The sequence below is a fragment of the Rana temporaria genome, chromosome 9, assembly GCF_905171775.1.
Source record: "Rana temporaria chromosome 9, aRanTem1.1, whole genome shotgun sequence".
In the NCBI taxonomy this organism is placed as follows: Eukaryota; Metazoa; Chordata; class Amphibia; order Anura; family Ranidae; genus Rana; species Rana temporaria.
The window spans coordinates 38,091,759-38,205,042 of NC_053497.1; the positions used below are offsets into that span (position 1 = coordinate 38,091,759).

Consider the following 113,284-nt stretch of genomic DNA (forward strand, 5'->3'; position numbering starts at 1 on the left):
CTCTTTGTTTGCAACCATTGACATGTCGCCGAGGTTAACACGCGCGGAGCGGATAGAAATTGTTTTGATGTCTGGTGAACGCAGTAACCGGGTCATTGCAGCAGATTTCAATGCAAGACAGCCTACGAGACCACCCATCTCCCATGCTACAGTTAGCAAACTGCTTGCTAAGTTTCGTCAAATTGGTTCAGTGTTGGATTTGCCAAAATGTGGATGCATAAAATCTGTCACTAATGAAGAAACATCAGTAGCTGTCCTAGCTTCATTCAGCAAGAGCCCACAGCGTAGCACTCGCCGCATGTCACTGGAAAGCACATTGAACACATTTTATAAGTGGTCAGAAACTTGTAAATAACTCATGAAAGAATAAAGTTACGTTAAAACCAAGCACACCATTGTTTTTCTTGTGAAATTCCGAATAAGTTTGATGTGTCACATGACCCTCTTCCTATTAAAAAAACAAAAGTTGGATTCAAAATGGCTGACTTCAAAATGGCCACCATGGTCACCACCCATCTTGAAAAGTTTCCCCCCTCACATATACTAATGTACCACAAACAGGAAGTTAATATCACCAACCACTTCCATTTTATTAAGGTGTATCCATATAAATGGCCCACCCTGTATATTTGGATATGTACTGTATGTAACCTCAGATTGAGAGGACAATCAAATAATATATTTGAATTGTACCTTATTACAAATATAGTATTCAAAAGATAGAACTTTAATGGTACCAGTAATCAATGCTACATTAACAAATAAAGATATATTTTTTCTACAAAATATTTTTCCTGTTTAAATTACAACATTATTAAAATTATATTATACATTTTCATTACATAATTAGAGCTCTTTTTTTATCATTTATACCCAGATATCTCTAAATGCACTATACCCCCTCCTGTCTCAAAACCTCATTCTTATATCTACTTGTTAGTAGTCATAGGCGTGCGCACAGGGTGTGCCAGATGTTCCTGGGCACACTCTAATCACCCCATGTGGTGCATATTCCCCCTGTTTAGACCGTTGATATCTCACCAAATTCTCCCCTTTTCTGCAAAAAAAAGTTTAAAAAAAAATTGGAGAAAAATAAGAACTACTGACACCGTCCATTGCCCTACTCACACTATCCACTGCTTTACTGACACCCTCAGTATATATATACACATGCACACACATGCATATAGTATGCTTTTGAGCTTTGGGATGCACACTCTAATGCAATATTTTAATTTTTTAGAAATAAATATGTGAAAGTGTGGCGTGCATTTGTATTCAGCCCCCCCTCCCCTCTTATACTTTGTAGAACCACCTTTTGCTGCAATTACAGCTGCAAGTCTTTTTTTGGGATGTCTCTACCAGCTTTGCACATCTAGAGAGGGACATTTTTGCCCATTCTTCTTTGCAAAATAGCTGAAGCTCTGTCAGATTGAATGGAGAGTGTCTGAACAGCAATTTTCAAGTCTTGCCACAGATTCTCAATTAGATTATGTCTGGACTTTGACTGGGCCATTCTAACACATTCCATTGTAGCTATGGCTGTATGTTTAGAGTTGTTGTCTTGCTGGAAGGTAAACCTCCGCCCCAGTCTCAACTCTTTTGCAGACGCTAACAGGTTTTCCTCTAAGATTTCCCTGTATTTGGCTCCATTTATCCTTCCATCAACTCTGACCAACTTCCCTGTCCCTGGTGAAGAAAAACATCCCCACTACATGATGCTGCCACCACTATGTTTCACGGTGGGGATGGTGTGTTCAGGGTGATGTGTAGTGTTAGTTTTGCACCACACATAGCGTTTTACTTTTTAGGCCAAAAAGTAAAATTTTTGTCTCATATGACCAGAGCACCTTCAACATGTTTGCTGTGTCCCCCAGATGGCTTCTTTCTTTCAACAATGGATCTTTTCTCGCCACTCTTCCATAAAGGCCAGATTTGTGGAGAGCACAACTAATAGTTGTCCTGTGGACAGATTCTCCCACCTGAGCTGTGGATCTCTGAAGCTCTTTCAGAATTACCATGGGCCTCTTGGCTACTTCTCTGATTAATGCTCTCCTTGCCCTGCCTGTCAGTTTAGGTGGATGGCCATGTTTTGGTAGGTTTTTAGTTGTGCCATACTCTTTCCATTTTCAAATGATGGATTGAACAGTGCTCTGTGAGATGTTTAAAGCTTGGGATATTTTTTTGTAACATAACCCTGCTTTAAACTTATCCACAACTTTATCCCTGACCTGTCTGGTGTGTTCCTTGGCCTTTATGACGCTCTTTGTTCACTAAGGTTCTCTAACAAACCTCTGAGGGCTTCACAGAACAGCTGTATTTATACTGAGATGAAATTACACACAGATGACTTCTGAGGGCAATTGGTTCCACTAGATTTTAGTTAGGGGTATCAGGGGAAGGGGGCTAAATACATATGCACGCCGCACTTTTCACATATTTATTTGTAAAAAAAAATGGAAAACCATTTATCATTTTCCTTCCACTTCACAATTATGTTCCACTTTGTGTCTATCACATAAAACCCCAATAAAATATTTACGTTTTTGTCTGTAACATGATGTTTTGCTATTAGGACAAAAAGTAAAATTTTGGTCTCATCTGACCAGAGGACCTTCTTCCACATGTTTGCTGTGTCCCCCACATGGCTTCTCACAAACTGAAAACGGGACTTCTTGTGGCTTTCTTTCAACAATGACTTTCTTCTTGCCACTCTTCCATAAAGGCCAGATTTGTGGAGTGCACGACTAATAGTTGGCCTGTCAGTTTAGGTGGATAGCCAGGTCTTGGTAGGTTTGCAGTTGTGCCATACTCTTTCCATTTTCGGGTGATGGATTGAACAGAGCTCCTTGAGATGTTCAAAGCTTGGGATATTTTTTTTAACCTAAACCTGCATTAAACTTCTCCACAACTTTATCCCTGACCTGTCTGGTGTGTTCCTTGGCCTTCATGATGTGGGTTGCTTACTAGACTTCTCTAACAAACCTCTGAGGGCTTCACAGAACAGTTGTATTTATACTTAGATTAAATTACACACAGGTGGGCTCTGTTTACTAATTAGGTGACTTCTGAAGGCAATTGGTTACACTAGATTTTAGTTATGGGTATTAGAGTAAAGGGGGCTGAATACAAATTCACACCACACTTTTCAGATGTTTATTTGTAACAAATTTGGAAAACCATTTATCATTTTTCTTCCACTTCACAATTATGTGCCACTTGGTGTTGGTCTATCACATAAAATCCCAATAAAATAGATTTATGTTTTTGTTTGTATCATGACAAAATGTGGAAAATTTCAAGGGATATGAATACTTTTATAAGGTACTGTAGGCGAGTATGACTGTTTGTTATTTTCGATTCCCATGCTTCTCTTAACTTGTTTGTCGATGTCTGTATGCTCCTCAACATCAACATGTTTTCTTTCTTCTTATTATTTGTTCTGTTTGATTAAACATGACATTGTTTTGAATATAGCAAAAATTTAAGCAGAAAGAACTAAGTTGATAAACTTTTTATCAAATTTATACTTTGACATGCCACGTTGCACAAAGTGTTTATCATAAAATGGAAAATACCATGGTTAATTATCTAACTTGATACGTGCCCATAGTATGACAATGGCACGCCTATATTGCAATTCATTAAGCCAATGTTACACCCAAAATGTTGTCCATTAACTCATGTAACCACCCCTGAATGTGCCGTATAAAAAATAAAAACAACTAGCCAGTAAAAATAGTTCAGACCCTTGAAGCCAATCAAAGCCTTGTGTCTGTCTGAACTAATGACATCATCTTATTAAAGAAAACCACCCAAGACAATTTCTTTACAGTTACTATGACATATTGAGATAAATATAGTAGTTTGAACACCAGGTTTTGGAGGAAGAACTCCACCTGGCTTTTGCTTCAGCTCAACCAAGTGTACCTGTCAGGACCTGGTCTATCTGCTGGTGGCACTGTGGTTCCCTGGGTGAAGGGATGTAGTGCCAGTGTCCACCAGCGGGGGTCTCTCAGCAGTCAGCAATCTCCAGTAATCAGTCTCTACCTGTTGCTGATTGCTGGGATGGTATTTAGGTCTTTCCCTAGTTGTGCCTCACGCTTCAGTGTCTTGCTGCTGCCAGAGCCGGTTCCCATTGATGCTGTTCCTGTCCTGTTTTCTGTAGCCTGTACTCTGCTGCCTTGTACCTGCTCTCCCTGGTTTCTGATTCCAGTCTTGATTCCCCCTTCCTATCTTCTCCATGCACATCCAGCATTGGAAAAAAAACAAGATGCGCTAAACAAATTAATGAAACATATGATCCCAAACAACATATTACAAATCAATGTCCATAAGTGAGGGGGAAAAAAAAAGGGGAGGGAATAAGAGAAAATAAAGTCCTTAGGGGGACAGCGAAACTCCTATTCACCCGTGTAGTGAAAAAAGAAAAAACCAATGGGTCCACAGATAGAAATCCAAAACTTTGAAGTGACAATCCAGAAACAGTGATCCGCCACCAAAAGCAAATAAAGCCTCTTACCGGATGTCCGGCGGTCTCTTAACTAAAAGAAGACCCCAGAGAGCATATCAATGATGAACCGTTGGTAATTGGAGTGTAGGTGGGCTGAGCTGGAAACCAATCCTTGTCTCATTCCAGTGCTTACAAACTCGGTTATCAGGTACCATGGAAAACACATAAGGACCGCAATAGTGTAAAACAATAGATACGTTTATTATTTAAAAAAGTCAAAAACACACTTACATTTGTACAGTGTTATAGTGGCATGTCTATTTGGAGCTCCGGCCGGAAGCTGTCCAAAATGACCCGTCCAAATGGTAAAGAAGTTGTGCAAGTATGCGGGGGGTGATCCGATGCAGCACTCGTTCCCCATTTTGTATCTACTGTATATAGTTAGTTATTAGCTTGGGCTTCTGTTTTTTTAGGTTTATTAGTCAAATATTCTGTTTCTGGGTTCATGTGGATTTTTATGTTTGCTGTGGTGTGTTGGTATCTGCATGTATTTTGTTTCACTGTAAATAAATCTCACTTAAAGCATATACAGTCTGGTCACAGTTTTCTGAGTGTAGCCATGCAGATCTGGTTATCTCTGCCACTGAATCCTGACAGTAACGATACGAGGGCCGCTGAGAATGACTGGGTCTCCTTTGCTAGTTCAGAGGCTGCCAGACCCAGACAAAGTTCCATGCATACTGACAACACAGGCTCAGTCTATGGGATGTCTCTTTGTAAATTCATTGAAGCAGTCAACTGCAGAGAGGGGTAGGATGCATGATACTCCAAGACATCAGGATAAATTAGCAGGAGCACACAATTTGGAAAAATCCTCTTGTAATAGCCTTTGCTGGGGGTAGGAGGAAATGGTCAGCTAATCTGGAATTCTATGTGAGCAGTCCCAGACTTTACAGCAAACGCTGGCACCTACATCCCTAAGCCCTTGCACACCTGGTATCTGTAATCAAAGTCTTACTCACAAAGTCCAAAGACAGCTGTTTGCCACCCAGCCTCCATGAGACTCAACAGTGAGGAAGAAAGGGGTCCTTCTCCAGACCAGCCTCCACAGGTGATATTCTCCTTTAGCCCCCATTCATATTGGCACGATTTGACATGCGATTTGACATGTCAAATCACATGCCAAATCACAGCCTATTTCCAGCACTGTCCTAATCAGTGCAATGCCTGTCAGGGCTCAGACCATTCCCTGCAGACTGCATCAAATTGGTCTGCATGGTTGACATCCCAGAAGGAAGCCTGTTCTAAAGATGATGCTCAAGAAAGCCTGCAAACAGTTTGCTGAAGACATGTAGACTAAGGACATAGATTACTGGAACCATGTCCTGTGGTCTGATAAGAGCAAGATAAATGTATTTGATTCAGATGGTGTCAAGTGTGTGTGATGGCAACCAGGTGAGGAGTACAAGGACAAGTGTGTCTTGCCTACAGTTAAGCATGGTAGTGGGAGTATCATGGTCTGGGGCTGCATGAGTGCTGCCGGCACTGGGGAGCTACAGTTCATTGATGGAACCATGAATGCCAACATGTACTGTGACCTACTTAAGCAGAGCATGATCCCCTACTTTCGGAGACTGGGCCACAGCGCTGTATTACAACATAATAACAACCCCAAACTAACATCTAAGACAACCACTGCCTTGCTAAATAAGCAAAGGCAAAAGGTGATGGACTGGCCAAGCATTTCTCCAGACCTAAACCCTATTGAGCATCTGTGGGGCATCTTCATACCAAAGGTGGAGGAGTGCAAGGTCTCTAACATCCACCAGCTCCATGATGTAGTTATGGAGTGGAAGAGTACCCCAGTGGCAACCTGTGAATCTCTGGTGAACTCCATGCCCAAGAGGGTTAAGGCAGTGCTAGAAAATAATGGTGGCCACACAAATTATTAACACTTTTGGCCCAATTTGGACATTTCCACTTAGGGGTGTACTCACTTTTGTTTCCAGCTGTTTAATGGCTGTGTGTTGAGTTATTTTGAGGGGGACAGCAAATTTACACTGTTATACAAGCTTTACACTCATTACTTTACATTGTAGCAAAGCGTAATTTCTTTAGTGTTGTCACATTAAAAGATATAATAAAATATTTACAAAAATGTGAGGGGTGTACTCACTTTTGTGAGATACTGTATGGTAAAGGTGTAAAATATTATTAAACAAAGCAAGCAAAAAAAGTTTCATTTAATTAATGGGGTTATTTATATTGCCAGATGCTTTCAAATACCAGCTTCTGGATGAGCCTGCTCTACAGTGCTGTGTGTGTCCTGGATCTCTCTCTCTCTCTCTCTCTCTCTCTCTCTCTCTCTCTCTCTCTCTCTCCCCCACCTGTCATCAGTACTGGATTCAATTCTGTGGTGGCCCCTAGGAAGTCAAAACTTTACAGCCCCCTTGTAGTTTTCTGAAGGTTTATTGTGCGTGTGCTCTCATGGGATAAGTAGTGTAGTAGTGTGCATGTTGGCCGCTAGATGGAGATGACCATCACTACCGTACATTACACATACGTAGGTTGCACCTATAATCTTTTACAAACTTATAGCTAAAAGAAGATGAGCTTTTAAAAGACAAACTGTAATGTGAACCTGATGTCTTTGGTTTATGTACTTTGCTATTGGGTATGTTACATTAATACAGTATTTTCATTTATAGAGTCTTTAGTGTAAGTGTTAGTGTTTTTTAAGTTGATTAATTTTTTTCTAACTTTTGTAAATAATTTAGAAAAGCTTCATTGTAGTTTTCTTTCAACTAATGATCAATATTATTTTGATCCATTGTTGTGAGGCCCTTAAACGTTGTGAGGCACATGTGCCAGTGCCTACATGATAAAATTGTGAAATTAATAACACCCTCCTGCGCTCTGTTTTTCTGTTTATGTCTACCCTTTTGTATAGTGTTCCATGCCGAAGAATTCTGACAGTATGTCAAATGCAATGTCAAGTGTCACGGAAATCTTGTAACTTTACAGTAAAGTGCAGAAAGCTTGTTTTAACTCAGTTCAATAAGACTTAAACGATAGGACAACACATATTTCTAACCTGGAATATTCATACACATTGTATGTACAATTTAGTTTATAAGGAAAATAATAATTAAATGGAGAAGGAGAATAAGGAGTGAATTAGGGCTGACTAAAGTAAAGTAAGGGTTAATAAGGGGTTATACAGAGGAACATTTAACTACTTTTTTTTACTTGACAGATTGTTTTAAACTGACTTCATCTGCAGATCGAAGGTCACTCCTATGATCAACAGATGAATAAACAGTAGGATACAAAATGAAACAATGTTTCTTTTTACTTTCAATAATTTTTATTGGAGATTTCAAAATAAAGACATGAAAATTGATTAAAGCCAGAACCCTGGCTACATTATCAGAGCAAAATCACAATATAAAAACAAGGTCAATGAGAAATAAGATATGCCCCGCAGAGCCTCAAAACTTATATATGTATCAAACATGATGGTGAGAATGGCGCATAACCAAAAATAACCAACTATGTAATAAGATGTTACAAATGACCACAAGGTCCGTGGAACCTATTATCAGGGTTTTTCAAACAAGAAGAAATATGGGGTCTAACCCCCAACTTAGGAAAAGATAACAGTGTTTCTTTTTATTCTCCGTGTTAGCAGCTGAGCAATGTTGTTAAGCACTGTTCAGCTGTATTTTTTTGGACAGCTCTAATTTCCTGGACTTTGTTTACACTTCAGCTGTCAAAGGGGAACCCCACTGACAGCTGAATAAGTCATTGGTTGTTAAGCAAGCGGATGCCCCATTCCTTAAAGGGGTTGTAAAGGTACATATTTTTCCTAAACCTGCAGATGAGGTTGGTGATGTAGATGGGGGCGATGTTGTGAATGGCCTTGTATGTTGTGGTTAGCATTTAGAATTTTATATAATGGGGTAGGGGAAGCCAGTGAAGGGATTGGCAGAGAGGGGCAGCAGTCACGGTTAGTGAGGTGTATTAGTCTAGCAGCAGAATTCATAATAGACTGAAGGGGGATAGCCTGCATAAGGGTAGGCCATTGAGGAGAGAGTTGCAGTAGTCAAGGCGGGAAATAATTAAGGAGTGAATAAGTTGCTTTGTGGTGTTATTAGTCAGGGAGGGTCGAATTCTGGAGATGTTGCGGAGGTTAAGGCGGCAGGATTTAGCCAGTGATTGGATGTGGGGGCTAAAGGAGAGGTCAGAGTCAAGGATTACACCCAGCACCCTGGCATGGGTGGAGGGAGCAATGGTTGTATTGTTGATCTTAATGGTAATGTCCCTGGGGGGGACTGGGAAGCAGAACAAGCTCAGTTTTAGAAAGATTGAGTTTAAGGAAGTTGTGTGACATCCAGATTGATATGTCATTCAGTAAGTTTGAGATCTGTGAGGAGATCGAGGGGGTGAGTTGAGGAATGGAGAGATAGATCTGGGTGTTTTTGACATAGAGTTGGTTTTGGAAGCCATGGGAGGTTATCAACTGGCCCAGGGAAGAGGTATAGAGTGAGCATAGGAGGGGCCCAAGGACGGAGCCTTGGGGTACCCCAGCTGAAAGAGGAAGAGGAGCTGAGGAGATAGAGGTGTAAGTGAAACTGAAAGTGCGCTGAGATAGGTAGGAGGAGAACCAGAATAAAGCAGAATCACGGAGGCCAAGGGGGTGTAGTTTGCTGAGGAGGAGCAGGTGGTCTACTGTATCGAAGGAAGCAGAGAGGTCTAAGAGTATGAGTATGAAGTAATGGCCATTGGTTTTAGCAGTTAGTAGCTCATTGGTGAGTTTTAGTAGGGCGGTTTCAGTAGAAGGTTGTGGGGGCGGAAGCCGGACTGTAGGGGCTCGGGAAGGTTGTTGTCCGTGAGGTAGCGAGGTTAGCGGGTGATTGGTTGCTGCTACCGCCCTGTGTCATTGCGGCCAATCATTGTTGGTTAACTTGAAGAGTTGGGCTGCTCCTGCCCTCTATCCGGGCCAGCCAGCACTCCAGTGTTCTGCCCTGTGTTGAAAATGACAGTGTGGACTTTGCAGCATGGCATAGTAGGGGGATGCTGGCGGGTCTGGTTGAAAGGTGTGGGAAAGAGAGGAGACACAGGCAGCTGAATGGCGAGGCTGTGGCAGAGCTGTCACTTGGTCCATGCCCGGACCACCAGCCGCTATTTAGTATAACTTGATAATGTCAAATATACACTCCAAAACACCTTAATATATTAAACATTGGACACAAGGCATGATCATATTACCCTTGATGAGTGAATGGGAAAAAGTCAATACTATTACTAAATAAACGTTGTGGTTGTGAAGTGTAGGGGAAAAAGTTCAAATTCTTGTTCCATTGCTGTGGGTGACCTGTGTACTTACAGTACTTTGAATCTACCTTGTATGATACATGTTGGTACATGTTGGTACTGTCAAAGGCACAGAGGGACTATTACCCACCTTAACTTATCAAATATATTCAACCTTAAATAAAGCCATCCCTTAACCTCTATTTGTTAACATGTATAGTAATTGTACCTACAATGTTACTATAACATATGTTGGCTTGCTATGTTACCTTATCTTTCTTAAAAACTTTACAAAAAAATATATTTTGCAAAAAAAAAAAAAAGATTAGCTGTAGTTGGACTTGATTAAAGTTCATTTAAAACAACATGTGCATCTAAGGCCACGTACACACGGTCGAACCAAACCGAAAACGGACTGAAGTTCAGTTTCATCGGTCAAAACCGCCCGTGTGTATGCCCCATCGGTCTGTTGTCCTTCGGTCCAAAAAAAGAGAACTTGCTTTAAAATCGAACCGATGGACGGCTGACCGATAGGTCAAAACCAATGGTTAGTACGCAAAAGCATTGGTTCAAAACCAGCGCATGCTCGGAATCAAGCTTGGAAGCATTGAACTTAGTTTTTTTCAGCACGTCGTGTGTTTTACGTCACCGCGTTCTGTCCTGATCGGTTTTGAAAACGATGGTGTGTACGCACATCAGACCATCTGTCTGCTTCATCGGCGAACCGATGAAAACGGTCCGTCTGACCATTCTCATCGGATGGACTGATCGTGTGTACGCGGCCTTAGACTACCTTTTGGCTACAGTGACAAAACTGCTGTGCGATGTACAGTCACTCCAGGATAAAAAGCCTTATCTCCCTGATAAAGGATATGGAAAAATTGGTCTACCAACAGGTTCAACAGATGCTAAAATGATATTATAGGGGGCCCAAAAAAAAAAAAAAAAAAAAACTGTTGTGTTAACATTAGTGATGGACTGCAGCATATGTGTATTTTTTGGTTTTAGCTACTGTATGGTTCCTCTTTAAACTCACAGCAAAGATTTGATGGCCACCATGACAGGATGGAAGGATGGGATCTCCCCATCAAGGACACAGACAGCAATGAAACACCTGACAGTGATTCTACCTTTTCCAACTCTATTCAAAAAAATTGTCTGGAGTTCCTTTTTAAAAAGACAAAAAAAAAAGAATTATTATAACTAAACAACTAATTAAAAGAAAAGTTATATTATTATTTAATATACATTTTTATATCAGGGACTGAGCTACTTTATCCTGGAGTCCACTATATCTAGCGAGGGATGAATGACAGCTCATACTGTATGGGGACATTTAAGAACCCTTTCAACTTAGGAGCCACATCAGCTTCAGAGAATTCCATCTGAGAGGTCAACTTGAAGTTTTGCAAGATGGTGGTGAGGAAGATAAACAGTTCCATCCGGGCCACTCCTTCTCCAGGGCAGCTCCTCTTTCCTACAAAGATATTTAATTTCAGTTTCTAGGGTTCATATAGTGTATATTCCATCCCTTTGTGGGCTACATTACATGACAAGACTTGATTATGTCACTGCTAGATTTGTAATCCTACCCGGTTTAATATGGAATGTGAGTGGTAACCACTGTGACCAGCTATGAGAGTTTCTGTCCAACAGACTAACCCTCAACAGATTTTGGGCATTTATCAGTTAGCAAACAATTCTTCATACACTTGTAGTTAGATTCATCTTCAGCAGCCAGATCCACTAAGATGTTGCCCAACCAAGTCTTAAGAGGCTCAAAAATTGCTCAATCTGATATTTAGCACATCTGATAATTGGTGGTAGGATATCAAAAACTGGTTGATCATTGCAAGTAATCAAATTCGTAGACATGTGCACACTGAAATATTTTGTTTCAGAATTTAGTTTTAGTCCCAAAAATACATTTATTTAGATACTACAAAAATAAATTTTTATTTATTTTGTTTCGTTAAAAAATGTATTTGTTCCAAAATCCGAATTAATTAAGGTCGAATCTGTCATTGAAGGCTTATGGTGTCTGTCGAATTGTCTAAGGCCTAGTACACACGAGAGGATTTATCCGCGGATACGGTCCAATTTCAGCAGATTTGGATCCGATGGAGTGTACTCACCATAGGATCAAAATCCGCGCCGAAATCCCCTCGCGATGACGTGTCGCGCCGTCGCCGCGATGATGACGCGGCGACGAGCGTGACGCTGTCATATAAGGAATTCCACGCATGCGTCGAATCATTACGACGCATGCGGGGGATCCCTTCGGACGGATTGATCCGGTGAGTCTGTACAGACCAGCGGATCAATCCGTTGGGATCGATTCAAGCGGATAGATTTGTAGACATGTCTACAAATTTTTATCCGCTGGAATCGGGAAATTTCCGCGGATAAATATCCGCAGGAATGTGCACACCATAGAATCTATCCGCTGAAACCGATCCGCTGAGATTTTTCAGCGGATGGATTCTATCGTGTGTACGGGGCCTAAGAAGATTCGACGGAGCAGCTAAACTGTACGACGCTGAAATTGTACATTTCCGGTCGAATGTTCCGCCTACAAGCTATAGAAGAATTCTAATGTTGTATGACACTAGTAATAATTATATTTATAAATTATTATTACTAGTCAACCAAAATTCAAAATCTTCTATAGCCTATGGGCGGAGCATTTGACCGGAAACGTACGATTGCAGCGTCATACAGTTTAGCTGCTTGTCGAATCTTCTTAGAACTTTCGACAGACACCATAAGCCTTCAATGACAGATTCAACATTTGTATGTTTTCCGCTGCTTCGACGAATCTTCGTAGTTCGTGTCGAATGGTCTACCCCAACACTGTCTCTATAATGTCAAATCTTTAAAACGATAACGAAAATACCCAAAAGTCGGACGAAAATGCATGCACATGTCTACAAATTAGTAGCATCTTTGATTAACCACTTAAGAACCGCCTCCTGCACATATACGTCGGCAGAATGGCACAGCTGGGCACAAGCACGCCCGCGACCTGTTTCGAAGCTCCATGACCACGGCTGCTGGACCCGATTGCCGCGGGAGTCCCGCGATCGGTCCCCGGAAGAACGGGGAGAGCTGTGTGTAAAACACAGCTTCCCCGTTCTTCACTGTGGCGCTGTCATTGATCGTCTGTTCCCCTATATAGGGAAAGGCAATCAATGAAGTCACACGTCCAGCCCCGCCCCCCTACAGTTAGAAACACATATGAGGTCACACTTAACCCCTTCAGCGCCCCCTAGTGGTTAACTCCCAAACTGCAATTGTCATTTTCACAGTAACCAGTGCCTTTTTATAGCATGTTTTGCTGTGAAAATGACAATGGTCGCAAAAATGTGTCAAAATTGTCCGATGTGTCCTCCATAATGTCGCAGTCACGAAAAAAAAACGCTGATCGTCGCAATTAGTAGTAAAAAATATATATATATATATAAAAATGCAATAAAAACGATCCCCTATTTTATAAACGCTAAAAATTTTGCGCAAACCAATCGATAAACGCTTATAGCGATTTTTTTTTACCAAAAATAGGTAGAATACGTATTGGCCTAAACTGAGGAAAATTTTTTTTTATATATATTTTTGGGGTATATTTATTATAGCAAAAAGTAAAAAATATTTAATTTTTTTCAAAATTGTCGCTTTATTTTTGTTTATAGCGCAAAAAATAAAAACCGCAGAGGTGATAAAATACCACCAAAAGAAAGCTCTATTTGTGGGAAAAAAGGACATCAATTTTATTTGGGAGCCACGTGGCACGACCGTGCAATTGTTAGTTAAACTGACGCAGTGCCAAATCGCAAAAAGGGGCCTGGTCCTTTACCTGCATTTTGGTCCGGGTCTTAAGTGGTTAATATCAGACTGTTAATTATATGCTTACTGATACCATATGACAATAATCACAACATCAGGATATTTATACAGTAGATTGACCCACCTACGGAGAAAGCCATGAAAGCATCATTCTTTTTGAATTGGCCGTTTTCATCCAGGAAGTGGTTGGGATTAAACTTGTATGGAGTAGAGAACTGGGTGGCATCACGATGGACAGTGCACAACAAAGTGTAGACTTCTATGCCCTGCAGAAAGTACGTAACAAAATAATTAAAGGGTCCACTAAATTAAAGGGCCAAGTTTGGGAACTGTATACCCAATTGTTTATATTTAAAAATGCAATAGGGTTCTTTTTTTCATTCGAAGTTTCACATTCCTCTCTGTTCCCTGCAAGATTATTTAGCCTTGTGAGTTACTCTAATCAATGCACTCTTTTCTATCTCTCTTTTTCTCTATCACAGAGTGAGTCATGTGCTGCTTCATACCCAGAAATGCCAGGTATTTTATTTGCTCCCAGCTGTTGAACTGTGTGGTGGGGGAGTGAAGGTAAGATAAGTAAGCATGTGCAATTTTTTAAGTTACGAATACGTTTTCCGTCAATTTTCGTTATTTTAGTTGATTCGTTAACATACGAATGAACGAATGGTTTAGCGCAATTAATAACGAATAACGATATTTTCAAAATAACGATTATGAAAAACAACGAAGATACGAAAGATGAAAGAAACGAAAACATAGAAACAACGAAAATACCGAACCCAAAAAAAAAAAAATTACGAAAAACAAAATGAACGAAAATGCAAACTTACTAATATTCGAAGACCGAAAAGAAAACAATCGAAATGCCGAACAAAGACTAAAAAACTAAAATCAAAACTAACGAAAAATAAATTACGAATCTTCGGAAAACTGAAATGAAAACAATGAAAATACAAAATAATGTAAATTAGCTTTCGTTAGTACTGAAATATTTCTGGACATTGACCAATAGCCACTGAGCGCTGTCCCTTTCCTCGGAAGAGGTTTGTTCCTTCCCCCAATGAGCTTCTTTCTCATTACCTCCTGGCTCCTTGTGTCTTTTTCTGTGTTAGACTGCAGTGCATCTAATTTCTAGATTTGTATTTGTAATATCTGACATATTTTAGTTTTCTTCTACGTCAGACTTCATTCTAGACAGGGTGTGTGTGCTAACTAAGACAGTCAAGTCAATCACAGTAAAGTCGAATAAACGTAAAATGTATTCTAACAGAATTACGAATGCAATAAAATCTACAAAAGTACGTTTTTACAATCAAAGGAAATTAGACACGAAAATACGAATGATCATAAAGCAACGAAAATATATTTCTTACGAAAATACGAATGCGGCATGATGGAAAATATATTGTAAATACGAATAGCAAAACAACGAAAATTAAACTAACGTAAAAACGAAGGAACGAATAAAATCATTTTAAAAATACGAACGCGGCAGAATACAAAATATAACGAAAATACGAATCTCGATTCAACGAAAAATAAACTAACAGAAAAAAACGGAAACGGAAAAAAGAGTGTTACGAAAATACTAAAGAGTACGAATACGATAACTAACGTCTTACGAAATTACGACTTGTTACGAATCACGATAAACGAACAGAAACGAAACAGAAATAAACGAACATTTTTGCTGTGCACATGTCTAAAGATAAGTGGATAATGCTAGGGGGAAGGAAAATTAAAGCGGTACCTGAAAAAAGAACAAGACTGTCTGCATGACCCAGAGGAGAAATCGGTAAAAAAAAAATGGTTACGGTGTGACCTTGTTGTGAGGAGCATAGAGCTCTTGTTGCATTGGTGATTTAGGATATAAAGTGGAAGGTGAAGAGGGATTTTTTTTTCCCTACACACCACCTCTCAAATTTATTTTTGTAATTTGGTAAGAGGACAAGTTTGTTAAAAAAAATTGTCACAGCAGCTTGGCTGGTAAGTGGTCCAGCAGAAATCAGTTGAATTATTGCAAAACTGGGGACCCATCTAGATGCTTCTACTACTTGCTTGGTTATTGGTGGTGGTTTTGGCTAAGGACATTGGCAATTCTAGTTTTAAATTGTGATTTTCAACAACATCAAAGACCCCTTTCTGGTTGCATAAACAAAATAGTTTTTTTTATTATTTATAGTTTTGTTTGTAAATTTAAAGGCTGCTATGGCTGTTTAAACCCAGGTCTCATGGTCCATTTCGTAATTTTAGGAGGTAATACAAAGAACCTGGATTAACAGATCCTTTAATCAAGCAAACTTATTTATTTATCCTTAATGGATACATTTGCTGTTTTACCATATACATATATTATAATAATGCACATTAATCATTTTTTAATGTGTTTCCTACCTTGGGAATATGATACCCTCTAAACATTGTGTCTTTTGTCACCATATGTGGCACATTGAAGGGAGCAATGTCACAAAATCTCTGCACCTCATGGATTACAGCTTGTGTGTATGGCATATTGAACTTGTCCTCCAAGTTTACCATTCTGTCTCGTCCAATCACCCGATCAATTTCTTCATGCAGTTTATCTGGAAAAAACAAGGCTTTCATTCCTTGCTGCTGACAGCTGAATTAAGTATTGTGACAGCAAACAATAAATAATTCTATATTGCTGGGTAGTGGTACGTTAAAGTGGTTGTACAGGCAGAAGGTTATTTTTTAATACATTTTAATGCATTTTATTCAGTCCCCCCTAATACTTACTTGAGCCCATCTCGATCCAGCGTTGTTACATGAGAGACTCGGCTATCCAGGACTCTCCTCATCTTTGGCTGAGACAGCAGCGTTGTGCCATTGGCTCCCGCTGCTTTCAATCAAAGACAGTGAGCCAATGAGGAGAGAAAGGGGGTGGGACTTGTCTGTGGCTCCGTGTCTGAATGGACACAGGGAGCTACGGCTCAGCTCAGGTGCCCACACAGCAAGCAGCTTGCACAGCACTCAACAGGAGGGAGGGGCCAAAAGCCTTGAAAATGAGGATATGGGTTGCTCTGTGCAAAACCACTGCACAGAGCAGGCAAGTATAACATGTTTATTTATTTTTTTATTAAAAAAACACAAATCTTTAGTATCACTTTAACATATAACTAAGCTTAAAAGTGGTTCTTCAGTCCCCAGTGTGAAAATTAAAAGTGAGCAAAAACCGTAGCTGCTGACTTTTAAAAAGTGCCATGCTTTCCTGATTGGGTTTCTTCACTGCTCTTCAGTGCTGATGCTGGCATCATAACTACAGGCAGCCAACTGTGAATGTTTGCGGTTTTACATACGAATGCCCACTGCATATGAATGTTCCTGCAGTCTCTTGGGACCTGTGGCATGTCTCAAGAGGCTGCAGGGAGAGGAGGGGGAAGGTGAACTTTCGCTCTGGCGGCAATCCAAGAATAAAACAGCTTCTTTTTTAGATCATGTCCTAAAGATGTAAACGGTCACCCCCGCCACCTCCAGGTCTGGTCCTCTGCTCCCTGCTCACCACTGTCCCTTCTAAACCTGAAAATATAAAACCAAGGCATCCACCAAATCTAAGGACCAGTAAGCTGAAATATATAAACTTTTTGTTATTGAGTTTAGTTTACTTTTCCCAGGATAGGCAAAGCACAGGGTCATTTAGAGTTTCAGGCAACTCTAGGTTAGATGGTCTATAAATATCACAATGCTGTGCTGTTTCTAGAGCCTGTTCAATATTTTCCTAACCATGTGTTTGAACCATACTATCTCAATTCAGTTCTATGCCTCTCCACCTCTAAATTTCGAATATTTCTGCATGTGTCTAGGTGTTCCAGCTACTCCTGTTGTGTTTTTAATAACATACATTTTCAAAAAAATGAAGCAATTATCTGCAGATCCACAAACTCAGCACAGCGATCTCCCCAATAGAGATGTACGAAACGGTCAGTTTACTGGTCCAGCATCTATGAGAAGCTGAGATATCAAGTTGGAGTGGAATGACCCTTTATCAGCTGTCTGAAGTGTTTGCAATTATATCTCTTCACTTACCTTCTACTTCAGGATACTTTAAGAGGCTAAGAAGTGCATGCCGCAGAGTGATGCTCAAAGTCTCAGTTGCTGCAATAAATAGGTTGTGGATTGTACACAGGAGATTTTTCATAGTAAATTCTGTATTGGGGTTATCCTTCTCCTATGGAGACAAAAGTTACACTTTACCATTGGAGAGCAATTTACCGGTCGAGGCTTAATCCATTTAACCTAGATAGGTCAACAGAATTTTGAGGTACCAGGAATGATTCCATTGACAACAAATGAAAAGGCAAAAAAAGTGAACATTTTATATACCATGGACTCTGGGGATTATATATTTTTTGGCAAAAAGTGTTTGAATACTGCTCTGTACAATTTTAGTAAAAGCACTAGAAGTTTCCTAAAATTTACTTTCGTTTCTCAAACAGCTACCACCCTCATTCGTGTCAGCCCTTAGAGCCCTTTAGGCCAGGAGATAGCAAATTAACTTTACAAGACCCTGTCACCTGGCCATTCAGGGCAAAGTGACAGTATCTCCTAATAGTCCACCATCTCACAAGGTATACATACCCATCCATGCCCCATCATTGCCCCCCCAACTACAGCAGTCCACCCTGGAAAAGCTTCCATGTCAGATGACATCAGAGCTTAACCAGTTGGATGTCACAGCTACCCCTATGTGACATTGTTTAGATGTAGGGATTTGCCATTGGGGAGATCAATACCTGGAAGCAATCTTTCAATAAACCAACAGAATAAGGGCTTCAGTAGAAAATATAGGAAGCGAGGGATGGTGATTTGGTATGTATCCATTTCTGGTTGGGCTAGCAGGAGACACTGCCACTGTGCCTTGAATGCTATGTTTGAAGAGTGAAGGTCAAGCTATTCTAGTGGAGTATGATATTTAGAGTACACAGGTCATGAATACTCTACAGCAGGTGATTTCAAATTTTGTAATGATTTTGGGAATGCTGACCCCTAATTCAGGGGTGTCAAACCTTTTTAAGCGTGAGGGCCACCAAAGCGACTTGGTAACCGGTCACGGGTCGCAATCAATAAGTAGAGCGGGCGGATAGCAGGTCCGTGTCCACTATGCATATGCAAAGTGGATACGGACACAGCCCACTATACTCTTTTTTTTTTTTCCGGATCGGATTGGAGATAGGACACAAGTCAGTTTACATCTGCCACTCCTTAGAGGTGCACGGAGGGATCAATTGGGTCGAACTGACCGTGTGAAAGGGGCCCAAAGCTGCTCTCACACTGATGCGCTGTGGTGTACCTGCACTGCGAGTGCAATGCAGTGTACCTTTTGGCTTTCCTGCACTTTGCAATAGACTTCTATTATATTCAGTGCAGGTAACCCACAGGTGCACTGCTCTGCATCTGTGGGTCAGTTTGAAAGCAGCCCAGTAACCACTGAAGAACACATATGCCCATATATACACTGTGATTTTAGTAATAAGCTGATCTTTAATAATAGTATTCTATTTCATCCGAGAGCAGGAGGTTACGGGCCACATCAGAGGGCTCCGTGGGCCACATGTAGCCCCCGGCCACTGGTTGGGCACCCCTGCCCTAATTGGTGTTAATTGGTGAAATAGTGCCCATGCCAAATAAAGGCAAGCAAAGGGCCACTTCCAGCCCCGCAACCACAGTTTGGAGACCACTGCTCTACAAGGATGAGTGTAGTTTGCTGCACTTTATACCAAGATGCACTTTTTTTTAAATAAGATTCTGATTATTTGACTATTGTAGATATTTGATACCTTTTCCATCTTGATCAGGAAGCAGTCTACAAAATGTTTTGGCTTGCTGAGATCCAAGGTCTGCTGGCAGGATTTCACGATTTCGGCAGCAAATGCAGCCATTTCTTCTGAAAAATAGACTGCATTGTGGTGAGGTCCTGGAATGTAGCTCATTAGTGTTGGAAGAATGGTCTGGACCTGAATGAGAATAAAATATGTATTAATGGACCACAACCCACTTCATGCAGCTAACTGGTAGTGCATTTGTGAGTAGCTAAATGCTCCTTTATTTCAGGGGGCCTAAGTCCAATGCTCATCAGAGGCACTGGTTGCATGAGTTCTTATTGTGAATTGTTTTTCTTTTAATAATTGTAGTTTCTTTTCAGAATCAAATATATGCAGTTCATAAGTTTAGTGTTTTCCACTGCCCAGGGCTCCATTCACTTCTGAGCAATTTAAAGTGTGATTTAAAGCATTTCAATGCTCAACGCTTGCATTTCATTGTTTTTTCAATGGTGACCAATCACTTGAAGCTTAATGTCCGTTGCTAAAAAAATAAACAAGGTTGTTTGAGTTGTGCATTCTAGCCCCAATACACTTTAAAAGGAGCACCTTAAAACTGCATAATGCACATTTTTTGTGCACTTTCTTGGCTAGTACCTAGCTTTCCATTGACAAAAAAAACAAAACAAAAAACACCCAAGCCTGCAATGTGCACAAAAACTCCTCTACAAAAGATTTTTTTTAAAAATCAAAAACTCTTAGGCTGCGTACACACGGTCGGTCAAAACCGATGAAAACGAACTGAAGGACCATTTCATTGGTCCAAACCGATCGTCTGTGGGCCCCATCGGTCAGTTATACTTCGGTCAAAAAATTTAGAACTTGCTTTAAAATTGAACCGATGGACACCTAACCGATAGGTCAAAACCGATGGTTAGTATGCAAAAGCATCGGTTAAAAATCCACGCATGCTCAGAATCAAGTTGACGCATGCTTGGAGGCATTGAACTTCATTTTTTTCAGCACGTCGTTGTGTTTTACGTCACCACGTTCTGACCCGATCAGTTAATTAACCTATGGTGTGTAGGCACATCAGACCATCAGTCAGCTTCATCGGTTAACCGATGAGAACGGTCCGAAGGGATGGACTGATCGTGTGTACAGGGCTTTAGGGATGACACAATCATATATACCCTGATATATTTGCAGTTCTTGGTTGTGTTAACAACTGTCTCACATAGGTCAACTCCCTGCTGTTGCCTTACACCTTGGGACTGGCAACAAACTTATAATTTGTAGTGTCAAAAAACAATGCACTGCTCTAACCCTCCAGGTATTCCCCCAATATGCTGAAATCAAGTGCTTGAAGTCCAGCACTCCTTTCCACATAGGACTGAAGATAGAGGATCATGATTAAGCCCATTGGACTAAACAAGTCAGGGGAGTGGTCCTGGGAACATGACCATGCATACACTGAAGTGTGCTGACTGATTAAAGTTTTGCATGACATAATTTCCTTTGGATTATACTGTACAAAGTTGTAATGGTACATGACATGTGATATCATGTACACCTAGGCACTTGCTGGAGAATAAGGATGAGCTTCGTATTCGAGTCAAACTCATGTTCGACTCGAACATCGTATGTTCGATCGTTCGTCTAATTACGAACGTTTTGGGCAGTTCGCGCCAAATTCAAGTGGCGTGTCTCAGGCCCATAATTCACTGCGGCATCGCAGTGCATTGCTGGCTGATGATTGACCCGCATGCTTGGCGAATCACAGCGCGCAAAAAAACGGTGAGCCATAATTGGCCAAAGCCAGGGTGGCTTTGGCCAATTATGGCTCAGGGGGTTTAGTACACGCCCCACACTATATAATGCTGCCTGGAAGTCGGTCTTGTGTAGTGTGTTGGTGGTTTACAGAGAAAGACAGAGAGAGAGAGTAATTTTTTTGGAGTTAGAGCAGGCAGGCAGGCAGGCTAGTCAGTTAGAGTTACAGTGTGTAGAGGATATATATGCATCCCAGGTGTTGTATATATATTTATACACTGTATTGAGTTTAGATAGATCCGCTCTTCCTAATATACTGGCAGGCATGTGATTGTGCTAGCTGCAGTATTTTCACGTGGTGTACTGTCTGTGTCCTCTGTACAGTGTGCACCTAAAGCTACGTCAATAGATTTGCTGGTGTTTCTCATATTAATTCCTAAAGGCAGTAGAGCTGCACGATTCTGGGAAAAATCAGAATCGCGAAGAATCTTAGAACGAAGATCATAATTCTCTCACGATTCTCAAAAAAATGCATTGTGCTTTTGTTAGCATGCATTTTTGTGTTTTTTTTATTTATTTACACACACACACCACACACACACACACATACATACATATATATATATATATATATAAATATATATATATATATATATATATATATATATATATATAAATATATATATATATATATATATATATATATATATATATATATATATATATATATATATATATATATATATATATATATATATATATATTTATATATTTATATATATAAATAAAAATTAAACAAAAATAAAACCGCATGCTAACAAAGGCACCATGCATTTTGGTGCAGCGGCATTAAAAAGGCCCATGCACTGGTGCTATTGAGGGGTGGCAGGCAGTTCATTCTCAAATTAATAGGCTGTTCTGCAGCAAGGCACATACTCTGATGCATCACATCTGCATCATCAGATGTGAAGTTGAACCTTTAAAACACAGTCAGGAGGCCGAGGGGCATCAAAAACCACAGCAGTGATAGCAGCATGGCTGTTCTGTACAACGTCACTACAGTACTACCCTACCTCACTGCGCACTCACTGCTCTATGCTTTCCAAAAAGCTTAAAAATAGATTTTTTGGCTGGAGCTACACTTTAAAAAAGTACCAGTTCAAAATTACAAACAGATTCTACTTAACAACAAACCTACAGTCCCTGTCTTGTTTGCACTGCCTGTATACTGCTGTTCAAAGTATATAGGGTCAAAGCGGCTGGTAATGACCTGGGGGGAGGGGGGCGGGGAAACTCATGCTATTTTTCTCAATAATTTTTATCCATATTGCAGGGACAAGACATTACATTAAAGCCGCAAGCAGTTTTAAATTACTTTTTTCTTATAGTAACACCCAGCAGGTACGATATTTAAAGGATTTAAAAAAAAATCACTTTAAGCATCATTAAAATCACTGCTCCAGAAAAAACGACCGTTTTTAAAACTTTTTTTTTCATTGATACATGTTCCCTGGGGCAAGACCCGGGTTCTCAAACCCGTTTTACGACAATAACTTGCATATTAGACTTTAAAGTGAGCACTTTTGAATTTGAACGTTCGAGTTTCATAGACTTTAATGGGGTTCTAAAAGTTTGTGCGAATGTTTGTGGTGCGAACCGAACGCAGGGGTGTTCGGCTCATCCATACTGGAGAATAATATCTGCCTATTATTGATAAAAACTTAAGCATTTGTCTACTATGTATTCTTTGTTGTGACATTCATCAGATATGTAAAATTACTGAAAGATCCACTTTAATGACTATTTACCTGACCCCAGGGAGAGCTGGTAAGTCGGAATATTTCTTCTGTGAAAAAAAGAAATTTTTGGAATCTCCCATCTGTGTAGTCATAACGGTCTCCAAACAAGATGGAACAGAGGATATTGCAAAAAGCGTCCATAAATGTTGCTGAAGGGTTCAAAGGGCGTCCTGAAAGAAACAATGTTTTCTTCTTACATTATCAGGTCAAAGAAGCATGTGCATTGGCCCTGAAGCTTCATTGTACCATTTGTTGCCTTGTATGCACTATCTATAGCAGAATAAATGGGCCAGATCCACAAAGAGCCGGCGTAACGTAAAAATTCCCATTTAAGTTACACTGCCTTAAAATTTCTACCTAAGTGCCCGATCCACAAAGCACTTACCTAGAAATTTTCGGCTGTGTAACTTAAATTCCGCCGGCGCAAGGCGTTCCTATTCAAATGGGGCGATTCCCATTTAAATTAGGCGCGTTCCCGCGCCGGCCATACTGCACATGCTCGTGACGTCATTTTCCCGACGTGCATAGCGCGAAATTACGTTACGCCGAGCTTTGTGGATCGCGTCGGGTCAATAAAGTTGCGTCGGGAAAAAAAAAAGATACGGCGAAAAAAAAAAAAATTAAAACAAAAAAAAAAACGCATCGCTGGACAGAAGGGTCTGCTTTTACAAGGTGTAAACAGTTTACACTTTGTAAAAGCAGCCCTAATTTTACACATGCAACTTAAAACTTACGGTGAAAAAACGAAGCTGAAAAATTTGCATACCCGAGGCGGCATTTCGACGCGAAATGCCCCCAGCGGCGGATGCGGTACTGCATCCTAAGATCCGGCAGTGTAAGTCTCTTACACATGCCGGATCTTCTGTCTATCTCTTGGAAACTGATTCTGTGGATCAGTTCCAAAGATAGAAACAGATACGCCGGCGTATCCCTTTTGAGGATCTGACGCAATATTCTCATTCCAGTGTCAGAAGTTTCTGTTTGTGTTCAAACATGAGGCATGCAGAATAGCACTGCACAGGTTAATGCATGACCTCTATTGTCTGAAAACGGACATTTTCTTGATGAAACTACAGTGGGTTACCGCGATATTGTGTCAAACTCGCTCCCTTTCTCGGCGAGATCGACCACCTACGAGCCCCATCGCGGGAGCCAGCGCCGAGCTGGCTTGCCGCTATGGGGACAAAGCCGTCAAAGAAACGACGGAGATCCGACTTGGATTCCCGCCAATTCTAGCTGCGGCGTTTGGTATGAATCCCGAGAGAGAACTCCACGCCAAATTTTAAATAAAAAAACGGCATGGGTCCCCCCCCTTAATAAGGGGGCCCCCAGATACCGGCCCCCCACCCTAGGTGAATGAATATGGGGTACATTGTACCCCTACCCATTCACCTGGAGGCAAAAGAAAAAGTAAAAGAAAATAAACACACAACACATGGTTTTTAAAGTCATTTATTAGTCAGCTCCGGGGACCCCCTGTCTTCTTTAGCTCTTTTACCAGGGGGGCCTTCTTCTTCCACTCTCCGGGGGTCTTCTCTGCTCTCCGGGGGTCTTCTTCCGCTCTCCGGGGGTCTTCTCCCGCTTTCCGGGGGTCTTCTCCCATCTTCTCGGCTGTCATCTCGGCCCCGGTTCTTCTCCCGCTCGCCTTCCGGTGCCTTCTTCTTCAAGGTTGGCCGCCGATATCTTCGTGTGTTAGCTCGATTACTAGCGGCGGCCAGCCCGCTCTTCTGTGACGTCTTCTTCTCTTCTTCTGCCTTTTTCCGATGTTGACACGACGCTTCTTCCCGCTGATATGCTGGGTGCGCGGTTTGCATCCGATTTATATAGGCCTCTCTTATGATGTCACAGTCCCATCATGCTCTGGTACCTATCCACGTGGGTAGGTTTGGGTAGGTACCGGAGCATGATGGGACTGTGACATCATAAGAGAGGCCTATATAAATCGGATGCAAACTGTGCACTCGGCATATCAGCGGGAAGAAGCATTGTGTCAACATCGGAAGAAGGCAGAAGAAGAGAAGAAGACGTCACAGAAGAGCGGGCTGGCCGCCGCTAGTAATCGAGCTAACACACGAAGATATCGGCGGCCAACCCTGAAGAAGAAGGCACCGGAGAGCCGAGAAGACCCCCGGAGAGTGGAAGAAGAAGACCCCCCCTGGTAAAAGAGCTAAAGAAGACAGGGGGGCCCCTGGAGCTGACTAATAAATTACTTTAAAAACCCTGTGTTGTGTGTTTATTTTCTTTTACACTTTGCCTCCAGGTGAATGGGTAGGGGTATGATGTACCCCATATTCATTCACCTAGGGTGGGGGGCCGGTATCTGGGGGCCCCCTTATTAAGGGGGGCTCCCAGATTCCGATAAGCCCCCCGACAACCAACGGCCAGGGTTGTCGGGAAGAGGCCCTGTCCTTATCAACATGGGGACAGGGTGCTCTGGGCTAGGGGGGCCGCAGTGCGCCCCCCTGCCCAAGAGCACCCAACCCCCCCATGTTGAGGGCATGCAGCCTGGTACGGCTCAGGAGGGGGGGTGCTCGCTCATCCCCACCCCCATTCCTGACTGGCTGGGCAGCGTGCTTCGGATACGGGCCTGGGGGGGGAACCCATGCCGTTTTTTTATTTAAAATTTGGCGTGGAACTCCCTCTCAGGATTCATATCAAACGCCGTAGCTAGAATTTGCGGGAATTCAAGTCGGATCCCCGTCGCTTCTATGATGCGACGGGGTGCGAGATGTCGGCACCCTGTCGCCGAGAATCAGCGCGATGCTGTCGGGCTGGAAACACATTCTCGGCAACAGGTACAGTAGATATCCCACAATCCCTAAGTCTAGCATTGGTGCAAATGAGAGACAAACATTGTGGGCATAGTCCCACAGCAAGGAATATTTTTTTTATTGCCTGGAGTTGGTCTTTAAGGTAAGCCACTTAAACGCCAAATTTCTGCATATCGGTGGCTAATATGGCACAATATCCTACGACTGCTAAAATAAAACTTGTATAACTGAATGTTGGTTTCTTGTAATCTCTTGTACAGGTTGAACTGCATGTGTCTTTTTCCAACTTGAATAACCATATAGCATGACAACTTACATGCTCAGATGGTAGGTAGCTCTGTGGCACGAAGGCACCATATAATACAGTCAGTATGAGGGATTAATGGTCCCATGGTTATTTTCATGTAACAAGTTAACAGAAAGTACAACTTCACTTTAGCAGTAAAAGGAAAGAAAACTGCTTAATTCTGCAAAGTAATTCAGAGCCATATTTACATATAGTTACATAGTTGGTGAGGTTAAAAAAAGACACAAGTAGGCAAATGCGTGTCAGCTCCACAGACGGTCCATTTGCTGAGAGCTCCGCTTCGGCCATCTCTCCCCGCCACCTAACGACTCGGCTTCGTCCAGCCCCGATCCCCAACGACTGCAGAGGTCGCGCAGATCTCCCCAGATGGCAGGGGGCACAGCAAGAAGGGATTTATCCCGCCAACTCGATCCTGGGCCTATAGACACGGCCTCCCCAAAGATGGTGCCTGCCAGAGTCATCACATTCCTGTCGAAAAGGTCCTGCGTGACTCCAAAACTCTGCACTCTTCTTATGTTGTGATCATGCAATAAATTACCTATTTGGATGCTACTTTTTGTCAATCCATGGTGTGCTGGCAAATATAAAAAAAAATCCAGAGACATCAGACATCAGAGGCGCAGAGTCTGACCTAGAGGAATCCACAGCTGACCGGGATGGCCTGGATGCCCGCATGGAGGTGCCATATAATCCCGCAGTGAGTACACAGATGAACTCCCTATTGTCTCTGGCATGACATCCACTGAATTGCTGCTGGGCAGAACCCTTGATGGCCTCCTTCACACCCCTATGGAGGACCTGACACCTCAGGGCCAAAACAGATCAATCTCTAATACTCTACCCTAGTATGAAAAGACAGTCCCATTGCAACAGAAATAAAATACATTTTGTTACTACTTACTCAAAACAATACAATCAAATTGTAGCAGGGACACTTAAAGGGGACTTTAATGACAAAGTAAAGATACATACCAGCGGAGCCTGAGACGTCAGGAGCCACCAGGAGATTGAAAGACACACGCATACGCTGTTACCTTACAGCGGTAAGGTAAGGGGACACCTATACCCTAAGTTGCACGGAGAACCAGCAACCACCTATCAGTAGCACTCCATACCAGAGATTGACTACTAGCACCAGCACCTTCACCCTGATCACTGTGCACACACAGCCATCCATCCAGCTTGCACCTTATGGACATTATCTGCACTGCGTTCTTTTAAAATTTGTTTTTTTTTATTAAATTTTATGGAATTTTAGTGTGAATATTGTAAGGGGTTAGCTCTGTAGCGGGGTGTGTGACCCCTTGGATGGGTTCACCACACACTGAATTTATACAGACAGGCAGTCGAAGACGGTTGAAAACAAAGATTTTGGTTTATTCTTCCATCTTGCTGGAAACAAGTGCAAGCATCAAACAGCATAAACAAAATCAAACATAAAATAAACCCTGGCAACTTTGGGCGTCTACCTTCCACACAGGAACCTATCTATGGAGTCTAGCACAGACTACTGCCGAGTAGACAGTGCTGGTCATACAGCAGAAAAACAATAGTCTTTTGATTTTTATCACACAGAAAAATCAATCCTCTCCTCACCTCCTCAGAAGACTTTCAGTACTGCTGCTCTCCTTACTCACAAAGCCCCGGGAAGCAGCAAATTAGTGGTAATCCTCTAGACTACTTATAGAGGCCTTAATTGCCTCATTTTGAACAGCTGAAGACTTCCAATGCCCTTAGACCTTTTTCTGGCTACATTTTTCAGCCGACGCCTAATAACAATTGGTGTATTGTCTAAACAAGGCAGAAATGTATGTCCCGTCTGTGACAACACCCACAGATTTACCTGACTTCCTGTCACATACCCCCCCTCTTGTTTCAACCCTAGGGTTGGGACACAGGTTTCCAGGCAAGCATGCACTCGGGACAACCCATCTGCATTCCCTATTTTAGCACCGGGGCGATGCGTTACCACAAAACTAAATTCCCGGAGGGCCAGGAACCACCTATTTATTCTCCTATTGGTCTCTTTGTTCTGTGCCATCCACTTCAATGGGGCATGATCCGTCACCAGTTCAAACTGTCTACCCACGAGGTATTACCGGAGAGAATCCAAAGCCCATTTCACCCATGGGATTTGTATTCGTGTCATTAACTCTTGTTTTATTAAATTGATCACAAACAGCAAATTATCATATTCAGTATTCAGGCCCCACAGCTTCACTTTATTGGCTTCATACTGGGCTGTCTTTTTTTGACGGCAAGCTCTGGAAGCCAGCTTGTTTTTCTCCTTACGAGATCGCGGCCTGGCAGTGACAGGAAGCTCCGATACGGGTGTTAGGTCACTGATTACTTTATTCAGTTTACGCAGTTCACCACCAATCTGCAGAAGTTTTCTTGGATTTGGAGTCAGGTCTTCCACATCTGTCCTGCGAGATTTCTTCACAGTGTACTTGCCGTGATGCAGACCATTCTTCTGGTACATATTACTGGGAAGCGTGTCTCTGTCCCATTCAGATGGTCTCAGCATCCCTTCCTGTTGAGAAGGCATTAATTGCTCACTATATTCCCAGAAATACCTTTGCTTTCCTCTTTTCCTTGATGACACGGCAGTTATTCCTTTCAAATCTTCAACAGAATCATTTTCATAACCTGGCTCTGAGAAGGTATCACTGATATCATGTTTGTCATCTTCATTGTCTTCTTCTTCTTCCTCCTCCTCTTCTTCCTGCTGGCCATCTGTCTTGATGGCCGATTCGGTAAGCACCTCTGAGATAAAAAGTGAATAGTTGTGCTCCTCTTTCTTTTGTGAGGGATCAGACACAGAAGCTGAAACAGTAACAGTAGCTTCCACAACCCCAATTGTGGCCACATTCTGCGGAGGACAGAAAAGCTTTTGAGTCTCTATGAAAGGCAAAATGGCACAGCTTCTTCGGGCTATGGAGGGCTCTTCAATTGTCCTTTCCTGCTTTTTGGCTACAGCACCACAAAAACAAGTATTTTCCTTGGCTGCATCTATGGCAACCACTGTGCTTGTTGGTCGGCTTGGAAGTGCTGAGCTGATCTTAACCTTAGCCTTTTTTACATAGTCCTTGCACTCTCCATGGATATTATTTTTTTCATCACAAGGAATATTAGTCTTTGCTACCATTTGGGTACTTGCTGCTGTCTTGGCAGCTTTTTGGGAGCAGTCAGGGGATGGCACTTCGATGACGGGGGCAGTCTTAGATGAACAAACCGGAGCAGCCACCCTTCCCGATGCCACCTCTTTTGTTCCCCATATTTCCAAACTAGTTAGCTTTGTGTCCATGGTCAGATCCTCACAATATGTGTCCCACTGCTCCCAGTGAGGTGTGTGACCCCCTGGATGGGTTCACCACACACTGAATTTATACAGACAGGCAGTCGAAGACGGTTGAAAACAAAGATTTTGGTTTATTTTTCCATCTTGCTGGAAACAAGTGCAAGCATCCAAACAGCATAAACAAAATCAAACATAAAATAAACCCTGGCAACTTTGGGCATCTACCCTCCACACAGGAACCTATCTATGGAGTCTAGCACAGCCTGCTGCTGGGTAGACAGCGCTGGTCATACAGCAGAAAAACAATAGTCTTTTGATTTTTATCACACAGAAAAATCAATCCTCTCCTCACCTCCTCAGAAGACTTTCAGTACTGCTGCTCTCCTTACTCACAAAGCCTCAGGAAGCAGCAAATTAGTGGTAATCCTCTGGACTACTTATAGAGGCCTTAATTGCCTCATTCTGAAATAAAATAACGCCCTTAGACCTTTTTCTGGCTACATTTTTCAGCCAACGCCTAATAACAATTGGTGTATTGTCTAAACAAGGCAGAAATGTATGTCCCGTCTGTGACAACACCCACAGATTTACCTGACTTCCTGTCACAATATATTTATTCATGGTTGCACATGTCACATGATGATGCCATTTTAAAGATTTTATGAGTTTATTCTCACATCTATTTTGTGGTACACTTTTCACAGTATTTGGACACTTTATCAGTCCATTGTTTATACTTTTTCATCCACATCAGTCCCCATGGACATGGCTAATAGAGGTGCGCATTTTCACTGGCCTCACAATTCGATTCAATTACGATTACCATGTCAACGATTCAATTCGATTCCGCGATGCATCAAGATTAGTGCGCACGGTTTTCATTAAAAAAAATTCCAGCAGTCAGGAGAACGATTTTTTATTTTATTTTATCTGTTCTTAAAAAAAAACAACACTCCCTGCATGCAGCAAAGTCTAAACACAGCAGACAACAACTTAGAGAAGTTCCAGCCCCCCCCCCCCCCCAAAAAAAAAATTGAGGAGATGGTCAGAGACTGCAGACATGATACAGGAGACAGTGAGAGACTGCAGACATGATACAGGAGACAGTAAGAGACTGCAGACATGATGCAGGAGACAATGAGAGACTGCAGATGTTCAGAGACTGCAGACATGATACAAGAGATGTTCAGAGACTGCGGACATGATACAAGAGATAATCAGAGACTGCGGACATGATACAAGAGATGATCAGAGACTGCAGACATGATACAAGAGATGATCAGAGACTGCAGACATGATACAATAGATGATCAGAGACTTCGGACATGATACAAGAGATGATCAGAGACTTCGGACATGATACAAGAGATGATCAGAGACTGCGGACATAATGCAAGAGATGTTCAGAGACTGCGGACATGATACAAGAGATGATCAGAGACTGCGCACATGATACAAGAGATGATCAGAGACTGCGGACATGATACAAGAGATGATCAGAGACTGCGGATATAATGCAAGAGATGTTCAGAGACTGCGGACATGATACAAGAGATGATCAGAGACTGCAGACATGATGCGCCAAGTGGCCTGCACTGGGCTCTAATGCGCTGCTGCTGCCATGGAGACAGAGACCAGCGATGTCAATAGCGGTGCAAGGACAGCAACCCTGGTTGTTCACCTACTGGTCCACTGTTGGAGGATTCCCCCATCCACCTGGAATGTGGAGATGGGGGAATTGGATCTTCTTCTTTTTTTTTCAGTGTAATGATCAAACGAAAAAAAAAAAGATCAATATATGGGCTGCATAAGTGGCTTGGTGCTAACTGGATCTTGGAAGAACAGAGTGGGGGAGGGAGACAGGGGAGAGAAAGGGACAGTTCAGTGATCAACATGTAATGAAAAATGCAGTGCTCACTCATTGGAGGGACGAGGCAGGAAGTTCACACAGCTTGGAATCTGTAGCTGCTGGCTGTTCTTCATATCTCCCGCGCACATTTCCCCCCTCTCCCCTCCTCTCTCTCCTTCACAGCTGGACGTCGGGATAGGAGTGGGCGGGCCAGGCAGACACAGGGGGAGAGAGGAGGAGGAGGGGCAGGTGTATGCAATGCATCGTTTCGTCCATTTAGGAGGGGGAGTGAACTTTGCTGGGCTGTGTGTGTGATGAGTGTCAGAGACACTCAACTCAGCTGCAGCCTCCGGGCCCCTGAATGTACAGACTGATTCTCCTGTCCTACGGACTGGAGAAATCAGTCTGTTTTCTCAAATTGTCACAGCGATAATGAGAGGCTGTAAACACTGCATTGCCCCCCACAGTGCAGGATCTCCAGAGACTTTGGCAATACTGATTGTTCAGTCACTCCCACAGATGTGATGAGAGCCAGTGATCTGTCTCGCAGCTCCGTGCGGCTCTGCGCCCGCCAATCGGGGAGATGAGAGGGGTCACTGTCCACGGGTACATATCCTAAGGAGGGGGAGAGACTGGGTGGGGGCAGCATGCTGAGGCTACATCATTGACGGGGAAACGGCATCGGGCTCAACCAGCCGATTGGTGCAAAAATTCACTGCTGTGCGGGGGGGAGGAGCCGAGATGACATCATGCATAATCGATTAACACTGGCTACCACATCGATGCCGAATCGGAAAGGGCATAATCGTGATGCATCGATGCGGCGATCATTTTCAACACCCCTGATGGCTAAGTGCCACTGGATCTTTTCCTTGTGGCACTTGCACATGTAGACAATGAAGAAGACATAGAAAACCCAAAACTGTCACCTCTTTTTTAACAGGTAAATCCTACACTGTTAAACATTTTATTAACTGCAGCTCTAAATCAGTGGTTTATGTAGTGGAATGTAGTGCTTGTCAGATACAGAACATGGGTTGCACCATTCGCCACCTACGAATCAGGGTCTCTGAACTATAATGACACTGTCAATCCAAATGGCAAAAATATTTCAAATGTATCTAAACATTTCAAGACAGTGCATGGAGGTAACCTTGATACTTTTTCTTTCCTTGGTTTAGAACATGTCAAAAGGTCTTCAAGAGGGGGGATACCCATCGCACCCTGCTCTAACGGGAGGTGTGGTGGATACACACGTTAAATACCAGGATGCCGTTGGGTATGAACAATAGGATGGATGTTAGCCTGTTTTTGAAAGGATCTGAAGTATAGCAATCGATGATTTTTTATTGTATATTTTCCACTGTTGCATCAGTAGGACTTTACTGGTTAACATTTAATGTTTCCTGTTTAACCGCTTAACGACCGCCGCATGTACATATACGTCGGCAAAAAGGCACGGACAGACAGAACGACGTGCCCGCACGTCGCTGCCTTTCCGCGGGTCGGGGGTTTCTAGCCACCCCCTCGCGATCGCTCCCCGGAGCTTCACTGTGGCGGCTGCATCGATCAAGTCATCCCTTTTATAGGGAGACTCGATCGATGACGTCAGACCTACAGCCACACCCCCCTACAGTTATAAACACACACTAGGTGAAGCTGAACTCCTTCAGCGTCCCCTGTGGTTAACTCCCAAACTGCAACTGTCATTTTCACAATAAACAATGCAATTTAAATGCATTTTTTGCTGTGAAAATGACAATGGTCCCAAAAATGTGTCAAAATTGTCCGAAGCGTCCGCCATAATGTCGCAGTCACGAAAAAAATTGCCGCCATTAGTAGTAAAAAAAAAAAATAATAAAAATGCAATAAAACTATCCCCTATTTTGTAAACGCTATACATTTTGCGCAAACCAATCGATAAACGCTTATTGCGATTTTTTTTACCAAAAATAGGTATAAGAATACGTATCGGCCTAAACTGAGGAAAAAAAATTATATATGTTTTTGGGGGATTTTTATTATAGCAAAAAGTAAAAAATATTGCATTTTTTTCAAAATTGTCACTCTATTTTTGTTTATAGCGCAAAAAATAAAAACCGCAGAGGTAATAAAATACCACCAAAAGAAAGCTCTATTTGTGGGGAAAAAGGGACGTCAATTTTGTTTGGGAGCCATGTCGCACGACCGCGCAATTGTCAGTTAAAGCGACGCAGTGCCAAATCGCAAAACCTGGCCTGGGCATTTAGCTGCCTAAAGGTTCGTGGCTTAAGTGGTTAAACCCCCTGTTTTGTGTGTGTTTGTTTGGCCCAGGTCTGGTCATCTCCACCTGTAACCAATTAATGGGTTGATTTTTTAATTAAGTGAATTTTGCCCTTCATAGCTCAGAAGGGCTGCTTCCATATATATTCCTGTTTTTAACCACTTCAGCCCTGGAAGATTTTACCCCCTTCCGAACCAGAGAATTTTTTTGCAATTTGGCACTGAGTCGCTTTAGCTGACAATTGCACGGTCATGCGACGTGGCTCCCAAACAAAATTGGCGTCCCTTTTTCCCCACAAATAGAGCTTTTTTTTGGTGGTATTTTATTACCTCTGCGGTTTTTATTTTTTGGGCTATAAACAATAAAAGAGCGCCAATTTGAAAAAAAGCAATATTTTTTACTATAATAAATGTTGCCAATAGGCCGATACGTATTCTGCTACATATTTTTGGTAAAAAATGTGCAATAAGCGTATATTGATTAGTTTGTGCAAGAGTTAGAGCATCTACAAAATAGGGGATACTAGATTTATGGCCTTTTTATTATTATTTTTTTACTAGTAATGGCGGCGATCTGCAATTTTTATCAGGACTGCAACATTATGGCGGACACGCATAAAGGTTGAATGAAGGATGGATGGCCGCACTTCAAAAACCGTACAGGTTGTCTTTTATTAAATGAACAGCAAAAGCATTACCAGATCACAGCAACAGAAACAGGGGACAGCCGACGTTTCGCACAAAATCAGTGCTTATTCATGGCTATGTTCATTTAATAAAAGACAACCTGTATGGTTTTTGGAGTGCGGCCATCCATCCTTCATTCAACCTTTATGCTTGACTAGTGCACCGCCAGCACCCTTGGAATCCTGTACCAGTGCATGACCATATAGTAGACCCACCTGGTGACTTTCTTTCTTCTATTATGGCGGACACATCGGAAATTTTTGACACCATTTTGGGACCATTGTCATTTACACAGCGATCAGTGCTACAAATAGCCATTGATTACTGTTTAATTGACACTGACAGGGAAGGGGTTAACACTAGGGGGCAATCAAGGGGTTAAGTGTGTCCTAGGGAGTGATTCTAACTGTAGGGGGGATGGTCTCACTAGAACATGGCAGACATCACTGCTCCCGATGACAGGGAGCAGTTGCTAGGCAGAACAGCGAAACAGGGTCATGTTGCTAGGCAGAACAGTGAAATGCCTTGTTTACATAGGCATCTCCCCGTCCTGCCTCTCCTTGCCGCAATTGCGGACCACCGGCGAACATCGAGTTCCCTCATTGAGCAAAACGGCGTCCGTCGGGCTCAGTGTGAATGGACCCTAAGACATTACCTGGGTTTAGCCTGGACAAGTTTTTATACAACATATGTCTCTCCTGTCCAAAATTCATAAGGTGACCCTGACACATGTGTGTCACGCAAACCAATGTACCCCTTTCATTTTTAATTATACATTAATAAAGTTACAGCCGGCTGCCAACCTTGAGACTTCCTGAATTCCTCCACAACACATCGGGCCTCTTCCTGAATCTTCCACTCGTTGCTTCTTTTTCCTAAACCAAAATCTCTTAAAGTCTTGAACGCGAAGGTGCGTATTTGTTTCCAACGTTCGCCATTAGAAAAACTAAGACCTGGGGGAATAAAAAGCCTTTTAAGTTATTGGCCAATGCAAACTCATTGCATTGAAGCATAAATTACAATAAGGTTGTATAATCTGTGTTCAATATTCTATAGATTCATCAAAACTATGTCATAGAGTGTCTGCCTTAAGTTCATATAGATGTCTCTCCAAAAAAAAAAAAGTTCACAGTTTTTCCAAATGTAGACCAAAAGCTCCAACACCATCTTCTCTTGCTATGAATTATTTGTAGTGTTTCACTCAAGAAGGTGAGAAATCAATCCAAAAAAAAAAATGCCATATAGTGTAGTGTTTCTAATCCAATTGGTATGTTAAACCATGCGTTTATATTGTGCTTACATCAAAATGATAAAATTATTTCACTGGATCGCAAAATGTGTTTATATATACTGAATTTAGTCAAAAAAGGGGGCTGATGCTGCGCTGTATAGGGTGAGTGGGAAAGGGACTACGTGAATATAACTAGTATTAAGAAATAGTGATCAGTCAATCAAATGTAAAACATGTAAGGCATATGTTAAAACAAATGAAACATATGTAACACTCAAACAAATATAAAGCCAAAATAAATCTAAAAAGATAAAATGCTGAGTGCAATTGTGCAAAAAACATGCATAACGTAAAAAGTCCTCAAATAGAATGTTGTATTCAAAAATCTTCAATATTGCAACAATGTATAAACTTCAGTATTCATGTGCAAACAGCAACAACATAACCTGCCAGTGCTGGTGTAAAGTTGCCAATGTGGATATCGAATAGGAAAGTGCTCCTTTTCCCCTTGTGATTAGTGAGGACAGGGCAGCCATCAGGAATTATGGGGCCCCTTACACAGCTTCAGGCATGGGCCCCCTGGAGCAGAGAAGCGGGTGGGGGGGGGGGGGCTGCTGTGAATTGAGAAGAGGGGGGGCCCTTTGCAAAAAAAAAAAGAAATAAAGAAAAATATATATAAAGAAGGGGGGTAGCCATCCGGGGCCCTGGGGACCTCTGGGCCCTTTAATAATAATAATAAAAAAAAGAAACCTCTGGGGCCTTTAATAAAAAAAAAAATATCTAAAAAAAAAAAATTAACATTTATAAAAAAAAAAAGGGGGGGGGGTTGCCATCCAGGGCCCTGGGGACCTCTGGGCCCTTTCATAAAAGCATAAAAAATAAATATATATAAATAAAAAAATAAACATTTATAACAAATAAAAAAAAGGGGGTTTGCCACATGGGGCCTTGGGGACCTCTGAGCCCTTAAAAAAAAAAAAAAAAAAATATATATATATATATATATATATATATATATATATATATATATAAAAAGAAATAAAATAATATAAAAAAAAAATATATTTTTTTATAAAAAAAGGGGGGTTGCCATACGGGGCCCTGGGGAACTCTGGGCCCTTTATTATTATTAATAATAATAATAATAATAATAATAATAATTATAATAATAAATATATATTATATAAAATAAATAAAAAAATATGCCCCCTGTACCCCTAAAAAAAATTGTCCCTTTAATAAAAAATAAAATTATATTAGAAAAAAATATTTTTTTAATAAAAAATAAATAAAAAAAGGGGGGTTTCCATCCGGGGCCCTGGGGGCCTTCGGCCCCTGGGGACCTCCGGACCTCTAAAAAAAAAAAAAATTGGCCCTTTAATAAAAAATAAAATAAAAATATATTAAAATATATATATATATATATTTTTTTAATAAAAAAAGGGGAGTTGCCATATGAGGCCCTATGGGCCTCCGGGCCCCTTACAGGTGTACTGCCTGTACCCCCCTGATGGCGGCCTTGAGTGAGGATGTCGTTTTATGCAGATTTTTATGCACTTTATTGTGAGTATCCCGATTTGTGTTTTTTTATCAATAAATCTTTTAAACTACTACACTAATAGCGTATGTATCTCCCTTTGAGGATCACTGCTGATATATCAGACAGGGCCCCACAGGGAGACTCTGTTTAGAGACTTAGGTTAAACAGTATCAAGAGACGCCTCACCAGGAAATGGCTGGAGTCTATGCTGCTTGTACCTAGAAAGATCTTTATATGCTGTTACCTTACAGCAGTAAGGTAAGGGGGCATCCTCACTAATCACAAGAAGAAAAGGAGCGTATTCCTATTTGATATCCACGTTGGCAACTTGACACCAGCATGCTCCGGGTGGTGACGACATAAGGGGGCGGGGTAATTATGTCATCACCACCCAGGAGCATGCTGGGACTGTGATGTCATAAGAGGTCTATATAAATTGTTGCGCACCACACACCCGGCATTACAGCGGGAGGGAGCGTCAAGTCAACATCGGAAGAAAAGAAGAGGGAATAAGGCGCCGACGAAGACCGGGCTGGCCGCCGCTAGTAAAAGAACTTCAAAGAAGATAGCGGTGATTAGCCCCAAAGAAGACCCCCGAAGTCAGAAAAAGACCCCCTAGAGCGGAGAAGTCGCAAGAAGACCCCCGGAGATGACTAATAAATGATTTTAAAAACCTGTGTAGTGTGTTTATTTTTTTGACACTTTTCTTCCAGGTGAATGGGTAGACGTACGATTTACCCCCATACTCATTCACATAGGGTGGGGGGCCGGGATCTGGGGGTACCCTTATTAAAGGGTTGTCGGGAAGGGGCCCTTGTCCTCATCAACATGGGGCAAGGTGCTTTGGGGTGGGGGGTGCAGAGCCCCCCTGCCCCAAAGCACCCACCCCTCCATGTTGAGGGCATGTGGCCTGGTACGGCTCAGGAGGGGGGCACTCACTCGTCCCCACCCCCTTTCCTGACCGGCCGGGTGCTCGGATAAGGGTCTGGTATGGATTTTGGGGGGCCCCACGCTGTTTTTTCACCATGGGGGTTCCCCTTAAAATCTATACCAGACCGAAGGGCCCGGTATGCTCATGAAGGGTGAACCCATGCCGTTTTTTTTTTTTTTTTAACCACTAGAGTACTGGGCCATCGTCAAATGACGGCTCCACGGTGACTCTGAAAACTCAACAGGACGTCATATGAGATGCCAATGCGCGTGCCTGGCGGTCGCGATGTCCACCAGGTACCCGCGATCGGTAACGACAGAGCAGGGACGTGGAGCTCTGTGTGTAAACACAGAGCTCCACGTCCTGTCAGGGGAGAGAGGAGACCGATCTGTGTCCCTTGTACATAGGGACATAGATCGGTCACCTCCCCCAGTCACCCCCCTTCCCCCACAGTTAGAACACAATACAGGTATACATATTAACCCCTCCCTCACCCCCTAGTGTTAACCCCTTGAATGCCAGTCACATTTATACAGTAATTAGTGCATTTTTATCGCATTAATCGCTGTATAAATGTGAATGGCGCCAAAAACGTGTCAAAAGTGTCCGATGTGTTCGCCGCAATGTCACGGTGACAGTAAAAAAATCGCAAATCGCCGCCAATACTAGTAAAAAAATTAATAAAATAAAAATGCCATAAATCTATCAGCTATTTTGTAAACGCTATAACTTTTGCGCAAACCAATCAATATATGATCATTGCGATTTTTTTTACCAAAAATATGTAGAAGAATACGTATCGGCCTAAACTGAGGGAAAAAAACGTTTTTTTTTTTAAAATTGTGATATTTATTAAATAAAAAAGTAAAAAATAGTGTTTTTTTTTTTTAAATTGTCACTCTTCTTTTGTTTATAGCGCAAAAAATAAAAACCGCAGAGGTGATCAAATACCACCAAAAGAAAGCTCTATTTGTGGGAACAAAATGATAAAAAAAATTGTTTGGGTACAGTGTAGCACGACCGCGCAATTGTCATTCAAAGTGCGACAGTGCTGAAAGCTGAAAATTGGCTTGGGCAGGAAGGGGCGTAAGTGCCCGGTATGGAAGTGGTTAATTGGCGTGGAGTTCCCCTTCATGCACAAGTCATGTACAAGTTGCATGCCAAAGTCGGATCTGTTAATACGGAATCCGACTTTGATCCGACTTCAGAAAAAAGTAATGCAGGAACTACTTTGAAGTCGGCACAACTTAAAGTCCTGCCAATATGAATGGTAATCATTGAAAATCATGAAGAATGACTTGTCATATGATTTTGCCATCCAAAATCGTGCTACAAGTGTGAAAGGGGACTAAATAATTTCTTTGACTCATGGTTAGTGTTTGGCATGGTACAGTTCAACTACCTTTTCCCGCAAATACTTTAACAATTCTTTTGCTTTCCCAATGACTCAGAATCCAGAAACATCAGTGCAGCACTGGATGAAAGATGCAAGGGTCTGTCAGGAATCCAGAAACTCAATGACCTTTTATACACACACACTAATTACAAGCAAACAGATCACAGGTGAGTATGGTTAGCTTTAATAGCCATTCAAACCCCTTTGTGTCAGCTTGTGTGCATGTTATCGTGCCAAAATCACATGTAAACTTTTGATCAGGGTCATTTGGGTAGTTTCTGTTGCCATTATGATTTAAAAATAGTAAACACACTTCATTCATAATAAATGGATTCAGCCAAACACTAACCATGAGTGAAAGAAAAGTTTTTGTGTTATAATTCATATTCTCTGAAAAATGGCTAATGCCGCTTACACACGATCGGAATTTCCGATGAAAAAAGTCAGATGATAAAAAAAAACACAATAGGAAATTCTTATCATCTGTGTGCAACTCCAACGGAGAAAAAAAAATTCCATCGGATTTTAGGCCATTGGAAATTTCGATCGTGTGTACGGGGCATTAGAAATCATAAATTCTGCCAGGGTATGTAAAGTTATGAGCACAACTGTAGTTATGCGCAGTATTATTACTGCGCCACACATTAAAATAAATGCTATTCACAAAAGTGTGATTCCACTGTGTAAGTATTGGTGCATCAATTACTCTATATACCTTAGCCAATGTAAGATTAACAATAGACCATTGATTAATTCACTCTGATCGGAATTTCATGCTCTTGCATCCAAAATAATGCATGGTTTATTAACATGCATACTCCAGTGCCATAACCAATTATGAAACAGTGTCTCCAATCAACAGATCAGCATGTGATCACACCATGCACCTTACCAAAATGCTATTCAGTAAGCTTTTTATGGGTAAAGTTGTAACATCAGCACACCTGTAGGGTTGAGCGAACCCGAACTGTAAAGTTCGGGTTCGGTACGGACTTTTGGGTTATTTGTACCCGGACCCGAACCCGAACAATTTGCTGTAAGTTCGGGTTCGGGTCCGGTATTTGGCAATGTAATGGCGGGCTGCAGGGCAACCAATCACCATTTGTTTTACTCCTGTGACTAAGAAGCCATCACAGCCATGCCTACTAATGGCATGGCTGTGATTGGCCAGTGCAGCATGTGACCCAGACTCTATATAAGCTAGAGGGACATAGCACAGCTCGTCACTCTGCTTTAGATAGGGTAGGGAAAGGCTGCTGCTGATCTGATCTGAGGGAGAGAATTAGATAGGAGTCAGACTGTCCTGCTACAGAAATCATATTACACCAGCACTGCATATGTTCCTGTGAGATACTCTGCATTAGATACTTTAGGGAAAGGTTCCAGATTGTTCTTATAGGGAGAGAAATATATAGGAGTCAGTCCTGCTTCACAAATCAAATTGCAGCAGCATTGCATATGTTCCTGTGAGATACTCTGCATATTACACCAGCACTGCATATGTTCCTGTGAGATACTCTGCATATTACACCAGCACTGCATATGTTCCTGTGAGATACTCTGCATATTGCAGCAGCACTGCATATGTTCCAGTGAGATAGTCTGCATTAGATACTTTAGGAAAAGGTTCCAGATTGTTCTTATAGAGAGGGAAATATATAGGAGTCAGTCCTGCTTCACAAATCAAATTGCAGCACCACTGCATATGTTCCTGTGAGATACTCTGCATATTGCAGCAGCACTGCATATGTTCCTGTGAGATACTCTGCATATTGCAGCAGCACTGCATATGTTCCAGTGAGATACTCTGCATTGGATACTTTAGGGAAAGGTTCCAGATTGTTCTTATAGGGAGAGAAATATATAGGAGTCAGTCCTGCTTCACAAATCATATTGCAGCAGCACTGCATATGTTCCTGTGAGATACTCTGCATATTTCAGCAGCACTGCATATGTTACTGTGAGATACACCCTTTATATACTTTTCTTCTATTGTGCTATTCAAAAAAAATCCATTTAGGGAAAAAAATTAAATTTTGCAGTGTTTCTTCCAGTGTTTGCAGTGTTTCCTCCATATCTGTACGTGTGAGATAAACACTTTAGCTAGTGTTCTTCTATTGTTCTATTCAAAAAACACCCATTTAGGGCAAAAAAATATATTTTACAGTCTTTCCTCCAGTGTTTGCAGTCTTGCCTGCATATCTGTACATGTGAGATACACACTTAACATACTGTTTTCTATTGTGCTGTTCAAAAAAAAAAATTTTTGGGCAAATAATTTATTTTTTGGTGCGTTTACTGCATATCTGTAGGTGTGAGATAAACACTTTGGCCCGGATTCAGATAGGAGATACGACGGCATATCTCCTGATACACCGTCATATCTCTGAGTGTGGGCCGTGGTATTTATGCGCCTGATTCAGAGAATCAGTTACGCATAGATTTCCCTAAGATCCGACTGGTGTAAGTGTCGTATGGTGTACACCGTCGTATCTTAGGCTGCATATTCACGCTGGCCACTAGGTTGGCGCTTCCGTATAGTTACGCAAGGAATATGCAAATGAGCTAGATACGCCAATTCAGAAACGTACATCCCGCCGGCGCATTTTTTTACGTTGTTTACGTTAGGCTTTTTTCGGGCGTATAGTTACCCCTGCTATATGAGGCGTAGCTAATGTTAAGTATGGCCGTCGTTCCCGCACCGAGTTTTGAATTTTTTACATTGTTTGCGTAAGTCGTTCGCGAATACGGCTGTACGTCATTTACTCTCACGTTGAATCCAATACGTCCTTGTGCCGTAATTTGGAGCAATGCACACTGGGATATTTTACAGACGGTGCATGCGCCGTTCAAAAAAAAACTTCAAAAACGCGGGGTCAAGTTGAATTTTAATAAAACACGCCCCCAACATCCACATTTGAATTAGGCGGGCTTACGCCGCCACACATACATTACGCCACCGTAACTAAGGGCGCAAGTTCTTTCTGAATACAGAACTTGCGCCCAAAGTTACAGCGGCGTAACGTATCATATCTTTCTGAATCCAGCCCTTTAGCTAGTGTTCTTCTATTGTTCTATTCAAAAAACACCCATTTAGGGCAAAAAAATATATTTTACAGTTTTTCCTCCAGTGTTTGCAGTCTTGCCTGCATATCTGTACATGTGAGATACAGACTTTACATACTGTTTTCTATTGTGCTATTCCAAAAAAAAAATATTTGGGGCAAATAATTATTTTTTTGGTGTGTTTCCTGCATATCTGTCGGTGTGAGATAAACACTTTAGCTAGTATTCTTCTATTGTTCTATTCAAAAAACACCCATTTAGGGCAAGATCCTACATTTGAGAAATACGAGGAGAACGTCAAATAAGGGACGTGGCCATGGTCGTGGTGCTGCTGGTGGAGCTCCTGTTGCAGGGAGAGGACGAACCCGAACCCCATTGGAGTCAATGGGGACCCAGACTTTTGACTACAAAAATGTCTCTAAAAAACTAAGGGAACGGGCTGGAGGGCTGCAAATTGCAGCAAAATGGCGGGAAGAGCATGGCAAGTACTCTGGAAATAAATGTGGATAGGGAAATAACTTAAAATAACATAAAAAAATTAAAAATAAAAAATATAATGATTTTTGACCTTTGAGGACGAGGTCCATACAGTTTTGTTCAAAATTATTGAACCCCCCAATGCTGTAAAGGGTTTTAGGGAATTTAGTGTACATTTGCAATTGTATTCAGAATGAAATCCTACAAGGACTTAATAAAGAACCATATGCAACTAATATGACATCAATTGGTTTTGTAATACAGTAGTAAATGCAAAATTCAAGGCAATGGGCACAAAATATTTCAGCAAACTCTCCCTGACTATGTACTTGACAGAAACACAGTATATCACAGGTGCACAGGTAGTGTGGCAGGTGTAGTGCTGTTGAAATACTTAGTCACCTATAGAGTGCTGACTGCCACCATAGAAAAAATATTTCAGCAAACTCTCCCTGACTATGTACTTGACAGAAACACAGTATATCACAGGTGCACAGGTGGTGTGGCAGGTGTACTGCTGTTGAAATATTCAGAGTCACCTATAGATTGCAAACTGCCCCTATAGTTGAACAAACTTCCTAAACTATATGAAGCACAGCAGATGTCACAGGAATAGAGTGCTTGTTGATATTTCTGGAGCAACATATACCTAAAACTGTCCCTATGATTCAGCAACCTTTCCCTCACATAAGTGAAGCAGTGACAACGAGCCAGATGCCATAAGATGATGCAGATATCAAAGAAATAAAGTGTGCTTCTTGATATTTCTGGAGCAGTATAACAGCATAGACCTAACACTTTCCCTGAGCAGATTCAGCAACCTTTCCCTTCACATAAGTGAAATACAGTGAAAACGAGCCAGATACACCTAAGACTTTCCCTAAGCAGCAGATTCCAGCAGCCGTTCCCTATCTAGAGTGAAGCAGAGTGACGATCTGTGCTGTGTGCCTCTATCTAATATAGAGGCACGTCACATGATGGGTCACATGCTGCACTGGCCAATCACAGCCATGCCATAAGTAGGCATGGCTGTGATCAGTTCCCAGTCACAGTAGTAACACGAATGGCGATTGGCTGCTGTGCAGTGCGCCAAAACATACCCGAACATCACCTCACCCCCTTGCAAATCAGCCAAGCAGTCTGAGCCCCAAATCATGCAGCAGTCTCTTCTGCTTTTTGATGAGTCTGTTAGCATGGTTTCCCAGGGCCATGCACCTAGCCCTGCCCCAGAAGTGGAAGAGATTGAGTGCACTGATGCCCAACCACTTATGTTTCAAGATGAGTACATGGGGGGACCATCACAGCAGGTCTCGGATGATGATGAAACACAGTTGACAACTGCTGCTGCTTTCGCAATTGTGCAGACCGAAAAGGAGGGCAGTGGTGAAGACTGGGTGGAAGATGATGTGGTGGACGATGAGGTCCTCGACCCCACATGGAATCAACCTCATGCAGGTGACCCATGTAGTTCGGAGGAAGAGGCGGTGGTCGCACAGAGCCACCAGCACAGCAGAAGAGGGATCAAGGTGCCAAAGCGGAGCGTCCCTCCCCTATACAGTACGCCTGCTACTGCCCAAACGCAGCAAGGGACCGAGCACACCAAAGCTAGGTCCAAGGAGTTCCCTAGCATGGCAGTTCTTCACACAATGTGCTGATGACAAGACACGAGTGGTTTGCACGCTGTGCAATCAGAGGCTGAAGCGAGGCATAAACGTTCTCAACCTGAGCACAACCTGCATGACCAGGCATCTAAGTGCAAGGCACGAGCTGCAGTGGAGTAGACACCTCAAAAACCAAGAAAGGTCTCTGGCTCCTCCTGCTTCCTCTTCTGCTTCAATCTCGGGCCTCTCAGCCTCTTTATCCACCTCTGTAGTGACAGTGCCACCTGCCACCCCGCAATTAGAGGACCGGCAAGCAACACTACCACCTGGGTCTCTCATAGTTGAGGTATACCTATGATGACAATTACAGGCCTCTCTCATCTTTTTAAGTGGGAGAACTTACACAATTGGTGGCTGACTAAATACTTTTTTGCCCCACTGTAATCTGACAATTTTAATCAGGACCTCATGAGTTGAGTGAACTGCCCTTTGGGTACGTTGTCCACCCATTTGGAAAGATGGCAGTCTGTTGTAACCAGAATGCAGCCAATTTGGTCCATGCTTTTAAAGTATGTTTTGGTAAACAGTTTATCCTTGTCTATAGAGATGGTGAGGTCTAAAAAATGTACTTCCTATGCATCTTCTGTTTTTGAAATTGTAAGGCCATGCTCACTATCAAAATGTTCAAAAAACATGTTTAAAGATTCCATAGAGCCCTCCCATATTACAAAAATATTTCCTATAAATTGTTTCCATGTTTTAGCCCCTCCCATTTTCTGTCAAAGATTTCTTTCTTTTCCCATTTGGCAATAAATATGTTGGCACATATCAACTCTATGCGAACTTGGCGCCCATTGCAACACTTTTTTTTCGGGATATGATAATTACCACTATACCAGAAATAATTTTTTGACATTCCAAATTCTAAAGCTTGAATAATAAATGTCCTTTGAATTCTTTCCAGGGAACTGTATTTCTTTAAAGCCCACTTAACCGCTTCCACTCAATCATGATGTTTAATATTCGTATATAACGAGTTAACATCAGTAGTTGTTAATATAACATTCGATCTAACTTCCTTTCCCTCAAGCAACCTGATGACATCCTGTCATCATCCTCACTTTTACTTCCCCACAAATGTTACCCCCTTTAGCTGCAGGGACAGCAGCAGGTGCTGTACAAATGTGGCAGACACAATGGTTTGCGTCATGGCCGTGACAGAAATTATACCCCCTGTTGCTTTTAGAGAGTATACCGCCCACTGAGCGTGATCGTTCAAGTGAATGAGGCTGCTCTGCAACCGCTCCACAACTGTGTGCAATCCTTGCGATTGCAGCATGGTAGTCCAGCATTTAGGTGGTAAAACTGGAAGTGAGGAGGCTATCTAGTGCCTCCCCACCTCCTGTCTAATGCTCTCTGAAGAGCATATACGCAGATCATGTTAATGAGACCCTAATGCCACGTACACACGATCAGTCCATCCGATGAGAACGGACCGATGGACCGATGAAGCTAAATGATGGTTCGTCGCGCCTACACACCATCGGTTAAAAAAACGATCGTGTCAGAACGCGGTGACGTAAAACACAACGACGTGCTGAAAAAAACGAAGTTCAATGCTTCCAAGCATGCATCGACTTGATTCTGAGCATGTGTGGATTTTTAACCGATGGTTGTGCCTACTAACGATCATTTTTTTCCCATCGGTTAGGAATCTATTGGTTAAATTTAAAACAAGTTGGCTTTCTTTTAACCGATGGTTAAATAACCGATGGTGCCCACACACGATCGGTTTTGACCGATGAAAACGGTACATCAGACCATTCTCATCGGTTGAACCGATCATGTGTACGCGGCATTAGTCTCAGTCAAGATACACACTTGTATTACAGTTGGCAGAGCCTATGAAAATAGTACAAACAGATGATACAGTATATGGGAACCCTAAAATCCAGAATACTACATTATGCTGTCTTTATCATTAGTATAAGTATTTTTAAAATCCTCACCCTGGTGCAGGAAATGGGGTGTTTTTGTAACCCCTAAAAAAAGAAAATGTTTCTGTCAGGGTTGAAATGCCACCTGCATTCCTATTCTGTTTCTGCCTCAGGCCCCGTACACACGGCCGAGGAACTCGACGTGCCAAACACGTCGAGTTCCTCGTCGAGTTCAGGGATGAAGCCGCCGAGGAGCTCGGCGGGCCGCCTTCTCCCATAGAACAACGAGAAAATAGAGAACATGTTCTCTATTTTCTCGACGAGTTCCTCGGCGGCTCCATCGAGCCAAAAGTGTACAGACGACAGAGTTTCTCGGCAGAATCCGGGTTTGACCGAGTTTCTCGGTGAATTCTGCCGAGAAACTCTGTCGTGTGTACGAGGCCTCACTTGTTACTTAGACAGCAAGTGGACTGAGCAGAAAGTGAAGGGAAGTCTCCTTCATGGGGAAACAGACATTCATCTACTTATTTGAATATAAGACTTTGCTCTTCAGATTTAGGTACAGCGCTCACCATTTGCTGTACCATATTAAGCAATACAATCTGATTGGTGTTCTAAACCTTCTTTCCTAGAGTCTTGCTTCATCTTACAATTTATAAAGGCTCATACCCAGGGATTTTTTTCTCAAACAATAGGTGCTGGAACTCAACCACGACACCCTCCAAAACCCCTCCCTCTACACACACGCTCCAAATCCCATCAAATAGTGAGTGTGGTCAGTCAAATTTCACGAACAGTACACACAGAGTGCAGAGCTGTCACTTGTAAACACAAAATCCGAACTTCTGTGTCTACAAGAGATTGTGGTGAGCAGCCCCCCCCCCAAGGGTCAGAGCCAGAGGTGGTGGAACTGAGTTGCACCAAGTTCCGCCTGTAAAATAGCCCTGCTCATACATGTGAAGGTTCTCATTTATCTAGGTAATGGTATGTATAGAAGTGGAAGTCAAATTCAACTAGACTTGTTCTGTAATGTTGAAGATGTTTCATAGCTTAGGAGACCATATCTTTAGTTCAAGTGTCAACGAGATATCTCAACATTTATATTCACACCTTATAACATCGTAATCCAAAGTGTGAATATGAAAGTTGGAGTATCTCCTTGACACTCATTGAAATTAAAGATGTGGTTGCTAAGCTATGAAACATCTTCACTATTACAGAATACGTCTAGTTGAATATGGCTAACTACTTTTAGATACTGTAAACCACAACTTGGATAAATGAGAACATTCACAGACAAGAGACTTTATAAATTATAAAAGGAACTAGGCTCTAGGAAGGAAGTAGAGATGGGCACGACGGAAGCATTTGTTTATTTTTAAGGTTTATTTAAATTAATAATTTCATGTAGTCATATTCGTTATGTAAGAATGATTAATTTTTCGGAATTTGTTTTGTATATTTGGATTTGTTTAGTATATCTGTTATTTTCTAATCAAATTTGAATTAAATGAATTATAATTCAAAAAAATTCTATTATTTTCTATGTTATTATGTTTATTCTATTCTAGTCAATTTGATACTATTCTGTTTTTTTTTTCTTTTTTTTGTTTGTTTTCTTTTCTTTTCAGCAGCCAAGTAGAAATCATCATCTTTTTTCGCTTTCATACCTTATTGTAATAATTGTAATAATTTTCCATTTCAAATTGAAATTAATTTTACAATGGCAATTCATTTTTGAATTTGAATTCAGATAATTTGTTTCTACATAATTAATTTGTAAAGAATAACATTTATTTATTTTGGATTTATTGAATCTATTGTGCTTTAGAAATTTGGACGCCATCTCCAAAAAACGATTTTTTTTTTTTTTGATTCGTAACAAAATGAATTGCACATTTCAAGACGGAATGCTTAGAACAGAACTCCAGTCAGAATTTTATTGCTAAATAAGGTACAGCAAACAATGAGTCTTTACTTTTTTTTTTTTATTGATTACCCAGTTGCATTAATATACCACATGACTGTTGTCTAGCTATTCACTAGTTGTTAGTTGTAGCTCCCAACTGTCCCTGATTTTGAGGAACTATCCCTGACATGGAACAAAGTCCTATTGTCCTTCTTTCCTCCTAATGTGCCTCTCATTTTGGTTTGATCTATATAATTGTATATAAAATGCACTATTTATCTTTCAGAAAGCGTTTCACAGTGATAAACCTTTCGTCCAATTTCTACAGGTGAAACTCGAAAAATTTGAATATCGTTCAAAGTTCAATTATTTCACTAATGCAACTAAAAAAGTGAAACTTGTGTAGCGGGAATCATCATCCGGCCAGAGCTTCAAGGCAGGTCATCCTTGCTGGACTTATATTTCAAATTGTAAATATGTTGGACATTGTTAGGAAGTTATGCATTGCGGGACTACTAGTAGCAGGAGACACGGACTCCATGGACTCCTCGGAGAAACGGACTACTCCCGCAATGCTTTGCCCCCCCCAGAAGGATGTGACGTCTTACTCAGGCTGGGGGAGGAGGTCATTTAAGGAAGGGGTGTGGCGCCTTTTTCGCTCTATCATGACCAGCCTTCTCTCCTGTGTGGAGCTGCGTACAGAGACAGCTGCCCTGTTAGGCCGGAAGCCTGGGCCTAGATTTACCGGGAGACCAGCTATCCAGACGGAAGCAAGACCCCCCCCCCCCCCCCCCCAGCTCCATTCAGTGTTTCTCGGGGATTGAAGAGGAAGCCCAGCTGACAACCATAGCAGCGGAGCACCCTCATCCGGGATCTGGTGTACCGTGGAGCGACATCTTGCCAGCGTATTTTTCCCTTTCTGAGGAGAAATCCGGTGGGTCGGCCTGTTGGGTGAGAGAGCACCTGCTCAGTTTTTCTGACTCTTTGGTTACCATAGACATCTAGCACATTTCACAGGCCACGGACACATGTTGGCCCATGGCCAAAACTTAAAGGCCTAGTAAAATTGTTCCAGTGTTTCACAAGAGTGATCGATGCGGACGGGCGATCGACCTCACATAACATTCTGTTATAGGATTTTTTCCCTTTAACTATTACCTGTAGATTACAAATATTAACGTGCACCAACCGGCCGCCACATGAACATCAACTAATCTGCAGAACTGCCCACTAGGGGCGCTCGCGAGCATAAACTGACATCTTGAGCGAGTGGTAACATCCTCGGGTCTAGAATAGCCTATTAATTTACACTGATTGCTGATCTTTTTTTGCAAGGGCCCTTGCAGATCAGACTGAGTTATTGCCATTAATTGTGTCTATGTCAAAATTCTATATCTGTTATTTTCTGAGTCTTTATACAGTAAAATTACCCCTTACATTCGAATATATTCACTGTGTGGAGTACATTTTCTTATTTGGCGGAACTGTTCGTCAGGTAATTCACTTTCATTATTGTTATTGTATATTGCATGCCTGTTATTGTGACTTCAGCCCAGCAGGGGTCACAATATCCTATTTACTGGACTTCTGATGTGTCAAGGGAGGGTTCGAGCTAGTTAAAGAGGGGTGAACTGAGCCAAAAGAGAGTAGATCCCAAACCAACCAGCAGCTCCTTCGGGGGTAGTGCTACACTAATATATGAGAGACTCATTACATGCAAAGCAAGATAGTTCAAGCCGTGATTTGTCATAATTGTGATGATTATGGCTTACAGCTCATGAAAACCCCAAATCCATAATCTCCGAAAATTAGAAAATTACATGCAATCAATAAAACGAGGATTGTACATAGAACAGTATTGGACCTCTTAAAAGTATAAGAATGCATATGTATTTAGAACTTGGTTTGGGCCCCTCAATGTGGCATGGCATGGAAGCGATCAGCCTTAGGCCCCATACACACGAGAGGATTTATCCGCAGATACGGTCCAGCGGACCGTTTCCACGGATAAATCCTCTCAAAGATTTCCGCTGATTTCGATGGGATGGAGTGTACACACCATCGCATTGAAATCCGCGCGGAAATCCTCTGCCGATGACGTGTCGCGCCGTCGCCGCGATTATGACGCGGCGACGGGCGCGACGCTGTCATATAAGGAATTCCACGCATGCGTCAATTCATTACGACGCGTGCGGGGAATCCCTTTGGACGAATGGATCCGGTAAGTCTGTACAGACGAGCGGATCCATCCGTTGGAATGGATTCCAGCAGATGGATATGTTGTGCAGCACAGCAAATATCCGATCTGCTGGAATCCATCCCAGAGGAGATTTCTCCGCGGAAACAGATCCGCTGGCGTGTACACACCATAGGATCTATCCGCAGAAACCCATTTGCTGGGATTTATCTGCGGATGGATTCTATCGTGTGTACGGGGCCTTAGGCACTGCTGAGGTGTTATGGAAGACCAGGATGCTGCAATAGCGGCCTTCAGCTCTTCTGCATTGTTCGGCCTCATGTCTCTCATCTTTCACTTGGCAATGCCCCATAGATTCTCTATGGGGTTCAGGTCATGCGAGTTTGCTGGCCAATCAAGCACAGTAATCCCACGGTCATTGACCAGGTTTTGGTGCTTTTGGCAGTGTGGGCAGGTGCCAAGTCCTGCTGGAAAATGAATTTAGCATCCCATAGAGCTCGTCTGAGGAAGGAAGCATGAAGTGCTCCCAAATCTCCTGGTATAACGGCTGCGTTGACCCTGGACTTAATGAAACACAGTGGACCAACTACAGCAGATGACACGGCTCCCCAAATCATCACAGACTGTGGAAACTTCACACTGGACTTCAAGCATCTTGCAGTGTGTGGCCTCTTCATTCTTCAGCCATATTCTGGGTTCTTGGTTTCCAATGAGATACAAATTTGCTTCATCAGAAAAGAGGACTTTGGACCACTGAGCAACAGCCCAGGAGTGTTTTTCTTTAGCCCAGGTAAGACGCTTCTGACATTGTTTGTTGTTCAGGAGTGGCTTGACAAGAGGAATACGACATTTGAAGCCCATGTCTGGGATCTGTCTGTGCATGGTGGCGCTTGATGCACTGACTCCAGCCTCACTCCCTCCTTGTGAAAGTCCCTAACACTTTTGAATGGCCTTTTCCTGACAATCCTCTCCAGGCTGCGGTCATCCCTGCTGCTGTGCACCTTTTTCTTCCACACTTTTCCCTCCACATAACTTTCTATTAATGTGCTTTGATACAGCACTTTGGGAACATCCAACTTATTTTGCAATTACCTTTTGAGGCTTTCCCTCCTTATAGTGGGTGTGAATGTTAGTTTTTTTCTGCACAACTGTCAGGTCAGCAGTCTTCCAATAATTGTGCTTCTACTGAACCAGATTGAGAGTCCATTTAAAGGCTCAGGAACCTTTGCAGGTGTTATGGTTTAATTAGCAGATTCGAGTGGGACACTTTGAGCCTAGAATATTGCACCTTTTCACAATATTCTAATTTTCTGAGATTGTGGATTTAGGGTTTCATGAGCTGTAAGCCAAATTCATCACAATTATGACAAAATCACGGCATTGAAATATATTGCTTTGCATGTAATGAGTCTCTCTCATATATTAGTTTCACCTTTTAAGCTGCTTAGTGAAAAAATGTAACTTTTGAATGCATATTCTAATTTTTCCAGGTTTCACCTGTAAATTGCTGCATTTTGAAATTTCAAATACCAGTATAAAGGAGTAGTGGTAAAAAAAAGTGTGGGTTTAACATTTTTTTTGGGGTTAATACTCCTTTAAGGGAATGTGGCAAGGGGGGGTGTGTCCTATTCTTACATACTTTTTCTAATAGGTGTCCCCATTCCATCTTAAAATTAAGGGAGTATGCTGATTCATGTACTTGTGTGTGCATAGTCAGCTAGAGCTACTGAGAAATGTAAACAACTGTTTTTTTATAACAAAATAGAGCACCAACTCGAAAATATGACAAAACAAGCATAAAGCTCCAACAGTTGGTTGACAATTCTAATGCATTATAGTGATTTGCATTTATAACCCATTTACCTACTATAGCTAAAAGGAGTTAATTTTATTAATTAGTACTGACCATGGCAAATACAGAAAATATATACATACTCATTCCCTTTAAAACTATTTTGCAATGTCTGTTTTCTTCTTACCATAACCTTTGGTGAATTGACTAATCGTTGGCAGTTTTCTCGAGCACCAAACTCGTCATTTTGATCGATGATGCTTCCTTTACAGCTTCATGCCACATATCACAATAATAGGGTTTGAACCAAATACAAGGTGTACACTGAGCCGTACTGTTCACTTAACTGTAACACAAATGAAATAAATTAATAAATATATATATAATTGACAATCCATATTATAGTACACTGGGGAACATGATCTGTCTCACTTATTTGTATGTTTCTGTGTTGTATTGAACTGCTTCAGTCTATTTTTGTTCTGTAGTATGCTGACATCTAATAGTTGTTTAGAACCACTATAATTTTTTTTACTTATGAGATTTCGTTTCCCAATTGATAATTAGAGTTGTAAATAATATAACATAATGCCAATAAATATGTTGTAAATGTATAATGAGTGATGACTAATAATTTAATGTACTTGTCATTATTGTTTGAAACAAATCATTTGGTGGAGGGGATTATGGGGGGTTATCCTCAAAAGAGATACTCCGACTTAAGTGCTGTTCAGTCTGTGTGTAACTTTGGAAACGATCCTCAAAAGGCTTTTTCCAAAGTTAGACAGAAGATCCGGCATGTGTAATTGAATTACACTGCCGAATCTTAGGATGCAGTACCGCATCCGCCGCTGGGGGCATTTCGAGTCGAAATGCCGTTGCTAGTATGCAAATTAGCACTTAAGGCGATCCACAAAGCTTTCTAGCTTCCTTTTTGCGCCGTAAGTGTTATTTTGCAAGTGTAAAATTAGGGCTCGTTCTACAAAGTGTAAACTAGTCACACCTTGTAAAAGCCCATTCCAGCGACGGCATTTGGTATGCTTTCCCGAGGGAGAACTCCACGGCAATTTGTAAAAAACAAAACCGGCATGGGTTCCCCCCCAGGAGCATACCAGGCCCTTAGGTCTGGTATGGGTTGTAAGGGGACCCCCCTACGCCGAAAAATCGACGTAGGGGTCCCCCTACAATCCATACCAGACCCGTATCCAAAGCACGCTACCCCCGGCCGGCCAGGAAGGGAGTGGGGACGAGCGAGCGCCCCCCCCCCTCCTGAGCCGTGCCAGGCCGCGTGCCCTCAACATGGGGGGGTTGGGTGCTCTGGGGCAGGGGGGCGCACTACGGGCCCCCCACCCCAGAGCACCCTGTCCCCATGTTGATGAGGACAGGACCTCTTCCCGACAACCCTTGCCATTGGTTGTCGGGGTCTGCGGGCGGAGGCTTATCGGAATCTGGGAGTCCCCTTTAATAAGGGGGCCCCCAGATACCGGCCCCCCACATCCTAAGTGAATGGATATGGGGTACATCGTACCCCTATCCATTCACCTGGAGGCAAAAAGTAAAAGTTAATAAACACACAACACAAGGCTTTTTAAAATATTTATTATTCTGCTCCGGACGCCCCCCCTGTCTTCGTTATTAGCTCTTTTACCAGGGGGGCTTCTTCTTCCACTCTCCGGGGGTCTTCTCCGCTCTCCGGGGGGGGTTTCTTCTTCCGCTCTCCGGGGGGGGCTTCTCCGGACTCCGGGGGGCTTCTTCCATCTTCTCCCCTCTTCCGCTCTTGACTCGGCGAACCCCGGTTCTTCTGCAGCTCTCCGGTGCCTTCTTCTTCAGCGCTGGCTGCCTGCTATGTTTGTGTGTTAGCTCAATTAGTAACAGGCAGCCGGCGCGGTCTTCTGTGACGTCAGGGTCTTCTGTTCTTCTCTCTTCCGATGTTGCCTCGTCGCCTGTTGTCGCTGTAATGATGGAAGCGCGCCTTGCATCCCATTTATATAGGCATCACCGTCCCATCATGCTCCGGCAGGTACCCACGTGGTGGTGCCTACCCACGTGCACCCACCACGTGGGTACCTACCGGAGCATGATGGGACGGTGATGCCTATATAAATGGGATGCAAGGCGCGCTTCCATCATTACAGCGACAACAGGCGACGAGGCAACATCGGAAGAGAGAAGAACAGAAGACCCTGACGTCACAGAAGACCGCGCCGGCTGCCTGTTACTAATTGAGCTAACACACAAACATAGCAGGCAGCCAGCGCTGAAGAAGAAGGCACCGGAGAGCTGCAGAAGAACCGGGGTTCGCCGAGTCAAGAGCGGAAGAGGGGAGAAGATGGAAGAAGCCCCCCGGAGTCCGGAGAAGCCCCCCCCGGAGAGCGGAAGAAGAAACCCCCCCCGGAGAGCGGAGAAGACCCCCGGAGAGTGGAAGAAGAAGCCCCCCCTGGTAAAAGAGCTAATAACGAAGACAGGGGGGGCGTCCGGAGCAGAATAATAAAATATTTTAAAAAGCCTTGTGTTGTGTGTTTATTAACTTTTACTTTTTGCCTCCAGGTGAATGGATAGGGGTACGATGTACCCCATATCCATTCACTTAGGGTGGGGGGCCGGTATCTGGGGGCCCCCTTATTAAAGGGGACTCCCAGATTCCGATAAGCCTCCGCCCGCAGACCCCGACAACCAATGGCAAGGGTTGTCGGGAAGAGGTCCTGTCCTCATCAACATGGGGACAGGGTGCTCTGGGTGGGGGGGCCCGTAGTGCGCCCCCCTGCCCCAGAGCACCCAACCCCCCCATGTTGAGGGCACGCGGCCTGGCACGGCTCAGGAGGGGGGGGCGCTCGCTCGTCCCCACTCCCTTCCTGGCCGGCCGGGTAGCGTGCTTTGGATACGGGTCTGGTATGGATTGTAGGGGGACCCCCTACGTCAATTTTTCGGCGTGGGGGGGTCTCCTTACAACCCATGCCAGACCTAAGGGCCTGGTATGCTCCTGGGGGGGGAACCCATGCCGGTTTTTTCTTTGAAAATTGGCATGGAGTTCTCCCTCAGGAATGCATGCCGCTGTCACTTTTTTTTTCCCCGACGCAACTTTAAGCCGTCGCGATCCTCAAAACTCGGCGTAACGTAACTTCGCGCATGCGCAGTATGGCCGCGCGGGACGCGCCTCATTTAAATGGGACTCGCCCCATTTGAATAGGAACGCCTTGCGCCGGCGGAATTTTAGTTACACAGCCTGAAATTTCTAGATAAGTGCTTTGTGGATCAGGCACTTAGGTAGAAACTTTAAGGCAGTGTAACTTAAATTGGATTTTTAAGTTACGTCAGGTTTTTGTGGATCTGGCCCACGGTGTGGGGTTGTTTTTCAGGGGTTGGGCTTGGCCCCTTATTTCTAGTGATGGTAACTCTTAAGGCGTCAGCATAACAAGACATTTTGGACAATTTCATGCTGCCAACTTTGTGGGAACAGCTTGGGGTTGGCCCCTTCCTATTCCAACATGACTGTGCACCAGTGCACAAAGCAAGATCCATAAAGACATGGATGAGCAAGTTTGAGGTGGAGGAACATGACTGGCCTGCACATCTCAACCCGATAGAACACCTTTGGGATGAATTAGAGCATAGACCGCAAGCCAGGCCTTCACTCCTAAACCTTGTGGACAGCCTTCCCAGAAGAGTTGAAGCTGTTATAGCTGCAAAGAGTGGGCCAACTCAATATTGAACCCTACAGACTAAGACTGGGATGCCATTAAAGTTTAAAAAGGGAGAAAGAGGACGTAGCGCGAGTGAGGTGGAGGTGTAGGACGGCTCTATGGCGGCAGGAGACACACGCCGCTCTGAGACTCCGTCGGCACCGCTCGTGACCTCGCAGACCACAGCGTGTGTTTTGTGAGAAGCAAGCGGGTGCCGCAACCCCGCCGCATCCCCGCTTGGACCGGGAATACCACCCTGGAAACCGCCAGTGAACGAGCCCCCGCTGGACACGCAGCGCCGGAGAAACTGAAGCTGCTGCGCTCCCAGCACTGATGTCAGCAGCCTGTGTGGGGATACGCGCTTCAGGGGCTGTCAGAAACCCATCGGAGACATGTAGCCGGGCAGTGGAGCAGGAGGAAAAGTAAAGGGTCTGGTGAGGCGCTCAGTTGAGCCGATTCCGAGCGGGTCCCCCCCCCCGTGACCCCCCCTCCCGTCGGTTATAATATTGTCCCCCGGAATTACCATACACCAGTACACCAGCACATCATAAGGAGTCTTATTGTGTAATAATGGAAATAATTAGATGTTAACTGTCTATTGGGTTAGATACCTGCGAGAACTGTAAATGATGGGAACACAAAATGCAAAGTGAAATATAAGTGAACATACAATTGAATATATAACCCACACTGGGACATGATGATGTAATTGAAGAAATATCTGAGGAGTATGATAGCTGGTTTATTTGAACTCACCACCTGTTGCAAAATCTTTACACTGTCTGTTCTCTTTAGGACATATTTAAGTGTATGGTCCCAGTCCTTATTGAATGGCTCTGGCTGGTCTGTGGAGTCAGACAGGAGGGAAATCTAGGGCAATATAAATTCTGATCTTCCCTCTTATGATCTACCTAATTGCCCCTTTATATAGTTGAATTAACGACAACCCCGATGGCCTGGGCATTGAGGCATTAGCGTTCTGAGGAGAAACTTAGGCCGGTGAAGGATGACCAAAAACACATTACTCTCTCTCTGGACTGTACCGGTAACGCATACGTGACCGTGAGAAGCTGGTAAAATCCTAGTTTTTGAAGACTGGGGGACAGGGAAAAGGCCTGGGCATTGAAGCATTCGCGTTCTGAGGGAAAACTTAGGCCGGTGAAGGATGGCCAAAAATACATTACTTTTTTCTGGACTGTACCGGTAACGCACATGTGACCGTGAGAAGCTGGTAAAATTCCAGTTTTTGAAGATTGGGGGACAGGGAAAGATCATTTAGGCCCCCCCTGACTCAAGGTGTCTCTCCCTGTCTCTGGAACAATGAGGATGTTCTGGGCTGATGTAGCATAGGAGATGACTCTTTAAAAACATTGAAGGTATTTTCCTTCTAAGAAGTGAGTCCGGGAGCCCAGGTAATTCTGCTTAAAGCAGTAAACGTCCTCTTCCCTGCTGATCAGCCCTTTACCTCCTTGTTTTAGTTCAGGGCTCTTGCTTTCCTGTGGCCCTCTCTTTATTAAAATATCTATTTATTCAGGACATGAGTAGTACATAGGGGAAGATAGAGGCTCACATCGGGAAGAAAGTCGTGGGCTGCTCTCTTTCCTTTTCAAAAAAAAAAAAAAAAATCCATCTCCAAACTGGGGAAGAGAATCAGACCCTCCAACAAAATGAATAGATCTACGAGGGGTGGCACTACAAAACCAACTAAGAATAAATCGGGGAACAGCTCCATACAGCAATATTTGATGCAGGAAGGGAGCCTAAAAAGCCCAGGACTCGCAAAAAAAACTGAAAAGAAGAAGATCGATAAAAAAAAAGGTGTAGGAACAAGTAGTGTGGAGAGCTCTAGAGGTGAAACGACACTAGAAAGCGAGCAAGAGCAAAATAATGCAGAGGAGCTATCCCAAGATACACAGCCCCCTACAAAGGCAGAGATGAACGCAATGCTGGTGAGGATGGAAAATGTCATGGAAAATATCATAAGGACAGAAATTAACAAGATAAGAATAGACCTAGGAGGGCTCTGTGAAAGAGTGGTAGAGACGGAAAAGAGAATAGAGGAGCAGGATCAGGAAATAAAATCCTTGAAAAAGCAAGTAAAGGCCCTGACCGAAAACCAGAGATTGGTGGCATATAGGATTGAGGACCAGGAGAATCGCAACAGGCGACAGAACCTTAGAATCAGAGGGTTAGTAGAAGAAAAGGAGGAAGACCTAAGAGACATCATGAACACAATTTTTAACCCCCTGCTAGAGAGATCAGTAGAATCCAAGCCTCTTAAGATTGAGAGAGTACACCGAGTGGGGAACTCCCAACAAATAGAAAGATACGGCCCAAGAGATGTGGTCGTAAGGTTCAGGAATTACGTCGATAAAGCAGAAATATGGAGCAGGCTTAGGGGGAAACCCCCCCTGAGATATAGAGACACCGAGATACAAATATTCTCCGATCTGGCTAAAGAAACACTGGCAAGGAGGAGATGCTTGAAACCCCTCTTGGAGCTTATGCGGGCACAAAATATTAGGTACCAATGGGGATTTCCGGCGTGCCTCATAGGTATAAAGGGAGGTAAAACAGCACGACTTAGGTACCCGGAGGAACTGAATGAATTTTGCTCTAAAATGGACTTAACAATCCCTGAACTCCCTGATTGGGTGGATTAGCTGGGCGATGCTTAGTATGGAATTCTGAGATGCTGGACGGGGAGGGGGGGGAGGGGGGGGTGGGGGGAGTCAAGGGGGAGCCCTCAACACCACCACAAAAGAGGAGCCAAGGATGAAGGCGAGGAGTCTTCTACCAGTGGCTCCCAGGCCAAGAGTGGGCCGGGGTGGGGGAGGGAGGGAGGGGGGGCTGGGGAGTGAGGGGGGGGAGGGGGGAAAATGGGAGGACGGAGGGAAAGGGGTGGGGGGAGGGAAATGGGAGGGGGACCATCCGAACGACTCCACAAGAATTCTCTTGAAACTTATAATAAAAAAATAAAAAAAAAATAAAAAAAAAGATAAATGACAGATATTAAATTCCTATCATACAATGTAAAAGGACTAAACTCCCATACCAAGAGACATAAAATTCTTGGCGAATTAACGCAGTATAAAGTAGATATTGTATACCTACAAGAGACCCACATTACCTTAGAGTCCAATATAAAGCTGCACTCACTTGAATATCCTGTTTGGTATTATGGGGATACAGTTTCATCGAGATCCCGTGGGGTTGCCATTGGATTTTCAAGAGGAGTTAGATTCACATTGGTGGACAGAATGATCGACCCTGAGGGGAGATACTTGTTTTTGAAAATAAAACTAGGAGAGGAGGATTATACCCTGGCAAATGTGTATGCCCCCAATGTGAACTCGGTTAAATATATCAGTAAAATCCTCAGAAAATTAAAAGATTTTGAAGAGGGACATGTGGTGTTGATGGGGGACTTTAACTTCTGCATGTGCCCAAGCCTCGATAGTACGTCCCATGGCTCAGGGGAATAACGGTGAGCATCTTAAGCTACTGAAAAAACAAATGACACAAAATCAAATGGTTGATGTCTGGCGAATCGCTATCCCCAAGACACGTGACTATACGTTTTTTTCCCCAGTACATGGGACGTACTCGAGGATCGACTACATCCTCGTAGGACCATAGACTTTTGGAGAGAGTGGTGGAAGTAAGATGTGAGATCACGACACTATCAGACCATGCTCCATTTCCATGATAATAAACACATCCATACAAAAATCCTCCCCACCTGAATGGAGATTGGATGAAAGTTTGTTGGGGGACGAGGAGGTGGTCGAAAGAGTACAGAAAGAATTGAAATGGTATTTTCAGGAGAATGACAGGGAAGGTATCTCAAGAGCAACTCTGTGGGATGCCCACAAAGCCTATATAAGAGGGATCTTTATTGCAGAAGGGGCAAAGAAAAAAAAATAAGGATGAGTAAACTAAAAACATTAAAGGAGGAGATATATAAGCTGGAACAGGAACATAAAAGGCAGGGACAAAAGAGGGAAACACTCCGTAAGTTAACTATAACAAGAGATGAATATATCTTGCTGGGCAAGAAACCAAGAACTTCATAGACAGGATAGAGAGAGAAAGATATGTCTGGGGAAATAAACCTAGTAAAAATTTGGCCAGAATGGTAAAAAAAAAGAAAACCAGGAATTTTATTGAAAAAATCAGGAACGGGAATGGGGACATAGTATACGTCACAAATCAAATAGCAGAATCTTTTAGAAGCTATTATGAAAAACTATACGATGTTCAACAGAAGTTTAGGGACCCAGCCGAAAAAAGGGAAAAGATCAGGGAAGTATTACAGCAAACTAGCCTACCAAAGATAGAAGAGTACGAGATAGAAAGAATGGAGGAATGTATAACTGAGCAGGAAATACGAGAGGTCTTAAAAAATACCCCTAAGGGGAAAAGCCCCAGACCAGACGGTTTCACGTCAGCCTACATACAAAGGTTTAGTACCATCTTAGTCCCTAGACTTTGCCATTATTTCAATGGCCTGGGGCTAGACTACGAGATGAGTAGGGAGGCATTAACAGCTACGATTACTGTCATTAAAAAAGAGGGAAAGGACAACACGATCTGCTCAGGGTTTCGACCAATCTCACTCCTGAATGCAGATACTAAACTGTATGCAAAAATTTTGGCCGAAAGAATGAAGGGGGTGATGACAGCTGTTGTCCACCCAGACCAGGTTGGTTTCATACCTGGGAGGGAGGGTAAGGACAATGGGGTTAGGGCTCTTCTTCTCTTGGAGCAGATCAAAGAAAAAGGGACCCCCGGTCTATTCCTGTCAGTAGACGCTGAGAAAGCGTTCGACAGGGTAGACTGGGGGTTCCTGATACAAACATTAGAATTTATAGGAATAGGCCCAAGGATGATCAAGTGGATCAAAACTCTCTATTTTCATCCATGTGCTAGGATCAAGATTAACGGATCTCTGTCCGCACCCTTTGAGATGAGAAATGGAACTAGGCAGGGTTGCCCCCTGTCCCCCCTCCTTTTTGTCCTCTCATTGGAACCCCTGCTGGCAATGGTTCGACAAAATCCAGAAATTTATGGAGTAGAAGTAGGAGAAGACGAGCATAAATTGTCCGCCTTTGCAGACGATATTCTATTTTTTATAAGCAGCCCAAGAGTCACCTTCCCGAAATTAATAGCTACTTTAAAACAATATGGTGAGGTATCAAACTTTAAAATGAATACTGAAAAGACGGAGGTACTGAACATTAATATTCTTAAAGAGGAAGAACAATATCTGCAAAAGAAATATAACTTCACATGGCAAAGTGAGATAAAGTACCTGGGCATAAAACTGGCAAATAACTTTAAGAAAATATATAGAATAAACTTTATCCCCCTGCTTAACGAAATTAAAAGAGAAATTAAAAACATATATAATAAACCAATCTCGTGGTTCGGGAGGATAAATGTAGTTAAAATGGTCCTTATCCCAAAAATTCTGTATAAGTTTCAAATGGTCCCAATTTACCTGCCACCGTCATACATCAAAATAATTAACTCCCTTATAATGAACTATATTTGGAATAATAAAAAACACAGGGGGCCATATTCTGATACATTTCAGGCGGCGGAACGTATGTACTTTACGTTACGCCGCCGCAAGTTTAAGTGGCAAGTGCCGGATTCCCAAACCACTTACCTGTGAACTTGCGGCGGCATCGCGTAAAGTCCACCCGTGTAAGCCATCCTAATTCAAATGATCCAGGCAGGGGGCGTGGATCATTTAAATTAGGCGCGCTCCCGCGCCGATCGTAATGCGCATGCTCCGTCGGGTAAATTACCCGACTTGCATCGCGCTAAATGACGTCTCACGGACGTCATTTGTTTTGACTGTAACGTAAATGGCGTCCAGCGCCATTCACGGACGACTTACGTAAACGACGTTCAATTTTGAAATTTCGACGCGGGATCGACGGCCATACTTAACATTGAGTACGCCACCTAGGGGGCATCTTTATCTTTACGCCGCGTATCGCTTACGGAAACGACGTTAAAACACTACGGCGGGCAAGCGTACGTTCGAGAATCGGCGTGAGTAGTCATTTGCATATTCTACGCTGACCGCCACCTAGCGGTCAGCGTAAATATTGCAGCCTAAGATACAACGGCGCAGGCTGGTGTATCTTAGGCATGTTTAAGTGTATCTCATTTTGAGAATACACTTAAACATAGGAAAGGGACTTACGTAGGCGTATCTGTTGATACGCCTACGTAACTTGTTTAAGAATATGGCCCAGGGTGTCTGCTCAAACACTAAAACGGGCCAAGAAAAAGGGAGGCTTAGCGGTTCCGGATATCAGATTGTATTATAATGCTGCGGTTCTCTCACGGGTGATAGAATGGGCTAAAGAGTCCCAGGATAAGAGATGGATACACATTGAATGCACATTAGCGAGGACACAGCTAGGGAGATTAATTTGGAACCCACCACAATATAGAACTCTACACACGTCAACACACACAATTACACATAATGCGTGGAGGATCTGGGATAGATTACATAAACAATTAAAAACAGAATTCAATTCACCCTTAATAGACTTAAAAGAAAATGAATTTTTTTCACCAGGGACAAAAGAAGTAGGCGGAAATTGGATCACTAATAGAACACAGCTAAAAGATATAACACTAGAGGGTAAAATTAGGACACTTCACGATATCAAATATAGCATTGGAATTAGGGCGCTTGACGAGTGGAGATACTTGCAGTTGGTATCATTTGTCAAGGGCCTCCCACACCCTTTGCGGACACAAGAGGAGTACACTATTTTGGAACAATTGTGTAGCACCGAAAGCTCAAAAGGAAATATATCTAAAATGTATAATTATCTGCAGAAAACGGAAGAGTTGGACACGCTCAAATACATCCAAAATTGGGAAAGAGATTTAGAGGGAAGAGGGAAATCGTCCATAGGAAGAATCTTGAACATGACCCACACCTCGGCGGTGGATGTAAGAACCGCTGAGATGAACTTCAAATGTCTGACGAGGTGGTATGCCACCCCAGATAAAATGGCCAAATTTAGAGCGGATGAGTCAGAGAAATGCTGGAGAGGTTGTGCGTCAAGAGGAACGATGGCGCACCTTTGGTGGGACTGCCTGAAAATAAAAGCCTATTGGAAAAAAATCTTGGCCCTGATAAAAGTAATAACAAAAAAGGAAGTAGAAGATAACCCATGGGTAGTTCTCTTCCACGGGGGGGAGGTACCAGAGAAGGAATACAAGGGCTCATTGATCCCCCATTTGCTCAACGCAGCGAAACGATTGATACCCTTAAAATGGAGAGATCTGGAAAGTCTGCAAATGTGGGAATGGATCGACTCCGTAGAGGATACTTATAGGAGAGAGAAATTAAAATTTGGAGTTTATAAAAACAAGGTAGGGGAAAAGGATATTTGGGCACCCTGGTTAGAATTCAAAAAGTCCTGGAGTTTCGCAGAAAACCTGAGAGAGGAATAGGAATGTATTTGCAACTAAGGGAAAGAATTCATCAAGTGGAGTCGTGGGATGGTCCAGGGCGGGGGAAGGGTGGGGGGAAGAGGGGGGGTTCTTTGTCGGGGAGGGGGGTAAAGGAGTTTTTGTTTTTTCTCTGTTACGCGGATAAAAAATGTATTTTATTAAAAATCTGTATTGAGTACATTGCTGCTGGCTGACGCGTTTCGAGGTGGCAGAGACCTCTTCCTCAGAGCCCAGCAGTCAGGGGAAGAGGTCTCTGCCACCTCGAAACGCATCAGACAGCAGCAACGCACCTCGCCACCCCCCTACATTCTGGAGTGTGGTTTGAGGGGTACTTCAATTATCGTTTGACAAGCCTTTTATCATTCTTTGTTTGTGAGTAGTTTTCATTATTTTGTTATTCCATTGGAGTGTGGTTTGAGGGGTACTTCAATTATTGTTTGACAAGCCTTTTATCAATCTTTGTTTGTGAGTAGTTTTCATTATTTTGTTATTCCATAAAAATTTGTCAAACGGTAGTACACGAGGCTGGTGCGCCTTTCTTTCTCCCTTTTTGTCTTCTATCAGGATTCCCCCATCCATGAAGGGCAGCAAGGCCTCTGTCACTACGGGTTTTTTTGACATCTAAGGAGAACTGTATGTAGACATCTGATTAATTATCAAGGATCCCACTTGTGCGCAGGAGTTTGTGTTTTTTGTCAGTATTTCGTGCCATTAAAGTTTGTCTAAGGGTATATAGGCCAATCTCCTTGATCAACACCAATGTTAAGGTGCTGGCCAAAATTCTGGCTGGTAGGTTGCAGTCGGTGATACTTAAACTGATTAACTCGGATCAAACCGGTTTTATACCGGGGAGATGCACTCAAATGAACCTGAGGAGGTTATATGTCAATCTACAAACATCTCACGCCAATTGCGGTAAACGGGTGGTGGCATCACTCGATACAAAAAAAGCGTTTGACTCGGTCGAATGGCACTACCTCTTTGCTCTACTTTTGAAGCTGGGTCTCGGGCCGAGATTTGTGAACTGGGTTAGGCTGCTATATAATGAACCTAGAGCTAGTATTAGGGTCAATGGACTTATATCGAATTCATTTAAGATTGGTAGGGGGACGAGACAGGGCTGTCCCTTGTCACCACTTTTGTTTGCATTGGCCATAGAGCCCCTGGCGGTTAGGCTCAGGGATCAGACTGACATCAGGGGGCTGTTTTTTGGGGATATGGAGGAACGTGTATCATTATATGCGGACGATATGCTCCTATACTTGGGAGATCCAGACGTTTCCTTAATGGCTGCATTTTCCCTGATACACGAGATGGGTTCTTTTTGTTTATGTTTTCTTTGAGGGCGTTTTTTTTGCTCTATTTCTTTTTACCTGTTTTTTTCTCTGGTTGCTATAGCGCTCTATGTCTATTTTACATGATATGGGCTAAAGTATTATTAAATATCTCCTAGACGAGAGTGCAAGGTTTAGTAATAGCTATAAGTTAGGTGTATGCACTTTTATGTGAATCCATGTTAGGATTGTTCTTTGTCATTCTGATGTATATGATGATGAAGGATAAGGGATTTCTTGCCGTCCCCCTTCTAAGAATGTTTTACACTGTCCTTGTACCTTATATACGCTGTTATTTTCTGTGAATGTGTATATGGCTAATAAAAACCTTTAAAAAAAAATACTTTTGGTAATATAGTGTATGTCTGTGTTGCCAACCGTCCGTAGAATTACGGACAGCCCGTAAAAACTGGGCACTTTTCTCCTGTCCGTGAAAGTCTGTGGCAGGAGAAAAGTGCCAGTAAAAATCACGGCGACCAGTTCGTGAACATACGATCCTCCTAAGCTGAGCCTTCCAGTACTGCCTCTGCCAAGCCCAGCCCACCCCACCTGCCGCGCAACCAATGATGTGACAGGCAGGGTCTGGGCGGGCGGATTTGAGGAGCCTCATGGCGGAGTGGACAGAGCAGACGCTGGCGTGTGTGGGAGTCGGGCGCTGCGCAGATTTTGACCTAACCGAACTGGACTGGTGCAACGGACTCCTGGCTGAGGCTGACTGAGGCACTGAGCCTAGTGGTGAGTGCACTCACAGTCTCAGAAAAAAAACTGTCACTGAGACAGGCAGTCCGAAGGGGGGGATGATGGTGACAGGGGGGGGGGGGTTTATGTCTGATGGTGGTTAGCAGGGGGTGATATGTCTGGTGGTGGTGGCAGGGGGTGATATGTCTGGTGGTGGTGACAGGGGGTCATATGTCTGGTGGTGGTGGCAGGGAGTGATATGTCTGGTGGTGGTGGTGGCAGGGGGTGATATGTCTGGTGGTGGTGGCAGGGGTGATGTGTCTGATGGTGGTTAGCAGGGCGTGATATGTCTGGTGGTGGTGGTGGCAGGGAGTAATATGTCTGGTGGTGGCAGGGGGTGATATGTCTGGTGATGGTTGGCAGGGGGTGATATGTCTGGTTGTGGTGGCAGGGGGTGATGTCTGATGGCTGGCAGGGGGTGATATGTCTGGTGGTGGTGGCAGGGGGTGATGTCTGATGGCTGGCAGGGGGTGATATGTCTGGTGGTGGTGGTGGTGGTGGCAGGGGGTGATATGCCTGGTGGTGGTGGTGGCAGGGGGTGATATGTCTGGTGATGGTTGGCAGGGGTGATATGTCTGGTGGGCAGGGGGTGATGTGTCTGGTGATGGTTGGCAGGGGGTGATGTGTCTGGTGATGGTTGGCAGGGGTTGATGTGTCTGGTGATGGTTGGCAGGGGTTGATGTGTCTGGTGATGGTTGGCAGGGGGTGATGTGTCTGGTGATGGTTGGCAGGGGGTGATGTGTCTGGTGATGGTTGGCAGGGGGTGATGTGTCTGGTGATGGTTGGCAGGGGGTGATGTGTCTGGTGATGGTTGGCAGGGGGTGATGTGTTTGGTGATGTTTGGCAGGGGGTGATATGTCTGGTGTTGGTGGCAGGGGGTGATATGTCTGGTGGTGGTGGCAGGGGATGATGGTGGGTAATGATGGTGGCAGGGGGTGATGTCTGATGGTTGGCAGGGGGTGATGGTGTCAGGAGGTGATGGTGGCAGGGGGTGAAATCTGATGGTGGCAGGGGGTGATGGGTAATGATGGTGGCAGGGGGTGATGATGGCAGGGGGTGTTGTCTGATGGTGTCAGGAGGTGATGATGTCAGGAGGTGATGATGTCAGGAGGTGATGATGTCAGGGGGTCTTTAGAATTGGGAACAAATTCTGGTGATCCCAGTAGTAGTAGCTACCAGGGATTTCCCCTCACTTTCTGTGGTGGTTATGGAACAGAAGTGAAGGGGAAATCTCTCCAGTTGGACACGGGTGACAAAAACTGGTGGACTAAATAATTTGCCCTTATTATATCGAAAATAACAGAAATATGTTTTTTTTTTGTTACCTTAATATCTATCTACCTTAAATCACATTGCTATTTGCCTAATGTAATTGTTTGTAGCCTAAATACTGAAATTTGCCCTTAAAGATGTAGTTTTGTAACTTTTGTAAACTGCCAGTAAAAACGTGGCTGTGTCAGTAAATCTTTGGTGTCCTGCCAGTAAATTTCAATCTGGTAGGTTGGCAACACTGGTGTATGTTTGATCTATATTATGTACCTAGGTGGCTTCTATGAATGCAATAATGTATACTGTATGCTAGACTTATCTTTTCTATAATAATTCTATAGCAATATAAAAACCTTACCCTTTAACCACTTAAGGACTGCCTCCTGCAAATATACGTCAGCAGAATGGCACGGCTGGGCACATGTACGTACAGGTACGTCCTGTACATGTACCCAGCCGTGGGTCGCGGACGCGCTCCGCGACCCGGTCCGAAGCTCTGGGACCGGAACCCGCGGACCCGATCGCCGCTGGGGTCCCGCGATCGGTCCCCGGAGCTGAAGAATGGGGAGAGCTGTGTGTAAACACGGCTTCCCCGTTCTTCACTGTGGCGGCGTCATCGATCGTGTCATCCCTTTTATAGGGAGACACAATCGATGACGTCACTCCTACAGCCACACCCCCCTACAGTTGTAAACACACACTAGGTGAAACATAACCCCCTGTGGTTAACTCCCAAACTGCAACTGTCATTTCCACAATAAACAATGCATTTTAAATGCATTTTTTGCTGTGAAAATGACAATGGTCCCAAAAATGTGTCAAAATTGTCCGAAGTGTCCGCCATAATGTCGCAGTCATGAAAAAAATCGCTGATCGCCGCCATTGGTAGTAAAAATTTTTTTTTTATAAAAATGCAATAAAACTATCCCCTATTTTGTAAACGCTATAAATTTTGCGCAAACCAACCGATAAACGCTTATTGCGTTTTTTTTTACCAAAAATATGTAGAAGAATACAACTGAGGAAAAAAAAAATTGTATATATGTTTTTGGGGGATTTTTCAAAATTGTCGCTCTATTTTTGTTTATAGCACAAAAAATAAAAACCGCAGAGGTGATCAAATACCACCAAAAGAAATCTCTATTTGTGGGAAGGACGCCAATTTTGTTTGGGAGCCACGTTGCACGACCGCGCGATTGTCAGTTAAAGCGACGCAGTGCCGAATCGCAAAAAGGGGCCTGGTCTTTTACCTGCATTTTGATCCGGGTCTTAAGTGGTTAAAAAAACATATATATTCTGTATATATAAAAACCTTTCTTGATATACATGTAGCATCCTCCTAGTGTAAAGCAGGTTGCTAGGTACATTTAGTTTAGCTCCTCTGTAATTAGTGGAGCAGGGTTGATTGTTTATAGAAAAAGGAAAAAAGAGGGCATACAGCCCAGACAGGATTCATCAAAGAGGAACAAAAACACATTTTAGCAAAAAATATTAAATATTTTATTATAAATAATTCCACCATATAGAAAAGTAAAAAAAAAACGATACCTCCACCATACATTGTAAAGAATAATAACGTTATCATGACACAGATAGCAACACCAACCACACGTTCATTCAGACCCAAAACACACAGGTATCAGCTTAATAGCAATTGGTTCCAGAAAACAAGATAAATTGTCTACTGTTCGTTGTGGATATGTACGAGCTCAAAAATTGGCCAATTAAACAACACATATAATAGACGTGAATATTGATATGGAATCTGCAGCTGCAAAAAATCCTGTGTGATGAGAATGAAAGCCACTTTCCACACGTTCTCAGGATGTAAACCCCAGGACTGAAGGGAGGAGTGTGGAAATTATCACATATTCCAGGGATGAAAGGACTGTAAAAATAAGGATGAAATTAACCACTTCTCATCACGTCTATAGTCATATGACGGCCGCAAGGTGGCTCTGCCATCCTGGGTGGCCGTCATATAATGTCCTCGGGCCCCCGGGGCGTGCGTGTGCCCACTGCGTCACTCGTGTGCCGGTGCACGTGCCTGGCGGCCGCAGTGTCCGCCAGATGCCCGCGATCGGCAGTTACAGAGCCAGGGACAGGGATCTGTGCGTGTAAACACACAGATCCACATCCTGTCAGGGAGAGGAGACCAATGGTATGTTCTTGTACATAGGGACACAGATCGGTCACCTCCCCCAGTCAGTCCCCTCCCCCCACAGTTAGAATCACTCCCTAGGGAACGCATTTAACCCTTTAATCGCCCCCTAGTGTTAACCCCTTCCCTTCCAGTCACATTTCTACCGTAATCCATGCATATTTATAGCACTATTCGCTGTATAAATGTGAATGGTCCCAAAATAGTGTCAAAAAGTGTCCGCCGCAATATCGCAGTCCTGACAAAAATCGCAGATAACCGCCATTACTAGTTAAAAAAAAAAAAAACACACAAATCTATCCCCTATTTTGTAGTCGCTATAACTTTTGTGAAAACCAATCACTATACGCTTACTGCAATTTTTTTTTTTACCAAAAATATGTAGAAGAATACAAATCGGCCTAAACTGAGATTTTTTTTTTTTTTTTTTTTATTGGGATATTTATTATAGCAAAAAGTAAAAAACATTGGGCTAGATTCAGCAAGAATTTACGCCGGCGTATCTATAGACAAAGCCCGCGTAAATTCAAAGCTGCGCCGGCGTATTTTCTTTCGTATTCAGAAAGCAAGAAACCGCCGAAATTAGGCCAAGATCCAACTGCGTAAGTCTCTTACGCCGTCGTAACTTAGGGTGCATATTTACACTGGCCGCTAGTGGCGGATTTTGTCGTTTTCGGTGTAGAAAATGCAAATGACCTTAGATACGCCGATTCACAAACGTACGTGCGCCTGGGGGAAGTTTTTACGTCATTTGCCGTAAGGCCTTTTTCCGGCGTAACATTGCTCCTGCTTCTATGAGGCATATGCAATGGTAAGTATGGACGTCGTTCCCGCGTTCGAATTTTGAATTTTTTAGCGTCGTTTGCGTAAGTCGTTTTGCGAATAGGGCTGGACGTAATTTACGTTAACATCGAAAGCAATGACGATTTGCGTCAGAATTTCGAGCTTGCGCACTGGGATTCTTTCACGAACGGCGCATGCGCCGTTCGTAAAAAACGTAAAATACGCGGGGTCAACAATAATTTAAATAAAACACGCCCACATCATCCCCATTTGAATTAGGCGGGCTTACGCCGGCCCACATACGTTATGCCGCCGTAGCTTAGGGAGCAAGTTATTTATGAATACGGAACTTGCGCCCTAATTTACGGTGGCGTAACGTATCGGGGCTATCTGAATCTAGCCCACTGTGTTTTTTTTTCAAAATTTACAATTTTTTTGTTTATAGTGCAAAAAATTAAAACCGCAGAGATGATCAAATACCGCCAAAAGAAAGCTCTTTTTGTGGGGAAAAAGGGACGTCAATTGTGTTTGGAAGCCACGTCACACGACCGCGCAATTGTCTTTCAAAGTGTGACAGTGCTAAAAGCTGAAAATTGGCCTGGGCAGGAAGGAGATGAAAATGCCCAGTATTGAAGCGGTCGAATGATAATAATTGCACATAGATTTGGACAAAAAAGTGGTCCACAGTCAATTGGAAAAGAGGGTTGCCTTTCAAATAAAGTTCATTTCCAGTGTGGGACGAACAGAATATTATCTCTCCAGTTAGGGCCAGTTCACACCAAGACGCAGTTCCGTACACATTTTTTTCTGAACTAAAAATGCATACACAGTGTTTACCATGTATTCCAATGGCTCTAGTTCCCACCATGCAGTCAGTCAGGGCATGTCTTAATGAGAGGCGGAACACCTGGGCAACGCCAGGGGCCCGCAGCTGCATGGGGGGCCCCTGCACTTCCACAAAGCAGCTGGACCTTGAGATCACGCTGCCCCGAAATTGGGGTCCCCATGCTTGGGGGATATCTGGGATGTAGAGGTGTCAGAGTGCTGGGGGATATCTGGGGTGTAGAGGGGTCAAAGTGCTGGGGGGATATCTAGGGTCTAGAGGGGTCAGAGTGGCTGGGGGGATATCTGGGATGTAGAGGGGTCAGAGTGCTGGGAGGACAGTCTGGGATGTAGAGGGGTCAGAGTGCTGGGGGGGATATGTGGGGTGTAGAGGGGTTAGAGTGCTGGGGGGATATCTGGGGTGTAGAGGGGTCAGAGTGCTGGGGGGGATATTTCTGGGGTCTAAGGGGGTTAGAGTGCTGGGGGGATATCTAGGGTCTAGAGGGTCAGAGTGCTGGGGGGATATCTGGGATGTAGAGGGGTCAGAGTGCTGGGGGGGATATCTGGGGGTCTAAGGGGGTTAGAGTGCTGGGGGATATCTATGGTCTAGAGGGGTCAGAGTGCTGGGGGGATATCTGGGGTCTAAGGAGGTCAGAGTGCTGGGAGGATATCTGGGGTGTAGAGGGGTCAGAGTGCTGGGGATATCTGGGGGTCTAGAGGGGTCAGAGTGATGGGGGGATATCTGGGTTGTAGAGGGTCAGAGTGCTGGGGGATATCTGGGGTCTAGAGGGGTCAGAGTGCCGGGGGGATATCTGGGGTGTAGAGGGGTCAGAGTGCTGGGGGCATATCTGTGGTCTATAGGGGGTTAAAGTGCTGGGGGGATATCTGGGATGTAGAGTCAGAGTGCTGGGGGGATATCTGTGGTCTAAGGGGGTTAAAGTGCTGGGGGGATATCTGGGATGTAGAGTCAGAGTGCTGGGGGATATCTGGGGTGTTAGGGGGTCAGAGTGCTGGGGGGATATCTGGGGTGTAGAGGGGTCAGAGTACTGGGGGGGATATCTGGGATGTAGAGAGGCCATAGGCTGGGGAGGCATCAATCTAGCAGATATATTATATGCACAGGACAGCTTTGTTACTTGTATGTAGAATTTTCCCCACTGTTTCTTTGCTGTACATAATGATTGTTCATGTAGTTAATGCGGAGCTCCACCCAAAAGGTGCCTCCTTCCTACTTGATGTCTGTTTACCTGCGCTGCCTCCATTGTAGGGGCCCCAGAGCATTACTTTGCCCAGGGGCCCATGATGCTATTAAGATGGCCCCCTGCAGTCAGTTTCTGTCAGGCGTGAACTAGAGCCATTGGAATACATTGAAAAACACTGGGGTAGATTCAGGTAGCAATTGCGTCTGCGTAACCAGAGTTACGCAGCGCAATTGCTTTACTTGCCCCGGTGTAACGAGTTCTCCTGATTCAGAGAGCTTGTTACGCCGACTACAGCCTAAGATATGCGTGGCATAAGGCTCTTATGCCCTCATATCTTAGGCTGCATTCTTACGTTGGCCGCTAGGTGGCGTTCCCGTTGTGGTCAGCGTATAGTCTGCAAATTGCATACTAACGCCGATTCACAACGTTTCGCGAGCCCTGCGTACGCAGTTTACGTCGTTTGCGTCGTCAGGTTTTCGCGTAAGGCTGCACATGCTAAAGCAGGGCAGCCAATGCTAAGGATACCCATCGTTCCCCGCGTCGCGAGGTTTGATATTTACGTAGTTCGCGTAAGTGAATCGTGAATGGCGCTGGACGCCATTCACGTTCACTTTGAAGCAAATGTCGTCCTTGTGACGTCATTTACTGCAATGCACGTCGGGAAAGTTTCCCGACGGAGCATGCGCCCTACGCTCGGCGCGGGGGAACGCGCCTAATTTAAATGATTCCCGCCCCCTACAGGATCATTTAAATTGCGCGTGCTTACGCCGGGCATTTTGCCGGAGCGCCCCACGCAATTTACGGAGCTACTGCTCCGTGAATCGCGGGGTAGCGCAAAAAATTTGCGGGGGCGCAGGGCAAAAACGGTGCCCTGCCGCCTACGTAAAAAAAAGTGCAAGGCTACCTGAATCTGGGCCACTGTGCATGCATTTTGTGCAGAAAAAAAGCACATCCTAACCTGTGTGGACATGCACAGGAGAGAGGAAAATAGTTAGTCCACTCCGTTCGTGAAGAGTTTGGAACAACCTGTGAGCCGTGCCCTTGCTGTCGGCTTGTAATAAATCTGCTAGTGTACGGGATTGTGGAGATCAGGAGAGTATAGGCAGAGTAGCGTCTTGCTGTCCATTAGAGATATAGGGCGGATTCAGATAGATATCTCCGATACGTTACGCCGCTGTAACTTTGGGCGCAATTTCTGTATTCAGAAATAACTTGCGCCCTTAGTTATGGCGCGTAACGTATGTGTTGCGGCGTAGTTAGTCACTCCGTTCGTGAAGAGTTTGGAACAACCTGTGAGCCGTGCCCTTGCTGTCGGCTTGTAATAAATCTGCTAGTGTACGGGATTGTGGAGATCAGGAGAGTATAGGCAGAGTAGCGTCTTGCTGTCCATTAGAGATATAGGGCGGATTCAGATAGATATCTCCGATACGTTACGCCACTGTAACTTTGGGCGCAATTTCTGTATTCAGAAATAACTTGCGCCCTTAGTTATGGCGGCGTAACGTATGTGTTGCGGCGTAAGGCCGCCTAATTCAAATGGGGATGTAGGGGACGTGTTTTATTTAAATTGTAGTTGACCCCGCGTTTTTGCCGTATTTTTTGAACGGCGCATGCGCCGTCCGTAAAATATCCCAGTGTGCATTGCTCCAAATTACGCCGCAAGGACATATTGGATTCAACATGAACGTAAATGAGGTAAAGCCGTATTCGCTAACGACTTACGCAAACAACGTAAAAATTTCAAAACTCGTGCGGGAACGACGGCCATACTTAACATTAGCTACGCCTCATATAGCAGAGGTAACTATACGCCAAAAAAAGCCGAACGTAACGACGTAAAAAAATGTACGTACGTTTTCTGAATCGCCGTATCTACCTATTAGCATATTCCTTGCGTAAACATACGGAAGCGCCACCTAGCGGCCAGCCTGAAATTGCAGCCCAGCCTGAAATTGCAGGCCTAAGACACTTAGGGCTCGTACACACGACCGAACATGTCTGCTGAAACTGGTCCGCGGACCAGTTTCAGCAGACATGTTCGGTCATGTGTAGGGCCGTTCGGACAATTTTCCGGCCGACCGGACAGGTTTCCAGCGGACAAATGTTTATTAGCATGCTAAGAAACATTGTCCGCTGGAAGCCTGTCCGTCGGACATGTCCGATGGTCAGTACGACTCATCGGACATGTCCGCTGGCCCGAGAACTCGCGCATGGCGTCAAAGTGATTCGACGCATGCGTGGAAGCATTGAACTTCCGGGTTCGCGCATGTCGCCGCGTCATCGTCGCCGCCACGTCACCGCGTCATCACCGCGTCGTCTGTCCACGGGGAATTTAGTCTGATGGTGTGTACAGCCATCAGACCAAATGATCCAAGCGGACATGTCCGATGAAAACGGTCCCGCGGACCGTTTCATTGGACCATGTCCGCTCGTCTGTACGAGGCCTTACACCTGTCGGATCTTAGGGATATCTATGCGCAACTGATTCTCTGAATCAGGCGCATAGATACGACCTCCCGCACTCAGAGATACGCCGTCGTATCTTGTTTTCTGAATCTGGCCATAATATTCTGTTCATCCACACTGAAAATGAACTTTATCCCTGGAATATGTGATAATTTCCACACTCCTCCCTTCAGTCCTGTGGTTTACATCCTGAGAACCTGTGGAAAGTAGACATGTGCATTCATTTTCGTCCGAATGCATTTTCGTCTGAATTTCGGGTATTTTCGTTATCATTTTAACAAACGGAAAACGAACGCGCAGAATCCGAAATATCTGACATTAAAAAATGCTTTATTTTTATTTTCGTTGCTACAACAGTTTGATATAGATAGGAGATTCGACATGACGCTGACAATAGCAATCTGTGTCTATCGAACCTGTGGTTGAATGTGCCTAACTTTAACTCTATTAGTCCAAGATTATTCTACATAGAGAGGAAAGATTCGACATAGAGAGAAAAAATTCGACATTATAGAGACAGTGTTGGGGTAGACCATTCGACATGAACAAAGAAGATTCGACGAAGCAGCGAAAAACATACAAACGTCGAATCTGTCATTGAAGGCTTATGGTGTCTGTCGAAAGTTCTAAGAAGATCTAAGCAGCTAAACTGTACGACGCCGCAATCTACATTTCGATCGGCCCGTAGGCTATAGAAGAATTCTAATGTTGGTTGATTAGTAATAATAATTAATAAATATAATTATTACTAGTGTCATACAAGATTACAATTCTTCTATAGCTTGTAGGCGGAACAATAGACCGGAAATGTACGATTCAGCGTCGTACAGTTTAGCTGCTCCGTCGAATCTTCTTAGAACATTCGACAGACACCATAATGCCCTGTACACACGATCAGTTTATCTGATGAAAACGGTCTGATGGATTTTTTCATCAGATATCCGATGAAGCTGACTGATGATCAGTCGTGCCTACACACCATCGGTTAAAAATCCGATCGGGTCCAACGCGATTGACGTAAAACACAACGACGTGCTGAGAAAAATGAAGGTAATTTTTAAAACAAGTTCCTAGTTTTTTGACTGATGGATAAAAAACCGATGGGGCCCACATACGATCGGTTTGTCTGATGAAAACGGTCAAGCAGACCGTTTTCATCAGACGAACTGATCATGTGTACGCGGCATAAGCCTTCAATGACAGATTCGACCTTAATTAATTTGGATTTTTGGACATGCATTTTTTAACTAAACAAAATAAATAAAAATGAATTTCGGGACTAACTTAATAAATGTATTTTTCGGACGAAAATGAAATTCAGAAACAAAATATTTCAGTGTGCACATGTCTAGTGGAAAATGCACATGTCTAGTGAAATCACACAGGATTTTTTGCAGCTGCAGATTTATATCAATATTCACGTCTATTATAAGTGTTGTTTAATTGGCCAATTTTTTAGCTCGTACATATCCACAACGAACAGTGGACAATTGATCTTGTTTTCTGGAATTGCTATTAAGCTGATACCTGTGTGTTTTGGGTCTGAATGAACGTGTGGTTGGTGTTGCTATCTGTGTCATGATAACGTTATTATTCTTTACAATGTATGGTGGAGGTATGGTTTCTTAACTTTTCTATATGTTGGAATTATTTATAATAAAATAAATAATAGTTTTTGTTTCTCTTTAACCACTTAACCCCCGGACCATATTGCTGCCCAAAGACCAGAGCACTTTTTGCGAGTCGGCACTGCGTTGATTTAACTGACAATTGCGCGGTCGTGCGACGTGGCTCCCAACAAAATTGGCGTCCTTTTTCCCCACAAATAGAGCTTTCTTTTGGTGGTATTTGATCACCTCTGTGGTTTTCGTTTTTGCGCTATAAACAAAAATAGAGCGACAATATTGAAAAAAAATTATATTATTTTCCTTTTTGCTATAATAAATATCCCCCAAAAATATATAAAAAAACGTTCTTTCCTCATTTTAGGCCGATACATATTCTTCTACATATTTTTCGTAAAAAAAAACGCAATAAGCGTTTATTGATTGGTTTGCGCAAAAGTTATAGCGTTTACAAAATAGGGGTATTTTTATGGCATTTTTTATTAATATTTTTTTAACTAGTAATGGCTGCGATCAGCGTTTTTTTTTCGGTACTGCGACATTATGGCGGACACTTCGGACACTTTTGACACATTTTTTGGGACCATTGGCATTTTTATAGCGATCAGTGCTATAAAAATGCATTGGAATACTATAAAAATGCCACTGGCAGTAAATGGTTAACACTAGGGGCGGGGAAGGGGTTAAGTATGTTCCCTGGTGTGTTCTAACTATAGGGGTGGTGGACTCACTAGGGGAAATCACTGATCTTCTGTTCATACATTGTATAAACAGAGGATCAGCATTTCCCCCCCTGACAGGACCGGGAGGTGTGTGTTTACACACACAGCTCCCGGTCCCCGCTCTGTAACGAGCAACCGCGTGTGCCCGGCGGGAGCCTAGTGGCCTGCGCGAGAGCCGACGTTATATAACGTGCTCTCACGCAGGGGAGCCGACTTGCCGCCGTAAAACGACGGTGGGCGGTCGGCAAGCAGTTAATGAATCCTGTCTTGGCTGTTTGCCCTCTCTTCTCCTCTTTCTATATGCAATAATCCCATTCAGAGAACACACCTTAATTGATTTCACTAATATATATTTTTTGTATTATTTTTACAAATTACTGAGTCTTTCTGCCCAAATCTATATATTAGGGTGATACTTCTTGACAACCCATCTCCCTTTTTTTCTATAGGGTTGATTGTTCGTTCAGGTTTATTCACAGTGTCTCACAGGCTGCTGCCCTGTTACTTCCCCCTGTCTTCTAGAGAGTTATAGAATCATAGTGGGAGGATGAACAGGGCACGTAGCCTGCATATTTGTGGCACTCCAGCCAATCCCTGGAGAGGTGTAGAGAAGGTGGAGGAGGAGCTCATAAATAGTGTGATGCCTGAGCACTAGCAGCAGCATTCCCTTTTCCAATCCTGCCATAGAAGCCATTGTGCGGGAGCACCCCATCCCCCCTTCATTACCTCATTAGGTGTCCACCTGTGTTAGTTATTGAGCGGGGGGGGGCGAATTGAAGTTGTTGAGCGGGGGGGGAGCGCATTAAAGTTGTTGAGCGGGGGGGGATTTTGCAGTTGTTGAGGGGGGGAGTGCCTCTCACCTGTGCCAACAGCCGGGGCCACAGACTGTCATTAGCCCGACTCTCGGCTATCTTCCCTTCAGCAGCCACAGTCCTCCACACACCACTCCGGTTCCTCCTGCTTCCGTGCTGCCTCCTCTTGCAGTGCGGGAAAATTAACCCTTTTGCGGGACTGCGGGAAGAAGCTGTCTGTGCGGGAAAGTCCCACAGAATCCGTGCGTGTTGGGAGGTATGCGCAGGGCCGCCATCAGGAATTTTGGGGCCCCTTGCACAGCTTAAGGCATGGGCCCCCTGAAGCAGAGAACCTAGGGGGGTGGGGGTGCTGCCGCCTGAAATTGAGAAGCGTGGGGGGCCTTTACAAAAAAAAGAAGAAATAAAGAAGAAAACAAATATATATAAATATATGTAGCCATCCGGGGCCCTGGGGACCTCTGGGCCTTTTAATAAAAAGAAAAAATAAACCTCTGGGCCCTTTAATAATAAAAAAAAAAACATTTATAAAAAATACATAAAAAAAGGGAGGTTGCCAAACCCGGGGGCCCTGGGGACCTCTGGGCCCCTGGGAACCTCTGGGCCTTTTAATAAAAAATAAAAAAATAAACAAAAATAAAAAAATAAACATTTATAAAAAAAATAAAAAAGGGGGGGTTGCCACATGGGGCCCTGGGGACCTCTGAGCCCTTTAATAAAAATATATATATATATATATATATATATATATATATATATATATATATATATAAAAAAAATATAATTTTTTTTATAAAAAAATAAAAAAGGTGGGTTGCCATCCGGGGGCCCTGGAGACCCCTGGGCCCTTTAATAATAATAATAAAATATATATATAAAAAATAAAAAATATATAAAAAAAACATTTTTTTACAAAAAATAAATAAAAAAAAGGGGGGTTGCCATAGGAGGAGTCCTTTCAGTTATCCCATAAAGAGAAGCTTGTCTCCATGGTTGTGACGTAGGATCTTTCATTCTATGAATAGTGTAGGACCCACTGATAATGGGGTTCTTTAACACAGTTAGTGGGCTTAGCATTATATGACCATATAGTGTGACCAAATCCCCATATTTTTGAATGTGTTCAGGTGTTTTTAAATAGCCCTACAGGATTTAAATATAATTGTTGTATGTGTGCACTATGATCTATTTTGTTTGCCATAGAAGCCCCCTGGGGCAAAGAGAAGTCTTTGTGAAGACACTGAGGTCCCATCTACAGGTAGGCTTAGCTGGGGGGCCTATTGTACAGCAGATACAGATCCATCGTACAGCAATCAACTGGATCAAGAGGATGCTCTCTGAAGAGAGCCAGGAAGGAAGTTGGTGGGAAGGTGTCCAACGATCCTGCAGTGCGAGTCTACATCTCCCTCACTAGGAACAGCCCAGTACATATTGGCAGGAGGCAGCCAGTGATCCCTAGTCCCAAGTGAGTAAATGACCCCCAATGCTGAAGAGAATGACAGTGTGAAGCTTTTACACTCTTGAGGGAGTACAAGTCACCAGCAGCATTAGGAATTCTGTGTGCAGTGGTGGCCCGTCCATTAATGGTGCACGTGCGCCACCCCCTCTATCATGCCACCCCCTATATGTATCATGGTTAGATTCATGCATAGCATGAATCTAGCCATGGCCACCGTGGCCACCCCCTTTCCAGACACTGGGCAATCTGAATTAAAGCGGCAGGGGTGTTTTTTTTTAAGCACCCGATTAGAGCCATAGGCTTCAAAATTGGGTAGACTCGGAGCACAGATCATTGCGCTTGGATCCCACCCAGGCATGTTGGAAAAGCAAATGAATATTCACTTTTCTAACACGGAACCGCCTCTCCGCAATCAGGAAGCGCAGGTATAATACCCATCACCTGATTGGCTGAAAGGACAGGCGCGCCTATTGGACTCCTAGCAGGAAGAAAGAAGAGACACATGGAGTACACAGCTCACCACTGCCTGACCCGCTGCCCGTCCTACAGCTCGCTACCATCACCCGCTGCCTAACCTGCCACCAAGATGGGGTAAGTGCTGGTCAGACAGCAAGCAGGGGGTGGGGGGAGACAGTGGCTGCATTTGATGGGCACAGTGGCTGCATTTGATGGGAACAGTGGCTGCATTTGATGACACAGTGGCTGCATTTGATGGGCACAGTAGCTGCATTTGATGGGCACAGTGACTGCATTTGATGGGCACAGTAGCTGCATTTGATGGGCACAGTGGCTGCATTTGATGGGCACAGTGGCTGCATTTGATGGGCACAGTGGCTGCATTTGATGTGGTTTTTTTTTTCTGATATTTTTTTTTGTTTGTTTGTGTCCCCCCAAAAATTTGGAGCACCAGCCATCACTGCCTGTGGGACATGCAGTATGTGTAGTGCAGCCAGCAACTTGTGCAGCAGTGCAGCCATAAATGCAGGCAGAAGTGTGTGAAGTGCAGCCAGAAGTTGAGGAAGCATCCAATTGTTCAGTTGCACTTCCTTGGGGTATACTATGCTTCCCTATCCTTATCCAAGTTCATGGTCCATGAAAGCACTAAAAAGAATCTCTGAGCCAGTGGAAGAATGAAGAGATGCAGCTGTGTGTCCTAAAGGGGAGGATAGGGCCAAACTCACCAGCAGCTCTTTAGGGGGCATACCTTTTCTTACCCCATCTCCTAAGATGTAAAGGCAGCTGATTGGTTGACCAAACACTTTGGATCCTAACTTGAAAATACCCTTTTAAGGCTATTATAGTGTTTACAACCCTTGTTGCTCATGACAATAAACAATTGCCTATTTGACATAAATATATATTTTGGAACTGTCACCACAGAGTGGCACTGTGGACAGTATAATCAATGGTACAGCATGCCACGTCCTAATTAGTTATGCAGAAATAAAGGGTAGAAAAGTATATTTGAAATTGTCCTTTTTTCTTGTTACAGTTTGCTTTTTCAGTAGAATTAGGAAGAGTCTGCCAACTCTATCAACCTTAATGAATTAATCATCATTAATGTATTAATGGACTTGTTACCTGTCTATGCATGTACATTTAGCAACATACACTATACTGCCAAAAGTATTGAGATGCCTGCCTTTACACGCACATGAACTGTAATGGCATCCCAGTCTTAGTCTGTAGGGTTCAATATTGAGTTGGTCCACCCTTTGCAGCTATAACAGCTTCAACTCTTCTGGGAAGGCTGTCCACAAGTATTAGGAGTGTGTCTATGGGAATGTTTGACCATTCTTCCAGAAGCGCATTTGTAAGGTCAGGCACTGATGTTGGACAAGAAGGCCTGGTTCGCAGTCACCACTTTAATTCTATCCAAAGGTGTTCTATCGGGTTGGGGTCAGGACTCTGTGCAGGCCAGTCAAGTTCTTCCACTCCAAACTCACTCATCCATGTCTATATGGACCTTGCTTTGTTAACTGGTCCAAATAATTTGGTGGAGGGGGGATTATGTGGTGTGGGATTGTTTTTCAGGGGTTGGACTTGGCCCCTTAGTTCCAGTGAAGGTGTCAGCATACCGTAAATAATATAACTTAATGCCAATAAATATGTTGTAAATGTATAATGAGTGATGACTAATAATTTAATGTACTTGTAATTATTGTTTGAATCAAATCATTTGGTGGAGGGGGGATTATGGTGTGGGGTTGTTACGTTTCAGGGTTTGGGCTTGGCCTCTTAGTCCCAGTGATGATAACTCCTAAGGCATCAGCATAACAATACATTTTGGACAATTTCATGCTCCCAACTTTGTGGGAACAGTTTGGGGATAGTCCCTTCCTGTTCCAACATGACTGCGCATTAGTGCACAAAGCAAGGTCCATAAAGACACGGATGATCGGGTTTTGGGGTGGAGGAATTTGACTTGACTGCAGAGTGAGTGCATCTCATGCTCCCATTTTGGCATATTGTTTTGACTTTTTAAATGTAAAGCCAGGCCACTTACTTGCTATGGATAGTATTTATGTTTTCATATTATTTATACTGTTTAAAGCGGTGGTTCCCCCTCAAAAACAACTTTTTTTTATTCCACTGCCCCCCCACATTCCATCACGATTAAGGCTATTATATTTTTTTCCTGCTGTACATACCTTAGTACAGCATCTTCACCCGTGCATCCGGGTTGCGAGTCCCGCGGGAGTGGGCGTTCCTCACATGCTGTTGATTGACGTTTTGCCCAAAAACGAGCTCCCCCCTGTCGCGTAAGCCGCGTCACGGTTGGCGAAAGAAGCCGAACGGCGAGTCGGCGCTATACTGCGCATGCGCATCGCCGTTCGGCTCCTTTCGCCAATCGTGACGCGGCTTACGCGACGGGGGGAGAGCTCGTTTTTGGGCAAAACGTCAATCAACAGCATGTGAGGAACGCCCACTCCCACGGGACTCGCAACCCGGATGCACGGGTGAAGATGCTGTACTAAGGTATGTACAGCAGGAAAAAAAAAAATAATAGCCTTAATCGTGATGGAATGTGGGGGGGCAGTGGAATAAAAAAAAGTTGTTTTTAAGGGGGAACCACCGCTTTAAATGTTATTTGGTTAGTTTCTAATAGAAGTTTTTATCATCTTTTAGGCTTTCAGTAAGAAAAAAGTATTGCGTTGTGTCAGCAAAAAAAAAAAGTTTTGGAGGGTTGCCCAGAGGAATACTTATGCTTATTGCCTAGTGTGTGATTAAGCTGTTGCAATAATATGTGTGCCAGACAATGCTTGGCTCTGATCTCATGCCAGCATGGCATTGGTTATAACGCATTGAAACTCCTATAATGCCTCGTACACAAGACCAGTTTTCCCATTGGGGAAAGCCTGCGGGGGAGCATACACACGGCCGGCCAAAGCTCTCATGGCAGTTTTCCTGCTAGGAAAACCGGCCGTGTGTAGGGGGAAAAAGCTGCCGAGCCGGTTCTCTGCTTTCCCATCGGGTTTCCCAGCAGTAAAAAGTCAGCCAGGAAACCCGATCGTGTGTACGAGGCATTAGGGTAAAAATGTATAAGCCGTAGACAATACTTTCTATACAGCAGAGCATCACAATCTTCAGTGACACACTTTAATATTGTATTTGCTGATTAGACTACTTGTTACATTATTAGTATATGAAAAAGCAAAGAGGTAATTAATTTTTTACTTGATGCATATAGAGAGTACTATAATTTATGACCGGTATAACAACAAAAGGAATCTGAGCTGTATTTAGTCCAGTCTAAAAGAAAATCTATACTAATGCCGTGTACACAGGATCGGAATTTCCGATGAAAAAAGTCAGATGGAATTTTTTTATTGGAAATTCCGATCCTGTGTGGGCCCCATCTGACTTGTTTTCCCATCGGTGTTAAGAAATAGAACATGTTTTATTTTTTTCCGATGGAAAAAAAAAAACGATCGGAAATTCCTATCGTCTGTGTGCAACTCCAACGGAGAAAAAACCCACGCATGCTCAGAATCAAGTCGACGCATGTTCGGAAAGCATTGAACTTAATTTTTCTCTGCTCGTTGTAGCGTTTTATTATGTCACCGCGTTTTGGACGGTGGTAATTTAATGCCGCGTACACACGATCATTTTTCGGCATGAAAAAACGTAGTTTTTAAAAAATGTCACTTTAAATGATCGTGTGTGGGCTTCACATATTTATTTTTTCAGGTTCTGAAAAACGACAAATAATTTTTTTTAACGTCGTTTTAAACAATGTCGTTTTTCGGGTTGTAAAAAATGATCGATGTTAAAAACCCGCGCAGGCTCAGAAGCAAGTTATGAGATGGGAGCGCTCGTTCTGGTAAAACTACCGTTCATAATGGAGTAAGCACATTCATCACGCTGAACAGGAAGGGGCCATCCCCAAACTGTTCCCACAAAGTTGGGAGCATGAAATTGTCCAAAATGTCTTGTTATGCCGACACCTTAAGAATTCCCTTCACTGGAACTAAGGGGCCAATCCCAACCCCTGAAAAACAACCCCACACCATAATCTCCCTCCACCAAAAGATTTGTTTCAAACAATAATGACAAGTACATTAAATTATTAGTCATCACTCATTAATACATTTACAACATATTTATTGGCATTATGTTATATTATTTACAACTCTAATTATCTCTAATTATCCCCTTTATAGTGCCGTCGTACGTGTTGTACATCACCGTGCTTTGCTAGATCATTTTTTAAAAACGATGGTGTGTGGGCAACGCTGTTTTAATGATGAAGTTGGAAAAACTTTGTTTTTTCAACATGCTGAAAAACAAATATTTTTTTTCATGCTGAAAAATTATCGTGTGTACGCAGCATCAGTCTGACGGTGTGTATGCAAAACTGATGGAAGTCAGCTTCATCGGAATTCCGACGGAAAATTCCATCGGATTTAATGCCATCGGAAATTCCTATCGTGTGTACGCGGCATAAGTCATTGTTTTTTTAAACCTACACTATCCAAAAAAAAAAAAATGAAATGTCAGCTTCTGGTTAAACGATTCTTTAACCACTTCCCGCCCAAGGACGTCATATGACGTCCTGGACTTTCAGTGGGGATATCTGAAAGATGCCTGCAGCTATAGGCATCATTCAGATATCAGCTGGCGAATCCCTGCACCATAAGAATGATCATAGCAGCAGTTCCGCCGCTTGATCGTTCTTATAGGCGGAGGGAGGGGACGCCCCCCCTCCCGCCGCCATCCGGTGCTTCTCCGGGCTCTCCTTTGCCATCGGAGACCCGGAGAAACGATCCGCCGGCGTCTGATGGAAACCATAGAGTAGACTGGTGACCAGATGGTCACCAGTCATCTCTATGATCGTCGGAGGCCCGGGCGCGATGTTATGACGTCACGCCCGGGTCCCGGAATGTAAATACAGCCGCAATCGCGGCTGAAAGCATTAGATCGGTGAATTTTTTTTCACGATCTAATGCTTTCCAGCCTGGAGGAGAGATGTGGGGTCTTATTGACGCTGCATCTCTCCATAAAGAGTACCTGTCACAAACATTCCTATTACAAGGGATGTTTACATTCCTTGTAATAGGAATAAGACTGGGAGGGGGGCGTGGCCTAGGAATGGCAGCGTGATAGACACAGAATCCTGGAGCTCCGGGTTCTCTCCATGTGATACCGGTGTGTAACCATACCTAACGCCGTGGTTGGAGCGGTGTATGCGGCAGTAATCTGCAGAAGCTGAAGCTAGCCTCTCGGGAGACGCGGCTGGGTGCAAGAGGGAGTGAAGGCTGTGTGAGCATTCCAATGACTTTGATTTTATATGATAGGAGATCGAGCCGCCTTAATACCCAGGAAGAAATAACTGACCGAATCTGCTGAGATCCCTGGGGAGCATTGCCGAGAGCCATACCTGCATGTGGCTGTGTATGTGTCTGTGTGAGCCGCTCAATCCCCACTTGCTGCTTGTATCTGGCGTGGGGTGTTTGGTGTTCCTGTAGACCGGAGGCGAGCGTGTATCGGGTGTTCGTGTCGGATGTAGCTGAGGAGCTTCATTTGAACTACCGCGGCTGCACTGTGTTTGGAGCGAGGAACGAGGAGCACGGGATCCCGAAGTTGCACGTGAGTGTGGGAGTCAGCCCCTTTGACGTGGAGGGGGGGGGCATAAGGACTAATCACCCTAACTACCTTAGCCATCTGTACCCCATCACCCTCACACTGCAGAATTGACAAACGGACTTATACCCCAGGAAATAGCTGATAGAACTGGTCCAATCAACCCAGGGGAAAAAAAACAAACGGAATACTATACCAAGCAACACTGGGGGACAGGTGGAGATAGTCCCCTCCTCTCCCCTTTTTTTTGGCTTTTGCTCTTCTACAGCGAAATTAAGTGCTCTATCAGGAAAGGGGTGTAAGGAGCGAGGAGACACTGACCCGCATACCAGATCTGTGTGTTACCCAGCTTCAGCTCCATGTTCACCTATATAAATGGGATTAAATGTATAGACCCTATATGTTACACCTGCTACACTGGTTAAATTTGATGCATCTATTAGCAATTTAAAAGTGAAAAACAGACTTTTTTTTCTTTGTATCTGGGTGTTTTTTTTGTTTTTTTTTCTTTTTCCTCTGGAGCCGATAATATTAAGGAAGGAGAAAAGAAAAAGGCGAGAGGAGGTACTGAGTGGGTATTGAATGGGAGAGGGCGGCAGTAATTGGCAGAAGCTGAAGCTTCATGGAGCGGTATGATTAACGACCGCAAATACATAATGCGGGCAGACACAAAGAAAGCGGCAGTAAATAGCAAACAAGGAGATATCCAGAGGTATCTTACCTCGGCATCACCGGTGTCTATTGCTGCGGGCGGTGCAATTAACAAAGGAGCCCGAGGTCGGGGCGGTGAGAGTTGCGCTGTAGGGGAAAGGTTAGTAACGCAGCGGAGATCTTCCGGAGCGGGAAATACCCAGAGACAAACGCCGACTGCAGTGCGGGCTCCGGCGGGTGGAGTGAAGTCTGCTGAGACAGATATGGAAATGGCAGAGATTAAAGCGATGCTAGCAGCCCTCCCCACACGCCAGGACATCGAGCGGTTACCTACTAGGCAGGAGATCGAGGTAATGATACTCCGTGTAGAGGAGACCCAACGCCAGGAGCTACAGGCGGTAAGACAAGATTTAAATGCCCTGTCAGAAAAGGTGATGTTGAGAGAGGGCTCTATAGTGTCGATTGAGCGGAGAGTGGGGGATACTGAAAGAGCTTTGGAGGAGATAAAGCACAATAGAGTGGACATAGCAACTGAATCATTAATTGACCTACAACTGCAGATGGAAGTTTTAGAAGATAGAAGGAAAAATGTGCGACTTAGGGGCGTCCCAGAGGCAACAGATACTGAGGACTTGGATGTTAAAATCAAGGCGGTTTTTGGGACACTATTAAATTCACCGCAGACAGAAATTGAGATAGAGAGGGCGCATAGAGCCCCAAGACCCAAGTCGACTAACCCTGATAGGCCAAGAGACATAATCTGCAGACTGTACCGGTATCAGCAGAAAGAAGTGATTCTTAGGACAGCATGGGACATAAAGGACATAATATTCGAGGGAGCACACATAAAAATTTTACCAGACCTGTCCCGGGCCACTCTTCAGCGCAGAGCGTGCCTGCGGCCACTATTGGACCTCGCTAAAGAAAAAGGGGCCACATACAGGTGGGGGTATACACTTGCGGTCACATTCCGTAAGTCTGCAGCGTCGTTTATGCTTAGAACCCCAGTAGAGCTTCCAGAGTTATTTATATTCCTCGAAACAACACCAATTCAGATTCCAAACTGGCTTCTACCTATAACATATATGAGCAACCGGGGAAGGTTCCAAATGAAGACCGGACAAGGGAGGACATCTCAAAATACACAAACAGGGGACGATAGCAAGATGGGAGACCGTCCAAGAGACAAATAGTGGCCTCAGATGGAAGATAGCGCCCCGGCCAGAATAAATTGTCGCGAGATTTACATTTTTTTCCCCCTCTTTGATCTTTTTTGATTTTTTTTTTATCACCACCCCCCGACCCGCCAACCCAGCCCATCCCCCCCCCCCCCTGGCCTCGATGTCTTTTTTTTTTTTTTTAAACAAACGGAGACCCCCCCCCCCCCCTCTTGTGGGTTTTTGTTTTTTTTGTTTTTTTCTCTCTCCCTCTCACAGTCCCCAGATACATTTTTTCCCCCTCTGGTTTATTTTTTATTGTTGTTGGATGGAAAATAACTTCCTCAGAGAATGGGGAGGACTACAAGGAACTGAATCTTAAGGAACTTTAAAACATCTTTTTTTTTTCGTTTCATTCTCCTTTCAATATGGGGGAAGAGGGGGGGGAAGGGGGTGGAGGGAGGAGAGGGGAAGGGGGGAGGGGGGGAGGAGGGGAGGAGAGAAGGAAGGGAAGGGATACACTTCCCAACGGGAAAATTTATGCAATTGGTAAGGCCAGTGTGGCCCGATTGGGGTGGGAGAGACGACCATCCTCCTTTTTTTTTTTTTTTCTCTACATACTCACTATATACACTTGACACTACTGGGGAGTGAGGTACACCCCAGTAAACACCTTAGTAAAAACACACTAATTTCCACCAATTATTATTAATGATCATAACACAAATGACTCTATAATATAATAGATAAGAGCACAGGTCATAATGCCACACACACACACACACAAGATAAACTAATATACACGGGGGGTAATATAACCCCGGACGCACTTCATCACTAAAGTAGAGCGACTCTCTGGGAACACAGCACTAAAATGCACAGGGCTTATTGGATGGGTCCTCTCTTACCCTGCCCCAATCACCCAAAAGATGTCGTTGTGAATAGGGAGGTGGTCAGGCCCTCTTTCTTTTCTCTTTTTTTTTTTTGGTTTTGTGGCTATAACCTTATTTATCCTTCCAACGTTGCCGCTGGAAATACATTTTGCTGGGGAGGTACATAAGGGAAGGTATTTCAAGTAACGATATGATATCATATGACATGATCTGATAAAAAATGATATATAGCCCATAAAGCCCATCCCCCCCCTTTTTTTTTTTTTTCTGGGAGGGATGGGGGCTACAATTTTTGAACCACACCATACCCCCTTTTTTTTGTTATTCCCATCCAGATCCGGTAAGCCGACGGAAGGGGTCTAACACAAGAGGATGGGACGGGGGTGGGGGGTAGAGGGGGTAGGAGTGGGTACAACAGGGAATGACAACTATTTCAGGGGGGGGCGGGGGGGGTTATACCTGAAGGGAGGAAAAGAGAATACGGCCAGGGCCAGGTCCAAAGATTATAAGTGTTATACAAGCTATATGTTACATATATTTGGTACTAGATAAGGCAGATGTATATGTTAGATGGGTACCGGTCCCTTCTCTCTTTTTTTTTTTTTTTTTTTAGGGGCCTTAGCTTGTGGTATTGGAAAGAAGCTGAGAGTCATAGGGAGACCCGGAGCTGCAGGCTCTCACTCATATTATTGTTCTCTACATATCTCTTTTTTCTTTCAGGAAATACAACTATAGAAGTGGGATTTTTTGTACCCTCACTCTCTTTTCTTTTTTTTCTACTTGTGTACTCAATCCTGAGAGAGAAGGGGATATGGGAGCACAATAGGAGGTCACCTATGGTACACGCCCCCAAACATAGGTCGACGCTCAATACCGTTTAAACGGTGAGTGTTTTTACTTTTTAGCAGGATAGCTAATATTAGCAAAGGAGAGTATCTCCTTTTCCCTTTTTTTCTTTCTTTCTCTTTCTTTTTCTTTTTCCCATAAGGGGCTTTTTATTTATCTTTATTTTTGCTTTTTTTCCCTACCCCCCTTCCCCCCTCCTCTGATAATTGTCTAAATCCTCTATGCCTACATCTCCATTAAATACAGGAACGAGGATATAGTAAGACAGGATGGAGAAATTAAATATAATATCGATAAATGCGAAGGGGTTGAATATACCCGAAAAAAGGAGGGTCCTCCTAGATGACTTCCAAAGATTAAAGGAAAAAGGAAAAATATTTAAGAACGTGGATACCCTGGAAGTCCTATATGGACGCCAGAGGAGAGGTTTAAGGAGGGTCGGGTCGAACAAGATCGGGAAGACCGGGAATGTTAAAGGGGTTTGTATTTGGGAAAATACAGGACTGCAGAGAGGGGCTGGGGGAGAGGAAAATCCTGATTCTTATTATTATTTATCTAATTTTTTTTTTTTTTTTTTTGTTTTGTTTTGTTTTCGTCTGTGTTTAGTTGTTGTCCTTGTTTTTCTTGGATGCCCTTCCAGGGATTCCGGGGGGGGGGGGGGGGGGAGATACGAACGAAAGAGAAATAGGGGATGTATAACAATAAGTAGGATTGTGACGGTTGGGTTATATTATTGCTTTTGTATTATGTAATATGTATTGTATTATTTTGCTTTAAAAAAAAAAAAAAAAGTGTGAAAATAAAAGAAATCGAGTAAAAAAAAAATAATAATAATAAAAAAAAAAAATTTAAACGCCCCTATCCCCGGTAGCTCGCGTTTAGAAGCGAACACACATGTAAGTCCCGCTCACATATGTAAACGCCGTTCAAACCACACATGTGAGGTATCGCCGCGTGCGTTAGAGTGCCAGCAACAATTCTAGTACTAGACCTACTCTGTAACTCTAAATTTGTAACTTGTAAAAAAAAAATAAGCGACGCCTATGGAGATTTTTAAGTACTGACGTTTGGCGCCATTCCATGAGTGTGCGCAATTTTAAAGCGTGACATGTTAGGTATCTATTTACTCGGCGTAACTTCATCTTTCACATTATACAAAAAAATTGGGCTAACTTTACTGTTTTGTTATTTTTTAATTCACAAAACTGTTTTTTTCCCAAAAAAAAGGCGTTTGAAAAATTATTGCGCAAATACTGTGCGAGATAAAAAGTTGCAATGGCCGGCATTTTATTCCCTAGGGTGTCTGCTAAAAAAACATATATAGTGTTTGGGGGTTCTGAGTAATTTTCTAACAAAAAAAATATGATTTATGCATGTAGGAGAGAAGTGCCAAAATAGGCCGGTATGGAAGTGGTTAAAGCAATATTAAACAAAAATGTGCAAGATCCAGGAACAGAAGGGAAAGGGATCACCGCACCAGGTGGATGTGTGGAAATGGCACTCTCCTCAAGGTGGAAGCAGTTAGAAGAGGGAAGGTCTGGACAGCCGCCCTCCAATAAAAAAAGTCTTTATTGTGCAAAATAAAAAAAGAACAAACCACAGCAGGGTACAGAATAAAATACTGATGCATTTCACACCCTCAACCGTGCTTAGTCATAGCTATAACTAAGCACTGTTGAGGGTGTGAAACGCGTCAGTTTTTTTATTCTGTACCCTGCTGTGGTTTGTACTTTTGTTATTTTGCACAATAAAGGAGTTTTTATTGGAGGGCGGCTGTCCAGACCTTCCCTCTTCTAATTAAACAAAAATGTACTAGACGTCATTAGAGATGGTAGGTGTATTTGTTTTCTTTTTTTTTTTCACATGGTTATCTGGTCAGTAATGCACTTCCTGTCTTAGGGTGTCTGAATTCTGGATGAAATAGTAAAGCAGACACCTTTGGACAGTAGGTTATCAGTCTGGGGAAAAGGTGTTGTGGAAAATTTTATATATGTGGACATTTTATTCTAGGATGTGTGTTTTATAGATTGTCATCTGTCTCCCTGTAATGTATAAAAAAAATATTACGCTTGTTAAAGTGAAGAAAAGCAGCGATCAAAAAGTGTTATACTACATAAACAATAATGCAAAAAGGAGAAGAGATCGCGCTAATAAATGATATGTGAACATAAATGTGAAAAAGTTCAAATAAGTAGTCAGTCCCGCCACAAAGGCAAATTCGTATCAACAATCTCCCAGGTGATAAACTCAATCCACAAAAGAAAAGTGCTTGACAGAAAAGGTCCTCCACTTGGTTCCAGCTTTTGGTTCTCTTGTGGGCTATGGTTTTTACTTATTCCAATCTAACTACTTTCACATTTGGTTTTTCCCCAGTCACTCACCCCTGTGGTTACCTACCTTGTTATCGCACACTCTTCTATGGACACAATTCTAATGTTGTTCACTTTACCTTATAGCTGATGCTAACCACTTTATTGACACCCCACTATTATTTAATATATCCACAGGAACCTTAATGGTTTTTATGTAACATATACCCCAACTATGGTTGCTGATAGGGGAAATCTCGCCTTTGCATCTTATGTCCTACTACCAGTGTCCGTTGCCATGTTGCTGCCGCAGTACCACCACCTCAGCTCCCCCCGGGGATTATGTTTTTTCCACAATGCTCCCAGTTACCAACATTGGTGGCTATAATCTACGCCATTCAATGATTAATCTACCCATAGGTAAGACTGTTGGGACTCTACTTTACGTCCCCTCTTAGATCTTTATATGTACTAAATTACCATTTAGCACAATTTACCTTATTATATCCACAGATATACCCAGGCCTTAATTGCTCCTGATGAGTGGAAGCTATCCACGAAACGCGTCGAGCTATATACGGATGTTCTGTCACAATAAACCATACTAGAACATATGTCCTTTACCCTCGAGAATCATGAATCAATGAATTTTAAATGTTGTCAACTAATAGCATGTCTACCATGTTTTTAGACAATCATGTCTGTATGTATTTTTACTGTATATTATATACAACAATTTGGACACAGTGTTGCATGTTATGTTATGTCATAGGTACATTTATGTTTTTACATTAATATATGATTTACCAATCATGCCTACTACGATTTGTACAGTATCTATTGCTATATGTGCATTGTTCAGTCTGCTATGCTGCATCCAATAAATGTATTTTTATTTTAATTCATTAATTGATTCATTTGATTCTGGTGGTGTGTTTCATCTTAAAGCGGTTCTACACCCTAAAGTGGAGTCCCGCTGATCGGAACCCTCCCCCCCTCCGGTGTCACATTTGACACCTTTCAGGGGGGAGGGGGGTGCAGATACCTGTCTAAAGACAGGCATTGGCACCCACTTCCGGCAACACGCTACGGGCAAAAGACGGGCATTCCGTCACATCCCGTCTGTCGCCCGTTGTGTGCTGGGAACACTCGGCTCCCAGCACACAGCGGGAGCCAATCGGCTGGCGCGGCGCGACTCGCGCATGCGCCGTAGGGAACCGGGCAGTGAAGCCGCAGCGATTCACTTCCTGGTTCCCTGAGCGTGGATCGCGGGGGGAGCAGCAGAGAGACGAGCGATCGCTCGTGCTCTGCTGCGATCGGCGCTGGACTCCAGGACAGGTAAGTGTCCTAATATTAAAAGTCAGCAGCTGCAGTATTTGTAGCTGCTGGCTTTTAATATTATTTTCACATGGCACATCCGCTTTAAAGTCCCACAATCCCCAATTCCTGCCTTCCCCTGGTATTCCCTCCCTCCCCTTTTTTCCCTTTCCCATTGACACTCCTTTTGTTACTATTAATGGGGCTAGAGGCTGCAGCCTAGCCTACCAGCTGCATTCTCATTTACAGTCCCAAGGCTACCTTGTTACTCAAAGTTTACATATGTCCTTACCCTCTCCCTCCTTGTGTGCCTTCTCCCTTCCTTGCTATATCAAATTACTAGGGATGGAGTCATTGGTTTACCTATAGCCACTGCCTCATTAAAAGTCCCAACACATACCTTTTTTTTCAATTAATTCAGATATTGTTTTACTTTGAACAATGTCTGAATGAGATCCATGCTGGCTAAGATGGGGTGTGTGCACTTCCTCCCCCTGCCTTTCTTTGAGTGCCCTCCCCTTTTCTGTTTGTCATTTCCTGTCATGTGATTTTGTATTAAGGGAAGTGATTGGCTGTTGGGGCCATCACTTCCTGCTTTGTTATTCTTTTGTTTCCAATGAATAAAATAATTTGAGTTTCCTGTGCTCAGGGCAGAAGCTTGAGATTCCAGCTAGAAGCAGCATTGTTTTCTGACTCTTCCTGGTGCCATGAAGTGACTTCACATTCCTTGTACAAAGAGCTTGATACAAAACGTGCTTTTAAGCACAAAGGAATTGTTTGGTGCTTTGTGTGCATTGAGACGCTGCAAGTGCACATTTTGGTGCGGTGTGGATTTGCGTACAAAGCCCAAGGGAATTCTTCCACGACAAAGGGTAGTGTTAAGCCTCGTACACACGATCGGATATCTGATGGATTTTTTCGTCGGATATCCCATGAAGCTGACTTTCATCAGTCTTGCCTACACACCATCGGTCAAAAATCCGACCGTAAAACACTACGACGTGCTGAGAAAAATTAAGTTCAATGCTTCCGAGCATGCGTGGACTTGATTCTGAGCATGCGTGGATTTTTGACCGATGGACTTCCACACAGACGATCATTTTTTTTTCTATCAGTTTTTTATCCATAGGCGAAATTGAAAACATGTTCTATTTTTTTTCACCGATGGAAAACAAACCGATGGGGCCCACACGCGATCGGTTTGTCCGATGAAAACAGTCCATCGGTCTGTACAGGGCTTTACACTAGCAGATTTAGATGAACTTGTCTAACAAATTAAAGCTGAAGTCCAGCCAACACTTTATAAACAGATAAAATAAAAATAAATCCTTTTGGGATAAAGGTTTTGCAGTACATAAGTAAATAAAAGCTGACCATTGTAAGCACCCCTGTTAGTGTTACATGTTTTTTATCATCCTTCTAACTGCTACTTTGTCGGGACAGCTTGGTTTGTTGAAGGAAGTTGAACAATATCAGACTTACTGGCTGAATAGCCGGGTAAAAATAATGGAAAAAAGCGAATTAATGCAATGTAATACATTTTTGTTTTGGGGTTTAATATTGCTTTCATTATTAAAAAAGAGTAAATGATAAATTCAACCCTACATCTAACATTGGTCCTTTAATGGTTTCAAAGAAAGTTAAGGATATCTGACCTTTACAAACGAATTGACCATTGATCCCATCTTTATGTTCAGGAGGTTTCCGATCAGGGGCAGGGGGGTCGGACCCGGTGGGAGCCCCTGTTTCCTGTACATCGTCTTCCATGTTGAGAAGATGAAGTAGAAACAAGAGAGAAGAATCAGCACAAACGCCAACAGCACTGTCAGTTCCATGGTGGTACATAGACTGAAACATCTGATAAAGTAATTATGTCTTTTGGTTCATTTAAAAGGGTGGAGTGATTCTGGATAACATCCAGTTGAAGCCAATTTGCAACTTTTATGATGAAGGTGATAACTCCCTTAAGGCAAACCATTATTCATGAGTATGTCCTTGCCCAGATTATTTTTTACAGATATGAACATTTATGAACAAGCATTCATAGACATTATGTACTCCAGCATTGATGTAAACTATCTATTGTGCAATGCAAGCATTGCATATTTGGATACCTATATGTTCTCAGAGTGAAAGCACAGTTAAATAATATAGTCGTGTAACAAATCTGCACAACCACCCTTAATAGGAATAAAAAATAATAAAATAAATGTTGCCTTATAAATTCAGGCTAAACTACAGCCAATATTTCCTCTGTGTGTTCACAGCCAGCTACCGTACAAAATGCTTAACAAATGTGTGACTAATGCCGAGTACAGACGGTCGTTTTTTTGTGATGAAAAAAACTAAGTTTTTTGTGATGAAAAAAAACGAAGTTTTTCAAACTTCATTTAAAAAACGATGGAGCATACACACCATCGTTTTTGCAAAATGCTCTAGCAAAGCGCGGTTACATTCAGCACGTACAACGGCACTGTGTTCCATTCAAGCTCGCATCATAACTTGCTTCTGAGCATGTGCGGGTTTAAAAACGTTATTTTAAACGTCGTTTTCCCCACACACTATCATTTAAAATGACACAAAAAACAATGTTTTGAAAAACGACATAAAAAATTGAAGCATGTTCAATTTTTTTTTTTGTCGTTTTTCAGAAGACACACAGTCATTTTAAATGACGTTTTTAAAAATTTCGTTTTTTTTTCATCACAAAAAACGTCCGTCTGTACGCGGCATAAGTGTAGGCCTACAGAGGAAGCCCAATTAGAGGGCGTAACACGTACAGGTGGGAGGAGCTGAAGCTTGTGACTAGAGTTGAGCGGACACCTGGATGTTCGGGTCCGAACCCGAACTTAAAAAAAAAAAAGTTCGGGTTCGGGAACCAGAACCCGAACCCGAACTCCGAACCCCATTGTAGTCAATGGGACACGGACTTTTAGAAAAAAAAACTGCGCGGAGGTCCCCGCAAATTCAATAACCAGACCCTTTAGGTCTGGTATGGATATTAAGGGGAACCCCCGCCGTCAATTAAAAAAAAAAAATGACGTGCGGTTCCCCCTAAATATCCATAACCAGAGCATTCAGGTCTGGTATGGATATTAAGGGGAACCCCGCCGTCAATTTAAAACAAAAATGACGTGCGGTTCCCCCTAAATATCCATAACCAGACCCGTTATCCGAGCACTTTGACCTGGCCGGCCGCAGAAAAGAGGGGGGGACAGAGTGCGGTCCCCCCCTCTCCTGAACCGCACCAGGCCACATGCCCTCAACATGGGGAGGATGTCCCCATGTTGATGGGGACAAGGGTCTCATCCCCACAACCCTTGCCCAGTGGTTGTGGGGGTATGCGGGCGGGAGGCTTATCAGAATCTGGAAGACCCCTTTAACAAAGGGGACCCCCAGATCCTGACCCCCCACTGTGTGAAATGGTAATGGGGTACACTGTACCCCTACCATTTCACGAAGGAAGTGTAAAGTCTTGTAAAAAAAAACACACACACACACACCGTAAAATAAAGTCCTTTATTAATAATAATAAAAAAAAAAAAACTCCAGCGGTGATAATCCACTCGTTCCCGGCTTCCTGCTCCAACGTTGTCCCGATCCTGCGACGGCTGCGGGTGATCTCCAGCGATGAGAAGATTGAGCGACGGCCGGGTGATCTCCACTCCAGCGATGAGAAGATCCATCCGGAGCACAGCATCCCCGACCTCCTCTCAGCGCTGGACACAGCCCAGCGAATGACGTGCTGGAGCTGTGACATTACTTATATAGAGGAGGCAGGGCCACCCGTCACGTGACCCCGCACCCTCTGACGTACCCTCTGCTACGTCACTGGGGAAGCCCAGGAAGAGGGAAGCCGGGCTTCCCCAGTGACGTAGCAGAGGGTATGTCAGAGGGTGCGGGGTCACATGACGGGTGGCCCTGCCTCCTCTATATAAGTAATGTCACAGCTTCAGCGCGCCATTCGCTGGGCTGTGTCCAGCACTGAGAGGAGGTCGGGGATGCTGCACTCCGGATGGATCTTCTCATCGCTGAAGCGGAGATCACCCGTCGCTGGATCTTCTCATCGCTGGAGATCACCCGCAGCCGTCACAGGATCGGGACAATGTTGGAGCAGGAAGCCGGGAATGAGTGGATTATCACCGCTGGAGTTTTTTTTTTTTATTATTAATAAAGGACTTTATTCCACGGTGTGTGTGTGTGTTTTTTTTTACAAGACTTTACACTTCTTTTGTGAAATGGTAGGGGTACAGTGTACCCCATTACCATTTCACACAGGGGGGGGTCAGGATCTGGGGGTCCCCTTTGTTAAAGGGGTCTTCCAGATTCTGATAAGCCTCCCGCCCGCATACCCCCACAACCACCGCGCAAGGGTTGTGGGGATGAGACCCTTGTCCCCATCAACATGGGGACATCCTCCCCATGTTGAGGGCATGTGGCCTGGTGCGGTTCAGGAGAGGGGGGGGGCCGCACTCTGTCCCCCCCTCTTTTCTGCGGCCGGCCAGGTCAACGTGCTCGGAAAACGGGTCTGGTTATGGATATTTAGGGGGGACCGCACGTCATTTTTGTTTTAAATTGACAGCGGGGTTCCCCTTAATATGCATACCAGACCTGAAGGGTCTGGTTATGGATATTTAGGGGGAACCGCACGTCATTTTTTTTTTTTTTGACGGCGGGGTTCCCCTTAATATCCATACCAGACCTAAAGGGTCTGGTTATTGAATTTGCGGGGACCTCCGGGTTTGGGAAAAACCCAAAGTCCGTACCGAACCCGAACTTTACAGTTCGGGTTCGCTCAACTCTACTTGTGACGTCATACATTGCATACCACTATCAGCTGGGAGAGCTGGAGGTTTTTATATGCTTGTGTAGCGCTGACATTCTTGTATATTGATGTTTGCATACTTTAATACAACGTCTATGGGCATTGCTATGTTTAAGTATTTGGAGCCATCTAGTGACCAAATACTGGTAATGCAGAGAGATGTTTTGTTTAGTGTTTTGGTTGCCTTGGAGACAAGGAGAGACCCAAATACTGGTAATGCAGAAAGATGTTTGGTTGAGGATTTTGGTTGCCTTGGAGACAAGGGGAGACAGGAGTGTAAACAAAGGCTTCTGGATGCTGATGCCGAGCTGCTAGGGAGCCAAGGCTGAGCTCAGAGAGCTAGAGGACAGTGGCCGGATTGCAGAGACCGAGAGACACTCATCCGAGCATCGGAGAACCGGATCCATCCAGCGGAGCTGAACGGAGCTGACGGAGAAACAAGTTGCAGTCATAGGACCCTGAATAAAAGTTACTACCCGGAGCTCCGATCCAGTGGGTGAGCGGGTCACGACCCACAGTTTGCTAAGTTTACACGCAGTTAGACTCATATACAGGCCTCACTGGGATTTATAGTTAAACAGAGGAGCAGACAAACTGACATTGAGAAGGTTTGAGGCCTATCTAATTTGACGTTTCAAGCGATTTTAAAATAGTTGTTACAGTTACACCAGGAGCATTTTCACCTCAATTTGACTCATCAAAACTGTGGATTACAAATCACTTTAGCTAGCGAAGAAAAGAAGATCCAAGACCAAGTACTTTAAGTGAGATCTCACGCATAGCTAATAAAGTAGGGGGAGCTCCCAGGTATAAAATGTTTATGTATACTGTTTTCAAATAGCTTATGTTTAAATCAATTGTGCTGTCGTCTTACGTTGGGATGACAGCACAATTACTGTAATCACTTATTTGCATATTTCACAGTAAAATATATCTCTGGTTAAGTATCCAGTTGTTGTGGCGTACTGTTTCTTTCACTCCAAGTGCAGTCAGTGGATCCTGGGGTTATAATACAGGTATTTTGTATTGTCTTACATTGTATTGTATTGCATTGCATCACAGCTGTGCCAAGGGGATTGAGCCAAGTTAGTGGGGTTTATTGGTAGAGTGCAGGCCCAAATTAAACCAGCAGCTCCTTCGGGGGTTAGTGCTACACGTGGGGGCTAGTCCAAGATTCCTGTCACTCTACAAGCAAGCCCGCCCCTTCACGCTACCATGGACCCCATCAAAGTAGTCCAATGGTGCGAAGCAGAAGGGACACGCTCAGAAGCGAGCGTGGCCATTGAACTTCCAGGGAGCGACTGGGGAAAGAAACAAATTAAAGAGGTGGTACAAGCATTGTCCCCGGACAGAAAGGCTTATGTGGTCGCAGTGAAACCCGATCCTGGGACCGACTGCACCTATGCACTGATAGAGTGGGGACGGGATGTCCCTGAAAACTTCCACGCTGCCAGTATAAAATTGTCCGAAAAGACAGAGTTCCACCTGACACACCCCAGCAAACATGAAGGGCGGTCTCCCAGTCAAAAGCAGTTAGAACCTTTAGGCAGGAAAGCAGAGGCTGCTGTTAAATCACTGGCAGAACGACAGCTGGCTGATCTGAAGCGACAGTACTGTAACATACAGGAGAGGTTTCAGGAGACCTCCAGTATGATAGCTGAACGCATTAATGGGTTACGTGTCGTTTTGGAGGACCAGAAAGATGGACAGATAACGTCCAACACTGGGAAGGTACTGAAGAAACGCACCCAGGGCCGCTTGCAGGAAGTAACCATCCGGAAGGATTTCCACATTGATGGCCAGATAGGAGAAAGAGGACAGAAGGACAAACTGTCCTACACCAGCCTCCTACACCAAATAGAGTTGGGGCTACAGAAAGGATATCTGGAATCGGAAATTAGAGAGGCTGTAATCCATGCCATCAGCCCAGGTTCAAGTGTTAGGGGCATGTTGGAGAGGAAGAGTGGATTGACCTTGAACCAGCTAAAGAGGATACTGAAAAGCTATTATGAGGAGGAAGATGCCACTGAGCTGTTTCATCGACTGATAAATATGACACAGGATAGTAGAGAGACTCCTCAGAACTTCCTATTTCGGGCCATTGAGCTCAAGGACCGCCTGCTGTTCACATCAAAGGAAGAAGGAAATGGAGAGCATTTTGGAGCCAAGCTAGTTAAGAGGAAATTTAGGAGATCTGTGACTACGGGATTGAGGAGTGACTATATCAAGCTACAACTGAAGCAGTATTTGGAAGATCCCTCAACTCCGGATGAGGTCCTCATTGAGAAAGTGAATGAAGCGGATAAGATGGAGATTGAGAGGGACCAAAAACAGAGGAAACTTCAACCTCCTAGCACCACAAGTGCTAAAATACAGCAGATAGGTGTCCCCTCAGACACTCAGGAACTTAATGTACTGGCAGCAAGCGTTGAACAGGGATCATGGCTTTCACCTATTCACCACCTAACCGTAGGTCAGACTGGACTGGAGAAGCTGTTCCAGACTCAGAAAGAAATACTGGAGATGATGACCATGTTGATGACTCGTCTGGTGAAACCCCAGACAGAAGAAGTCCCGCCACTCAAGGCTCCGGAGACTCCTACCATTAACTGCCCTATGAAACAAACACAGAGAGTCTGCTTTAAATGTGGAGGAGTAGGACATCTCAGGCGAGTGTGCCCAAGCCCAGTAACTGAAACAAAATCCAAACAACCGGGGGAAAACTTCAGAGGGCCCCAGTGAAGGAGTCAACTGGGCGCCCGGTTGCAATAGCGAACTCCACACCGACTCATATGCCCCTGACCACTGGGGTCACCAACAAGCCAGGACGGAAAAGAGAGAGACCCCCAAAACCAAAGGCGAATTACAAGCCACCAGGCAGGTCAAAGGTACTGCAATCAGTGGATTTCCCCCCAAGCTAGTGGGACCCTCCCCAATTGTCCCCATCCAAGTAGAGGGGATTTATACGAAAGCCCTGCTGGACACTGGAGCCCGGTTGCAATAGCGAACTCCACACCGACTCATATGCCCCTGACCACTGGGGTCACCAACAAGCCAGGACGGAAAAGAGAGAGACCCCCAAAACCAAAGGCGAATTACAAGCCACCAGGCAGGTCAAAGGTACTGCAATCAGTGGATTTCCCCCCAAGCTAGTGGGACCCTCCCCAATTGTCCCCATCCAAGTAGAGGGGATTTATACGAAAGCCCTGCTGGACACTGGAGCCCAAGTAACCTTGCTCTACAGGGATTTCTATGACGGACATCTCAAGCACCTGCCGTTACAGAAATTGGAGGAACTAGAGATATGGGGATTAGGCACTCAGAACTTCCCATATGATGGTTACCTGCCGGTCAGACTCACCTTTGACCCAAGTACAGCAGGAGAGGCTGAGACTTTCGACACCTTGGCCATAGTGTGCCCTCGTCCCCCAGGGGCTGACAAAAATTCCCTCATCATTGGGACGAACACTGACTTAGTGAGGAGGCTACTTGCACCGCTTGTGCTGCAGAAGGGGACCCTTCCCACTAAAATACATCCAATGTTGGCCCAGACATACCGAGACCTTAGACAGGAGGAAGAGGCTCCTGAAGAGGGAGTGGGAAAAATCTGGCTCCTGGATAGGGAAAAGAGGTTAGTCCAGCCGGGTGAAGTAGTCTGCCTGAGAGCCTCCGTCAAGTTAAGCTGGAAAAAAACAGGTCCTTTCATTGTCCTTGAAAATACATGCCAGGAAGAAAAAAGGGGGTTAGAACTTATCCCTGAAGTATTGCCCACCAGGGCATTGAAGAGGACTCACGGCAAAGTTCCAGTCAGTGACCGCAACACAGCAGCTGTGCCAGTGAGGGTGCCAGCCAGACTACTGTTAGGACAGGTCAGCCCAGCAACTCCAGTTGCAGCATGTGGTTCGACGGAAGCACCAGCAGCAGAAATCCCTGTAGAAGAATTCTGCCCAAAGAATACGCCTCTTACTCCTGCATGGAGAGAAAGAGCTAAAGCCCAACTTCTGAGATGGAGGGCAGCTTTCTCAAAAAGTGAATTTGATGTGGGTTTGGCAAAGAGTGCCACCCACCGAATTCGACTGGAGGAAGACAAGCTGTTTCGTGAAAGGGTTAGGCGAATCCTATTGGGAGATCTGGAAGATTTGAGGGAACAACTGGCTGAACTCAAGAGGACTGGCATTATCCGGGAGTTCAGGAGTCCTTGTGTCTCCCCAATAGTGGTGGTCAGGAAGAAGAACGGGTCCCTACGCCTATGTATCGATTACAGGACCCTGAACCGGAGGACCATTCCTGACCAGTACACTACACCTCGGATAGAGGATGCTCTGCAGAGCCTGTTGGGAGCAAAGTGGTTCAGTGTGCTGGACTTAAAGAGTGGGTATTATCAGATCCCCATGTGCCCTGAAGACAAAGAGAAGAGCTTTTATCACCCCAGTCGGATTCTTTAAGTTCAACCGGATGCCACAAGGCCTGTCTGGGGCCCCAGCAACATTCCAGAGGTTGATGGAAAAGACAGTGGGTGACATGAACCTACTTGAAGTACTAGTTTACCTGGATGACGTCATAGTATTTGGAAGAACGTTGGAAGAGCACGAAGAACGCCTGGAGAAGGTCCTGAAGAGACTTCATGATGAAGGTCTGAAGCTCTCTATGGAAAAATGACAGTTCTACCAGCCCTCAGTGAATTACCTGGGACACATTGTGTCTGAAGAGGGAGTGGCAACCGATCCCAAGAAGTTAGAAGCTGTCACTTCTTGGCCAAGGCCCACCAACGTGACTGAACTCAGGTCATTCTTAGGCTTCTGTTCGTACTACAGAAGGTTTGTGGAGGGGTTCGCTAAAATAGCCCACCCACTCACTGAGCTCCTGAAGAAACAGGAAGAAGTTAGTGTAAGCCCAGATCAGTCAAGGAAGCCAAAAGAAGGGCCCAGAAGGAAGAAAGAGTCCATCCAGGACCAGTGGACTCCAGGATGTGAGGAAGCCTTCAGACAATTGAAGTGGAGCCTTACCATTGCTCCGGTTTTGGCCTATGCAGACCCTGCCAAACCATACGAGTTGCATGTGGATGCCAGCCGTGACGGACTGGGAGGAGTGCTCTATTAAGAGCATGAAGGGCAACTGCGGCCGATCGCCTATGTGAGCAGAAGTTTGATTCCTGCCGAAAGAAACTATCCGACTCACAAGCTTGAATTTCTGGCTCTGAAGTGGGCAGTGGTAGACAAGTTGAAGGATTACCTTTACGGGGCTGAATTCGTGGTAAAGACGGACAACAACCCCCTCACATACCTTCTCACTACTGCAAAGCTGGACGCCACCGCTCACAGGTGGCTAGCTGCTCTCTCTGCATTTACCTTCAGCCTGAAGTACAGACCAGGGGTTGGTACAGTAGGTGTTTGTGATATTGTGTTTTTAGCACGACAGCATTGCGCTGATTCTCGGCGACATGGTGCCGAGATCTCGCCGACATCTCGCACTCACTGGAATAGTGACAGCACATTCCAACGTGCGCGTCATAGAAGCGACGGGAGATCCGACTTGGATTCCCGCTAATTCTACACGTGTGCGGCGTTTGTTATGAATCCTGAGGGGGAAGTCCCCGCCGGATTTTAAATAAAAATTCGGCATGGGTTCCCCCCTCAGGAGCATACCGGGCCCTTAGGTCTGTTATGGGTTGTAAGGAGAGCCCCCCTACGCCGAAAAAACGGCATAGGGGGTGCCCCTACAATCCATACCAGACCCGTATCCAAAGCACGCTACCCGGCCGGTCAGGAAAGGAGTGGGGACGAGCGCCCCCCCCCTCCTGAGCCGTACCAGGCTGCATGCCCTCAACATGGGGGGGTTGGGTGCTCTGGGGCAGGGGGCGCACTGCGGGGCCCCCCCACCCCAGAGCACCCTGTCCCCATGTTGATGAGGACAGGGCCCCTTCCCGACAACCCTGGCCGTTGGTTGTCGGGGTATGCGGGCGGGAGGCTTATCGGAATCTGGGAGCCCCTTTAATAAGGGGGCCCCCAGATACCTGCCCCCACCCTAAGTGAATGGATATGGGGTACATCGTACCCCTACCCATTCACCTGGAGGAAAAGTGGTAAAAACACAAATAAAAAACACAGGGTATTAAAATATTTTATTAGTCTGCTCCGGAGGCTTCTTTAGCTCTTTTACCAGGGGGAGCTTCTTCTTCCGATTTCCGGGGGTCTTCTCCTGCTCTCCGGGGTCTTCACCGCTCTTCTGTGATTTCTTCTCCGCTCCGGGGGGTCTTCTTCTATGTTTGCCGCTCTCCGCTCTTGACTCGGCGCACCCCGGTTCTTCCTCCCGCTGTCCGGTGCCTTCTCCTTCTTCCGCTGTTCTGTGACGTCTTCTCCTCTTCTTCCGCTGTTCTGTGACGTCTTATACTTCTCCCTTCAGGTCGCTGTGCTGTGACGTCTTCTCTTCTTCTCTTCTCCCGATGCTGACACGTCGCCTCTTCTCGCTGCAATGACGGGTGCGTGGCTTGCATCGGATTTATATAGGCCTCACAGTCCCATCATGCTCTGGTACCTACCCATGTGATACCTACCCACGTGGTACCTACCGGAGCATGATGGGACTGTGAGGCCTATATAAGTCCGACGCAAGCCGCGCACCCGTCATTGCAGCAAGAAGAGCCCGGCGTGTCAACATCGGGAGAAGAGAAGAAGAGAAGACGTCACAGCACAGCGGCCTGAAGGGAGAAGTAGAAGACGTCACAGAACAGCGGAAGAAGAGGAGAAGACGTCACAGAACAGCGGAAGAAGGAGAAGGCACCGGACAGCGGGAGGAAGAACCGGGGTGCGCCGAGTCAAGAGCGGAGAGCAGCGAACATAGAAGAAGACCCCCCGGAGCGGAGAAGACGTCACAGAAGAGCGGTGAAGACCCCGGAGAGCAGGAGAAGACCCCCGGAAATCGGAAGAAGAAGCTCCCCCTGGTAAAAGAGCTAAAGAAGACAGGGGGAGCCTCCGGAGCAGACTAATAAAATATTTTAATACCCTGTGTTTTTTATTTGTGTTTTTACCACTTTTCCTCCAGGTGAATGGGTAGGGGTACGATGTACCCCATATCCATTCACTTAGGGTGGGGGGCCGGTATCTGGGGGCCCCCTTATTAAAGGGGGCTCCCAGATTCCGATAAGCCTCCCGCCCGCATACCCCGACAACCAACGGCCAGGGTTGTCGGGAAGGGGCCCTGTCCTCATCAACATGGGGACAGGGTGCTCTGGGGTGGGGGGCCCCCGCAGTGCGCCCCCTTCCCCAGAGCACCCGACCCCCCCATGTTGAGGGCATGCAGCCTGGTACGGCTCAGGAGGGGGGGGCGCTCGCTCGTCCCCACTCCCTTCCTGACCGGCCGGGTAGCATGCTTTGGATACGGGTCTGGTATGGATTGTAGGGGGGCTCTCCTTACAACCCATAACAGACCTAAGGGCCCGGTATGCTCCTGAGGGGGGAACCAATGCCGAATTTTTATTTAAAATCCGGCGGGGACTTCCCCCTCAGGATTCATAACAAACGCCGCACACGTGTAGAATTGGCGGGAATCCAAGTCGGATCTCCCGTCGCTTCTATGACGGCTCTGTCTCCATCGCAGCAAGCCAGCTCGGCGCTGGCTCCCGCGATGGGGCTCGTAGGTGTTCAATCTCGCCGAGAAAGGGAGCGAGATTGACACAATATCGCGTGCACCTACTGTAATCGAGATGCGGATGCTCTATCAAGAAGGCCTCATGACCCCCGAAATCCATCAGAAGACTGGACTCAACTTACTCCAGAGGGGGTAAGAGCCCTTTGTGAAGGGACAAGTCTACACGGGAGAGGTGGGGCCAGAGCTGAAGAAGTGGGAGTATCCTCAGCGGGAGTACCCAGGTTTATAGCAACGTCTCCCGGGTTGTACAAGAGGGTCTCCCCAAGCTATCCAGAAAGGATCTCAGGAGAGATCAGGAGGAAGATCCACTGTGTGGGCTGGTGCTGAAGGCATTGGAACATCAACAGTCTGATGTGCTGCAGAAGAGCCCCAAGAAGGAAGCCCGGCTGATACTGAAAGAATGGGATCGGTTGCAGTTGCAACAAGGGGTGGTCTACCGAAGGGGCCCCTCTGATGATCCAGAAGCAAAGTGGCAGCTGCTCCTGCCGGAAAAGTACAGAGAGAGGGTACTGATTGCTTTACACGATCATCATGGTCATTTGGGAGCCGAGAGGACTTTCCAACTAGTAAGGGACAGGTTCTACTGGCCTCACATGAGGAAAGAAGTGGAGAGTTACTGTCATTCCTGCCTCAGGGGTGTATACAACGAAAGACATTGCCCCAGAGGGCTGCCCCAATGTGCCATTTGGAGAGCCAGGGACCAATGGACCTGGTCTGCATAGACTTTCTTTGTTTGGAATCCGATCTGAGTGGGCAGGGGGACATCTTGGTGGTAACAGATCACTTTACCCGTTATGCCCAAGCATTTCCTACTAGAGACCAGCAAGCAACCACAGTAGCAAAGACTCTCGTGGAAAAGTTCTTCGTCCATTATGGCTTACCTCAACGGATACATTCGGACCAAGGAAGGGACTTTGAGAGCAAATTAATAAAAAGACTGTTGGATCTACTAGGCATACAAAAGTCCAGGACTACTCCTTATCACCCACAAGGGGACCCTCAACCGGAAAGATTCAACAGGACTCTCCTGAATATGTTGGGGACGTTGACTGCAGAACAGAAACCCCATTGGAGTAAACACATTACTGCACTGGTTCATGCCTACAACAGTACCAAAACTGACGCCACTGGGTATTCACCTTACAGATTGATGTTCGGCCGTGAAGCCCGATTACCAGTGGACCTGGCTTTTGGTTCCTCCTTGGATCACACATCAGAGACCTCCCATAGAGGGTATGTGGACAGGCTGCGGAGGAGCCTAAAGATTGCTTACGAACAGGCTCAAGCCACCTCGAACTCCAGAGTCAACAGGAACAAGAGAAACTTTGACCTGAAAGTAAGAGTTCAGGATCTTCAACCAGGTGACCGGGTTTTGCTGAGGAATCTAGGCATCCCAGGCAAGCATAAGTTGGCTGATCGTTGGAGATCACAGCCTTATGTTGTGTGTAGGAAGCTTCCAGGGCTCCCAGTGTATGAAATCAAGCCAGAAGGAAACACTGGGCCAATAAAAACCTGGCATCGGAATCACCTTTTACCTCTCACTGAGGCAGTCAGGATAAGCACAGAGGAGGAATTCCCATCCACATCCACCGATGTGTGTAGGCCAATAACCAGATCTCAGCTTGCACCCTCTACAGATGAAGAAAAGGAAGTGGAGATAAGTTGGCTGTGGCCTCCGGAAACTTCAGAAACAGATGCTGATATCTCTTCAGAAGTAGAGGAGGATAATAACGGAACTCTCAGGGCAGAGGCCCCAGAATTTGTGCCGGCAACTCATCTTGCAGAAGAGCCCAGTACTCTTATTTACTCTCCATTTTTAGTCACTGAGAGGAGGGATGACGACATTTGTCAAAAAGGAATGGATACCCCGAAAGTGCAAAGAGAGACATTCGCCCACCACGCAGACTGACTTATGATACATTGGGTGAATGCTCTGAAGCATCTCAGTTTGTCAGCAAAAGAAACCTTGAACTGTCTGGTCCCTCTACTTTTGATTCAGTAAGGGACAACCCCACCTCACCCCTTGGCACATCTGTACCAGACACAGTAGTATCAGCTGTGAGTGCACAGGATAGCTCCCCATCATATGACAATTGGTGGGAAGCTCCTCTGTCTGTATTGTATGACCGTATAGAGGCTAAAATGCAGAATAGAGTTAGCAATTTGAACCTCTTTGGAGGACCAACGAGATAAAGTAGGGGGAGTGTGTAGCGCTGACATTCTTGTATATTGATGTTTGCATACTTTAATACAACGTCTATGGACATTGCTATGTTTGGAGCCATCTAGTGACCAAATACTGGTAATGCAGAGAGATGTTTTGTTTAGTATTTTGGTTGCCTTGGAGACAATGAGAGACCCAAATACTGGTAATGCAGAAAGATGTTTGGTTGAGGATTTTGGTTGCCTTGGAGACAAGGGGAGACATGAGTGTAAACAAAGGCTTCTGGATGCTGATGCCGAGCTGCTAGGGAGCCAAGGCTGAGCTCGGAGAGCTAGAGGACAGTGGCCGGATTGCAGAGACCGAGAGACACTCATCCGAGCATCGGAGAACCGGATCCATCCAGCGGAGCTGAACGGAGCTGACGGAGAAACAAGTTGCAGTCATAGGACCCTGAATAAAAGTTACTACCCGGAGCTCCGATCCAGTGGGTGAGCGGGTCACGACCCACAGTTTGCTAAGTTTACACGCAGTTAGACTCATATACAGGCCTCACTGGGATTTATAGTTAAACAGAGGAGCAGACAAACTGACATTGAGAAGGTTTGAGGCCTATCTAATTTGACGTTTCAAGCAATTTTAAAATAGTTGTTACAGTTACACCAGGAGCATTTTCACCTCAATTTGACTCATCAAAACTGTGGATTACAAATCACTTTAGCTAGCGAAGAAAAGAAGATCCAAGACCAAGTACTTTAAGTGAGATCTCACGCATAGCTAATAAAGTAGGGGGAGCTCCCAGGTATAAAATGTTTATGTATACTGTTTTCAAATAGCTTATGTTTAAATCAATTGTGCTGTCGTCTTACGTTGGGATGACAGCACAATTACTGTAATCACTTATTTGCATATTTCACAGTAAAATATATCTCTGGTTAAGTATCCAGTTGTTGTGGCGTACTGTTTCTTTCACTCCAAGTGCAGTCAGTGGATACTGGGGTTATAATACAGGTATTTTGTATTGTCTTACATTGTATTGTATTGCATTGCATCACAGCTGTGCCAAGGGGATTGAGCCAAGTTAGTGGGGTTTATTGGTAGAGTGCAGGCCCAAATTAAACCAGCAGCTCCTTCGGGGGTTAGTGCTACACTTGTTATTCCAATGTTCTTGTGAGTGTTTTTAATCTTGTTTTTTGCAATAAGACCCTTTTCACACTGGGGCACTTTGCAGGCGCTATAGCGCTAAAAATGCCTGCAAAGCACTCTGAAACAGCGGCTCCATTCTCTCCAGTGTGAAAGCCCTGAGGGCTTTCACACTGGAGTTGTGCATTTTGCCTTTACCAGCGGTTTTAACCCGTTTTCGGCCGCTAGCGGGGTTTAAAAGCGCCCAGCTAGCGGCCAAAAAGCACTCAAAATCGGTGGTAAATCGTCGCTAAAAATAGCGAAGTTTTACCGCTGACGCCTAAGGAGGCTCAGTGTGAAAGGGGTCTAAATGTGGGTGAATGGAGAGCACTATGGCGTTTCTGTTAAGTTGCATAATATACTGAGGATCGGGGACTGAAGAGTGAGATGGAGTAGAGACGCCCCAGATGGGAAGATAAAGAGATCTGGTTTCTATCTCTATAGGAAGAGTATACTAAAGGCTTATTCGACTCTGTAGTGGGGTCCAACATTTAAGGTAAGCGAGCACTTCACCTGTTGGTGGTGGGTCACCAGAAGCACTGTGAAGATTGAAAAAGTCTTAAGCCCGGGATTCCCGCCAGTAAAAAGTCCGCCAGGAATCCTGGGGGGAAAACCCGAGAACCTGCTTGGTAACTTTCCCCCTGTACACACCAGAGGTTTTCCCGTCTGGAAAACTGCGGTGAGAGCTTTGGCCGGGAATCCCGGCCGTGTGTATGCTCCACCACAGTGTTTCCCATAGGGAAACTTCAAGGAAAAAGACCGCCGGCAATCACGGCAGGAAAAAAAGAGACCATGTTTGCGATTCCCGGCGGTTTTCCAGTCGGGAAAACTGCCATGGAGCATACACACGCCCAGTTTTCGAGGCCAAAGGCTGTCATGGCAGTTTTCCAGACGGGAAAACTGGTCGTGTGTATGAGGCTTTATAGAACATTAGCAATTAGACAGACTTTTTGGTCGCTAGCGGGGGCACTTTTAACCCCCGCTAGTAGCCGAAAAAGGGTTTGAACCGCCGAATGATTATTGTTCACTATTGGCATCAGTTTTATGATACGTGTTGTACTATTATTCACATTAATATTTGTAGGGGTTTATAATATGTTGGGTGGAGGAGTCATTAGCAGGCTCCACACATATATAATACTTTAACCACTTCCATACCAAGCCCTTACGCACCTTCCTGCCCAAGCCAATTTTCAGCTTTCAGCGCTGTCGCACTTTGAATGACAATTGCGCGGTCATGCTACACTGTACCCAAACAATTTTTTATCATTTTGTTCCCACAAATAGAGCCTTCTTTTGGTGGTATTTGATCACCTCTGCGATTTTTTTTTTTGCGCAACAACTAAAAAAAGACCAAAATGTTTTTAAAAAATTTAGTTTTTTTTGTTTCTTTTTTTTGTGAATAAGTAAGATTTCTACTTTGATTACGGGCACTGATATGGCGGCACTGATGGGCACCGATGAGACGGCACTGATGGACACTGATAGGCGGCGCTGGTATGCGGCACTGATGGGCACTCATAGGCGGCACTGATGGGCACTCATAGGCGGCACTGATGGGCACTCAGGCAGCACTGATGGGCACTCATAGGCGACACTGATGGGCACTCATGGGTGGCACTGATGGGTACTTATGGGTGGCACTGATGGGCACTGATAGGTGGGCACTGGGCATGGGTGGGCACTGGGCATGGATGGGCACTGAGAGGTGGCACTGATGGACACTGAGGGGTGGCACTGATGTACACTGAGGGGTGGCACTGAGGGCAATCCTGGGCATTACTTGTTTATCCCAGTGCCAATGTTGCCAGTCAGTGCCCATCTGTCAGACGCGAGTGAGGAAGAGCCATCAACGGCTCTTCCTGTTTACATCGTGATCAGCCGTGATTGGACAGGGATGATCACGTGGTAAAGAGCCTCCGCCGGAGGCTCTTTACCGAGATCGGAGATGCAGGGTGTCAGACTGACACCCTGCATCACCAATTGCCGCGCTGCTCGCCCCCACGGGCGCGCGCCGACATGAAATCCTGCAGGACGTCAATAGACATCCAGTCAGGATTTCAGAACCACTTCCCGGACGTCAATTGTCTATTGACCGGGCGGGAAGTGGTTAAAGGTTACGTGTAATTGGTTGTATTTATTCACATACCCGTTGCACCACTAATTCAAAAAAAAATTATTATGTTTGAACTGATTTATAGTCACAGCACTGCGTCCTCATTTAAAATGTATTATTAAGATATTATTTAAAAGGTGGAAATTTTAAGGTACCTGTAATCGGAGCTACAGTACATGAACACATAGGGGATAGAAGTCTGACCGTAAGACACTAGTACATCTTGTTCCTGATTTTTTTTGCAGATAAAAATCTAAATGTGTACTCAACACTTTAACAAAGAGGGTTTCATCATTATTGAGCAAACCAACATTCCTTCATTAATGTAACCTATCTGTTGTGCAATGGAATCATTGTATATTTGGATATGTAACCTCAGATTGAGAGCACAATTAAATAATATGTTTCGACTTGACTTGTAGTCACGGCACGGTGTCCCCAATTGTACCTTATTACAAATATATTATTCAAAAGATAGAACTTTAAATGGTACCAGTAATCAACGCTACATTAACAAATAAAGACATATTTTTTCTACAAAATATTTTCCCTGTTTAAATTACATTATTAAACTTATATTTTACATTTCCATTACATAATTCAGAGTTCTTTTTTTTTATCATTTATATCCAGATATCTCTTAATACACTAATGCCCTTCTGTCTCAAAATCTCACTCTTATACAGTGCCTTGAAAAAGTATTCATACCCCTTGAAATTTTCCACATTTTGTCATGTTACAACCAAAACTGTAAGGCCCCGGACACACGAGAGGATCGATCCGCTGAAATTGATCCGCGGATCGGTTTCAGCGGATAGATCCGCTGGTGTGTACGATCCAGCGGATATTTATCCGCGGATATATTTCGGGCCGACCGATTTCCAGCGGATAAAAATTTCCTTACATGCTAAGAAATCTATCCGCTGGAATCGGCTCCAGCGGATCGATCCGGTGGTCTGTACAGGCTCACCGGATCGATCCGTCCGAACCCATCCCTCGCATGCGTCGTAATGATTCGACGCATGCGTGAAAATTCCTTATATGACAGCGTCGCGCACGTCGCCGCGTCATCATCGCGGCGACGGCGCGGCGCGTCACCGCGGACGGAATTCCGCGGGGATTTTGATCTCCTGGTTAGTACAACCAGGAGATCAAAATCCGCCAGAGGATTTATCCGCGGAAACGGTCCAGAGGACCGTTTCCGCGGATAAATCCTCTCGCGTGTACTAGGCATAAATGTATTTTATTGGGCTTTAATGTGAGAGACCAACACAAAGTGGCACATACCGTATTTATCGGGGTATTGCGCGCTCCGGCCTATAGCGCGCACCCCTAAAGTGGACCCGACATTCCTGTAAAAAAATATTTTTGTACTTACAGTTTTGGTGTCTTGCGGGGCGTCCATCGGCGGCCTCATCCGGTCCGGCGTCCGTCTGCGGCTTTGGGTGTCCTCTTCGTCAGGTCCGGCGTCCTTCTGCGGCGTCCTCCCCGCTCGATCCCCGCTTTCCTGCGCCGAGTTTAAATACTGTGCCGGCATATACCGAGTGCAGTACACTCGTGTATAGTCGAGCCGGCTCGGCTACTCTCGCGCTCACGTCCTGTACGTCCAGGACGTGAGCGCGAGAGGAGCTGAGCCTGCCCGACTATACACGAGTGTACTGCGCTCGGTATATGCCGGCGCAGTATTCAAACTCGGCGCGAGAAAGCGGTTATCGGCGTATATCGCGCACCCACGATTTTGCCCTGATTTTCAGGGCAAAAAAGTGCGCGGTATACGCTGATAAATACGGTAATTGTGAAGTGGAAGGAAAATGATAAATGGTTTTCAAATGTTTTACACATGAATATGTGAAAAGTGGGGGGGGGGGGGCATTTGTATTCAGCCTCCCTCTGTCTACTTTGTAGAACCCCTTTTCACTGCAATTACAGCTGCAAGTCTTTTTGGGGATGTCTCTATAGCTTTGCATGTCTAGAGAGTGAAATGATTGCCCATTCTTCTTTGCAGAGCTCAAGCTCTGTCAGATTTGATGGAGAGCGTCTGGGAACAGCAATTTTCAAGTCTTAAATAAGCGATATTGCGCTAAGTGCATATAGAGTCAATTTAATTATGATGCTCCGTGACCGACAGCAGCTCTCACAACATGTACACTTCATAACAAAAATTGTAATCAAAAACGTGTAGCGCTGTCAAACCATGACCTTATTGATTAACCACTTAGCGAACCGCCTAACGACAATATACATTGGCAGAATGGCACAGCTGTGCAAAGCAACATACCTGTACGGGCTGGATGTCCGCCGGAATTACGCGATCGTGTCACAGAGCGGCAGAACGGGGAGATGTCTATGTAAGCAAGGCATTTCCCTGTTCTGCCTAGTGACAGGACAGTAAAAAACTTTCTACCCACAGTAAAATTTGGTGGAGGTTCCATCATGCTGTGGGGCTGTGTGGCCAGTGCCGGTACTGGGAATCTGGTTAAAGTTGAGGGTCGCATGGATTCCACTCAATATCAGCAGATTCTTGAGAATAATGTTGAGGAAGTTGAAGTTACGTCGGGGTTTGATATTTCAACAAGACAACGACCCAAAATACGGCTCAAAATCTACTTGGGCATTTATGCAGAGGAACAAGTACAATGTTCTGGAATGCCCATCCTAGTCCCCAGACCTGAATATCATTGAACATCTGTGGGGTGATTTGGAGCGGGCTGTCCATGCTCAGCAACCATCAAACCTAACTGAACTGGAGATGTTTTGTAAGGAGGAATGGTTCAAAATACATTCATCCAGAATGCAGACACTCATTACAGGCTATAGGAAGCGTCTAGAGGCTGTTATTTCTGCTCTACTAAATACTGGTGTGATTTTTCTGTTGGGGTGCCCAAATTTATGCACCTGTCTAATTTCGTTTTGATGCATATTGCGCGTTTTCTGTTAATCCAATAAACCTCATTTCACTACTGAAATATTACTGTGTCCCTCCGTTATTTGATAGATAAAAATGTAATTGCTGATCCAAACACCCAAATATTTATAAATGGTAATCATGGAAATTGTCAGGGGTTCCTAAACTTTTGAATACGACTGTACAGAGATGTGAACCAAGGGCTTGTTCACATTGTCATAGGGGCAGTAAAACCACATGGTTGAGCTGTTTTTACCACCCCCAACTTCTCCACCTTTAGCTGCAGAGGCAGCAGCTGAGGGTGTTCACATGCTGTGGCTACAACTGGAGGTATACCAAGGGTGAATGGAGCTGCACTGCAACTACCCCGCAACTGTGTGCATTGCACGGTTGTGGTATAGTGATGCTGCATTTA

The 113,284-nt window shown here is 44.2% G+C and overlaps 1 protein-coding gene and 1 pseudogene across 1 annotated transcript; both read right to left on the bottom strand.

The window, feature by feature from the left end:
- Positions 1-10,483: 10,483 nt before the first annotated feature.
- On the bottom strand, positions 10,484-93,910 carry LOC120913335 (annotated as a pseudogene).
- LOC120913336 (CREB3 regulatory factor-like) lies at positions 28,089-29,447 on the bottom strand. The gene has a single exon (XM_040323206.1). It carries the CDS (start codon positions 29,341-29,343, stop codon positions 28,132-28,134), a length of 1,212 nt encoding a protein of 403 aa, XP_040179140.1. The 5' UTR covers positions 29,344-29,447; the 3' UTR covers positions 28,089-28,131.
- Positions 93,911-113,284: the final 19,374 nt, after the last annotated feature.

Coding starts and splice junctions, on each gene's coding strand:
- LOC120913336 (XM_040323206.1), bottom strand. CDS start 29,343: ATGGACACAAAGCTAACTAGTTTGGAAATATGGGGAACAAAAGAGGTG.